The 144,179-nt window shown below is 29.8% G+C and overlaps 3 protein-coding genes across 7 annotated transcripts in view; 2 read left to right on the plus strand and 1 right to left on the minus strand.

The window, feature by feature from the left end:
* Window positions 1-6,299: 6,299 nt before the first annotated feature.
* Lkb1 (Lkb1/serine/threonine kinase 11) lies at window positions 6,300-47,017 on the minus strand. The gene is made up of 8 exons (XM_075362047.1): window positions 46,614-47,017; window positions 34,340-34,513; window positions 25,056-25,188; window positions 23,450-23,586; window positions 15,432-15,617; window positions 10,933-11,096; window positions 8,097-8,280; window positions 6,300-6,675 (listed from the first exon to the last, which is right to left on the minus strand). The coding sequence occupies exons 1-7, from the start codon at window positions 46,967-46,969 to the stop codon at window positions 8,108-8,110; spliced, it is 1,323 nt and encodes a 440-aa protein (XP_075218162.1). The 5' UTR covers window positions 46,970-47,017; the 3' UTR covers window positions 6,300-6,675; window positions 8,097-8,107.
* Window positions 47,018-52,584: 5,567 nt separating this feature from the next.
* Scgalpha (sarcoglycan alpha) lies at window positions 52,585-92,246 on the plus strand. 2 transcript variants are annotated; one of them, XM_075364303.1, is made up of 11 exons: window positions 52,585-52,730; window positions 57,508-57,637; window positions 59,455-59,594; window positions 60,381-60,459; window positions 60,709-60,910; window positions 61,833-62,004; window positions 70,684-70,910; window positions 72,535-72,597; window positions 81,219-81,347; window positions 83,944-84,009; window positions 90,462-92,246. In XM_075364303.1, exons 2-11 carry the CDS (start codon window positions 57,520-57,522, stop codon window positions 90,478-90,480), a joined length of 1,215 nt encoding a protein of 404 aa, XP_075220418.1. In that variant the 5' UTR covers window positions 52,585-52,730; window positions 57,508-57,519; the 3' UTR covers window positions 90,481-92,246. The 2 variants fall into 2 exon arrangements, with proteins under 2 accessions (XP_075220418.1, XP_075220419.1); XM_075364304.1 differs by lacking the exon at window positions 72,535-72,597.
* A 14,724-nt stretch (window positions 92,247-106,970) lies between these two features.
* Window positions 106,971-144,179, plus strand: part of LOC142323932 (uncharacterized) — a 483,338-nt gene continuing 446,129 nt past the window's right edge. For 2 of the 4 annotated variants that reach the window (XM_075364308.1, XM_075364309.1), the window contains exon 1: window positions 106,971-107,133. The gene's annotated coding sequence lies outside the window, so the exon portion shown is untranslated. The remainder of the gene's footprint in view (window positions 107,134-144,179) is intronic. The other 2 variants (XM_075364305.1, XM_075364310.1) reach the window with 2 other exon arrangements.

Genomic DNA, 144,179 nt, shown 5'->3' on the forward strand with positions numbered 1-144,179 from the left:
ACTACAGCAATGATTATGAATGATGCTTTTACAATGAAAAATAATAATAAATACATATATTATATTATTAGTTCTTACAAGTAAAATTGAGAACCTCTTCCTTCTTAAATTTCTGTAAAGAAAATAAATTTACTATCCCCAAAAATGTAATACCAGTCTATGTTATTTAAAAAAAAATGAAAACATTTTTCATAATAGAGAACATTTGTTTAAAGAAATGCACAAAGAACATGCCTACATTCATAAAAATTGTTGTTTAAATTTTCATATTTACATCGGTAAAACAATAATTAATAATATAGAATAAAGATTTAAAAACTGTAACATGCAAATGAAAATACTAGAAAAATTTTTTTAACTTTAATGAACACTAACCAACAAAAAAAAAATGTTAACATACTGTTTTGAAACTTACGATCATGCATTAAAACCATAGTTATAAAACAATTTTTGTTTAATTTTTTGAGCAGAGAGGGTTGTACATGGAGGATGATAACAATTAACTGTTAAAAGTGCTGAGTAAGTTGATGTAACCCAAATTGTAGAATGCTTCTTGCTTAATCTGACAAATATGAAGAGTTAAAACTATTAAAGACTTATAATTATTACAAAGCCATCAGTTTAAATCTGTTTTTTACCAAAATCACAAATACTTCAATAATACAGAATGTTTCAAAATTATGTTACAATTCAATCGGGATGAATATTTATCTATCTATTTATTAACATGTACGATATCATCCATTCCCTGTGAAATGTGTATACATGCTAGTGTTAATTGTTGGTTTCTATGTGTTGAACATGATGGTGAACAAGCTGAGATCAAAATGTAAATGATATGTACACGGGAACTTTCATTTAAATACACATTTCATGACCAGGAACATATCCGCCATTTGAGTGGTAGCACTATTCTGAAACACGCTGTATTACCAAATTAATTCACTGCAAGAATATATATTTCATGCAATTAAAGTACAAGATACATTCTACACATTGAAATTTTAGTAATACAAAATGCCATACCTGATCACATTTCAAACTGAGAACCTTCTAGATGAAGGCCAGAGATACTAAATGTTACAGATCACCAATTTGAATACAACTTTTTTATTTATAAGATTTTTAAGTTGTTATAATTCTCATTTTATAAAATTAATTAAGTAAATAATTTAACTCTTTGAAACCTGAACTTAAACATTTAAACCCTTATATATTAAATTTTAGTTTACAGTAACGTTATATCTTCTTGAAGACATGAATAAAAAGTAATAAAAAAGCCCTATGACCAAAGTAAGTTGTTCAAAACGTTTAATTCTTCTATTGTATTTACATTTTTTAAAACTCACCATGAGACAAAATATTATTATTTTCAACAAAAAAATATATATACACTTAAAAGAACAATAATGCAAACAAAGAAAAACAGATTGATTAATCTAAAAACTAATATTTAAAAATTGGTTGCTTCATCTTTTATTACTTAAAAAAATATCCATTAGAATGCATCACAAACTGAATGATAAAAGAGAATAAGTTACTTTTTTTTAAAGCTCAACAAAACAAACAATAAACCCAGTATATATTTTATTATCAAATGTAATAATCATCCATGTTACAATCCAGCTTCAGTGATATAAATAATGTTAAGTTAGAGATATTTACTGAGGTTCAGGTTTCAGTATGTTAAATTATTTTTTAAGGCAATAATCATAGCATTGCATGAAACATAACCATATATTAGATTATAAACATATAACCAAGAATTTTAAATTTATGTATATTTAATAATAATTGAACAGAGTTATTAATGAACAAAGGCTTAAAATTTGTTCAAAAATTAGCTCAGGAAAAAAAATTATTGTTGGTGTTTATTAATTAGATATACACCTACATTACTTCTCCACTCAATCACCATCAACAATATTTAGAAACTTACTACACCATGACACCAGTTTTGGCAGACTCTCATTAAACAACTCTGGTGGCTTATAAATAATCAGAAAATTCAAAACACATATTGTCATGCATAAGAAGATTACTCTTCACAGATAACACTTTTCATTCCACACGTTTTTTTTTTTTTGCCTATAAAGCTTCTTTGGAGTTTCATAATGAACTTATTGCGGTTCCAGGTATATACCACCATATTCTATCACTTGATAAAAATGAATCATGGTATATAAAATTGGCAAAATGACGACAGGTCCCATGTTTTATTAATTACTGCTTTAAAAACACTGAATAGAAAGGATGCATATGATTTTACAATGACATAAAATTTGTTAATGGTTACCATATATATATATATATATATATATATACTGCATTTCTATTTTTGCATCCCTTCTTATCTACAACAATCTGTTACTACTTATTCTCAACAACCAATAAAGGTTAACTCTGGAATAACCTTGATATTTCGATACCTTTAAATGTTTAATGATTTACTATTCACATTATGTAATTATAAAAAAAAAACTTTTATGCTTATAATAGTAATATAAGCTATATTACAAAATTCAGCAATTGTGTAGAAATGCAAGAATCAAATTAGATCTTTATAATGAAATATATAACTACATAACTTTGTTAAGTAAAAAAAATATTCATTAACATATATCATATTATTACAAAAAATATACATGTTAAATTCAATAATAACTTTGTGTGTTTTTTTATCATAAAAAAATGTAGTGACATAGTATTACAAGGTAATACAAAAGAGTAATGTTAAAATTTTTTTTTATTATTCATCTACAGAATATAGTCACATAACATGCTGTTAAGCCCAAATACAGAAATAATGGTAACATACTTATAAGTACTGTAGATTTTAAATACGATTATTACAATACATCTCCAGTATCATCAACACTTATCATAAGTATGAATACTTATAGATTACTTAATTAATTTCCAAATCAGGGAAATTTTAAAATTGCAACATAAAATAAATAATTAGGAAATAATGCAATTATAATGAAAAATGACCAAATATTTCCCCTAAATTATTCCAAAGACTTCTGGAATAATCTAAGAATAAAATGAAAGGATAACTGAATCTGATTAGTGAAATCTGTAAATATAAAACTATATATTTTTTTTTTTTTGTAATATAGCAAAACAAAGACTGTATTTATGTGATTACACAGATCCAGCCAAGCCAATATTATATATTATTTATAATTTTACAGTTGTTTCATACAGCAATTTAAAAATAACCAAAACATTTTCTTAAAATTAACAAGTAAAAAAAACCATGTATATACAATCTCAAGCAACAATTTTTAAAACTACCTGTCATCATTTACAACAGATACATATATTCCTTGAGCAAATACAGTTCTAAGTAATAACAACATAATTTAAAAAAAAAAGATATTGATTACATTTTGTATAATTTTTAAAATTATATTTTTATAATATACTTTATTACTTTTATTTTATATTTTTAAATCATACTTCTAGTGTTTCTTTAAAATCATATTATACTCCACAACTATGACATCAAAAGAAAAATGTAAAAAAATAATATCAACCTCCTCTAACAAACAATATAGTATTAAAAAAAAAACAAGTAAATAGTAATATTAAATAATATTTCTGAAGTAATTTTTTTTTTTTAATTACACAAAAATTTTATTTTTGTAAAACCTTTACAAAAAAAAAATGTTAGATTCTTCACCCTTTTGTTATATAAAAATATCTTCTCGATTAATCTTCCTACAAATATATAAAAAAATTCTTTCTTAATCTGATATCTGATAGTTAATAAAATTTTTAAGTATAATATCAAAATGTAAAAGTTCAATTTACAAAAATGGTTAAGCGATTACAAAAATGTAGTACGATAAAAAGAAGATTGAGATAAATGATAAAACATAATTTATGACTTTAATAATATAAACAAATTGTTTCAAATTTAAGATGTATTTTTTATACATTTATGTACAACTTAAAGTCTGAGTATCTTATTTGTAACATAAATAAAAAAAAAAAAAAAAAATCAATTAAAGTTATAACCTTAAAAATATTTTAATATAAGATTTAATTTTGTAATATCTGATCAGTGACAAAATCAGACCATGCATTTTTTTATACAACCACCTTATTTCAGTTAATTAAACCAGTATTTCAGTTATTGAATCAAAAATGGATTAACACAATTTCTTTGTAAAAGGAAACTAAATGTAAATTTTCCTAAACCAACTTAGCAATAACTGTTAATTAATGCCTACTGCTATAATCTGCTTCAGTTGTGTTAAATAGTTCCACTTTCCTAACAGCAATTACTACGTAGCCTTTAGTAGTTACTTATTGAAAAAGCATTTCCAATTACAGCACAGAAAAGTATGGTTTCATGGTGATATTAATTTAGTGACCACTATTAACAAACTTGGATAAAAAAATTCATGCTATAACAATTTCTAAAAATTACAAAAAAATAAATAAACAAACTTCCTGATAATTTCTTAGATAATTATTAATCAGTTACAACTGAAAAAGATTGAATAAATGACTATTAAATTTAACTATTTTTTGTATGCCTCTAAATCAATTTTACAGTACGTTTCTAATAGGATGACTATTTAACCATTTAAAACTACAAAACATAATTTTCTTACAATTTAGTCATTTCTGCCCTTACCCTTATTGTTTTCATTTAGTTCTCTACCCCTAGCCTTACTTGCTTAACTACCTCTATTCAGCTTCCTGTGCTAAAAATCAAACCCCAGTAAAAAGATTTAAAATGATTAAGGTTTGGCATGGGATAAAAACAAAAAAGATGATGACTGCATCAACAAAAGAGAGCTTTCAGTACTATAGTGGAAACATTAGAATCAAACAGCATACTTCCAACAGTTTATTTCTAATATACTGTAGTTATTAAAGTAAAGGTAGTTTTTTATTAAAGAATCCTTTTATAAATAAAAAAATAAAAAACCGCAGATGATATTAAAAATGAATGATCAAAAACATGAAAAGATTCTGGAACATATCCCCTCCCAAAAAAAAGGGGTGAAATAAGACAAAAGCAAGAAGAGAAAAACACTAAAAAAGAATGAAAAATGTGGGAAAACATTAAGAGAAAAAAGCTAAAACATTAAATGAAAGCTAAAAAAACGTTTAGCTAGAAAAAAAAAATTTCTATGCATTTATTTTAAAAAAATGACAAGGGAGGATTACTGATTTTTTTAAAAATATAACATTAATTAAAGTATAAATTATAAATGAGTAACTCATAATTTTAAAAATTTCATCACATCACTTTACCTACATCATAAAATTTTATCAATCCAAATGAGGAGTAATTTTAATTATTATATGAAATAATAAACATATGGTTCACTGCAACCATTATAATGAATTATTACAATCACTTGAGTAAACATTCAAATTCCCCCAATCAGATAAATAGAAACCTTTTTACCATTATACTAATCAATTGACTTCCTTGTCAATACGCGGTCTAATATGCGGCCAATATGCTGTCTGATTATTTTTTATTTTATATACGTTTTTTTTTTCACTTCTACATAAAAAAATAGGAAAAACATTATAGTAGAAATGTATCGTAAACATCTAATTTTTCAGATTTCCTTGTTTACAAAAGTAATAAAAATTTTAATACTGTTTAATATTTCTAATTTGTGAAAATTAAAAACAAGCATAGAAACAATACATTTTTAATCTCAAATACTTTTGGCAAATAGATTTACAAGCAAAATAAATACATGATTTTTTTCAGATACTACTTTCTCTAATATCCAAGTATAATACCAACTTAATATAGCTGGTATTACACCAGATGATTTCAAAAATGGGTTGACAAACAAATCAGGTACTAATATTACTTTTTTGTGCCACTATTAACTTTAATTTTAATCCACTTTACTGTAAACTGATAACTTTACTGATAATTAAAAGTAAACTAAAGAAGTTGAACATAATTAAATATAAAAAATATTTACAAGGAACTTTTTCTCTAAAAAAAATTGATCCTTTTTAACATCTTAACTTTAAAGCAATACAGTAAGTAGGTATATTTTTTATTTCAAAATTTTTATAATCATATAATTAACAATAAAATCAGTTTTAATAAACAAATTCTATTGTTAAATACATTAAAATTAAAATAAAACTCTTTTCATCAAATTTTGTAACATAAAAAGAGTACTTCATTTATTTCTGATATTACATAAAGAATTGTGTAAATATTTTCTTTAAAATAACTTTTCTATAAATTTAAGATCAAGGTACAATACTAATAACATATACACACCCAGTAATATCACTTAACACATTCATAACAATGATGTGAAAATTATTAAAAACAATTTACACCTGAACCCACCATGCTGACATAAATAACAGTCCTGAAAAACAGATGTTAAAATAATTGAGATGACAATAATGGTAGCAAAACTTAACAATTGTATATGTATAATACAGTTTATCAAACGCCACCAGCTTCAATCAGCAGCTTTAATATACTTGTATTTTAATTTTTTTGATCTGAGATGCTATAGAGAATCTAATAAGATGGGTGAATGATACAGCTGCTGAGAGTTGTGAAGACAATACATACCAAATTCCAACCAACACTAACAGCAGCAGTACAGATCTGGTAGTCTTGTGGTATTTCTACTTTAACCATTTTTCATTTGCTTCCTAGAAAATAAAACAATGTAATAACTCTTTTATAGAAACTTAATAATAATTTAATACAAAAAACATAAAAATAATTTTAGTATAATTTTACGTTTATTAAGGTTAGTATTGAAATAAAACAAAACTGAAAAAACATGAATAAACTTTACTTACTTATGCATAAAAATTTTATTTATTTACTACTTTTCTACAAAGCTGTCTTCAATATATTTTTCATAATGTTTTACTTGCTTTTTCATTCCCTTCAAGAAATTTTGCTGCTAGTGACGTAAATCACATAGTAATCACACTTTCCAATTTGTCATCATCAAACCTTTGTAATGCAAGCCACTGTTTAGAGTGAAGAAAAAGGAAATAATTGCTGGGAGCTAAGTCAGGGCTATAGCGAGGATGATAAAAGATTTTCCAACAAAATTTCTTTAATCGCCACACTATCTGATTTGCAGTGTATGGCCGTGCAGTGTCATTCAAATACAAAATCCAAATGGGAAGATTGATCCTGTGCTACACAGTTCAGACTTTACAACCTGTGATTTTTACTCATGTCTTTTGACATAGGTCAAAGGAGTGAAAGCAGACTTCTATGACTTCAGGACAAAAAAAAGTGGTTTTTAGAGTTAATAAATACTTTGGCACAACAGTGATAAAAATTTAAGGAAAAATAGATATCCTTATGTAATTAATTAGCAATTAATGATTACTAATATTTTAACAAAATGTAAGGCATTTTTCTTTACTTTCTACACACCTCATAAATACTTAACAGCTCTCTCTCTTTCCCTTCGCGCATGCGCATGTGTGTATGTAGGAAGGTGTAATCCATGGCAAAATTAGAAACTGAGTCCAATTTACAATATAATAATCTTAAAAGCATGAAAGAAGTCATAAAGAGTGATGTGTAGTTATAAATCATATTACATAGCACATAAATGTATAATCAGTTCACAGAATTGGATTGTACTGGTTATCCAGATCCACTGAACTGGTTCAGTAGATCTTATGGCCTCCATAAGAACTAAGTTCTAGAGAACCGTGCACAGTAAAACTACATAATACAGTGTAATATCAAGAGCAAGGCGTCTCTATTCTCTTGGAACTACCAGATCATCACTGAACTCATTCATTCACTGATAAAATAATTTTTAAGACAATAGCACACAAGGTTAAAAAGCCAAAAATCAAAAAAGATATGCCAACAGCAGTAAACCAGCAAATGTAAACTACATGCCATGCTTGGTAAACATAAAGCCAGCATATATTGGTTAGCACTCTAATTTCTAGATTAGCTCGTCTTGAGTTCAACTATGAGCGTGAATCATTTCCCTTATCCATCTTACATTAAAATATTTCCTCATTAAAATATATGTAAAAATATGTTAAAGATCATAATAAAAAATTGAAAATAATTTACATGACTATACCAGGAAATTAGTCACGAAGGCCGACATGAAGGCAATTTTTTATAACTGAGGCACGAGGTAGGGCGTCTCCATGATCGCTTATTTTCTGAACTGCTAGCATGCGATGACCCTTGTACTTGATTACCATTAGTGGTGCTAGCTGCTGCTGAAGCAGCTGCCATACGTTCTGCATTCTTCTGTTCTTCTGCATAAAGAATAACAAATTAAAATAACAAACGAATACAATGAATGTAATAACCTGAAAGAAGAAATGAAGTTATTATAAATAAATTAATAATAATTTAATCAAATAAATTCATTATTTTCCCATTTTTAAATTAGCGTCATACAAACATAAATATTAAATGTAATAAAAACTAATTTTGAAACTGATAAGATTACACCAGCTTTCCATTTTGTAAATTATTGGGTGGTCATACTACAAGTCTTGAGTAGAGCAGTTAGCTTTACATGTATACAGAGATACCACAAGGCAACCACTAGACCAACCCGATGGTTAAGTTGAGACATCTTTCTTCTTTCTTTCTTTCCTGTTTAGCCTCCGGAAACTACCATTTAGATAATACTTCAGAGGATGAATGAGGATGATATGTATGAGTGTAAATGAAGTGTAGTCTTGTACATTCTCAGTTCGACCATTCCTGAGATGTGTGGTTAATTGAAACCCAACCACCAAAGAACACCGCTATCCACGAACTAGTATTCAAATCCATGTAAAAATAACTGGCTTTACTAGAACTTGAATGCTGTAACTCTTGACTTCCAAATCAGCTGATTTGGGAAGACGCGTTAACCACTAGACCAACCCGGTGGGTAAGTTGAGACATCTATATCTCAAAAACTACACATTTTAGGAAAAAATGTTCCTATTAAAGTTTTTCCATTTCAAAGGGGGAATACATTCACAACTTACTGTCCTTAAAAAGGTCAAATAAAGGTCAACTTAATTTTTTTTTAGGAACCTATATTTTTATTGCAGAATCAAATTGTTTGTAAAAAAAAAATTAAAATTTCATTTGACTTTTTTTTTTTTTATTGATACTTTTTTAGTTATTAATCTTCAAAAATGCTGCAGTCCTATAAATTGGTATTTTTAGTTTCATTAGGACTAGCCCAGCTGATTTGTTACATTCAGCTGATTTTAAATTTTAAGTAAAAAAAAGAAACTAAATTTTAAATAAAAAACACTGTGCTAACAATAATGAAATTAATACTAATGAAGAAGAAGAAGAAAAAGAAGTTAAGCATGTAAACACCAGTGAACTTTTTAAAATAGCCTAAAAATAAAGTTCAAGTTGCAAATGACATTTGTCTAAGTGAATGTATTATCAGTGTCTTCAATTCATTTTTTTATTACTTTGTTACTCACCAACTATTAATAAATATTAAATTAATTAGTTTCTATTTATTGGAAATTATGGAACGATTAAAAATTAGAGAAAAAACTGAGGTAATTTTGTTTTAGCAGGGAATGTCAACGAAATGTTGATCAGACAGTAGCTTTGTATGCTCTATGATTCACTGGTAGAAATACTCCAAATCGTGCTTCCATGTACAGAATTATAAAACAGTTTAATGATGCTGGAAGTGTGGGGACCAAAAATAGGAATTCTCAAAATACTGTGTGACAGCAGAAAATAATGAAATAGCGATGGCTGCGGCAGTCATTGTAGATCCTCATGTTAGTTGAAGAATTTCACATGACTCTGGGATATCAAAAAACCAGTGTTCTGAGAATATTAAAACACCTGAAATTCCATCCGTACCATATATCACAGCACCAGGAATTGCAATGCAACAACTTTGAATTAAGAGTAGCACATTGTCGATGGGTGCTGGAAAAAGTATACATCAACATTTTTTTCCTTATGTTCTATTTTCCTATGAATCAGGTTTTACTAATCATGGAGCAGTAAATAGACATAATATGAATTATTGGACAGTGCAAAATCCATCGTGGCTAAGGGAAGTAGAACATCAATGTGCATGGACTGTCAATGTTTGGTGCGGAATCACAGGCTGTACAATAATCGGACTGCATTTTTTCGATGGAACTTTGAACGGAAATATACAGATTTTCAAGAAAATCAGTTGCCTTTACTGCTTGATGAACTACCCTTGGAGAAGAGAACAATGTGGTTTCATCATGATGGCTGTCCTGCTCATTATTCAATTATCACCAGAGTAATTTTGGACCACGAATACAATGATCGTTGGATTGGTCGAGCTGGTCCAGTTCATTGGCCTGCTCGTTCTCCCAACATTACTCCAGTGGACTTTTTTTTATGGGGTTACCTTAAAGAAAAGATTTACCTCGAAGTACCAACTACCTGAGATATAGATGTGTCTGAACTTAACTGGACCACTTTCTCTCTCTCTCACTCTCTCTCTCTCTCTCTCTCTGTCTGTGTCTGTGTGTGTGTGTGTGTGTGTACACAATATATTTTATTTTATAAAAAATATTTCATTATAGAAAATTCATTCAATCAACTTTACTTCGAAGAGTGGTTCCTGAATGCTTTACAATCATCTGCTACTGGTTTATTTATTTTGTTATTTTATAAATCAATTTCATTTACAGATAAGACAAACGCCTAGAGTGCAGCCAGATATACCCATCCATTACCCATCATCCTCCGGTGCAATGCATTTGTACCTTTGCAGTACAATTGTACATAGAAATACATAAAAATTTATTTATTAACATCATAACTGCAGGCTATCATCTGATTACAGTTGTTTTAAATTTTTTATAATGAGATGAATTCCAAATCTTTTTCTCTCTGAAGAGAGGAAAACTTCAACAACCTGCAATAATAAATGGTTATTTACTTACCATTAAGTTGTCTCTCTGTATAGTATTCTATTGAGTTACTGCTATCTTCACCATAATTGTCTAACATAAGATAAGGTAATACAGTCATCGAGTGTTGTTCATCACCTCGTAAAGGTGGTATTGGAACTTGATCTAATGTACGTGGAGGTTTTCTTACAAACCACCTAAAATAAACATTAATAAATATCAATTAAACATTTAATTGAAAAGATTTCACGAATACAACAAAATATAAATAAACAATACTTACAGTAAAAATGTTTTCATTAATTATAAAATATTAATTATCACCTGAAAATTTTTGTGAACTTCATTACACTTTTCTAATTATTACACTCTTATCTAAATATATTTGTTACATCCAGCCATGTTGTAATTACTTTATGTACTACAATCTTAACATACATTTTTTATTTTCTATACTTCCCTTACTTTGCACAATAAGCTTAACCTGGTGGATCTTAACCCTTTGAGAACCAGATCGTTTTTAGAGATGATTAAAAAAATGATATAGTGGCTTACAACAACAATTTGTAAGCTTGTGCTAAAAAAATTTATAAAATGTTTTATTAACAATATATTTTAGAAGTTATTTTTAAATTATAGGAAAACCAATGCACTATGAACTAGAAATGTTTTTGTGGTCATATCTTATTCAAAAATTTTTCTAAAAAACCCAAAAACAGAAATAAAAAACCAAAATTATTGAGTTTGAAGTTGCTTAACTCAAAATCAAGATACAATTTTACTATGGGAATCATGATTTTTAGAACTGTTATTCTGTTGTGTTAAACCTGAAAACGTCATGATTTTTGGCAAGAAATAGATAAATTTTAGTTAAATTAATTTAGAACTGTCAGTACACAAATCACTATAAGATTTAATAACATTCCTAAGTTCCCAATCAATCTCACTCAGTGTTCAAAATACACTGCTCATTTTGCATATTGTAGCAATTCATTAATAAATATTGCTAGAAAAGAGAAAACAACACACTAAGATAAAGTAAGTATAGTGTTACGATCCGAACATCACAAATAACTAAAAACAATGATAAATACACAATGTTCTCGGCTCATCTATGTACTATGCAACACACCAATTATACAGTATTGTAAAAAATAAAATAAAACATTCTGTTTCAATCGAAACTATGATTTCACGGCCAACTCAAAACAATAACAAAAGAACAATATTTATGTATTATGCAACAAACACAATTAAATGTTCTCTAAAAATAAAAACATTAGTTAAGTTCATAATAATTATTTTTGTTTATCATCCAAATATTAATTGTGATGTCACGTGTGACTTTAAACAATAACAAATATAATCTTTCATAAGCGAACTGCCATGTCTGCCATGACAACAAACATGTGAACAGTGTCAACCTCATTTTGACACTGATGTAGTTTCGTCAATTTGTATTTTTCACATAGCATGAGATTGACGAAAAATTGCCAGTTGGTCTTTTTAGCATAAAACTGAACCTGATGAAAAATCATCACATAGTTTTCAAAGGGTTAATAACTCATTGAGCTATTCATCTTGTGAAATGTTTTTGCAAATTTTGGTTTGTCTTTAACTTTTAGGAGCCCAAAAATCTACTTTTTTTAGAGATCATATTAATAACAATAAAATATCTTTATAAAAAATATCATCAGCATCAAAAATATCAACCATTTTAAATGTTAATTATTTCTGTATATTCTCTATAAAATAGAACCAGGAAAAATATTTTTTTCCATAGACTAAATATTTCCTTCATATTGTGAACAACTGCAGCAATTTGATACACTGATTAAAAATAATTAAAAGGAATCAATCTGAATGGTCAAAAAATTTGAAGTACACAGAGTATTTTGCACATCATTCATCCTGAATTTATAGTCTACGTTCTTTTTTTGTGAATACAAGTACATTTTTCTTTCTTTATTTATTATATACTTACTGCAATTATTTACCACAATTATTATATGATTAATTGTGCTGATAATATTCTGTAGGTAAACATTACATTCACATTTTTATGCTAGCAACTAAATGCATAAAATTAGTTAGTCGTTTTCTTAATTGTAAAGATAAATACTTCAAAACTGCAAGAATGTAACACCTTTGTTTTTCATACAAAATATATATTTTTTGATTATTAAAGTACTGTTTTACAATTACATTTTTTAAATCATCTTTAAAATTAAAAAAAAGGTAAGTTAGTTTTTTCATTTCTCTTTTTTCTTACTGCAGAGTAATAAAAATGTTTATCTATTTATCTATCTAAATAATCGATATACTGAAATTAAAAAAGTCAAAAATAGTGATAAAATTAAAAAAGGTAGAATTCTTCTTTTTTTTAAATAACAGTGCCAAATGCAAAAAAAATCACCCAAAACTTTAGATATACATCCATAAAAACATCCTGGTACTATAGAGGAATTAATAAATGGTGCTGCTCATTTCTTATTTTTTCAATATACTTTATTTATAATACCATTCTATGAGGACTATCCAGAAAGTAAACATTGTTTTATTACAAAATGTTCTAATATGAAAACAGTACAAGTTATAAACTTTTTCTTTTTTTTTTAATAAAACTAACCACCCTAGTCCACTTTTCTACATAATTGCTGCTGATATTGAGATATCAATCATAGAAATCCAAAAGCTTCAAAATATAACTGCTGGACAGCTTCTTTCATTCCATTATAACTTCGTAGACAGTAGGCTAAAAATTCTTATTTTTTGCCTGAGTTTGCCAGAAGTTGAAAAGATTCAATTTCTTTAGCAGATGAAAGTAGCAAGAATTAATTCTGGAGAGTATGAGGACTAAAAAACCAAAAACCTGCTCATTTAAATATTATACTATTTCATACACATTATACACTAACTTATACAGCCTATTCAGTCTTACTTCACCTAAACAGTACATATATTCTGATGGCATTTCATCGATTCATAAATGAGTAAAGCAGTAGTGAAGCAGCTAAAATCCCCAAAAAACTTTCAACCACCTAATTTTAGTTTAAGCTATTAAGGCTCTATCCAATTCATAATACTGAATTTCCTATCACATTATCAATTTTTTCTCTTCTTCTAACACTTCATCAGATTTTTTACGTTTTATTATATATTTTTATGTAAAAAGTTATTTTATTCAATCTGACAACAATTACTTACACAAAGCTAATTAAGAAAACAAGAAACATAAAAAAAAAAAAAAAAAATATTATTTTATTTTTATACAATTAAAAATAATTTTAAAAATTAACTCAAATTACAAAGAAAAATAACATATTAAAATACATGAAACAGATAAAGGCAATTTCTTAAACTATATTCAGATTTTCTCATTATTAATTGCTTTATGGTAAATATTAATTTACCATAAATATAATTCACCACATGCTTAATCAAACAGCAAAATATTCAATATTTTTGATAGCATATATCCTAAATTATTGTATAATATATACATCAGAAGATTCATGTATTTGTTTATATAAATATTTCCCTACAACTCAAAAACCTGTTCTGAAACATTTTTTATTATTGTATTAAACTTTTACAGAGTTTTTAGGAATAAAATTTCTAATAAAAAAATTTTAAAATGCAAAAGTTAAACACAGCAATATAAGGTACAACATTTTTTTTTTAATTTCAAATATGGGCTTCAAACCTTTCACCAGAAACATATTTTGCAGTCTACTCACAGATAATGTATAAAAGAAAAGATCTTAAGAGACAAAAATCAAGAAGAAGAATGTTTGAAATAACTTTCATATCAAACAATTTTTTTAAATTTTGAACGGATTTCTGGGAACATTGTATAATTTAGCCTGTGTATTAAAATTGTTAAAATTAATTTTTAATTATTCAATATTCTTGTAATTATTAATAACAGATACAAATAATAAAATACCATTTTCAACAGAAATAAATGTTTGTAATATAAACTATCCTACCCACAATACAGAGCCAATGAACTAACTATAACTAATGCTTTATAATTTATGTTTTTTTTTATGATTTATAATCAATAATACTGAATATGATTTATATTTTCAAAACAAGATACATAAATTGGTTTCATTATGACACTTACACAAACATTACGATATACACAAACAATGATATGTCAAGTTACAGTACTACTTAACAAATATAGTAAAAGTTGAGTAAAGGACCAAGATATCTTATAAGACATTACAAAAGAAGTGGGCTATTTTTATACCCAGCAGCAAATAAGAGTAAGAGTAAAAAAAGGTACATTTATAGTTCTAAAACAAATCAGATCAGTTTTCTTTATTCATAAATAATTACTTAGCTAGTACAGTATGTAACCTGTTTCTCTTAAAACAGGTTACCTGTTTTGAAACAGGTTACATTGGTTTGGACACAAGAGAAGAATGAATGACAGGAAAACTGAAAGAAAACGATAGACTGGTAAATTCATTTAAATATTAAATTATTTACTTAAAAAAAAAAAGAGTTCAAATACATACGGATGCTTTCTTATCAGCTGTAATGATAACCTATCTTCTGGTTCTTTTTGTAACATTCCAGTCAATAAGTCACGTAATGGTTCTTCTAAATCGGTCGGTATTGTAACAATTCCTCTACCTATACTTTCAAATAACCTATATATATTATCACCTTCAAATGGATACTGCCCAGTCGTTAGATTATACCTGCAACAGAACAAATGAGATATTTATAATTTAATACAATCCACAGGTAAAGATTATTATTAACACAGTTGTGTGTGGACTAATTAAGAGTGAAATTTGAGAGAAACAGGTTACATTGGTTTAACCCACCGGGTTGGTCTAGTGGTGAACACGTCTTCCCAAATCAGCTGATTTGGAAGCCGAGAGTTCCAGCGTTCAAGTCCTAGTAAAGCCAGTTATTTTTACATGGATTTGAATGCTAGATCGTGGATACCGGTGTTCTTTGGTGGTTGGGTTTCAATTAACCACACATCTCAGGATTGGTCGAACTGAGAATGTACAAGACCACACTTCATTTACACTCATACATATCATCCTCATTCATCCTCTGAAGTATTATCTAAAAACGGTAGTTACCGGAGGCTAAACAGGAAAAAGAAAGGTTACATTGGTTTGGACACATGAGAAGAACGACAGGAAGACTGCAGGAAAACGATTGATTGGTAAATAAGAAACGACCAAAAGGTAGACCTTACAAAAGACGTGGAAAAGAGATAAGATGGAATTGTTTATGAAGAAATGGTGGAAAAAAGAAACAAGTAGACATCACTGGATGATTCAACGCTGACCTAAAATAGTGGATAGAGAGTTTACAAAGAAGAAAAATGTTTAGAATAATACAAAAACTTATAACTTCTTTTCAACATATTTTAAACTGTACTTAAAAAATAATTCTTCGTAAAACACAGAAATTTACATCAGGTAAATAATTTTGAGAATGATAGAGCAGGTATTAATGCAAACATCTTTCTTACAAAATCCTCAAATTTGTTAAGAAATCAAATCTATCATTAAAAGTTTAAAAAACGTTCCATTTATAAGTCCTCTTAATTTATAAATGGAAAATGGTAATTTATATGTGAACCAAAAGAGGTACACTATAGAAGTGGGCATTTCTGTTGTTTCTGACAATCAAAAACGAACTGTTCATTGAAAAACAACTATTTGTACAAACTGCTGGGAAAAACAGGTTGAATGATTATTCTGTTAATTTTCATGACTCATTTTTCCATTACTTTGCTAAACTGCTTGTTTTTGTATTTAAAAACAAAAGTTTCATATTTTAACATTTTTCTCAATGCATTGGCTACAGGCTGCAAGATGTTTTGGCAGACACCAGTGAATTCCATACATCATTTTTTTAAATGATTTGACAGTTTTATGACCCTTTAATTCTGCACTTTAAAGTTACACAGTGTTTTCATCAATAAGATTTATTTGCTTTTTGAACTGTTTGATCTTAGCAGTTAGCAGAGTATATTTAATATTGGTAAAACAACAGTTTGCCGACCTTTTTTTTCTGTTCTTTGTACTCTACACCCCTGGACTGGATCTGCAGTCAAGCATGACTCAGTCCAGGGGTGTGTCCTTGCGACTAATGGGCCTCCTCCCCACCTGCCAGCAGTAGGTCCAGTACGACAGGTCGGCCTGCCGGTTCTGGATCTTCTAATTTCAATTTGTCTGCCTCTAACTTCAGAGGTGGGGGTAACCTGGCCCAGCTATGCCACTCCCGGAACTCCACCCCATCCGCCAGGACTCGGTCTTTTCTCCAATTTTTTTTATTGGGTTGGGAATCCCCATACCTCCTACCTGTACAAACACGGACGAATGGCAGCTCAGCAGGGGGCTGTCCTTCCCCCCACATCTTCTACCCAGGCTTCAGTCTGCCCCCATTCTCTGTAATACTTTTCTTTCCTCTTTAGGATGTCTGTAATCAGCTTCTCCATGTTTTGCCATTCCCTTAAACCCTTTAATATGTATTGGATAGCGGTTTCAGGTGTCACCCATTTGAGATTACAATTTAACTTGGCACCGAGGACATTCAAAGAAGGTATGGTAGGGGGTGTCCTGTAGCCTGCAATATAGCATTTCTGGAACATTCTTCAACCAAATTGGTAGAGATATTCCCCAAATTCGCCGTGACCAAGAGGAACTGTGTGACATGAAATTCAACCTCTCCATGTCCCCTCCCCAGACATGGCTCCAACCTCAGTATGAATCTGCGCATCCAAGTGCCATTCCTTGCTGTGTCCCATGCCTCCTATCATTCATGAGTTAATAGTGTTGTTGCATCTCCATTGGTCATTCCCTCATATCGCCTTTTTCTCTGCAAAGCTCTGAGATGAATCAGAGGGACCCCAGCAAGTACCCCCGCCGCCTCTGCAGACACTGTTCTGTATGCACAAGTTATTTTTAGTGCGGCTCTTTGCTGCATTGATGTCAAATATCTGACATGTTTCTTTATGTCAAAGGCAGCAAACTATGCTGGTATCGCATATAACAACACTGATGCTGCAGCAGACATGAACAGTCTTCTTTTTTCTACTCAAGGGCTCCATCTGGTCCACATTAATTGGCTCAAGATTCCAACCACACGCTCTACCTTGCCCAACACTTCTTCAATATATTTATTGAACAGCTCTGCTTGTTCAAACCATAAGTCAAAATACTTGACATGGGGCTACATGACCACTCAGACCTCATCTACAGTGATGTTGAACTGTCGGATTTTTCGCCGGCCGACTACCACTACGACCTGAGTCTTTTGAGGCGCCAACTTCAGTCCTTTATTCCCCAACCAAACACTCACTCATCGGATCGCTTTATTAGCTGTTCTCTCGACATCTTCTTCTGAGTGGCCTGATATTAGCAACGTTAAATCGTCCTCATGTGCAAGCAAGAATACATCCTGCAGGAATCCCATCTGCAGCACCCCATCAAAGGTGATTTTCCAAAGCAGGGGGCTTCAGATAGACCCCTGCAGCACTTCTCCCATCATCTGGAAACTTACACATCACCGTCTTCAGTTGATGTTACCAGTTCCCTGCCGCACAGAAATTCACTTATAGCAGCTCTCAAATAAGAACTAACTAAATAGGAACTGTTTCTTAATTCTTCCATAATACTCACCCACAGGATGCTGTTAAAAGCATTGCAGACAACCAGGATAACCATCAACAGAATCTTTCTGGTCCTCCTGGTGCCTGCTCAACATGCATTAGTCCATTCCACTACCCAGCGAAGGGTGTCGATGGTAGATCTTCCTCACATAAAACCGTATTGCGACTGGAACAAACTGCCAACTGCTTCCACTTCCACCCACAGCCTCTCCGCTAGGAGCTTCACATATAATTTACTTAATGTTAGTAGTAAACAAATTGGTCAAAAAGCCCAAGCTATGCCCACAGCCACTGGTTTGGTGTAAGCAGCAGTCTTCCAATTTTCCATGAGATGGGAAAACCTCCCATGCTCAGGGCCTTGTTTAAAGTTTTCAAAATTAGCCATGGTTCTGCAACTGCTAATCTCCTGAGTAGTGCACCTGACACTCTGACCGGGCACAGGATTTCTCTAGTACTAATCCTTAATGCTGCCCAGCTCATCTATTGTAAACCTTCTCACCTCCTGACTTATGATGTTTACATGTTCCATCTCAAGAACTCTTCCAGTCAGAGGACTGGAAGAGTTCTTGAACAGCACGAAATAATTGTCCACTGGATAATTGTGAGAAAGGGGCACACCAAATTCCTTCATTAACACCTGGTATGCCTTCCTCCATGGATCATCATTTAGGTCAATGTGCTTTATGAATCTAGTAATTTTTTAGCTACAGCTACATTTATCGATCTAAACTTATGCTTCGCATTTATCACTCCATCTAGTTGCTCAGCCTGGCTTCGCTGTGCTCTTTGGGGTGTAAAAGAAGATTCAGTTTTTTTAAAATTGATTTACTTATTGTAATCATGTAAAAATACATAATTTTAACTTTAGTTATAAAATTCTTTAAAATTTTACAAAATAATTGTAACCATTTACCACACAACCCATGAGGTACAGCCAAATGTGCGTTTTTTTTTTTTTTTTTATAGTCTTGAACCTCCTCTATGAATCATGAGACCTTGCCGTTGGTGAGGGGGCTTGAGTGCTCAGGGATACAGAGTAGCTGGACCGAAGGTGCAACCATATCGGAGAGGTATCTGTTGAGAGCCAGACTAAGGAATGATTCCTGAAAGAGGGCAGCAGCTCTTTCAGTAGTTGTTAGGGGCGTGAGTCAGGACGACTTAAACGGCCGTATCAACATCACTCAGTCCTCTGAGTACTGCGTAGCTGAAAGCAATGGAAAACTACAGCTGCTTTTTTTCCAAGAAAATGTGGCTCTGCATTTTCACATAGCAATAATGGAGGCGCCTTCCTTGGTAAAATATTCCGGAGGTAAAATAGTCCCCCGTTCGGGTCTCCGGGTGGGGACTACTAAGGAAGGGGTCACCAGAAAATTAAAAAATAACAAAATATAAGAATGCTAGTGATGAAGAAAGTAAAAGGAACTATCGGAAATTAAGAAATGCTATAAACAGGAAGTGCAAACTGGTGAAAGAAGAGTGGATTAAAGAAAAGTGTTCAGAAGTGGAAAGAGAAATGAACATTGGTAAAATAGACGGAGCATACAGGAAAGTTAAGGAAAATTTTGGGGTACATAAATTAAAATCTAATAATGTGTTAAACAAAGATGGTACACCAATATATAATACGAAAGGTAAAGTCGATAGATGGGTGGAATATATTGAAGAGTTATACGGAGGAAATGAATTAGAAAATGGTGTTATAGAGGAAGAAGAGGAAGTTGAGGAGGATGAAATGGGAGAAACAATACTGAGATCTGAATTTAAGAGAGCATTAAAAGATTTAAATGGCAGAAAGGCTCCTGGAATAGACGGAATACCTGTAGAATTACTGCGCAGTGCAGGTGAGGAAGCGATTGATAGATTATACAAACTGGTGTGTAATATTTATGAAAATGGGGAATTTCCATCAGACTTCAAAAAAAGTGTTATAGTTATGATACCAAAGAAAGCAGGGGCAGATAAATGTGAAGAATACAGAACAATTAGTTTAACTAGTCATGCATCAAAAATCTTAACTAGAATTTTATACAGAAGAATTGAGAGGAGAGTGGAAGAAGTGTTAGGAGAAGACCAATTTGGTTTCAGGAAAAGTATAGGGACAAGGGAAGCAATTTTAGGCCTCAGATTAATAGTAGAAGGAAGATTAAAGAAAAACAAACCAACATACTTGGCGTTTATAGACCTAGAAAAGGCTTTCGATAACGTAGACTGGAATAAAATGTTCAGCATTTTAAAAAAATTAGGGTTCAAATACAGAGATAGAAGAACAATTGCTAACATGTACAGGAACCAAACAGCAACAATAACAATTGAAGAACATAAGAAAGAAGCCCTAATAAGAAAGGGAGTCCGACAAGGATGTTCCCTATCTCCGTTACTTTTTAATCTTTACATGGAACTAGCAGTTAATGATGTTAAAGAACAATTTAGATTCGGAGTAACAGTACAAGGTGAAAAGATAAAGATGCTACGATTTGCTGATGATATAGTAATTCTAGCCGAGAGTAAAAAGGATTTAGAAGAAACAATGAACGGCATAGATGAAGTCCTACGCAAGAACTATCGCATGAAAATAAACAAGAACAAAACAAAAGTAATGAAATGTAGTAGAAATAACAAAGATGGACCGCTGAATGTGAAAATAGGAGGAGAAAAGATTATGGAGGTAGAAGAATTTTGTTATTTGGGAAGTAAAATTACTAAAGATGGACGAAGCAGGAGCGATATAAAATGCCGAATAGCACAAGCTAAACGAGCCTTCAGTAAGAAATATAATTTGTTTACATCAAAAATTAATTTAAATGTCAGGAAAAGATTTTTGAAAGTGTATGTTTGGAGTGTCGCTTTATATGGAAGTGAAACTTGGACAATCGGAGTATCTGAGAAGAAAAGATTAGAAGCTTTTGAAATGTGGTGCTATAGGAGAATGTTAAAAATCAGATGGGTGGATAAAGTGACAAATGAAGAGGTATTGCGGCAAATAGATGAAGAAAGAAGCATTTGGAAAAACATAGTTAAAAGAAGAGGCAGACTTATAGGCCACATACTAAGGCATCCTGGAATAGTCGCTTTAATATTGGAAGGACAGGTAGAAGGGAAAAATTGTGTAGGCAGGCCACGTTTGGAGTATGTAAAACAAATTGTTGGGGATGTAGGATGTAGAGGGTATACTGAAATGAAACGACTAGCACTAGATAGGGAATCTTGGAGAGCTGCATCAAACCAGTCAAATGACTGAAGACAAAAAAAAAAATAGTCTTGAAAATTTTTTGAAGACATGATTCAATTTTGCGTGCCTCACATTTTGGTATATTACCAAAGATGACTGTAATTAAAAGATTTTTAATATTTGTTTTTCTGGTACTTTAATTATTCATTTTGATTTCTTATCCCTATTTTATAATTTTACTGTAAAGCTTCGTGATAAGACAATATTTGTTGTTTTTCTGTCTTTAGTAAAAATATACAATCCTTTCGAACTTTCTACTCTAGAGCATCCAACATAGAGTTGTTCATGAGAAAAGCACAGTTCTTCTAAATCCAGACCCACAACTTCCACAGTTTGTCCTTGGGCTTTATTTATTGTCATTGCATATGATAATCGAACAGGAAAATGAGTTCTTTTAAATTTAAATTGAAGATTGAGGTAATTGGAAAAAATAGGTATTCTGGGTATAAATATGTTCCCCTTTAACACATCCTGTAAGGATAATTGCTTCTAATACGTTGGAAGATATACTTTCAATCATGACATGTTGAATTATATAGCTTTGTGGATGCAAGTTACGCAAAGCATAACAACCACATATTTTTTCAATAATAAATTATGGGATGGCATTCCAGGAGGTAAGAGGCTGCTTAACACTTCTGTTGGGTAGTTAACCACATTTTCATCACTCATCACAGTATCTACAGATGTTTTCACTGAAACACTTCCAGGAAGTAAATTAAACATTTTTTCGTTAATTACATATGTGGCTGCATCTGTAGACACTAAAATACAGCATTTGAACAGACAGTTTTCATCTAAAAATTTTAATTCAAAGTCCAAATAAACAGACTTTATTAATAAATCCTGATTTGATACAAAAGTTCCCAAACTGATGGGTACTGTAAAAGGACTTACATTAGAGGGTGACAAGGCTGATCCTATTTGAAGTAAAGTCTGAAAAATTCTTACACATTAGGATCGTTTGTAAGAAGACATCTCATGTATTTTCTAAAACAAACAAGATTTATCATTGTCCTGAATCTCATTTTTTTATGACGTTTCATTTAAAATTTATTTAAAAAAAAAATAGCTAATTTTTTATAAAATAAAAAAAAACTTGAAATTTAAAAATTTTTGTTATCATAGATATATATATTTTTTAATTTAAATCCACATAGATCACTATTATAGTACAATCACATTTTTTTGGTGGAAATATAATTTACCAGCCATAATGAAAGGAATAAATTTCTGACAAATAAAGCTTGTTTAATATTTTCAATTTTAAGTTTTAAACTTTTAATTTTCCTATATTTCAATAATCACAGTTCAATGACATAATCTATCGGTGATACAGATTAAGCAGGATATGCCTGTGGATTATACACTAAGTTAAGACCACAAGCTCAGCCAACTTGGCTATAGGTACTAAGAAATTATAGGTAAATGTTAACCAGTCATGTACCACTAGTGGTACACAAAACAATTTTAAAAAGAGTTTATCATCACTGTCATACAATATCATATATAATGCAAACCTAACTTAAAATAACAAAACTTTACTCAACTTATATTGCAATACTGATCCATCACATACAATAATGTATTATTTACAACACTCAGTCCAAGAATTTTTACAACCATTAACTTAAGTGAAATAAGATAACGTTAACAATACTTACAAGGTAACACCACTGCTCCATATATCTACTTTAAAACCAGCAAACTTTTCAAGGCCATTTGCTATTTCAGGAGGTTGAAAAGCAGGTGACCCTTGACTTGTATAGCAGGTATCATCTTCAGCATACCAACTCAGGGCCTATTATTAAAAAAACACGTGTATTTATTAAAAAATATATATATAAAATTTAAAAACAATACTCTTAAAAATTAAAATAAGAAACAAACATGAACCTACTGTTCATAAAAATTTATTTATTTTATACACTAATTTATTTTTTGGTTGATGAAATTACATAAAAGCTTATACATAGAATATGAAAATAAAATTTTGTAGCATATGAAAAAATGTGGCGAACTCTGTCACAGAGATCGACGGATAGATCATCTTACTGAATAATTTTAACAAAATGGAAAACACAATAGCAAATAGACTTTATAATAATTTCTATTACTCTGGGACGGGTTGGTAGCACCTCAACCTATCATTTAGTAGATACCAAGTTCAAATCCTAATCAAGTTCTGATTTTTTTCATAATCTAAAAAATACTTTTCTATTACCATGAAAAATATTGAATCTATATGATTAATTATTTACACAAAAAAAACTTTTTGTAAATTTTAAACCAAGTAATAATAATATACTAGGACTGTCTTTAATAAAATATGTAACATGTAATATGTATATGGATATTAAAGATAAAATGAAATATGGATCATAATTTCTTTGATTTTCTTTTACCAAACCTATAAGAACACAAAATGGGAACATCCAGTAAAAAAATATAAATATTATTTATCTTTGTCTTTATATATCTATCTTTATTACAATTATAAAAATTAATTATCATACATTTATATTATACAATTATCTCACATTTATATTATATAATTATCTTTATAAAATGCATATTAATAACAGAATCACCTAATTTCATAAATGACTAACAATACAAACCTGTTAGAATTTATGTTTCTAGGTGAAAGAACAAAAAAGCCATTAAGCAAATACTGTGGATAGTTCCTGGACTCTTTACATACTTATTTTTTTAGTACTTAAGGCAGCTATTTAAATAAATAGAAATACTTGTTCATGGAAAAATTCCTACCAGAAAATCACACAATTTTAAATTCACTCATACATTTATACATTTACAGATATACTTTCATTATTCGCAAATTAGGAATCACATAAAAAAAACAGTGTATTCAAATTTATTGTTTCCAATCTTCCACATTTCTTTACAGAATTTTTTAATACAAATCAATACTTTTCAATTGGATGTGGGAATTTGCATATAATGCAGGTGCTATGTAACACCTGAATATATATAACAGACATTTAGTAACGTTCATATGTTTGAGGGTTTTCATTTACTTATTATTAGAAACTGGTATACAATTTTATTAAAATTATAACTTCACAGCATGAGTTCAAGCATTAAATTTTGAAAGAGTACAATCAAAATAGAAAAGTTTTATTGTATATCAAAACTACACTTCTTTCAGTTTAAAATTTGCATTTCTTGATTGCTAAAGTAATATTAAAAACCTAAGTTTGAAACACCAATAAATAATCAAAATGCAAGTAATAAAAATAACATTACCTCAGCAACACCTAAATCAGATATTTTTAATGTACCATCTAATGACAATAATAAATTGCTTGGTTTTATATCTTTGTGTACAATTCCCTGACTATGAAGGTATTCTAACCCATCAACCAACTGGCAAAAATACCTGAAAAAATAATAATATAATTTATATTATACATAAATAATAACACCAGTTACTGTAACTACTCCATCTCAGTACAATCCAGCAGATATATACAAGAATTCAACATGTATGAGTAATACCTCAGTAGTTTAGGCTGAATCATTCTGTCATTCCCACAATTTAATTTAAAACAATTGCAATTTAATTTGCAAGTGCAAATTATTGCTTTATTTGTATAATAATGCACCATAAGCCAACATTTGTCTGGTGCTGTGACATGCCGATGATAAAAATTAAAAATTTTGTTGAATCTTTGATGTTTAATAATGATAACATCTTGTAATGCTTCACAAAATTAATCATTTCAATGAAAGGAGGTGTTTCAATCTACATTATCAAGTTACAGTATCATTTATACTTCATTTTTACAGCAGTTTTATTCAGTGTTATTTTTAATTTACCCTGTGTTTTTGTGCCAATCATGTTTTAACAATAAGTAATTATGTCGTGAAACATAAACCAGGAAAACCCTTAAGTAGCTTCAGAAAAAAAAACAATCAGCAACATATATATAACCTTAAAAGAAGACAACCCTGAAACTGCAGTCAAGAGACATTGCTTGGAAAGCAAGTAGTGCAACAGTCATTAGCAAAAGAACAATTTTTAATATAATGAACACAAAACTGACGGTAAACATGTTAGCTTTAAAAAGACTATATGAAAATTACTAAAAAGTTGGATAATTTTTAATAAAACCGTTATCAGAAAAAAAGTTCACTTCTTTTATTTCAATAATGAGCTGCTATCTTGAAAAAAATATTAAATGAGATGAATTTTTCTAGAAGTAAATTACATTGTGTTTTAAAATCAATGAATTTTCATTTCATGTCTAAAAAAAAAAATTCTTTACTGATTGAACATGAACATATTATTTTATGGCACAAAAGACACCTTTATGAAAGATTTGTCAACTGGGGTAAAAACCGTGCCTGGAAAAGGTAAACAATTAATAGTAATTGGAAGTGAAAATGGGTTTTTAAACGGTGGTTTATGGGTATTCTAGATCTTCCTAAGAGTATCATGGTGAAATTAACGGACAATTTATTATTGAAATTTTTGCTGAAGTATCTATCTTAGTACTGGATAATGTGCCGTACCATTGCCTGAAAACTAAAAAAGTTCCAAATGCTTCGACCCAAAAATCAGAAATTGTTGTATGATTAAAATTGACATGTTAAAAGTAGAACTTTTAAAAATAGTAAAATCAGTTAAAAAAAAATATATTCATTATCCAGTAGATGAAATCACAAAAGCTGAAAATTGTGTTGTGTTGCATCAAGCTCCGTACAATTGCAATCTTAACCTGATAGAATTCATATGGGCATAAGTCAAAGGCTACATTGGGAGTAATAATACAACAATAAAGTGATATAAAAAATGTATTGATACAAGGTGTTAATGGAAATATTATTGAATAATAATATTTATAATTATTGAATATAGGGCTGTGGAAATATTATTGAAGATACAGTGATAAATTTGGGAAACTATGACAATAGTTCAATAGACAGCAGCAGCTTATCGGGTATTAAAGAAATGCACTGTGGTAACAAATATTGCTTCTATTTTTACTTGATGAAATTTTAATATAGCATAACAAACTTTCTTAAAAAAATTTACTTTTAAGGTAAATATATCATTTTCTCACAATTTTCTACTTTTTTTTTATTACAAATTATTTTTACTTCATTTTTATGTTAAAATTTAAGAGAAGTGTTTTTTCTCTTGTGTTGATTGCAATAAATTAAATTAGAATCATATCAAACCATTAAGTTTTGGTTTGCTGCACACTTTCATGAAACAAATTATAACAAACATAGTTTCATTATTCATACAGAAATATTTCTCACAAAAGGGAAGTAAAATAAAAAATAACTAAATAATTGTGGGCCAATAATACAAACAAAATCTGTCAATATTGCAATTCTTATTTGAAACTTTCCTTTTTCCACTTCTCCATAAGCTCTTCCTCACCTCTAATTGTTTTACAATTTCCTTGACATTTTTATTATGTTTAAAAACTTCTTTTAAATTAAATAAATTTTAGAAATTTTAAAATTTACAAATATTATTGGGCAATAGAATGGATATTTTGATAGATGTATGTTATTAAATTCTTTCTCCCTACAACTTTTTTTTTTCCACAAAATGGCTTATTTTATGGCAAACAAAGTAGGGCATTTTCAGAATCTGAACAGAAATAGCAACTAAATTTATATTTTAGTAGTAAGATCACAGACTGTAAATTACTGTAATCATGGTTAAATTATTTCAATATTATGTACTATTTTTTCAAAACTAAAAATTCTAAGAATTAGCATTTTTTAAAATTTAAGAACGATAAATCTTTTGAAGATTGTAATTCATTTTTGATTAACAGTTTGTAGTTAGTTTTGGTTGTTTGATTTAGTTAGTTAGACCACTTTTATAGTTATATTTTCAGTGTGCCACTAATACAGTTTCACTAAACTCTTAATATTAATTTATTTAATAATAATCTACATACTGTACATTTAAAAGTTAGACTAATTGTAACTACCAATTTAAAGATTGATGCATTGAAATACTGTATTTTTAAATAGATAATAAAAATAAATTGATTAATTAAGAGTTCAGTATTGTAACAAAAATGTTTATCTTATTAGTTCATTTAACATAACCTAAATTTCATTTATAATTTTTCTTATTTTTACTTAATCTGTATTTGATTTTTATTTATTTAACGTATCTATTTCTTTAAGTAGATGTTTTCATTTCATGAACACCCCCTTATGTGGGTATATTTAGTTTATGATGAGTATCTGAAAAAGGAAAGTTTTTATGTACAGAGTGATTCAAAGAAACAGGAAATTTTGTAAGTTGTGTTGGTAGCCGTGGGCGATTGGTACCACTTGATAAGTGGCGCCAGCCTCTCTAACCTAACTTGCATTTAGTTGTCATGGATCCTTTAAGTGATGCGCAACATGCATTTGCTATCAAATCGTTTTACAAAAACAATGACAGTGTGGAGGGAGCGCGTAGAGAATTTTGCCGTCATTTTCATCTGGGACGGCACGACCGTGTTCCATCAGCAAATGCAATTAAAACATGGATATCTAATTTTGAGGAAACGGGTTCGGCAATGAAAAAGAAACCTCCAGACCGTGAGCGAACCGTCCGTACACCACAGAATGTTCAAGCTTTACAAGATGCTGTCACACGAAGTCCACATCGGTCAATCCGTCGTCTCTCAGCATCTTTACAATTGCACAGTTCAAGTGTTCGAAGAATGTTAGTGAAGGACTTGCAATACCATCCATACAAGTTGCAGATCGTCCAGGAACTGAAACCAAATGATGCAGTTGTGCGAGCACAATTCTGTAATGTAATGCTTCAGAAGATAAATGATAACGAAGAGTTTGTTCACGAAGTGTGAATGTCAGACGAAGCGCATTTCCACCTCAGTGGATTTGTTAACAAGCAAAATTTCAGATACTGGGCACAAGAAAATCCTACGCAGCTACACCAGCGTCCGTTGCACAGCCAGAAAGTGACCGTGTGGTGTGCTATGTCATCTTACGGTGTTATAGGCCCTTATTTGTTTGAGGATGACAACGGTCTTGCGATTACAGTGACGTCGGGTCGTTACGTAACCGTGCTTGAAACCTTTGTACGCCGATTGTTTGGACAACGTGTCATTTCACAAAATGGTGACATTAGATGGTCTCCCAGATCGCCTGATCTCTCAGCTTGCGATTGATTACTTTTTGTGGGATCACCTTAAAAGCAAAGTGTTCCACAGTAGACCTGCTACAACAGAAGAATTGAAGGCAAAGATTCGAGAAGCAATTGCGGAAATTCCAGTTGAGATGTTACGTCAAACCATGAACAATTTAACGAAGAGACTTCGTGAGTGTTTACGTGGAAGAGTAGGTCATCTTTAAAAAATAAACTAGAATGTATGTATCCTAAAATGGCAACATTTGTATAATTACATGAAATAAAATTAATTTTCTAAAAAAAATTTTTCATTAACGTTATTTAATTTTTTAAATTTCCCGTTTCTTTGAATCACCCTGTATATATTCTATTGTATCCGTTCACACATTTTCTTGGTTTCAATTTTTTTCTTTACTTCCTTAAGAATCTAGTCCATAAATAATTTTAAGTAAGAGCTGACAGTACACCACTTTATCTTACACCATTAACATTTTTGATATTTCTTTATTAGAAAATTCAGATATTATTTATAATATTACTTAATAGAAAAAAATATAACCAACTTAATATAACTTAATAGAAAAAAAGCATCACCACCAACAGAAATTTACAAATGAACAGCTAATATTATAGAATGTTTTTATTCATTTTATGAAATATAATCATTTTATTGGTTTTAATCTACCTTTTGCTTATATTATGTATTTCCTTACCAGAGATAAGTTTTCCCTTTTACTTCAACAAATATTTTTATTTTTGCAATCAATTTGTTTATTTACATATAATTTGATCAAATGATTTAGAATAAGTTGTCCTTAAAAGCAAGTTCAGACAAAGCGAAAATTTAACTATGAAACCTAAACAGAACTTATTCTATTTATTACAAAATGATCAGTTGCTTGACCATTGACCATTATTCTGTGGTTATGATAAAAAAATATGATTTTTGTTACATGAAGACTATCTGAAAGTGGCTTATGCTAATTTATATGTATAAAAAAAAACATATCTTTAGTTACATTTTTATAATTTAAAAACAAAAAATACAACCTCAACCCATTGATCTATTTAGTTTCCAATCAAAATAATACACTTGTAATATTTTCGCTGAACTGTATTATTTCACAAGCTTTTAAACTACATTACAGTATTCTTCCATCTGAAATTTGAGCCGTCCTTCCACACTATATTTGCTACTGTCATCATCAGAGAGCTGAATTAAAAGTCATTTCTTCATCTTCAAGAGGAGATCGTAACCATATACATTTCTGAAACTGTCATCGCAAATTTCAAGTGTGTCTGAGAACATGTGGGCAGACACTGTCAGGCTAGAAAATGATGCCAGAGATCATCATGCCTATATTTTGAATGATCTTTCTAAACATTTTTAATGTCTTATAACACAATTCTGAATTGATTATAATATCACATATCCTATAAAATCAAAAAATAACTTCCAAAAGCAGTTTCCATGGTTTTCATGGCAGAAAAATTTGCTTTTGATGGCAAGTGAAAACAGTCCCATTTCATCAACCGAGTTTTGTCTATATTATCATATGAAACCCAATCCTCATTGTTCACAACAATTTTATCAAAAAAAGAATCGCCTTTAATATTGTAACATTCAAGAAAGAGGTTAATGGTGAAAGAAAGAGAAATACTGTCTACTGTTATTTTACAGTGTAATGGAAGAAGTTTACAAGTCCACTGGAAACAAAAGTTATAATAATCTAATGTTACTGAAATCGCCACATGAAGAACTGATTGAGAGATCTCTGAGACCAGATCAGAATGTTCTAAAATCATAAATCATCAGTTATCTTAAACTATATTGTGAATTTTCATAACCAATCATCATTCACAACTGTTGGTCTGTCATTTCTTTCTTCATTACTGGCTCATCCATTTTTAAATATATTGCACCACAGTTCCACTCCATCCTCATTCATTACATTCTTCCTGCAATACTTGTAAAGGAGAGAATGAATTTCCAATCTTTTAATGCTTCTTGCTAACACATATCAATACATGAGCATGGCAGGATTCTTAACTGTGACATAAATTTTAAATGGTTTTTACTTTGTGATATAAGTAACAGTAACACCTCTTTATACTCTGTTACTAAATGCATACATAATCCCACTAACTGCTAATCCCACTAAGATGGTATTATCCCTGTTCCGTGAGCTGAATTTGATATATAAATTGCTTTCCAGACAGCCCTTGTACATTCTACCACAGTGCCACAAGCAAAATTGGCCTTAATCAGCTATAAATTGGCTCACTACACATTTTTAACCAGTACAGACCAGATTATATGCAACATAAAAAGCTTGAAATATGCATGAAAAGTGTCAAAATATGGAACTTTAAATAATAGAAAAATAGTAATTTTTAGTTTTTTTATTTCAAAATCAGCATACAATTAGTAAGTAGTTGAATAACATATTGATAAATTTGATAATTAACAATTATTTAACATTTTGTTACTTTTGTAACGTAAGCAATCAGGTACTGTTTCAAATGTTCAGCAGTAAGATTGTGTCTTCAATTATTCAAAAAAATTTTTAAGTGGAAGAGGATCACTCCACTTCCACAGAGGTAACTGGGCAGTATTTGAATTTGGGTGCTATGTTAGCACCTATTGTTTCTGGCAAAAGTTCACCCGTCCCATTAATAAAACTATCAATTTCACAAAAAGGTTCAAAGCCTGGGTTATTGTTCAAAATGTTTTCAATTTTTTCTTAAGATTACACGGAAATACCTCTGGCAATGTGGAGTTCATTTGGCAGATTTTATTCATTAACTGAATAGTCAATGCCAAACCTTGAGTTTCAAGCTTTTTAATATTTGAAGGTATGTGGGAAAAATGAGTGCTAATCACACCTATGTTTTTTTTCTATACTAGAATCGTTAAATGCTTCCTTGGACAAACTGCTATAGCCTCTGTACTATCAAAGTCACTTACTACACCTTTGATGGTCTCGAAATCTTCATTGTAAATCAGCACAGCTTCAATTCACATTTCCCATTGAGTTACCACTGGTTTGGGAAGTAAAGGCACATTTGGCAGTTTTCGTTATAGGCCTTATTGCAAGCAGGTGCCTTAAGAAACACTTTCTTTGTTGATAAAATCAGTTTATTTACATTCCCAAAAGTGGATTGTACTTCTTCAGCAAGTCTTTTTGAGTGAAGCACATCACATGAATCAAATTGGAATAAAATACTTTACAGAGCTTTGGCTGCCTTGATCATATATTCTAGCAGCATCTGATAGAAATATAAACATTCTTTCATCTGCAGAAGATTCAGGAATATTTTTTTAATACCCTCATTCACAAATCTGGCAATCCAATTTGTCTTTTCAAGGTGTTTGCAGGACACCAAATAGGAAAAAGAGGGCTCTAGTTTTAATGCACAGAAAATGAAATTCGCAATGTAATGGCCACAACTGTCGGTAGTTTCATCAGCTGAAGTCCAAATAATACTATCCTTGAGTTCATTGTGTATTTCTTCCAGAACATGCAGGTAAATTGTTATGTAATTTTTAGGCAATGTTGATTCATCTGGTATAATTTTATGATTCAAGCAATATTTTCTCAGAAAATCTTTGAAGGTAGGATTTGTAAGTTTATGAAGAGGAATATTATTTGTAAGCAATGCTTCACATAAATCCATGCTAAAGTGGTTTTTATGTTTACCTTTGGAAGTGAAATCACTGCTATTTGCTGCTGTTATAAGTTGTCGTGGGCCTTTCTTTTGCAGTTCTGCGATATGAAGACTTGTCTTGACATGCTGGTCTATTTGAAACTTTTTTGTGCACAAAATATTTTTCTCACAAACTGATATGTTCCAAGATAGTCAGCTATCCACACTGAGACACTTTTTTTTCAGGAGGCATGGTACACATTAAACTTTGCACAAACAAATAAAAAACTAAACTGATTTAATGAACGCGTCAACAATAAAATATGTAATTTAATTGCCTAGTGGGAGAAGTGTTGCAGTAGGCATGCACGATGCAGAACGGTATCGTCCGTCCTTGTTTCATGTGAGTTTGTTTTACTTGGCCTCATAATAATATTAACCTACCAAAACAATAGACACACGGCTGCTAAGTACCCTCTAAGAGCCATGCGGCAAATAGGTTTGGCTGACTACAACGTAAGATTTCATTTATTAACTAGGTACCCTACCAAAAAATATTGTAAATATAGCAAAAATATGCATCATCACTAGATTTTAAGGAAAATATGTAATAACCAGTGAGAATGGGCTTAATATGCAAATGCATATAATCTGGTCTTTATTAATCAGAAACTTATAGTTCATATATATCTTCTGTTCATACACATAATTTTTTTGTAAGCTATTGTATACTTCTGAAGAGAAAAGGGAGGTGCATACTTATAAAAAACCTTGGTCTAATAAACCTTCCAATGCATCTCAAGATTTATACAGCAGCTGATGGTTTCATTGCAGGAGACTAAAACAGTTTCAAACTAATAAATAAATGTAGGAGGAATCCATGTCACTTTACATAGGCATCTTCAAATTAAACAGTAAATAAATCATGTTTTAATTAAAAACATAACACAGTGAGTATGTAGAATTCCACCCTATTGCCAAGACTAGATTCCCAAATCCGGAAAACAATAACAGAGACCAAACAGTAATCAATACGAACTCATCATTCTTATTCTGAAGTTCAGAGAATTTTTTTTTTGTCTTCGGTCATTTGACTGGTTTGATGCTGCTCTCCAAGATTCCTATAATCGGTTTCTTCTTTTAACTATATTTTTCAAAATGCTTCTTTCTTCATCAATTTGCCGCAACACCTCTTCATTTGTCACTTTATCCACCCATCTGATTTTTAACATTCTCCTATAGCACCACATTTCAAAAGCTTCTAATCTTTTCTTCTCAGGTGCTCCATTGGTCCAAGTTTCACTTCCATATAAAGCTATGCTCCAAACATATACTTTCAAAAATCTTTTCCTGACGTTTAAATTAATTTTTGATGTAAACAAATTATGTTTCTGACTGAAGGCTTGTTTCATCTGTGCTATTCAGCATTTTATATCACTCCTGCTTCGTCCATCTTTAGTAATTTTACTTCCCATATAACAAAATTCTTCTACTTCCATAATTCAAAGAACAAGTTTTAAAATTTCAACTTTTTTTTATAACAGGCCTAAACATATAAAACACATTTATCAGACACAGGTCAAAATTAGTACAACTTCAACATCACTGTTTTACACTAAGGACTATATTTTCCCAGTGGTGGCTCTGAACATTAACTAATCTTTGAATTAGTACTTAAATTATCTTATAACTAATTACTACCTTTAAAAACATAAATAAACTTCAAGGCTTAAATAAAGTACTTAAAAATAACTGAAGTACGAACCCATGAGCTTGCCATGTAGGAAATTTTTTTAATGGTGCACTTTCAAGCATATCTTGTAAACCACCAACACAATATTCCATAACAATATACATTTTTTGTTTTTCTTCATCATACATAACATCAACTAATTGTATCACATTTTTATGTTTTAACTGTTTTAATAATTGAATCTCTCTGTTTAAACAAAGAAAAACATGATTAATGGTGTTAATTTTCTCATAATTAACGTTGTGTAAATAAATTAAGGAAATATAACAAATCATCATGCAACTTATTTTTAAAATTGCACAAAAATCGAATGATTTTTTTTTCTTAACAAACACATGAATGAATTTATATATATTAAAATTAAAATAATTTATACAATGTATGTCATCATTAAATGTGCAGCGTAAAATCTTTGAAATAACAAAGGATACATATAAAATTATAAATGTTATTCACATTATACTAAATATATAAAATATATTAAAAATTTCAAATATTCTCTAAACAGCAGGTGTTCAATAAATTTTAATACGCTGGAGATCAGGGCCAATCCAAATTAAAGGGTCCCTTTGAATCTGTTTTTTTTTTAAGAAAGTAACACAAATTGTCACTGCTTAAAATTGAACAAAATATGTAATTAGTGCTAATGACAAATCAAAATTATTCTAAGGAAAACTGATAATAAAATATTATACTTTATTAACAGAGTTAATCTCTGAAACAAATTACTAGTAGCAACTGCAAATAATCAGGTATACATAAATAACAATTAAAAACAAAAATCATTATTCATCAATATTTATTTATTTATTTACTGCAAAAAATTATAAATTTTTAAGAAATGAATACTGTTATTTTACTCATTCTTCTTTCTAATTTATAAGACAAAATACCGAATCTTCAGCTATAGTAAAGAGAACAGTGAAATTAAACAATTTTTAACAAAACTTTTCTACCATACTTTACCAGGAGGACCGTAATGCAATTGGGTGGTGATGTTTGGGTGTTTATTTTTAAATGCACAACAAATACACCAATTTTAATTAAACAGGTATTAAGTGATTCTTCTCAATTGAACAATATCACTATACATTTGGCGAGTTGATTCCCGAGGGCATTGCTTGAAAGAACCTTCCGACTGAATTTGAATTTTGGTTTAATTTTCCAATTAGTAATTTTACTGAATGACAAGTCCACTTTGTATTACATTATGAGTTTAAAAAAATTCTATCAACATTGGTTTCATCTTTAAGAATCTTTTTTCTTTTACTTTGGCAACTGCTGACATAATTTATACAGAGTATATTATGTACATTATTTCAAAAAACTTAAAATGGAAGCATTTTTCATTTTAAAGTAAAAAGTACAATCATTAACAAATCATAAAAATTAAAATTAATGTTAATAGGTAATTTAAAATAAAGTTTAACTGAATCACTGAAATTCTTCTTATAGTTTCTGACAAAACATCAAAAGAAACAATATGTATTATGAATGAAATTAATAAATAAATTTTCTGAATATTGACCACAATAAGAACCATTATTGTTAAGAAGCACATGATAATACTACACGTCTTGTTTCACTGGCAACAAGAGGCAATAAGAGTACACTGTTATCAAAATATTCGTATAAAAATCGCAGCAAATATTTTTGTCTAGACCATCCATACCATAATTATGCCAGCTGCCACGAAAATAATAATGCAAATAATCTGTAGACTGATCTTTCAGAGGAAAAACATAAAATCTTTGACTTTTCTCTGTAAAATTTTTTTCATTACTGTTGTAATTGAATAACTTTTGGATTACTTTCACTAGCATATAATGTTACTTAGAAAAATACTTTAATTGGATAATAAATAATTTTGAAATTATTTATACTTTACTAGTACTGTTACTTTGTTATGTATATAATAAACTTTTATACTAATCTTGTAAAAAGATCAAGAAAATAAATAATATGAAACACAAAAAGTAAATAAATAAATATATTATTTATATATATATAAAGTAAATGAATTAATAACACAATCGTTTGCAGGTACGAAGTTTTAAAAAAAAATCCTACTGAAAAACAAGAATTTGATAATTTAATAGGCCTATTACTTAAGTAAATAAATATTTTACTCAGGTCAGTATAAAATGTTATAGAATATAAAAATTACGTCAGCCATGGGTAAATGACTAGGCCACAGAGAACAAAAGAAGTTGCTTTAGCACTTGGTGACAGTAATCAAGGAAAAGTACAGAAAAATCTTAAACAAAGAAACCTCACAAAATACAAAGAAAAGAAAAAATTAAAATTATAAATAAGATAATATGTATTTTTAAATTAAAGACAACAAAATATATTTAAAAAAAAAAACCATTAAAATTCAAAATAGTCATAATTGATGAGAATAACAAATCGCAATCGCTTTATAAAAATAAATAAAATTAAAAACTGCATTAACACTAACATTAACTGCTACCGATGATGCAAACACAAATTACAAGTGTTAAATAAAGAACTAAAGAAAAATGTAGTTAATAAAGTACATAAATACTAAATAACAATAATGAATTTGCTACAGACAATTGTGACATAGTTAACAGAAGTGCTTTATATAAGTACATGTTTTATAAAATTTAGTGTTACTAAAAAACTTTGTCAATAATATATATAAATATATATATATTTATATATATTAATATAAAATAAGCAATTGTATACAATGATTTCTTTAAAATAATCTTTACTTCACTGTACAAAGTAAAGGAAGTATTGCGAGTGAAAAATTTTGGTTTTCAGATTTCAACAGAAATATCAATTTTGACCATCCCTGAATCCATTTTGACTAGTTTCAGTGTGACATCTGTACGTACGTATGTATCTCACATAACTCAAAAACGATTGGCCATAAAATGTTGAATTTTGGATTTAGGACTGTTGTAACATCTAGTTGTGCACCTCCCCTTTTGTTTGCAATTAACTGAACCAAGTGTCCAAAATAAACCAAAATCCCAACAAATTTGGATCTTAAGAATTTTTCTTAACTGCAGTAATAAGTAACCATTGAGAGCTTTTAAACGATATATCATAAGTGGTACTTATTTTTAATGGTTCCAGAGTTATAGCCATATCAAATTTTAATTAATGAAATATTTGGATCTTACAAGGGGAAGGCATTAGAATCAGACTTCTCTCCTTTTTTTTTTAATTTCAATATATTGATTTATCAATAATTATTAATCTCCGATGGTAAAATATTTTTACAATAAATAATAATTTAATAATAACAAAAAAAAAAAAAAAATATATATTTATATATATATATATGAAAAAATATCATAAGTTATTAATGAAATAAAACTTTATGTACTTTTCATTTTAAAAAATGTGTATATGTTATTTAATAGACGTACAAGGAAATCATGTGGTGTCCACATCAGATTTTTTTTTTTTATTCAGTTCCTAATGCTTACTTATTATTTTTCTCCTCATTTAGCATTATTATAAAAAATTCTGCTTCATCAAAATGTATGTAAGTATGCAAGGAAATTCAGATTAAAAACTTACTTAAAAAATTTTAAATGTAGGGACATAATATGTTTGATCAGTCAGATCCAATGGCTCTGATTGATCAGATCAGTGATTTAAATGATACAACCCTATATAATAACTTTTTAATATTTTATTAATTTCTATATCTGGAGAGCTTTTTCTGACATTTCTGAGGAATTTCTATTTAAAATAACATATTTTAATCAGGAATATACTTAGACAATAAATATTTAATAATGATGACAAACAAAATCATTTCAAAACAAAGTATCTAATTTGATCTTGTGAACAAAATCAATCCATGCATTCTAAAATTTCACATGCTCGGCAATACTAATAGAACTATTGTCAACTAACAAATAATGCTATTATGCAGTTAGGATTGGTACATCTATCTAAAATGCATATTGGATAAATAACAAACAAAAATAAAGTTAGAGTTGATTATTAATATATATCCAATACATACAAAGAACTGCAGAATTAAATTATAAACTATATAGTAATTTTCAAAAACATACATTAACCTGCACCTTACAAAGACATTTTTTTATTTCACAAATGATATGTTCCTACTTTCACTCATACCAGACGTACCCATATTAACTTGTCTTTTTCTTATAAGAATGAATAGCTTCATTAGAAGGAAAGACAGACTATCACTAAATTTTAATGACGGGAAAAGATTTTATAATCTTTTTTAGTTAGTAAGAGAACTAGAGAAACTTTTTGTGGGTAATCCACAGAGTACACAAAAACAAAATAGTAAAAGTAATAGGAGACACCAAAACCCCAAATTCCTAAATTTTCCTTGCTTTGGGGAAATTTTTAAAACAAAATTAAAAAGATATTGAAATAACCCCATCTTGAAACTAGTAAATTTTTTCTTGATGCTGATTAACCAAAGTAAAAAAACAAAACAAAATACTCTTGTCAAATTACTAATATGTTGTTCAACTCCTAACATCAAAATAGGAATAACAGCAATTTTTTTTTTTTTTTTATTTTGTTTCCAGACAGACGCATGTATATTTTAATGAAGATAAGATTGATGAAATGAAATATAAAAACAATCAAACCTGAGACAAGTCAATATGCAAACAGCCAAACCAACTGTTCGCCAAATACTAATAAACAACACCAATGAACAGCTTAAACTTTTTTAAACTATATACTGGTGAAAATAAGAAAAAAAAACAAAAATTACATACACTCTACTATTTGTGCATTTTAACTCTGCTGTAAACCTATAAACACACCAAAAGTTGCAAAAATACTCCAAAAAGGGATCATGGTACTTAAAAGTTTTGGCGGATCCTATATTAATTCTGTTTGAATACAACTATTCAATTAACATAATCAATTAATCAATTGACATATAATCAATTAACATAATTTTTTTTAAAAAAGTACCCAATTTTTACAAGTTAATACAAGTATTACACAGGTAATTTTTGAGATTACATAGTACAACCATTTTTCAATATAAAAAATTGAGGCTCAGAAACCTGGGTTTAAAAAAATATTTTCCTGTTTTTGAAGCACCGAAATAAGTCAAATGCTATCATTCTTGAAGGAAAATATTTCTAATATCTTTTTCCTTATTTGATAAGAAATAAAAAGAAAAAAGCAGAAAAAATTTTAATGCACCTTAAAGGTTTTGTAACTAAGTGAAAGTAACAAAAAAGAGAAAATTAAGTTTTCTCACAATAATTCAGGGACAAAACTATCAAAGAAAATTCTCATTAAAAAAACTTAAAATTTATTAAGTTATAAATTTGAGCTTTCCTATCTTTCAGACGCAATAAAAAATAAACTGCTACTAAGTGATTTTCAGAATAAAATCTAGAGAAAAGTCTTAAAACCCACTTACAAAAATAAACCTACAACCAGATGTGCATTTTTATTGTTACATTGTCAACAGGTACAGGAAAATTAGCAAAACAAGATGGTTTTAACTGAATTTAAACTAACAACCTATTTAAAAAGTATATATATATATATATATATAAAATATCACATATGTACAAGCAGGGGGTGAAGTTGATTGTCTGCTCGTGGTGCCCCCTGCGTAATCTAAACGATCAACAAGAGGTCCACCTTAAAATGCACTTACTAATTAGGATGGCTCCATACCTCGACCAAATCAGCTCTTCTCAGAGCTCTGACAATAGTCTCTGCATTATTTATTGGAATGCAGGGGGGGCGGCATAAATGACAGTAAATTTTTACAATTCAAACAAAACATCTCCTAAGCTGACGTGGATGTATATGTTATTGCTGAAACAGGGGTTGCCACAGAAACCCCGGAATATTACCAGACTAATGGTTATGCTGTGACTACACTTAAAAGATCCCACCAAATAGCATCAAAAATCTTCGTAGGAGTATGAAGCAGCCTGACTGCAAAATGCAGTATCATGCACGAGATGGAGGAAAATGACACACTGGAGCTAGTCATGGTTGACATATAGAAAAATCGACAACATTCCACAGTTTTTAGCTTGTACAATGCTCCAGGAAATTGTCCTTCCCATGAACCCCCGGAGAGCCAAACCCTATTAATCCCTGGATTTAACCAAACACCATTCTTGTTGGAGACTTCAACAGCCCTTCTCCAAGATGTCCTTCTCTCAAGAGTGTTGCCGTCTGCAGTGCCTTGAAGAGATGAGTAATAATAACCTTCTAGATGTTGTGGATACACACCACCTACCTTCCTCTCTTATTAGGACAACTATCATGACCTGATTTGGTTGTTATCCACCCAAACTAATCTGAAAAAAATATGACCCTCTTGCTTAACAATGCTGGTGGATGTGGTCACAGAGCACTTCTAGTCACGGTGGCCACAACAAAAGTGCCATACAATGAAAACCAAGCCCCACATTGGAACTTTAAAAAGGCAGACTGGAATAAAACATAAAAAGCTTACTGACTCTGTGCTTCAGGACTCTGTGATCGCGGCCTCCCTGAAATAGCCACTGCAGCTTTAAACTCAGCCATCCTCTGGTGTGCCAGTGAGTGTATCCCCCAGGGTGAAACAAAGAAATTTAAACCTTTTTGGACTTCAAAGCTTATGATCTCAAGAAAACACGAGACAAAGCCGCTATAAAACGGAAAGAACCAAGGCCAAAGACCTTATAACCCTTAGAAAAGACCAAGAGAAACTACAGAAAGACATAAAAAGTGCCATGCATTTCTGCTTTTAGGAGCCTCTTATCCACACTAGAATATCGAAAAGACAGAATAAAAGCACATTGATACATATCACGTCTAAATAATGATAATATTCAGAAAGTACAACCATTATAATGTGGCATGAAATCCCACAGTGATGCCAGAGATGTTGCTAATGTTTTATGAAAGCATTACACCAACATTAGCCATGTAAAAAGAGACAAATTTGTAGAAAAAAAACTTCTGAAGCATCCAAAGAGTTTATGTCACAATAGGAAAACTGTGGAACTTTTCGAAGCTGATTTTAACACCCAGGAATTGGATGATGCTTTGTCTCTAACCAAGCCAAACAAAGCAGTGGGATCTGACAGAATACTCCCAGAACTATTAGTCCACCTTGGGGGAAAAGCTAAGGAAACCATACTCAGTATTACAAACTTCACATGGCAGAGACATATTCCACAGCAATGGCAAAGGGCGGAAGTTATCCCCACATTAAAAAATGGTAAAGACCCCAGTCTAGCTGAAAGCTACAGGGCTAATCCCTATCAAGCTCTTGTTGTAAAGTGGTAGAGAAGTGGAAGTCAACCATCTAAACATATGGCATCATAGATAATGCTCAACTGTCTTCCGCAAACATCAAGCATTATGGACCATGTTGTTTACTTTACACAAGTGAAAGATAAATACCAGAGAAAGATGTCTACACTAGAGGTTTTAGTTGCCCTAAATGCACATATGTTACCATCATATGCGCATGGGTGACCCATGCACATTCACATGCTGGCCATGTACAATATCTCTGGATGCTTATTCAAATGGATCAAGTCTTTTCTTTGCGTGCGCCACATCCACAGTACTTCCAAATTCCACATTCAAAAGGAAGGCATCGCACACAATGGTGTTCTGAGTTGTACATTATTCAATATTATGATCAATGACATCTTAAGACACAATCAGAGAAGTACAAGGAGTCAAAGCTCTTCTGTATGCAGATGATCTCCTCATCTGGGCTACTAGTAGTAACATTAATGTACTGGAAGAATGCCTCAATAAGGCATTGCTGAATCTTGAAATCTGGGCAACACACAATGCTATGACTGTTAATACCACATAAACTACATTCCAACTGTTCACGCTTTCCACAAAAGCACCGGCAATAAGTCTGTCCTATAAGGGTCAAATATTGGAAGAAAGCAAAATTTGTAAATACTTGAGAGCTACCCTGGAGACGACTCACTTGGAAACCAAATGTCGAACAATGCGTGGGAAAGGCAATGAAAAGGATTTGTCTACTGAAAAGACTCACTGCTGCGAAATGGAGAGCTAATCAGGAAATGTTAATGACAACATATAAAACAAACGTTAGACCAGTCCTAGAATACGAAAGCAAAGTCACAATCACCACCAGCTCCACAACTGCATATAAGATGAACCTTGTCCAGAACACTGCTCTGAGACTAATAACCGGTGCTGCTAAATCCACCCCAGTGGCAGCTATGGAAGCTCAGACACGAATGGAGCCTCCATGTCCTCCATGAAAGAAGTGCACTGCACTTCTGGGAACGTTCAAGAAGAGAGTATAAGCAACAGTGGGACAGTTACCAGCAAGCAACAAGAATGGTCAAAACCCAAATTGTACCACTCACTGCATATAAGAGCCTGTATGAGAAGTACAGCCTGACACATGTAGATGAAGCGCCACTTAAAATCTATCAAGATTCTTTTGACTATCTGCCACAAGCCGAATATAACTTAAAATAGCATCAACTGCAAAAACACACCTCTTATGAAGCAGAATTAAAACAGGCTGTGCTTTAAACCATTCGTGAAGATTATCCAGAATTGGAATGGTTACACATTTATTTTTGATGGTTATCATCAATACCAGAAACAGGAGCTGCGTACTACTGCTACCACTTCCTGGGGCATCTTGCAGTCGGTGCTCCACAAAGCAATTATGACGGAGAGATTGCCACAATTCAAGCAGCCACCACTCAAACTTGAAATCCTTTCCACACGGAAGGCAGTTTTTGCTGTTGATTCGCAAGCAGCCGTCTGGAACTTGCTATGTAACACTATAACTGGCTGCATAAGAACTTTGGAGTGTAGGAAAACCTTAAACAAACTGGGATGTCAAGGCTGGCAGTTGAAATTCCACTGGGTTCCCAGCCATGTTAACATACACGGTAATGAAATGGCAGATAAATTGGCAAAGCTGGGAACCTCTCTGCCTCAGCCAACAAGCACTCCTTCTCTTGACTCAGCCAAAGCGCAAATAAACTCTGCAGTTAATAAATGGATTGGTGAAAGCCGCAAAGAATCAGCGGCAAGCAAGAAGTGGGAGAGCCTTATCACACATGGCTCTATAAGCTACAGTCTCCCTCGAGCAGTCAGTGTTGCTGCATTTAAATTAAAAAACAGAGATGACTATCTGGCCTCACACCTACATCGTATACGAGTTCTGACCTCTCCAGCCACAAAACTATGGATGGAGACCATCTGAGAACCTGCAGAACTTTAGACCACTCGCAGAAGGATGATGAAGGCCCTGTTAATATAGAAGCCGGCCTATACTGGTCAGCACGTCACAAGATGGTTGAACAGCCAAGAGTGGGCGTTGGCTAGTAAGTACATATGTACAAGCTCACATAAAAAATTAACAATTTTTTAATTCCTAGGATATTTTAAAAGATTTTTGTAACCTAAAACAGAACACTAGACAGCTACATCACTTGTACATAAAGGATGCATACCTGAAATCATTACATCTCTGGATTGCTAATGTACGATGAGCTACTAATTATAACCCAGAAAAATGGTAACCTACCTGCCCTCAAACTATCAACGTTCTGTAAAAGACAAGCATTAATCATCTTGACTACAACACATATATTTCAAAAAATAGGTGCACCACCATCACCTAATACTTCAATTTATATAAAACTTCAATACTAGCCATAGTGTGGCATTAAATTCTAAAAACATAATAGTGAATTTTCCATGCGCTAAACAATAGCACTAATACTTTTTTAAATACGCCGAGTCAAAAATGAACTTTATAGCTTTTTTTAATGCAAAAAACTTTCTGGATTTCAGTACAGGATTAAATTTATGCTCTATAACCTAGTATCATGAAGTAACATGTAATTTAGTTTTTAAGTTCAACATACAATATTTATTATTATTAAAATTATGTTAGAGGAAATTATTTTTATTTTTTATGAGGTAATATTTTAGTAAAATACAGTAAACAGTAAATATTGTAAACTTAAAACAGCTGAAATATGTTGTTCAATAATACAGAGTGATTCAAAGAAACGGGAAATTTAAAAAATTAAACGTTAATGAAAAATTTTTTTTAGAAAATGAATTTTATTTCATGTAATTATACAAATGTTGCCATTTTAGGATACATACATTTTAGTTTATTTTTTAAAGATGACATCTTGCAGGTGACCTCCTTTTCTTCGTAAACACTCACGAAGTCTCTTCATTAAATAGTTCATGGTTTGACATAGCATCTCAACTGGAATTTCCGCAATTGCTTCTCAGATCTTTGCCTTCAGTTCTTCCGTTGTAGCAGGTCTACAGTGGAACTTGCTTTTAAGGTGACCCCACAAAAAGTAATCGCAAGCTGAGAGATCAGGCGATCTGGGAGGCCATCTAATGTCACCATTTCGTGAAATGACACATTATCCAAACAATCGGCGTACAGCTGCCATCGATATTCGTGCAGTATGTGACATTGCTCCATCTTGTTGAAACCAAGCTGTGTTAAGAATTGGTGGAAATCTCTTTTGTTGTTCCACAACAAAGGTTTCAAGCATGGCTACGTAACGTGCCGACATCACTGTAATCGCAAGACTGTTGTCATCCTCAAAAAAATTAGGGCCTATAACACCGTAAGATGACATAGCACACCACACGGTCACTTTCTGGCTGTGCAATGGACGCTGGTGTAGCTGCGTAGGATTTTCTTGTGCCCAGTATCTGAAATTTTGCTTGTTAACAAATCCACTGAGGTGGAAATGCGCTTCGTCTGACATCCACAGTTCGTGAACAAACTCTTCGTTATCATTTATCATCTGAAGCATTACATTACAGAATTGTGCTCGCACAACTGCATCGTTCCGTTTCAGTTCTTGGACGATCTGCAACTTGTATGGATGGAATTGCAAGTCCTTCACTAACATTCTTCGAACACTTGAACTGTGCAATTGTAAAGATGCTGAGAGATGACGGATTGACCGATGTGGACTTCGTGTGACAGCATCTTGTAAAGCTTGAGCATTCTGTGGTGTACGGACGGTTCGCTCACGGTCTGGAGGTTTCTTTTTCATTGCCGAACCCGTTTCCTCAAAATTAGATATCCATGTTTTAATTGCATGTGCTGATGGAACACGGTCGTACCGTCCCAGATTAAAATGACGACGAAATTCTCTACGCGCTCCCTCCACACTGTCATTGTTTTTGTAAAAAGCTTTGATAGCAAATGCACATTGCGCACCACTCCAAGGATCCATGACGACTAAATGGCAGGTTAGGTTAGAGAGGCTGGTGCCACTTATCAAGTGGTACCAATCGCCCACGGCTACCAACACAACTTTCAAAATTTCCCGTTTCTTTGAATCACCCTGTACTTTCCAAATATGAACAAAAAAGAAATCTGAGCTGGATGCCATTACTGACTTTGACAAGAGTAAAAAAATTCCTATTAAAATCTACTATGCAAAGATTTTTTAATAGAGCATAAACTGACAAGATTTCAAGCAACTTTACGGTAAGATAATTAAAGATCAAAAAATGAATGAAAATGAATAACAAAAAAAGCCTGCTCACTATGCAATAAATTTATTTTGGAAGAATGTTAAAGAGATAAATAACATTAAAGTTTATCCAACTGACTTTTGAACTAATTGCACATCATATTTTAGCTTAGAACAAACTATAAGTTGTGTTTACAAGAAATTTTACGCAAGATAAAATAATATTAAGATTACACAGACAACAGTATTAAATGGAAAGAGAGTAATTTAAAAATTTTACATGAAAATTCAAAGATAACTAAATAACCCAACTACTTTGAAAAGTTGCCCTAACAATAGTTTAAATGTTATAATTTTGAATTACAATATGCAAAATACAACATAATTTAAAAAAAGCATGGAGTAGTTATGGAAATACTGCTTAATTACAGATGATTACAACTAACGATAGTTTTCATGTAAGAATAAAGTTTCTTCAATATAGAATGTAGTTAAGTAACCTAATTGTCAAATGTCAATAATTCATAACCTAAGAAAATCATAACAACAAACGCTTTTTAAAATAATATACACTCTTTTACAAAACCTACGCTTAAATAATTATAAACAAATAAAAAATGCGCCGATAAACAATTGGTTGCATAATAACAAAAGAGCAAAGTATTCCTTTAATAGTAACATAATCAAGGTAACCTCAAAATTACAGTACTTGCAACTAAAATTTGAAAATGTGCATAATGTATTACTTATATAGAATAACTTAATTTACACTGAAGCTTACGTAAACAAATTACCTCCTAGCATTCTCTTCACCGTTTGGTATCCTTCTGAGTTTTTTCTTCTTAAGAATTTTCACTGCCCTTCTACACAAAGTTTCTGAATCAAGCATTTCTTTTACTTTAGCGTAACTACCTTCACCTAATAGATCCCCCATCACATATTTGCCTATCATTTTACATCTTTTTTTCTTAGTTTGATAAATAATTTCATCGGAGTCAACCTTGTGAAAGAACCCTGTAATATCAATATCTTCATTTTCATCATCGTTTATCCACGTAACAGGTTTAAAATCACCAAAAATTTCGTTCTCGCTAATTTGAATACACAAATCATCAGATTCACACTCGTCTATTGCCATATTATCGTCCATAACTGTTAATTAATCATTTCTGAAATAAAGTAACCTCCAAAACAGAATTGTTACACCCACTTATCTTTCTGCCAGACTTCCAGCCATCATGATTTTATTGTCCCTGTAGGCACCTTTCAGAAATTACTTCACAGAATCATAATTAATATAATCATATTTTGAATATTGAAAAATTGATGACAAAAGATAAAAAAAAAATAATAATAATGAGTAATTTGATGGAGATCATATTAAGTAATTTGTAAAGAAGTTATGTCGTTTTCAATTGTGTTTTATAAGAATCGCGTATTACGAAAGCATACTAGTATTTAGAAATGATAGATTGATTCAATTTTCATAGTTTTGATATTTTTATTAAATATTTAGAAAAGTACTATATAGATATCGTGGACAATAAACAAAAAATTACCTACTATTAAATAAATTTATGATTCTTTAATTAAAAATTATTCTCGTGTATAAATAATCCCATCACATCTTTTGCGAAAGTTACTTAATTTAAGATCAGTAATTACATAGTTGGCATTACGAAATACACTATTAATTAATAACTGCATTAAAAACACTGGTTTTATAGCTTTCAGGTATATGCTCATCTCAATGCACGTTCACTTTGAATGGCAAGGATAGCAGTGTCGTGAAACACACACCGGGTTCGTCTAGCGGTGAGCGCGTCTTCCCAAATCAGCTGATTTGGAAGTCGAGAGTTTCAGCGTTGAAGTCCAAGTAAAGTCAGATATTTTTACACAGATTTGAATACTAGATCGTGGATACCGGTGTTCTTTGGTGGTTGTGTTTCAGTTAACCATACATCTCAGGAATGGTCGAACTGAGACTGTACAAGACTACACTTCATGTACACTCATACATATTAACCTCTGAAGTATTATACCGAAGGCTAAACAGGAAAAAGAAATAAGAAGGATAGCAGTGTCATTGGCAAATGTGGCGACGATGCAACCTTCTAGGGTTGGAAGTTCCGTAGTGAATATTGAATACAGCACGGGACCTAGTTCAGAACTCTGAGGGATATCCGACCTAATGTCGAAGAATCTCGATAACTCATCATTACATCTTGCCTGAGAGAAACGTCTCTCAAAATATTTTCGTAAGACAAAGTAGTAGGGTTGAGAAAATTTAAATTTATAGAGCAAGACGGGCAACCACCTTGTCAAAAGACCTGTTGGATATCTAAGAATGCCACCGAGCAGAATTTTCTTTTCTCCAGACATCCACTGATGACCTTGACGACTTTGTTGGATGGTGGAGTGGCCGTACCTGAACCCAAATTGGTGGAATTACCTCATCCTCATCACCCTCCAAAACTGGTCTAAGCCTGCGAAGTAACAGCTTTTCAAATAATTTATATATGATCGGTAAGTGGCTAATTGGTCTGTAAAAAGAAATCTCTTGTTCAGGCTTCCCTGGTTTTAAGATCATTACACCCTGAGAAGATACCTTTCATTTCACTGGGAAGTAAGACATTTCTGAAGGCATAAACACATAAAACTATCTTGGGGTGAACTTTACCGATGCAGATATCCCTCGGGGCATCTGCATCGGTGGCATTCTGCGGGACCTGAACTGAAAGCTGTGGTGCGCAATCAGTTTGAGGGCGAGAAGATGTCCTCCGTTAAAGCCACTACTGGCTAGGAACGGAGGGGGTGGTGTAGAGACAGGACACGCTACGAGGTGGGATCTTCTCCCCTCGGGGGGGAATCGAGATGGGAAGTAAGACATCCGCAGGACAGCCTTAAAGAGATCCTTAATATACGTGGTACATTTACGGGTAGCATAACAAACTTTTGTGCGTCACTATATCAAAACTAAGAGCTTTTTTCTGTCGCCTTCCCTGGTTGATTAACTTCAGTAACTCCCTTGTCAAGATCGGCTTAATCGGAAAGCTGAATGGCATTGGGCTATCTAAAAAGTTTTTAATATCCTCGTCACTAGAACCCTCTTCATCGTGTTGCAAAGTTTCGCCAAAGTGTGAAGCAAATAGATCGGGTTTCCTTTGTCATTCCTCATCCATTATCCAGTTCGTCTCTGTAGTGCAGGTAGCGTCGTAGCCCCTTCGTGGCCTTCCATAAGATGCATCCATCTCTATTCAGGTTAGAAAGATTTCCGATATAATCCTTGAATGGCAGAAACCCCGAAACTAAGTCCAGGCGTAGATTTTGAACACCGCTCCTTAACATCCTTCCTCTGTTGGTGTATTCTTTCCCTTCCTACCCCTGCAACCAACTTCAGCTAAGTATCGCTTGATAGAGGAAGTGTCCTTTTACTCAAACGTCCTTTCACCTACCGGCTGTAAGTCCGGCATAACAGCTCGGGTCGCCGGTTGTATCTTTTATTTTTCCTTGCTCACTGTAGAGGGGGTACACAATTTCTGGCTTCCCCCACCAGCTTCGGGCCTTTTTAAGTCTTTCCCATCACTCTCCATCAATCACCGGGGTCACCACAGCTTAGGGGATTCAGAATCTCCCTGTTTTATCGCCGGAAAGCACTAAAGAACAGCGACTCCATAAGGGGCTGTCTTTCACATTCTCGCCTCCTCATATTTGCATTAGATCACCCCCAGTAACGTATTTAGAAACTGTCTTAAATTTCTTCGCTCCAGAAAGCATGCATGAAATTAAATTCTCCATACTTATAGGGCTCGTTATGCTTTCACACCTCCTCCTATCAATCTCGGGCACGAAAATATAACATGTTCTGAAGTATCAAGATGTCCACAATAAGGACAGCTTTCATCGTCAGCTCTTCTTATCGCGAGAAGGTAGGTCTTGAAAGACACTATGTCGGGTCAGGAACTGGGTGAACCAGTAATTAAGTTCACCAAATACCCTCCCGACCAATTTCAAGTTGGTAGTACCGTAGAGAATTCTTAACCAGTATCGCAGTTTCCTCATGAGCTTTCCCATCTGGGTTATTTGTTATATAAGACTTGAAGCCTAAGGTAATTCGGGTCTGTAAAGTGCGTCTCTGACACTAGTATTACGTTCAGGGAATTGTTAATTGCCATAGTTTGTAGTTCTTCTCGCCTAGAAAGTGGGTCGTTAATGTTCCATGTAACGATCCGGAGAAACTTTATCATTAAAAAATATCTGAGTATCTGAATAAATAGGTTTATCAGACTTCCTATCTGTTGAACTAGGAAATCTATATTTGAAGAAAGTCTGTCTAACCTGTCTACATTATTCGTCTAGTTACCATACCACATGTTCGGCGGAGGGACTTAGGCTTTGCGCCGACGTTCCCAGGTGTTCCCACATCCCAATGTGGGGAAATCATTATTAACTTGAGACAGGTTGCGCTACGGCTAGCGGAATCGACTCTTGGAGTAAGTTGTGAGTTCTGATTCGTCTTTTGTCTTTATTTTCTGTCTAATATTACTTGGTACACTCTGCAACCTCGATAGTTTGCCGGATCCCTCGGATTGATATAAAGCGTAGGTTGCAGGAGTACTTCTGTCCTTCCTGGAATATTCGGCTGTTCGGTGGCCATCCCCACACTTCATGCAGCGGAAAGGCCTCATTCAATTATTTTTGGTGTACCCGTACTATTGGGACCTCATGCAATGCACAAGGTCTGTTTGTTTCCGTGGTGTTTTGAACGACACGCTGCAATTCGCAATGTATTTTAACTCAAATATACCTTTATTGTTCTTCTGCGACTTTAGGTTCACGAAAAATGTTAATGTTGGCTCTTTGGTTACTCTGTGGCTTGCGTTTGCTATGATCATTACCTAATCATTTCCACTGGGATCGAGTGGTGCATGTTCCTAATCACAACATGAAAGGTTCGTTGATCTTTTCTAGTAAAGGTATGGCCTATTAATCCATGTTCACAAACTATATTTCCAATCTTGTACGCTTCGATACCTTTAGAAATTATTTTAAAGTTTGTAGAAATAGTATTTTAAAGTTTTAGAAATTATTTTTAGCTTGGTTCATAATGCTATTTGATATGGATAATCCTCCAGTGGTCGGATTATGAACTGTAGTTTGTTTTCTCGACATAGGTATGGTTTTCCACTGATAAGAGGTTGGTTGGGATTCCATAACCACACTGTTGTTATCGCTTGAATTTCCAGATAAATTGTTCGCTTTGTCATATCTGATTAATTTTCTATGAGCTGCTCTCCTCGGGTCTCTATTCGACAACGTTAATGGGCCACGCTTTTGTCATGCTACCAGATAACCTCCACAATCAGACGTCCCAACGTCGATCACATCAGCTGGTAAGAATCCATCCTAACCTCAGCTTAGTGAATCGAAGCCTGAATATAATTAAAATACTTAAAATATAACTAATTTATAATCAGACGTCCCAACGTCGATCATATCAGCTGGTAAGAATCCATCCTAACCTCAGCTTAGTGAATCGAAGCCTGAATATAATTAAAATACTTAAAATATAACTAATTTATACCTTTCAAATAGTTGTTAGTTATCTCTTATAAAAACACGAAAATTACTCACAATAATACAGCACAAAGTAACAACACACAATTCTACTTTAAAATCACCTAAAATAAACTCGACTTATTCTATGAATAACAGATTATTCCTATTGCAAACAATTGCTTAATCAAATTCATCATTCATTGGATTCATCTTATACAAGGGTATTCTGCGTTAAATATAAATTATAAGTCTCTCACGAAACTCGTCACTGACTATTAATTTCATTTGGATATCTTAAACACTGATATTCAAAACGAGATATTTAAAAAAAAATTATATCAATTTTGATTCACAATTCCTAAGGGGATAGTTAAATGGGCAAACAGTGCCAAGTCCATAAAAGCTGGAAATTTGAAACCTAGCATGGATGCTCTCCTTAAATCAGTTTCTAAGAAAGTCTTTCCCTAACTCACCCTAAAGGAATAAAAAAAGGGGTTTCATAAAAATTACAGTAAATACTGAAAGACATCATCATAATGATATAAAAGTACAATATGTCATAGTTCAACATCAATGCCTCTTACAAAAGTATTTAAAAAAACTGAATATGTTGGTGACAATTAGAGTGTTAAATAATACGCATGCAATGGGAATAGTACATACACATAAGTCCTGGAACAGTTAAGTAACTGAAAATTTAGAATTTATAAGTGGTTACTGATATAAAAAATCAAATTTTGACATTTAGGGTAAATTTATCCCTTGCTACTACAATAAGTATCCGTTTGGGAGCAACTCATACATTTTTACACTCCATTGAGCAGGTACTTAAATTAAGAGACTTCATTCGGATGAATAATTGCTTATTTCTTGAGCTCATTTTTAACAAACATCTGAGCAACCTTATGAGCTCATACTATCTTTAACACCGATTAGTTATTTAAGTAAGTTTTTCGAACTAAAACATAGCTCTCCACCAAGTGCACCATATCGAAACATTTTACCAGATTAGAAAAGTAGAAGTCAATAAATATAGTTAATTATTTAGAAAATCTGTTAGCTTCAAGGTAGTTTTGATAAATTCTGATAATAGATCACTATTATTTATTGTCAGTGAAAGGGTTTTACGTACTTATTTTTGATTTTTTTTGGTAAGGTTTTCAGCACTGAATTAGCACACTGAATTAAGATTGGTTATCTCAGCTGACTAGTACTTTGAACTACTCGGGTTAGCTTGATTCTAGGATAAGGATTTTGAAGTGGAGAGGCGTTATTTTTAGTTTTTTTCGGTAATTGAGACTATCTCATATTTTTATTAGTACAGAATGTTTTAATCTTTTTTCGTTCGAAAGGTATGTAAAAAGGTTCCTGCAAATTGTAAGCTACTTATGGAATATTTACATTGTAATGAAGGTGGTATCATTCATATATGTTAGAGTTTAAAAGTTGATTTTTTATCCGTTTCACGGCATTACATATTATATTTTGGTTACTTAAGTATACCAAAGAACGTGTAGTATATGAACACTTTTAATACAAATTTCTTAGGTTCATTGCTGATAAATAGAATTTTTAAATACATTTACAAGCTGATGAAGTAGCATATCTCTAACGTACATAAATGACAGTTGACTAAGTATACAATAGCCTAGACCAAATATACTGAAGACAGAAGTATAAGTTGATGTCTGTACAATGTTCCTTTTTTAAATATTAGACTGATTCAAGGACTGTAGCTTAATGTTACGGATATATTTGATGGTTGATTTGCAATCCCAATTTATGTTAAGTAATAGTTATTAATATTCTTGATCATTTTTATATAACTGAGCTTAGATATCCGCATTTTATTTTTTAATCTGGTTAAACATGGAAGTCCTCAAATTTTACGTGACAGAATGCTAAATTATATTATCTCAGTTTTTCTAAACTTTCAAATTTTGATAGTCTGATGAATGAAGGGGTCATTTTAAGAAAATGCCTGCCAATCTTTAAAAATTTTATGTCATAGATTTAATGAAGACACATTTTACTTGCACCTTTATTTAACATGACAGAACAAAATTTTTTTTCATGCTGATTTAGCAAAAATCTGTACACAAGAAACATCCTTTTACTGTTCTGGAGCCCATTACAAATTATTGTCTCTCCAAATTGCGTTGTATAAATTTCCATCTTTGTTTTTGCATCTTCACATTAACTCACAGAAATATGAATCCATTAGGTCTCTAGATGCCATATTCCTTCCTATTCTTCATTTAGCAGATGCTCACAATGATTTTATGTATTGGATGTGCACCAGAGACTGAATCAACAAATCTTTCACTGTAATTAACTGTTAGGTGTTTAAACTGCATTTTTGGCAAGTCATGGATACAGTTATATAGGCCTTCCATAGGTTAGATATTATTGACATTAAAAATTGTTTCCGTAATAAAATGTTTCCCTTAGATAAAATTGTTTCCTTAATGCAAGAAAATATGGTTGCTGCAGTTCTGTTGGGTACTGTGTACAGAAAATTCAACGGTATATCCTGGAGCACCAGTCTTAACCAGGTTTTGTAACATACTGTTAGATCAAACTTCCTGGAAAAACTTTTCCAGTCAGTTATAATATGCACAGTCATTTTTAGTTCCTTAACACAAAAATTTATAGTTGCATATTCTTCTGCCTGTGAATAAATGAATAATATTTGGGTGTCTTACCATATTTTTGAGTTTTCCAACCATGTACCTTTTCGTAATCTTATACCCATTTGACAGGTTTTGCTCATTACAAGGAACGGTACTTATGTATTAACGCCACAGCAGCTACAAAGTAGTCAATCGGATTTCGGTGGAAAATGGGCCGATATAGAGTTTAACATAGATTCAAAACAGTGTCTTTATTAATTTTAATAAATATTTTTATTTATTTTATAAATATAATTTAACCAAACTTAACCTACGCTCGCTTCGCTCGCTAACCTTGACTAATTGACACCGTAATTTTTTGAGTGTTTATTTAATGAATTCAGTAATTATTGCAATTATTTATTATTTAAATAACAATTATATAATAATATATTCAATAAAATAACAATTGCAATAATTACTGAATTTATTAAATAAATACTCAAAAGATTACGGTGTTAATTAGTCAAGGTTAGCGAGCGTAGCTTAAGTTTGGTTAAATTATATTTATAAAATAAATAAATATAAATAACCATTTCTTAAAATTAATAAAGAGATTCAATAAAATAAATACTCAATTTTAAATAAAGCTGTAGCTGCGGTGGTGTTAATATGTAAGTACCCAAGGAACCTAAATAAAGGTTACAAGAATTACAAGGTTCTGTGTAATCCTGTCTGTGGTAGGATTACAAATTTATAAAAATTAACAAACTTTCAGGCTGTTAAATGTATCCAAACTTTCGGTTATTATATAGACTCTGCATCAAACTAATCATACAAACAAATTAAAATAGTATCATAATACCACTTTTGCTGCATTTATTGATATAATGCCCATTGTGTTGCAGAATTTTAACAAACTAATTTATTGAGTAATGATGATGAAAAAAAAAAACATAAAAATTATGCTGTCAAAATTTACCTAAGTGTTAAGAAAGTAATTTACAAACCAAATAAAAGCCAACATTTAAACTAATTTCTAAAATTTACTTCATTTTGTTGTGTAGATTTTCAGTTGTTTTATTCCTTAAAAGGATATTTTTATCCCTTCTGGCTTTCAGAGGAGGTATTTGCATTAAAATATTTTCCCCTTTGTTTCCTTGTACCTCTAGGTGATAATCAATTTAAATGTGTGTTTTACTGCATAATTTTTGATTTCCATGTGGAAGATTTTTTTTAGATATTGAATTTCCTCTAGGGAAATAAATATACTCCAGGAATTCCCATTAATAGAAATCTTATTCTCTTCTTAATCTTCTTTCACAATAATACCGAACGTGATAGTAAGTAGTGCACATAACAATAAAACAAAACATTGTACAAAGCATCATTTGGGGCCATTCATCATTATTTTTGTAGCTGCATTTTCTCACTACAAACAACCCAAGTCTTGTTCTGTTCTCTTGTTCCTGGTCAATAGCCGTTTCATAGAATCTACTTTACGTACTATGTCAGTGTGTTTAAAATAGTGTGCAGTGATTAATTTTTTAATATCTGAAAAAAGCCAGCAGTGAATTGCATAACTTTTTCCGCCATACCAGTCAAATTATGCAATTTATTGCCCATCACTAAAATTGATTCTAAGTAAAATCAAAATTTAAAAAAAAATTATTTTTTTTTTAATTTGGGAGTTTTCAAGGAGGGGTATTAAGTTATTTTAGTGAGTTTGTTGTTTAACAGAATACATTTTGAGCATTAAAAATTTGAAATAAAAAACTTTTGGCCAAATTTTTTTTCAAGAAATACTAGAGTAAAGGCTATCAAAAAATTTAAGATTTTTACATTTTAAATGTAGTGGTTAACTTGCGAAATGGATTTAAATTTAAAATAAATAGAAATTTTTTTTTAAAGTTTAAAGAATTAATTTTTGTTACAGATATTGGCATGGGATGACCAAAAAACTTTTATACTGGTTTGAAAGCCTGTTTAGTTTGAAAATTTATAGGTGCGAAAAACTTCCATTAACTCTTTTTATGAAGCAAGATACAGCTAAAAAAGAAAATTATATAGTTATTTTTTGGGAAGGGGTAAATATTAAATAAATAGTTTTTGGTAATTTGTGATCTTGATAAAAAAAACTTCTATTTTTGTAAGAATTTGTTGCTTAAGTGCACTTTCAGTAAAAATTTGGGATTTTAATTTGCCCAAAACACTTCTACCCCTTTTTCTAATTTAAAAAAAAAAATTAATACATTCTTTCCTTCCTGAAGGTAGAACCTTCAACCATCTTTGAAGAAAATCGGGTAATGGAATCCAGAGTTATAAGACCAATTAAAAGCCAACATACATACACACAAATGTCTGCCTAAGAAAAATAGATTTTTTTGAACTTGGGAGCACTGGAATAAAAACTCTTGTAGATTATTTATAATCTATTTAAATCTATTTTTTTGTTAAATAAAAAAAAAAATTCCTTAAGGCATAAACCTTAAAAAAGGACCAATTTTTTTACAGTTCTCTATTATTACCCATTATGGTCGTAGTTGCTACAGCAGTATATATTGCTATAGATGGGAAAGTAAAAATAAATTTAGTAAAATCATAATTCATGATGATAATTTATTGATCAAAGTCTTATGAATGGGTGGGATGTAACTGTGTAAAAAACTTCTTTTGATTTCTGGGATGCTAAATGTATGTTCACAATTGAATAACTGGAAACTGGGACAACTGTGAATTTACATTTGCACTGAGGTGTTAAAATACTTGAGAAGGTGTGTGTGTATGTGTGCACACATGCACACATGTGAGTGGTGTTGTGTTTTGTATGTGACATGTTTGAAAATCCACTGAATATAATCTTGCAACAAGATATTCCTCAGCCACACATATCACATGCTGCTGCTGAGAATCTTGTGCAGTTGTTATTAAATCTATACCACTCACCAGGCCTGGTGTCCTGTGTTTTTCTCTTCCTCCCAGTTGTAATGAGGGACTTTAAGGGCATTCATTTTATTACAAATGATAATGTGAGATCAAAGTTTAAAGAAAAATTGCTACAATTATTCATTTTGCATGATAAAGTGGTACACATTACATTGAAGTCTGTAGTTGTAAATGATGTCTATATTGCAAAGTAAAGGAAAGCTCTTGTAACCAATGAAATGTAAAAATCTTGTTTTTTTTTTAATTTTATTTAAATACTTCTGTTTTACAAATTATTAATGAATGTGCATTATTTTTCAGCTGCCCCTTCTAGTTTAGTTTTTCTTCGTGTATTTTTGTAATTAATCTGATGCAGAGTTTTATAAATATAAATATAAATATATATATAATTATTATTATTTCATGCCTTTTTTGAAAAAAAAAAAATTCCTCTACTGTAACTGATTTTAAATTTCTACCTTTAATATTTTAAAAGAATAAAGATGTTGAAGTAACCAGTAAATGAAGAAAACATTTTTGTTCTCAGTGAGATGAAACATGTTTGTGTAGTTTATGGTTTTTGTTTGTACAGAAGCTAAAAAGGATGTGGCATCTCATAATTTATTTGACTTTATTGGCTCTGTCCTCAGCTGAACAAGTTTATACTACAAAAGTATTCATAATGCCTGTTGAACCACGACTGTTTGATTGGACCAGAGATGGTAAGTCAGTTGATTTCTTCAGCACCTTTTTTTTTTCATTTTTACTGTTAATGAATGAATCTACTTCAGTGATCTTGAATAGTAGTTTTTATGCTTGTGAAAGATTACTCAATCTATTTATTTTGCATGTATAATTATGTTATGTAGAAGAAAGTTGGGATTTGACTAGTTCATGTATCAAATAATATTAAAACATATTTAGTAGCATCTGACTTGTCTGTTAGTTTTTACATAGGAATGTGGGTTTACCAGGTTTGATTGAGAGATTATGTTTGTGAATTAATACATTATGTTAATACAGATTTAAGTTCTCTAATTAAATTAGTCAATACTAGATATTTCAGTTTCACATAATATATCTTATAAAACCCCAGTTTCATAAATTTCTTTGTTTTTTTCTTTGTGTCACTTTGAATGTATGACTAAACTGGTAATATCATATATCGGACATCCAGGGTTATGTCGAATATTGTAATCTAGTATCTTTTTTCATGCAAAAAAGGGTAAGGTAAGAAATTGGAAAAATTATCTTGAATTAAATGTTGAAAATGAAACATGAAATATGTGTAATATGTCAATGAATTTTATTGCTCAGAAAGCACATCCTTCAAGGAAATTAAAAGCTTTTTAAATTAGTATAAAATAGAATCGATATAAACACATACAGTATAGGTAATTTTGGCACTTATTAAAAATAAACTTTTTAGAGGAAGTAGAAACTGATTTGTAAAATAATTTAAACATTTACCCAATTCTACTGAACAAAATATTCTACCAAATTTGTTTTTTTAAATGTCAAGTTTTGTTATGTTTTAATACTGAGAAAACTTTTTGGGTCTTTTCTGTTAAGCGCTCTGCACCCTGTTTTTTTTATTTTTATTTTGTGCAAATTTGTATAAAATTATGATTTAATATTGTTTTAATTATCATATTAAATGACAAAATAATGTCGTAGATAAAACATTTGTAAAACTGTTACCTGTGTATCCTGTATGGCTTATAGGTAAGATAGTGGTGATCTAATCCGTGCACAGATTAGATCACTAATCACGGATTAGATTAACAATGTGGACATTGATCTAATCCGTGATCTCATTTGTACACAATGTTAATAACCTGTTCTGTATACAAAAATTAATGTACCTGCATAATAATGTTCTGTTATTTAAAGTATTGTTTAGGTTAGTACTTATTTAAGTGTGTAGATTATGGTAAATGAATGAGTTAAGTGTGTAGCATAGTTTTTTAAAAGTACTTTATAGGCTATTTTTCTTTGAATAGCAAGTCAACTTTTGAATGACCTAATTACAAAATGGTAAGTGAAAGTTTTAATTTTGTTAATATTCTACTATTATATGATTTTCTTTGTGAAGTTAAGATGATTTTTCATTTGTTGCTGTGTAACAGTTGTAAAATCATTGTTGTTGGTGACATGATTATATGAGCTAAAAGTTGTCCTGCTTTACTTCACACTCAATGTCTTTGGAAAAGTGCAAATCTTGTGTTTGGATGGCTGTAGGTTCCAAACTCAGCAGATATGTGAAAAAACAACAATTCATAAATAATGCATAAAAAAAGGTGGGGATACATAAGACCCAAATTTAATCATTTCAAGAAAATAAAATGATGACTAGAAAATATATTGTTGCTTTATTTATATTTTTTTATCCATAGTTATACGCTTGAAGTCATCAGACCCTTGACTGTTGTAGTTTATTGTTTTGAAATATAGATACTCTTTATAAAATTTAATTTTATGTATACATTATCTATCTTTATTATAATTTTTTTTTTACTGAGAATGAAAATTGTTTTAGGTCCAAGAAATCAATTCTCATTCCATCCTTCATTGCTTGATGCACCAGACCTACCGTCATGGATGTATTACAGATATAGTGATCGACATGGTGCTGGCTTCCTATATGGAGTTCCTCCTTCTAAACAGAAGGATTTTCAGGTTATTTTATATTTATTTCATTTGTTATAAATATTTTATTTAATATCTCCTGTAAAACATAACCTTTTAATAAATAATTAAGGTAACTTTGGTATGTCACATTAAAACTAATTATAGGCATATCTCTTGTTATTTAGATGTGGTAATGATTGATTGTTTGGTAATTATATCATTTAAATTACCAAGATTAAAGAAGCGGCATGGTGTTAAAGTACAAAGGGGAATATACGTATTTCTTTCTGAGTTTTTCTCCAAGTTTTCACCTGGTTCTGCTTGATTGTTGATTCATACATGAACAGTCTTTCTGCAGCACTGCCTTCTCACCCCATCCAAAACAATACACCTTTCTATACCCCCTTTTTCAACCTCCTCAGATTAGTAATGTATTTAACCTAAAACATATATTGAGTCTTTTTGTTTATCCATCAAAATTAAATTTTATTCAATAATATGTTAAAACATTTTCATGTTGGTGTAAAACTAATTCGTCTGATTATGTTCATTTAACAAATGTACATACAACTTTTCCATCTGTTTGTAACTTAATATAATTTTGTTATTGTATTTTTTATCAAATTGTTTGATCTTGGTATTTATCCATGTATCTGGCATTAAAAATGTGGAATAAAATCAAGATTGTGAAAATAATACTTTACATAATTACAATGAATAAATCGTTTTTTTCTCAAGTAAAATTAATTTAATTTGGTTTATCATATTACCTTAAATAACTTCTGTTGCATTTTTAATTGTGGTAACTATTTTTTTTTTTTTTTTTAATTTTAGGTTGAAATAATTGGTTTAAATCGACAAAACTATGAAACTAAACGTCATGTTGTTAATATGAATGTTATTGAAAAATCTGGTACGTCTTTAAATTCATTAATTATCTTAATAGAAATAAATCTGATCTGTAAGTGCATTAATTTATTTTTAATTAATTGTAAAAAATCTAGTTAATAATGTTTATTATAAAAAAAAGTTCATAAAAGTAAGATGAACAAGGTTTGTCCAAAAATATTATATTTTATAGAATATTCTGTGTCCAATTAAAATTTTGTGAATCCATTCAGTTTTAGTATTGATTAATTAATTTTAATTTTTTTTTTTATAGATATTGCCCGAAATGAAGTTCATATGAAAATAGATAATCTAAATTTGGAGGATATGTTTGATATAAAAAGCTTGATTAAAATCATGGATGTGTTTCGTGTACAGTTATGGCCTGACAGTGCTGAAGATTTATACGTTACATTTTTAGCATCTGCTATTCAACTTGGTGCCAGGCTACCTTTAACTCCTAATGAGGGGGAAGGGTAAGATTCTTTTCGATTTCTAATTCTATTTATTTTTTTTTAAAACTTTGTTATTTATTCTTTAATTTTTATTGTCTTAAGTTTTTTACCTGGTGACCTGGTCTATATTGAATTTTATACTATAGTTTGAGTAATGAAAGAGAAAATTGTTTTTGAAGTTTAATATCTTAGAAATCAATTGAAAAAAAAAATTAAGGTTTATGTGGTATTAAAACTTATTCTTTTCTACATTAATGTTATGCATTTCAGTTTATTTTAAGAAAATCTGTTGGAATTATTGAAAATGTTACTTAAAATTTCTGCATTTTGCTGTTTTCAGTAACATTTCAACATTCCATAACTTTGTTACCAGATAATCTAAAATAATTACTATTATATTACTGGAAATTTCCCAGTGTTTAGTTTCAATAGGGTAGATTTTTCTGTTTTTTAAAAAGTTTACATTCTCAGCAATCTTGCCTCATATAAATGTAGAATACAATACAGAATATTTATTTATTTATATATATTTTGCTGTGTATCACTATTAAGTGACTGTTCTTTTCTAACAAATGATTAATATTCCCAGCAGTTTGATTGAAATTCTTACGTTAGAGATACATTTACTTTTATTTAACAGAACTATGTTTGTTGAATATAGATAGCTGTTTTATGTGTTTTCTTGCACTTTCAGTGTTTGATATGTGATTTCCTTGTAATCTGAGTTCAGATGGATATCAGTATACATGTTGTAAAAGGAGTTATGTTATGTTGATGAATTATCATCACAGGTTGAAGTTGAGAGAGCAGCTGTTGAGAGGAACAGAGTTAGATGGTGAGCAGTCAAGATGCAGTTTTGAAACTGGTGTTGTAATTAGGTGCATTTGTATTGTACGACCATGCTTGTAAGACTTTTATGTCAGTATAATTTTTTTGGTTTCAGGGTAGTTTTACGTTTAGGGAGCAGTGCCGATTTTTCTCATGTATTACTTGATTTGCAAGAAGAAGTACGTCCACTTAGGAAAATGTATTCCTGCCGTGGTTTTAAGCGCACAACTGTTGAGCGTATTTTACGTAAAGATGGCTTTACTTTGGATTGGTGTGCATTTCGATTGGTAATATATATTTATAATATTTCATCTCTTTTTGTCAAATAATACCATGTTTGTAGATTAATCTAAATGGTAGGCAGATTGTCATTGATAAGTATACTATTTAAACTAATGGATACACAACACACACATTTCCATTCAGATTACGAAATAAATAAATGTACCCAAATTAGGTTTATCTCAACTAATATATTCAGTCTTTATCTTAAAGACCATTCTAAATTTTTTTACCATTGCACTGTCATTTTTCTAAAAAAAATATTTTAATGTTTTTAACTTACAGTAAATGTGTTAAATTTGGAAAGGCCATGACCTTGCTGTCTGTGTGTGTGTGTGTGTGTGCACATGTGCATGTATGGAATGGAACGGAATGCAAGGATAGCAGGAGACTTTATTATCTCCCTACTAATCGCAGAACCTGGATGAATGTCCCTTGCTGCTGTGTCTTTTGTTTATTGGGTGGGTCATTATTTAGTAGTGGTTACAGTTATTTTGTTTTATTGATGGACAGAATTGTTATTTTCATTCTGATCCTATAGACACCTGTGAGTGAAAAATTGTTGTCCAAGGCTTATTGTAGCCCACTGGGCTGGTGTAGTGGTTAACTGATACTTGCAAATCAGCCTATTTCGAAATCGTGAGTTGTTAGGTTCAAATCCTAGTAAAGGCAGTTACTTTTATATGGATTTGAATCAAGATCATGGATACTGTTGTTCTTTAGCGGTTGGTTTTAATTAACCACACATCTCAGGAATGGTTGACCTGAGACTGTACAAGACTACACTTCATTTATATTCATACATATCATCCCCATTCATCCTCTGAAGTAATACCTTACATTGGTTCCAGATGCTAAACAAAAAAAAAGGGGCTGATCTTGGGAGACTAAGTGCATATGAGCTTCATTCTCCCAGCATGATTCCGCTTCATTCTGTTCCATAAAGTCCTTTCGGTGCTAGTGCCTTTCGGCATAACAGGAATATGTCTTTTGGGGGCCGTAGTGTTTGGAGGAAGCTCCCCTCACCGGAGGGAATTGCATGTGCTGGGTGGGACATAATTGTAAGTATTAAGAAAAGGATGGTGGGTGTTTGGTGAGGTGAAATTTCTTCCCTCGGGTTGTCTTTGCTGCTGCGTCTCGGCTGGGCCGGATTCCAATTTGTTTTGGTGGGCCGATTTTCATTTTTCTTTCTTCTTTTCTTCTGCAACTTGCCTTTCTGTAAATCGGTTGTAAATAATTTACATACCATAAAACTTGAATAGTCCTGTGGCTCGGAAAGGGCAACACAAGGGAAAGTGGAGGCCTCTTTTCTCTGTTATCGGGCGGCTGCTGGACTTTATCTACTCTACAATCTTTGCTGTCCTTGGAGAAATGGTGGGTGGGGGGGGGGGGTGGCGACCGGAACGTCACTAGGCAGGTGTCTTCCCCTACGGGGTTGGGATGTCCTTTGGCGATCTCCTATTTAAGCCCATCAGGGCTAGGAATGGGGGGCTGGAAGCATCACAAGGCTTGGGGTGTCTTCCCCAACAGAGTTGGGATGACCTTTGGCGATTTCTTCTTCTTTTTACTATAGGAAATAGGATGGTTGGGTGCCTTACAATTTTTGTATCAAAATTTCATGTTCGCAAGTGTTGGGTTGGTGGGGGCGGCGATTACATCATTTTATTTGTTTCAGAAGTAAGATGCTCAAACGAACATTTCTTTTCAGGAAAAATTTTAATTTTAAAATCATCCAGAGACAGTGTGTCCAGGCAGGATTTAAGGGGACCGTGAGTTGATCTGGATCACCTGTAACAAACCTGAAACGGATAGAAACAAGAAAGCATGTCCTTACATTACAGGGGAAATTTATATATTGTATAATACAACATGATGACAAACCTGGTATGCAAACCTCCATTGTGAAAGAACGCAGGGTCATGTTTCAAGCTACATATGTACTGGGATTTCATAAAAATTTAGTTTATAAATTTATTGGGGATTTATGTGTTATATGATAACAAATGATGATAACCTCTTATGCATACCTCAAGAGTGAAAGAACGTTGTGTCATGTTTCTTCCTTTTTAATGATGGAAAATCGCACTTTTGGTGAACAAGTCGAACTGCAGCAGCATTTCAACGACAAAAGTGTGCCCACACTTGACAAGCAAAGTATCACAAGATCAAAAAAACCCATATATGGGTTCATATGTGTTGTCATCATGTACAAATGATGAATCACACGCAAAATGATGAATCTCACAAATGATGAGAATGACAATCCCGCACGCAAAAATAAAAATGCGCACAAACATCTCTTGTAATGATCCTTTTAATGGCTGCAATGTATTTTGGGGGTTCCCTCTTAGATCACCCAATGTAGAGGCTCCTGGCCTGGTTTATCATTATTCACCCCTCGTCCTACCTTTTCACGGTGTCTCATCTAATGGTGTAAGACCTTTTCCTAACACTCTGCAGTGTAGGGTCCTCTCGGCAGATATCCCTGAGATGGCAGTGCTTGAACACAGCCGCACTCCCGAATAGTCTACATGCCAGTGCAACACTCACCTCCAACATGGTTTTTATGCCGTCATACCGAAGTGTGGTGTTTCTGAGAAACCATGGTGCTCCAAAAATGGGTGACCTGGTGACCTTTGCCCTCTGGGTTACATTTTTCACATACTCCCCTAAGGTAAGCTGTTTATCCAGGACCAGTCCCATATGCTTAACTTTTGTCCCAAAGGGGATTTTCCCCCTGAGATTTCCAATTGTCTGGCTGGAGCGCATAGCTTGTATGTGAAAAATGGCAAAAGAACTGCCCCCTGGGGAACTCTGGCAGTTATCACCTTTGTAGGTGATACGGATCCCCTCATGCATACTATGAACTATCTCCCCAGTAGGTAAGACCTTAGTAGCTTGACATGACAGTCAGGGACCATCGTGTGAGCAAGGTTTTATAGTAGGCTAAACTTTATGGATGGCTTTAGCCTCATCCAGGTAAACAGTCGTGGTCACTGCTTTCCTGTTCAGAACTCTGACACGGCTGTTCACCAAACTAGTTGAAGGGTCATCGAGTGGCCCTCTCTGAACCCAGACTGCTCAGGCTGAACCTCCGGCCCCAAGCATTGCCGAAGTTGTTTGAGGAAATGTTTTGAACAATTTCAACAATACAAGTAGTAAAGAGATCGGCCTGTAATTCTGGGAAAAAAGTAGACTTTTCCTGGGTTTGGGCAAACATACCACCTTCTCCATTTTCCAGCAATCTGGAAAATACCCTATGTACAAAATTGACTTAATAGGATGGCTATGGTTGCTATAACAGTGGGAGGAATATTTCAGTGTGCTCAGGCCTTGATCTCATCTATCCCTAGGGTTTTATCGGGGCTTGTGGCCTTGATAGTCATGGTCACTTCTGCTTCAGTTATGCAGTCTATTTCGTGGGGTCATCCTCTACCTGGGCGAAGTAGTTCGAGAGGAAAGACTCCACTTTGATTGCATGGTTGTTGTTCAGGCCGGGAGGGTTTGGGGTGAACTGGTCCTCCAGTGTGTTCGCAAAAACCTTCGCCTGGTTCAACTCTTAGTAGGCCAAGAAACTTTGTGAAACAACTCGGAGATGTGAGGTGGGAGATCATTATGAAGTGGCCATGAGGAATTCTCCGATGCCTCTTTTCAGAAAGCTATGGCTATTGCATTTACATATGAATTGTATACGCCAATCATACAACTTTTAATTTTGTTCTAGATCAAACTTAACACCCTTAAAACAAATTACACGACCAAGACTTCAACTTTGTGGTTGTTTACTACTTAGTCGTTTATTTTTAAAGGTATTTACTGCCTTAAACATGCATTTTGATGAGATATACGTATACAGAGATTCTACACACTTTAATTTGCACGTTTAGTTTCAGTTTTAGATTTTTTCATAATGCTAAATCAATTAAAATAGAACGAATCATTGGTTTCCTTACTATAAAGGGATTAAATCATACTCAACTTTTTTATTCAACACTCGCAACACTTGCATTTTAGTAACGAAATAAATAATCTTAAAAACAAACTATTTCTAATCATAGCAAACGTATATCACTTGATCCATTTCTGGATAATTTAGGCTTACTTCGTGTAGGAGGCAGATTACAATACTCTGTATTACATTACCATGTTAAACATTTTTACATCTAAATGCAAATATTACAAAACTGATTATTAGTGCTGAGCATTTGCATCTTTTGCGGGTGTTCAATTAACACATCATTCTTACATCAGAAATATTGGATTATAAATAGTAAGAGGATTATTTCTTCTAACATTTGTAAATGCATGATATGCTATTGATATAATGCAGACAGGCAGGTATAACAGCTTGTCAGATACCATCTTCCCGACCATTATTCCATTCCCGTTATTCCTTCCTGACAATTCCCTACATGTGAAGTAGACTACGGCGGTCCAATTATGATTCGTCGTGGTGGGCAGAAGTCTAAGACCATAAGTAAACCTTATATAGCACTTTTCATACGTCTCACTACTAAAGATATTCATTTACAATTAGTTTCTGATCTGACTTCACAGTTTTTTATTGCAGCATTTAAGAGATTCATATCACGTAGGGGTATTCCCAATCAAGTCTTTTCTGATAACAATTCCAACTTCTGTTGAGCCATAAATATACTTTATAATTGTATCAGTTTTTTAAATTCAGAATAACTAAAATCAGACATTCAAGTATTCACAACTATACAAGGTATAACTTGGTCATTTATTCCTTCCTCTTCACCCCATTTTGGTGGTTTATGGAAAAGCACAATCAAAAGCATTAAATTTCATTTGTGTCATGTAACTGGACAAACAATCCTTAATTTTGAGGAATTATATACAGTTTTAACACAGATTGAAGCCTGCCTCAATTCCCATCCTAGCTTTGCTATTTCAACAAATCATAGAGATCCAGAACCTCTATCTCCAGGACACTGTCACATAGGATTTGTACTCACTTCCTTGCCTGAACCCAATTACCAAAAAATTGAAATAATTGCTAAGGCCTTTTGCAATTACTCCAAAGATTTATACAATCTATCTGGAGATGATGGTCTAAGAACTATTTACAGCAACACAATAAATGTCGTTTTCCATCCCGTAATCTTTGTGTTAGAGATTTAGTACTAGTTACCAATGAAAATTCTTCACCCATGCACTGGAAACATGGAATTGTCACCCAAGTTTATCTGGACTTTGACAAAGTTGTTGGAAGGGTTGTTGATTTATATGTAGTTAATGGTCCATTAAGAAGACCTGTGCATAAATTATGCCTATTACCAATCTCAAATGATTGATTTAATTAATATTTTTATGTAAAATTTTTTATTGATTTAATTATTTTCATACTATTTTTGTAATTTCATTTGATTTACGAGAGGTTATCTCTAAAGTAAAGACTGTTTCATTGTAAAAAAAATCTATTCTGAAAACTTTATAAATGTTTTTTATTTCTCCCTAACTACATACCTTATACTACTTCTATATAATCACCACATGAATTAAGAAATTTATTGTAGCGATACACCAGCTTCAAAGTAGCCTTGTTGTATTCTTCTGCCGCCAGTCCATTTAGTCTCTGATTAACAGCATTTTTAAGTTCATCGTTACTCGTGAATTGCTTACCACTCAAAAATTCTTTCAATTTCCCAAACTGATGGTAATCAGAAGGAGCTAAGTCCGGATTATATGGTGGGTGATCGTAAATTTCCCATCCAAATGTTCCCAGTAAATCACGTGTCAGACCTGCAACATGTGGATGTGCATTATTGTGCAACAGGACGACACCAGCAGTCAGCCGTCCATGTTGCTGATTTTGAATGGTGCGCTGTAACTTACATAGAGTTTTGTGGTAGGCTTCTGCATTTATAGTCATTCCACGTGGCATGAAATCAATCAGCAGTATGCCAAACCGATCACAAAAAACTGTGGCTCTCAGTTTGTATTCAAATGACTGTGGTTTGTCCTTTGTTGGTCTGGTTGGTGATTGAGGATGATGGCATTCACTTGACTGCCGTTTTCTCTGTGGCATGTAATACAAAACCATGTTTCATTACTGGTAACAATTGAATTAAGGAACTCATCACCTTTTCTCTGTAGTGCATCAAAAATTCCAAAGCAGATCCCATTCTGATTTTTTTGTGATGTTCTGTTAAGACGTGCAGCACCCAATGTGCACAAACCTTCCTGAAACCTAAATGGTCATGATCAATGCGACCAATAACAGCTCTTGAAACATCAGGAAAAATAAGGGCCAGTTCGGAAATCATTGAGCGACGATCTTTTCTGATTTCATTATCAACACATTTCAACAAGTCCTTGGTGATTATCAAGGGCCTCCCTGAACGTTCTTCATCATGTGTTTTAATTCTATTATTTCACACCTTTCACACCTATTTCAGACGTTTCTTTCATTCATTACATTAATACCATGCGCAGCAACCAACTGCCTATGAATTTCATCTGGCTTAACATTTTAATGGTCAAAAAACATATGACTCCACGTATTTCACAGTCAGTGGCAACATCGATTTTCCTACTCATTTTATAACTTAATAACTCACACGTAATCAAAGATTCTACAATGCAACAACTTACAGACAACAATGCAGTATGTACATTACTAGCGTGGCCATGAACGACACAGGTTTGCCAACTGTAGGGAGAGAAATTTCCCAGTGGTCTTTACTTTAGAGATATCTCTTGCATATTCTTATGTGACTGTTTAAATGCTCATAAATATTGTATTAATATTTATAACCTAATTTACATATTTAATTGTGCATTGATTTAATTATGATTTCATATCTATATTATATATTGATTTATATATATTAGGTGCAATAAGACACCAATAATAATTTATTAATCTTGAGGATTAGGGTTCCCTTGATTTATTTATTATTTAAGATTGATGTGAATGTAATTTTAAACTATTATGAGTTAAAATATTCAATTTTATTATTATTTATTTCAGCCGTATGCTGATTATTATTATTCAAAATATTATTATGAGCTTTTTTGATTAATTTATTGTATATTTATATGATTACTATTAATATTATATCACAAATGAATGTAAATACCATTTCAACTAAACATAAATATTAAAAATTTAATTATATTATTGATCATTTATTCACTATTAAACTTGTTTGTTATTCTGTTGAAATGTAACATTATGGATTGTATCATGTAGGTGACTTATTGTAATAGCAAAAATCATATGATTCATGTTGTTATTTGTAATAGTTTCATTTACAATATTAACTAAAAAAAAAGGTCATGATTTTTGGTGGGCAGTTAGACTCCAGTTTTGTTTCCTGCTTTTTTATTTGTAAAAATAAAAATTTTCACTTTTTTCTTTAATTTTCACTCTTTCTTTTTACTCTTTATAAATTCTCACTTTTTTGTTACTCTTATAAAATGAATTTGTCTAATGCTTTATTGTTAGTCAGTCTTGTTCCATCCTTCAAAGACTCTACATGTGTTTATTATGAATGTATAATTAATTAATATAATAATGTTATATATATGAATTACAAATTCAAAGATTATAATGAAAATAATTTATATTACAAAATGAAATAAAGAAATTTATTTGAATGAACCAATGAATAATAAAATATTTAGAATAATTAAACCTAACCGAGGTATTGAATTAAGGCGGCATATTATTTGACACCATAATGTGTTTCTTTCTTGATAGGATGCATTTATTTGTTATTTCATTCTATGTTCTAATCTTTATTATAACTGTGACAGATGGAAATCACTTAATACAAGAGGCACAAATAAGTTGCTTTCTTTAAAAGAAATAGTTTCTATTTTTAGCCAGCCTGGTAAAGGTACATTTATTGGGTGGATGATCACATTTTGGTGAACTTGGCATACTGATCTGCAGTTGTATGTTTGACTTAGTGAAGAAAGCCATGGGAAGCCACTCCTCATGTTTCCTTGTAAGCTTGGAGTGGGATGCTTATTATTATGGAAAATTGCTATGTCTAGTTTGGGACGGACTTGTGTCTTGGGTTAGATCATCTGTAACTTATTTTGTTTATGAAAGCACATTATAATATTACACTCTACTAAAAATGTTCTATTAACATGGGAGATGAAGTAATTTTAATTACAGGTCACGTTTTCAAGTTTGATCTGCTAAATGGAACAACATTCTAAAGATAATACTTCCTTCAATAAGGCTTTCCAGATTTCTAATCAATTTCATTGTTTGTTGGTTATATTGTTCATATAGCAGTTGTTGAATATACATTAGGAATTTGGATCTATATTTTCTTGTATCACTAATAAACAATCCTCTGTTATTCTCTTAACCTTTATATACTTTATGACTGTTGGCTAACAATCATATCTTCATTAATGAGTTTACTAGGGATCTTCTTTTTGTCTAATAAAAGTGCATGGACATTGTCCCACTGTAGGTTAGATTGGTCTTATTGCTGACAGAGTTCTTCCAGTTTTTAAGTTATAAACTTAAACATTTTTTTGTCAATAGTAAACCTAAGAGTTTGGTATGATTGACTTCTCTCACATTCTTAAAACAGATTTTCTTAGTTTGAATGCGTTGTTCCAGAGTAAATAGGTAAAATTTCCATAATATTTTTTGTTGTTAAAATTAAAAAAAAAATTTTTTTGTTTTTCAGATATCGCACAATAAAACACAAATTAATCATCATATGGGTTCAGATCATGAACATTCATTACTTGAAGATGAGTGGAAAAATAACAAATGGATTCGACCAGCAAAACATGAAATACCATGTCGTAATTATTTATCAGAGTTTGCGTTAACTCTGATATTTCCTTTAGTAATTATGATTAAACTTGTTTTATTACTCTCGGTCATACTTTGTTTTCATCATGAAGGCATGTTAGTATCAGCTGTTATTGTTGTTTTATTAGATAATAAGATTCATTTTTGTTTTCATTCTTATTTCTTAATTTTATTAATTTATAGTTTTTGTCTGTATAAAATCTTTATAAAATGGAAAAAAATATATCATATCATCTGTAAAAAGCAACTGCTGGCCTATTGGTTATTTTATTTGTAGAAAAATCATATCCGTGTTATAAAATCCATAATCCACAAAGTTTTTTAAAATTTGTGTAAAATTTATGTATGTTCTGTAAATCTTTAAAATTTCTTATATTTTACTCAATAACTAAAGTTATAAAAAGTAACTAAAGTGTAAAGATGTCAAATAGTAGTTATATGTGTACATGTAAATGAAGATAAATCAGAAAACTTTACTGAGGATGGGCTTATGCCCGAAAGCACTCTAATGTAAAGGATATATATATATAAACATTTTTTAGCCAATCCACCAAATACAGAATTAAAGAAACATTCTTACCTTTTTTTACTTTATTTCCTTTACATTAGAGTGCTTTTGGGCATAAGCCCATCCTCAGTAAAGTTTTCTGATTTATTTTCATTTACATGTACACATATAACTACTATTCAACACCTTTACACTTTGGTTACTTTATATATATATATATATATATATATATATATATATATATATATAAAACATTAAAATGGACTTTACATTTAATTGGTCTCGTTTTGTGTGTGTTTCTAGTAAATAATGGGTGGAACTTACTCTTGATTGTAAAGATGTTTGAAATTTTTTATTGAGCCATAACCACCATTCATTTGGTAGGTAGAATACATAGTTTTGTAATAAACATTTTTTTTTCATTCATTTATTAAAAATGATCCCTAACTTTTAAAAAAAAATTAATCCCTTATGTTTTAAGCTTATGTGAAATATATGGTAATTTTTTATGTTAAAATAAATTATGTCTTATCAGTTTTGAACATAGAATCTTCCATATGAATAAATTAATAAGCAAAGTATAAAGTGGATTGAAGAATTTATAATTAATATGATTTGATTTTCACAAAATTATTTTAAAAATAACAAATGTTGTTTTGGGACACAGGAACTTCACACAGTGTATTCTGTTTGTAACACCTGAGGAAGCTATTGTGATTTTTTAAAAAACCAAATTCACATTTGTTTATTTTCTTTTGTTACGGATTTTCATTAAGAAACAGCTTCATCCATCAATTATTTAAAGAATTTATTTTTAATTAGTCACGCTCGTCAAAGCAATCTTTTTTGTGATATATTACTATATGAATGCCAATTCATTACTTCATAAATGATTAAAATTTTTGGTGCTAGGAAGTAATAATAGTGTAAAATGTAAATATGTTTTATACCGACATTTTTCAGAAAAATTCATTTTTCTTGCAAGTGTTTATGTATTTATAATTTGAGAATTGCAAAAGTTAATGTCAGTTCACGTATTTAGTCCATAATGATCAATCTTCTGTGCAGTATCATATTGTATTCTATTAAAATTATTTCAGATTTCATTGTTCTTAAGATTTGTGTATTTTTTTTACTTTCCCATTTTATTTCTTTTATTACTTTCTTTTATTTATTTTGAACCTTTCACTAATTAAAATTTATTTCATGCAGGATAGATGAACCTTCTAATGAATTCTTTGATTCAATATTTAATATCTGTGAAGAATTTTGGAGGTATGATTATAATGTATTAAAGTTTATTGCAAAGAAGCTTTTTTTTGCTTGGTTTTATTGTGTGGTTTTTTAATGTTTTTTCTACTTATCTGATGTATATAAATTAATTTTTTTCTTTTATAAGGCATAAGTTATAAATCATAACTAATTTTTAGTTTATAATAATAATTTATCTAAATTTTTTATGAGATCATTCTGTAGTTATTTTGGTACTGTACATTTTAAGATAGTTTTTGGAGATGTAAAGGTTTATAATTATATTTAATGTAATAATTGATAGGTGTTAATATCCAAAGTCAAAGCCATTTGTATTTGTTTATATCTCCGGTGTTGAAATTTTACTTTAGTTTCTTCTTATTACTTCCTTGTACAAAGTAAAGGAAGTATTGTAATCATGAACAATTTTGGTTTTCAGATTTCAACAGAAATATTCATTTTGATCATCCCTGAATCTATTTTGACTAGTTTCGGCATGACGACAGTACATACGTATGTATGTACCTCGCATAACTCAAAAACAATTAACCATAGAATGTTGAAATTTTATATTTAGGACTGTTGTAACATTTAGTTGTGCACCTCCTCTTTTGATTGCAAACGACTAAACCAAAAATGTGTGTGGAGTCAGACCTCTGAATAAAACAGGGTTTCAATTTTGAAACATTTGGAATTAGAATTTTTTCTTTACTGCGGTAATAAGCCCTCATTGAGAGCTTTTCAACGATACATCACAAGTGTACTTATTTTCAGGGTTCCATAGTTATATAACCAAATAACATTTTAATTAATGAAATATTTGGATCTTTCAAGGGGAAGGCACATTGGTTCGAATCCGACTTCATATATATATTTAAAAAAAGTTTTTTTTTTTTTAAATTAAATATTTTTTTTTTATTAATAATTATTAACCTCTGATGTAGAAAAAAATTAACAAAAAATAATAATTCAATAATAATAATACAAAAAAATATGAAAAAAAATCAGAAGTTATTAGTGAAATAAAATTTTATGTACTTTTCATTTTTGATTTAATTAAAAAATGATTGCAATCAGAGGTTAATAATTATTAACAAGTCAATTTAAATTAAAAACAAAGTTAAAAAAAGATATATGTATATGAAGTCAGATTCGAACTGATGTGTTCATGGTTATGGATCTGACACATTCTCACTTACACCACATATCTGCTTGAGCGACGTGAAACAAAATTAGTATATAAACTAATATAAAATGCTAAGGAAAATTACATAAATACAGTAGAATGTTATGTTGTTTTACCAAAGTTTGTTTTATTTTGTAAACCTTGATAGATTGACTTTTTTGTTTGAATATTAAGTGCAGTAGAATTAATAAATAATATTGCGAACATTAAAACTTGGGGAAATAAAGCGCATACATAAGTGATTGCAATTGCATCTTCAAGAGATATTTTTGTTTATGAAGAAATAAAAAGTGATGACATGAATAAAAAGAAAGACTTTAAGGGAATTACAACATAGATGTGATGATTCAGGGCTATTGAATAAAAATCATTTCTTTATTACAAAAAATACTTCAACAATGACAATGATTCAGTGTCTGTAAGGCCTGTATTCATACTATATACAATGGTGGACCAAACATTGTTTTTTATTCTGCAGTTTTATCTAAAAGTTTGATGTCATTCTTTTGAAACCAAAGGATAGATGAGATGTGAGACCTACTGAAAATTCACACTGTAATAACAAGTGTTATAAATTCAGAATAATTATCCAAAGACAAAAACCCTACTACACCACACTTATTTTAAACACAGTAAAAATATGTTAAAAATGTAAACTGAAAATTTAGTAACCTTTTCCAGTTTTGTTTTTGTTTTCATTGAATGTAATGGAAAAAAAAAATATATATAATGATGATGATGATGAAATATATGTGTGAATAGGTAACACTTACTTGGTTCAACATTTCTCTTGTATAAATACATAATTTTTTTTATTTATGTATTTGTTTCAGTCTATTTTATAATAAATATCGCTATAAAATTTAGTAACCTTCTCCTTGTTTTCATTTTGTTGATGGTTACATCATAATAATTTAAAAAACATAGTATTAGATAGATATAAGACTTACATTTATTTAAATATAATAAAGGAACTTTTACTCTATATTAATATTTCAGGTAAGAATATTGAATAAATAGTTGAGTTGTATAAATATTTGAATTAATAAAAACTAATATTCTAGCGATTGTGTAACTGTCCATTTTATTAAAGAATTGGAGGTTCGTATCTCATTTTCAAATGAAATAAGTTTAAATGAAGTGCAGCAAAAAATGTGTATATGTAATTTAATAGGCATACAAGGAAGTCATGGTATCCACATAAATTTTTTTTATAACTTTTGTGGTTCAACAATAATATTTATTTTAGTTATGAATAACTTTAAGATGTTAGATTTATTAATTTTTATGAATTCTTTCTTCTCTGTATGTGCTTAGTAAGATTCAAAACATTTTTCTAGTTTTCATCAACACTGATTCCTTGAAATTTCCTTAGTTTGTCCCTCTCCCCTTAAAAAAAAAGTTTCCTCTTCATTCTTGTCATGGCACACTAAAAAGTGGAGATGTAGTCTCTCTTCAAAAATATCTTTATTTGCTTCAGTTATTTTATTTTTCAGTGTTTTAATAATTTTGTCGGCTTTGAGCTGCATATGAGAGTAAGGCTTTTTGAACTATACCTATATAAATTTGAATCTTGAGAACTGTTTTATCTGTTTATTATTCTGAAATTTCATTATCTATTTGCTATAACAGTTTGTTATGACATATACTATGACAATGAATCAGTAATATTAAAACTAATTATTTTTACGTTTTCTTTAACAAGAGTAAAATTTTCTGGTGTTTAGAAACTGAAATAGCACACATCAAGTGAATTGGTGATAGAGTAATCTACCAATTCAGATGGGTGTATTTTTTAAAACTTCAACCCCCTCAGGAGGACCCTTCAATGTTTCAGTCTAAACTTTCTGAAAGATATCCTCTCTAATTTTTAATGGAGTACCCAAATCAGATCTCAAAGTAAGGAGGGTAAATAGTCTGAATTCACCCGAACTGAATTTGTAGATTGCTTGGCATAAATTAACAAAGATGATTTATATTTTTAATGTAGTTGTAATTTTTGGTTTTCAACTTTTAATACATTCTTACTTTTTCTTCTTATTCTGAGTTTTCTGTTAGACAATAGATATTTATTAAATTTTATCTGATCACTATTCTACATTCATTACTGCTGCTCTTCTTCTTTACCCCTCTTACTACTGTTGTCTTTAACAATTTTAATTCATCACCATTCTTTGGGTCGTATCTTTTTATTGCTGTTCAGCATTGTAAATGCTGCTGAAAATAGAAATTTCATTTAGAGTTTACATTATTAAACTTCATGAAATAACTCTATCTTTCTGCTGTTATTTATGTTGTTTTCAACCATTAGTCTTTTCTTGTTTAGGTAAGGTAGATTTCATTTTATTTTAATTAATTGTTTCTTGAACCATTTGTTTAGATGATTGCAATTATATTTAATTTGTAGGCACTTATAATGAAGTAAAGACAAATTTGATTCATATGTAATTATGGTGTTGAAAGTGTGTAAAACAATTTTAATATTTAATTTTTTATCTTCTTAATTTAATTTTTTTTATCTTCTTAATGTGTGCTATATTTTACTTTACTATCTTTTCTTTGTTTGGAGATAAATCATGTGTTTATTAATTATTATTTTTTTTGTTGAAAATTCATATTTGAAGACGTGGTTTTGTTTGGTAGACTAATCATGAAGATAATGAATTGTTTTGTTTTTGTAGTGAAAATTATATTAAAATAAAAACATGTTTGTGCTCTAATTTCAAGACATTTTTCTTGAATTTCATCAGAAAATTTTATGAAATTGATCTTTGTTGCTTTTATGATTTTTATATGATGTTTGATAGTATATATTATTCAAACAATATATACGAGGTTTGTTCAGAGAATAACCGACCTTTATTTTTTTTAATCTTTATTATTAATTTTACAGATTATTGGTCCTTGTCCTGTTCAAAGTATTCTTCTCCCCTATTCACACGCTTTTCCCAGTGGTGTTTCCATTTCACAAAGCAGTTCTGGATAGCTTCATTTGAAATGGCCTTTAAGGTCTATGACGAATTTGCTTTAATGCCATTAACAGTCTCAAAACAGTGTCCTTTCATCACTGATTTTAATTTCAGAAATAAGAAAAAATCACAAGGAGCCAGGTCTGGCGCGTAGGGAGACTGTGGGAGGACAGCCATCTGATTTTTGGCACAAAATTGACAAAGCTGAGTGTGCAGGTGCATTGTCGTGGTGAAGGAACCATGAGCTGTCTTGCCTTAACTCTGGTCTCTTTTTGCAGATTTTAATATGTAACCATTGTAAAACACCTTGATAGTACACACGGTTCACTGTTTCACCTTGAGGCAAGAATTCAAAATGCACATTTTCATTAAAATCGAAAAAAACAGAGAGCATCACTTTGACATTGGATCGAGACTTGACATGCTTTCTTGGGGTGTGGAGATCCTTTGCCACCATTGTGATGGTTGAACTTTTGTCTCATTGTCGCAGCCATAAACCCAGCTTTTATCTCCCATTATAATCATTTGCATGAATGTTTCATCGTCATTGGCTTGTTCAAGAGGTTGCCGACAAACATCCTTTCGATGTTCTTTCTGCTGTTCAGTCATCAAATAAGAAACAAACTTTCCTGCAACTTGATGCAGGAAAGTTTTGATGCATGTCCAATTTTTCAGTCAAAGTATCATGGCATGATCCAATTAAGATGCGAACCTCTTCTGCAAGTTCTGTGGCAGTCAATTGGCAATTAGCACATACCATATCGTTGATTTTCTGACATGGGTGTCATCAGTTGAAATCGAAGGCCTTCTGGTCTAGGGTCATCTTCAGCTGACTGATGACCATTTTTAATTCATGTGAAAACGGTCGTAACATTGCATACAACCCAAAGAATCATCTCCATAAGCTTGTTTCAAAAGTTGACATGTTCCTGTGAAAGTTTTTCCCAGTTTCATGTAAAATTTTACATTGTTGCTTCTAAAAATCACTTATTACAAAAATCTCTACTAATACTTAAACACGTTACACTCAAATAACAATAATATGAAAACTAAATGAGATATCAATAATCCAAGAATATGTGGTTATAGAGAAGGTTATGTAGTAAGCAATGCTGGCAACTGCACGTCACTAAATACCTCTATTGACATGTTTTCAATAATGTTTGGTTATTTTCTGAACAGACCTCATATACTGTTTATTTTCATTTACACTAGAACTGTAACTATTATTGTATCATTATAACTCGTATTCAAGATTTGTAATTATACTGTTTGACACTTGTGTTGGCTAACTGAAGAAAAATTTATCTTAACGGTTATTGTGAAGTATTTCTGCTTCATTGTCAAGGTTTCATTTTAGTTGACAACGAAATTTACAGCCTTTGAGATGACCTCCATATAATACTAGTGATTATTCATTTATTATAACTTTTAAATGGCTGTATAGATTTCATTGGATTGTTTTAGAAGGAAGTAAAATAAAAGTTCATAATCAAGTCTAGTTGAGACTTAAGCATTGCTGATTTAAAAAATAAATCAGATTGTTGGATTTTGTCTTATAAATATTGGGAATGAATTCTTAAAGACAACTAAGATTAATTTTCCCCTTAATTTATTAACAAAACAAAATGAGAACTGAAACAAAATAGGTAAAAGATATTTATTAAAAGGCTGACTATCTTTTGTAAATAAAGGTATAACCTAGATACTATTTACATTATATAAATGTACTTATTTTACAAGGTTATTTGGATTCAGTTCCTATTTTCTCATTGTGATTAGCAGCAGATGATGACAATAAAATAGAACGTGAAGTTGATGGAATACTGCTTGAAGCCTTTTTTTTAAATAGTGTTCACATATTCACTTGTTTATAATAACTTCTAGGTGGAAAAAAAAACACTAAAAAAGTCTAGAAAATAAAATATGAAAATTCATTACTTTTGTACTGGTTATTATAGCTAGCAGATTTTACGAACTTATTTAATACCTTTACAGCCTCATTCCAACTGTTATTAGTTGTGGTATCCTCTTTCTCATTATTCTTCAGTTCTTTTACTGCTTGTGACAACACAATTTGATTAATAACCTTACTTTATGATTGGGTCATCTTTTTCTACTATAGTCTGATCAAAAATATCACCTCTTAGAGTGTAGAATGGATTGTTATCTGTTTGTTATTGTTGTTTCTAAAACTGTTCTTAATTATAAAAAAGAAAAGTATTAAGTTTCAATGGAAATTAGAATTTATACTAGTACATTTATTTATTACTTTCTTAATTATGTAGTTATACTTTATACTATATGAGATACTGATCTAGCCAAATTTGGCCTGTCAGGGTTTCATGATTCACTTAACAAAAAACACAATTTTAGCATTGAAAAATTTGGAAGGATATGTATGAGTGTTAGTCTTAGTTTTTGCTTTACATCCAAACTGGATGGATTGATATGGATGAAATTTGACATCTGATTTCTGCATATGAGCCTCTGGTGCCATTTAATTTTGGTTATAGTTAGTCAAGGGAAGATATGGTTACCATAGGTCTTGTATTCTAAAATTTTACTCTGTGAGTAGCATAATATTTTTATTTTATTCTTTAATTGTATACTTACATATGTTAAATGTTCCACTTCATTTTTCTCTTAAGTGTTAGTCATTCAAGAGTAATGCCCTTAGTATAGATGCATCTTTTATTTATAGTACTTAAGATCTTAGTATTTGGCTATTACTTATCAGTTGTGTTAGTGATTGATAATGAAAAAAAGTGTGGAATTTGAGTCCAGGATCATTTTTAATGAAGAAGTTTACTTGTGTAAATTGTTTTTGAATATTTTATTACAGGCATATTTTAAGTAACCTTAATTGTTTTTAGTATTTAAATATGAGGCACAGTTCACAAAATAAAGGCCGATTGTAACAAAATGAGTACAGTTAAAAAAATGAAAAATTTATTAATCGTTTTCAAGTACTTACATTTACTTTATTTTTGTGCATAATCACCATTTTTTCCAAAGATTTTTGATATTTTGAAACAAGCTTCTTCAAATCCAAAGCACAAAATTCCGCTGCTTATGGTTGTAGCCACTTTTGCACCAAGATTTTCAACTCTTCACTTTCCTTGAATCATTGAGACAGAAGCCAGTTTTTGAGGTGTAAGAAGAGATGATAGTCACCGAGTGTGAGGTCAGGACTCTTATTGGGATGATATAAAATCCCCATCTGAATTTTTGAAGTGTTTTTTTGTGCATACATTCATGTGTGGACATGGCTGCATGCACTTATCGTGAAGAAGAACAATTCCTGATCACAGCATTTCCCATTGTTGGTTTTGAGTTGCACAATGCATTTTAGAAAGTGTTTCACAATAAACTTTTGTGTGATGGATGTTCCAGATTCCATGAAATCGATGAAAAACACACACTTTTGGTTACAAAATAAAGTTGCCATGATTTTCTTCAAGCCATGAGAATGGGCTTGTTTTTTTGGTTTAGGTGAGCTGGAATGATGTCATTGCATGAATTGTTGTTTTGTCTCAGCATTATGAAATCCACATTTCATCAGCAGTGACAATATGGGAAAAAAATTTGTCTCCCTTGTTAAAGGAGTTAAGAAAAGCACATGCATATGTCATTCTGTAACCTTTGGGAGCACTTGCAATATATTTGGTACCCAATGTTTACATAGTTTACTATCGTAAACTGTGTACACATTGGGTACCTAAAGTGGTGTCAGTCACGATTCTCAACAATGTTGTCTTTGAAACTTCTTGAAATTCTAGAGAAAGATTGCTAATCATAAAGTGAACATTTTCTCTCAGTTTTGCAGTCACACGTTCAGTGAGTTCATCAATCCTGACGCCAAGCTTGCCGCTTCTTTGTTTGTTGTGAACATTTGAACAGACTTCCTTAAACTCATACTACTGCCTACTTTTCCTTTACGCATTGCGGTAGGACCATTGACATAATTGATCGTGAATTTCAACAGCATTATGTCCTCTTGCGTTATCTAATCATTGATTGACATTCTCAACTGGCAGGATTTGTTATTAGCACACTCATTTTAACACACTGTCTCGCAAAGGCAGAGAACAATTAACTGATGGCAGTATGGTGGTTACATTACAGACCACTTAAAGCTAGTGTGCATGCATGGACCAATCATTGTTTCCAGTCACTATAACTCATTGGCCTTTACTTTTGAACTATGCCTCATATTTAAAATTTTTAAAAAACAGTTTGAAAGAATTTTTTTTTTTAAATTAAGCAACTAACAATGTAAGTGCTGATTTTAGATGTGTGTTTCGTGTTTATTACTCATATTTTCTGTTTGTCTGGGTTGATTTCTGCTCATGTTTATTTTCTGTAACTTGTGTTGATTATGTTTTCTATTTTGATGGTTAGCAGTAAGGTGATAAAAGTATTTTGCTGGACGTACAAATCTTTCATTAAATTAAATGTATGTATAATTAGTATTATTTTTTAAACAGAAGTAAAAGGAATGAAGATACACCAGATGTGTTAATGGTACAATATGAAGCTGTACATAGAGCTACTCACACCCTTCGCTCTTTATCAAACCAACGTAATTCTGATGGAACACCTAAGGAAAGCCCACGGTATGTTTCCTATAATATTTTATTTAAATTTACATTCTTTTTAATCATTACATGTAATTTAAATGTATGTAATTCCAAGTAGTGGTAATTCAAAATCTAAGGCTGTGCTATAAATTTGAGTAAGTATATAGTGATATGGAATCCTATTTGGTAATTTTTTAAGAACCATTTATATTATTTTCATTGATAATACCATAATACAATTCAATTGGTTTAAATCCTTACTTGAATTGTTTATAATACATGTACTAAAAAATGACAAAAATGTTATTTGGCTGGAAAAAATTCCATATTAATCATTTTATATATTCTACCCTCTTAAAAAACAATTGGCGATTCTGTAGTTTAAATTGTATTACAGTTCATTGTTAACTATTGAACTTATTCTGATGAAAAAAAGTTTTTATTTTATAATAGTAAAATCAAAAATTATCAATTTGTGATCCAAATTGATAATAATAGTCCATTACATTGTATATGCCCAAACTAACTAAAAAATTCTGATGTGGATCTGTGTTGAACTTATGAATGTAATCATATATGAGTAAATGATCGGATGCTTTTTTTTCAGTTAAATAATTAATTATTTTTTTAAATAAGTTTTAGTTGAGAATCAAAACTAAAGATGGTTTGAGTAAAAGTCGGACATTTCTCAATTGGTACAGTATTTCATGATTGTACAGAGCATGGTACTCATTTTGATTTTTAAAAATATTTGTTCTACACCTAAATTTTGTGCCAAACAACATATTGCAGTTGATTTTTTTTTCATAGAGATATTTTGAGATGTTTTGCTCAATATAATCATATTAAAAGTTTAATTTTATATCCAATGAAATATATATTTTTAATGTTATTGAGATGTAAGTAATATATACAGTAGTATGAAAAAACTTAAAAGATTGATACCATACAATCTACAGTTATATTATTTTGCAAATAACTTATTAATATTATTTTGAATAATTTATAAAATAGAATTGATGTTGTGTTTAAATTATTAAAAAGCCATGGGGTAATCATATACTGTATAGTATGCATCTCTGGATTTTTTGTACAAATGCATATGTTATTTTTGTACACTTCAACTGGTTTATGCACTGCTCACATGTTTGGCTCAAAGTAAGTTGTACTGGTATATCATACATACCCTTTGAAATACACATTTTATACATTTTCAGTATTTCAAATAATATATACTTCATATTTAAAAATATCATTCAGGTACTGGGCAGTAAAATTTACATATATGAAACATAATTTTAAATAAAGTAACAAAATATTAAAAGAATATGTTTTAATGTAATAGATATAGAATTTAATATCAACTGAAGACGTGGGATACCATATAAACTAATTATTGGAAATTAATATAGTAAGTTTAACTTATCTAATTACTTTGTTTTAGTGGATTATATTTCATATAATATTAAATTTTATTAACACAATAGTGTCAATATATTGATGAGTTATTTAAATATAAATATGTGTGTGTGTGTATGTGTTTGTGTGCACACTTGCACTTGCAAAATTATTTACTTGTTTCAGGATATTTTATAGTGATGTTTGTTGTGTAATTTTATTGGTGACTGTAACCTGGTTGTTAAAAAACGTGGTAATGGTTAAGTGGATGTCATACATCTCCTAACCTATATTAATAATAGATTTTACCATAGAAGTCATTGACTCAAAACTTTGGTTTATAACAAAAATTTTTGAAGTGTTTAAGTTATTAGAAATTGAGAAATGATGATGTTAGTTTTATGGCTGTAAAAATCAATTAGATGTGATAAAAAGAATGCCATATTATTCTGTATAGTTTCCAAACACATGTTTGTATATTTTATTGATATTAATAATGATAATCAGTTTGAAAGAATGGATAATTTAGAACTTAATATCATATTTAATTTGTTACTTACTTGTTTAAGCAAACTTCCACCGTAAACAGTAAGTATATTACCTTTTTCCTTTATTTTTTCAGGAAAAACATATTTTTAGTGTTAATTTATTTCTTTTCTTTAACTAGATGTTAAACATGGTTTTTTTTCTTTTTTGTTGTATCAAATTATTAAAGAAATCCGTAATATTATTAAAAGAAATTATTATTTTTAAATTTTAATCTTGATATAGCTTTATCTGCATTGCTATAATGTGTAAGAATACATAAGGCATGAGAAATTCTATCATGATACTAGATTACACCACAGAAAAAATAAATACTTGACAGACTTCTGTTCTCGGAAAGAACAAATTGCAGACTCTCTAACACTCTGATAATTTGTAGAGTTCAAATTATTGAATGAAGATTATATGTCTTAGAGACAACTGTTGCCAACTGATTAAAATTTAAAACTGATGGAAATACATTACAATTTTAATTCATTATTTCCTAAAATTATTTTTTTAGCTGCTTGAGGAAGAGGCAAAAGAGATTTTCTTTTCTGGCATATCAGAATTATTGTGGTTTTTTATTGTGACGCTGTGATTGTAATAATTTAAAAACCAACTTTCATATTTCTCCAGCTAATTATTTTAATATTTAAAAATTAAAAGTTTTAGAAATTACTAATCTAGTATTTCTTGTCCATTTTAGACTATCTTCAGAAAGAACAACTGGTGTTCGACCAAGTCCTCCTCCTTATATGGGCCCTAAGTTAGGGTGAGTATCATTTATTTTTGGTATCAATATGTTTTGTTACTAATTCTGAGGTATCTTGTTACTCTGCTGATATAAGAGGTCAGTAAAAACTTTCATTGAATCAATGATCCTATAAATGAAAAGTCAGGCATTCTCAAATTTCAGTGAATAAAATCTTAGACTACGTATCATTAAATCTATATATATGGGCAATTATTACATTTTGTATCTACACTTATATAATATTGTTGGTGTTTAAGTACATAATGTATCTTAAAATTTGCTTTTATTGTGATTATAAAAATTTCATTTTTATGTAATTTATTTTAATTAATATTTAAGAGAAACTTTCTGAAAATAAGTAATAGATCTTTGAAGTAGAAGTCAATCTAGCAAAGGGTGATTTTGCAATTGATACAATATGGGAAGCCATTTTTGGAATTTATCAATACAATTAGTTAAAAGTCTTGCACAGATTGTATGAGTTTCATATTGCATAAATGACTTATTATTAGTTAAAAATTTGTTTTATAATTTCTAAAAACAAATTTCCTCTTATCTTTGGAAATATTTATCAACAGAGTTAGTAAATATTGAGTAATAATAACATTCACTGATAAATTATTGTGTATTAAATAAAATAAAATCATGAAGAAATACAAATGCTTTTTCTTATAAAATTGGTTATACAAATTGTCTTTTTAGTACAAATCCATGCAGCTGTTAAACACACACTAAAACCACACCTAAAAGTTGCTTGATTGTTTGAAATGCTGAAGCGTATCCCACTTGATATCTTTATTATTTTGTTTCTGAAATTAGAGATGATCATTTTATTTTAAATACATATTTTTTTAACACAATGAATAACTTTTATATGCATTTAGACAGTTAGAAAAGGTTATTTCTAACTTCTTTTTTGACATTATAATTTTAAACTTTGTATGATGGAAGAATGCTTTGCATCGAATGAATACTATGGACTTATAATGGATGTTTCATGATGGGTGATACTGAACTGAATGAGTTACAGGAGGAATAAGCTGATATGACAACCTTACTGGCAAGTCATTATCAAGGTATCAAGCTAGGCTTACTAAGGAATCCCTGATGTACGAAATGGTTTCTTATTACCTTTTATGAATCAAATTTATTGATAAATAAATGAGATCATAGATCATTAGATCTGGAGATCATTAGATCTGCAAGTGATATTTTCACTGTGTTCATTACTGGGACTGGCTATGTTTTTTACTTATAGAAAAAAACAGCTCTTACTTGTCTCTTGTGCCTGCTATGCCTTAGATACATTGTAGCTATAAGAAAACTAAAATAGAGTGTAAAACAGCAATTTAATGTACCTCCCTCTGAAGCAGTGCATTATGTACATTGCTTCTATGGTTACGGAATGTGAATGGATGTATTATATTGTACAATTAAGTAATGCTTATTTTAGGTGTTTAAAGGAGAGCTGTGACAATTATTTATTTAGAGGAAATCATTTAGTGCTTTTGGTGAGTTAACTAAATAAAAATTTATGGGGTTGCATTGAAAGAATTAAAAGTTTGAGCTCCAATATACATAACACTTCATACCTCTCTCACTGTAATATTCCCCCCACTTCTTCCATTTAGGTCCAGTCTTATCAAGCATATTTTAGATTAAAATACAATGCTGTTGTATTCACATGCTGAAAATAAAAAAGAATTCTGGTAAAAAATATATGGAAATTCTCGAAATAAAAAAAATATTTTAGGATGGCACTTTTCCGGAAGCATGTTTATATCTAAATGATACAGATTCTGGAATTTCTGGTTGAATGAAGAGGCAGTCATTTTCACGGAATGAACAGTAAGAGGTTTTGCTTTAACGTGATTTATATATGTTTATGTATTTATACAAACAAATAATAATTGGGAATATAGTCTTCTAATCACAATTTTAATTTATCTTTAAAGTGAAAATGAAAAGATAAATAAAATTTACCTTAAGTATCACACACAATAAACTAATCATTTAACTACAATAGTGCATATATTGTGTGTATGTATATATATATATATATATGTAGTTGTTTTCAGACTGTGTTAACAGGTGAATGTGAAGAATAATCAGTTATGTTATAACCAGGCATAGCGCCTTTTTTTATAGATTCTACTAATTTCATTCATAATTACATACAGCGGTTGCTTTTATGTTTTTTAACATCTTCCATTTTGACTATTAATTGATTGCAACTTGTTCACCTACCTATGTTTTTTTTTTTGTCTTCAGTCATTTGACTGGTTTGATGCAGCTCTCCAAGATTCCCTATCTAGTAGTGCTAGTCGTTTCATTTCAGTATACTCTCTACATCCTACATCCCTAACAATTTGTTTTACATATTCCAAACGTGGCCTGCCTACACAATTTTTTCCTTCTACCTGTCCTTCCAATATTAAAGCGACTATTCCAGGATGCCTTAGTATGTGGCCTATAAGTCTGTCTTAACTATATTTTTCCAAATGCTTCTTTCTTCATCTATTTACCGCAATACCTCTTCATTTGTCACTTTATCCACCCATCTGATTTTTAACATTCTCCTATAGCACCACATTTCAAAAGCTTCTAATCATTTCTTCTCAGATACTCCAATTGCCCAAGTTTCACTTCCATATAAAGCGACACTCCAAACATATACTTTCAAAAATCTTTTCCTGACATTTAAATTAATTTTTGATGTAAACAAATTATATTTCTTACTGAAGGCTCATTTCGCTTGTGCTATTCATTATTTTATATCGCTCCTGCTTCGTCCATCTTTAATAATTCTACTTCCCAAATAACAAAATTCTTCTACTTCCATAATCTTTTCTCCAACTATTTTCACATTTAGTGGTCCATCTTTGTTATTTCTACTACATTTCATTACTTTTGTTTTGTTCTTGTTTATTTTCATGCGATAGTTCTTGCGTAGGACTTCATCTATGCCGTTTCATTGTTTCTTCTAAATCCTTTTTCCTCTTGGCTAGAATTACTATATCATCAGCAAATCGTAGCATCTTTATCTTTTCACCTTGTACTGTTACTTCGAATCTAAATTGTTCTTTAACATCATTAACTGCTAGTTCCATGTAAAGATTAAAAAGTAACGGAGATAGGGAACATCCTTGTCAGACTCCCTTTCTTATTACGGCTTCTTTCTTATGCTCTTCAATTATTACTGTTGCTGTTTGGTTCCTGTACATGTTAGCAATTGTTCTTCTATCTCTGTATTTGAACCCTAATTTTTTTTAAATGTTGAACATTTTATTCCAGTCTACGTTATCGAATGCCTTTTCTAGGTCTATAAACGCCAAGTATGTTGGTTTGTTTTTCTTTAATCTTCCTTCTACTATTAATCTGAGGCCTAAAATTGCTTCCCTTGTCCCTATACTTTTCCTGAAACCAAATTAGTCTTCTCCTAACACTTCTTCCACTCTCCTCTCAATTCTTCTGTATAGAATTCTAGTTAAGATTTTTGATGCAAGACTAGTTAAACTAATTGTTCTATATTCTTCACATTTATCTGCCCCTGCTTTCTTTGGTATCATGACTATAACACTTTTTTTGAAGTCTGACGGAAATTCCCCTTTTTCATAAATATTACACACCAGTTTGTATAATCTATCAATCGCTTCCTCACCTGCACTGCGCACTAATTCTACAGGTATTCCGTCTATTCCAGGAGCCTTTCTGCCATTTAAATCTTTTAATGTTCTCTTAAATTCAGATCTCAATATTGTTTCTCCCATTTCATCCTCCTGAACTTCCTCTATAACACCATTTTCTAATTCATTTCCTCCGTATAACTCTTCAATATATTCCACCCATCTATCGACTTTACCTTTCGTATTATATATTGGTGTACCATCTTTGTTTAACACATTATTAGATTTTAATTTATGTACCCCAAAATTTTCCTTAACTTTCCTGTATGCTCCGTTTATTTTACCAATGTTCATTTCTCTTTCCACTTCTGAACACTTTTCTTTAATCCACTCTTCTTTCGCCTGTTTGCACTTCCTGTTTATAGCATTTCTTAATTGCCGATAGTTCCTTCTACTTTCTTCATCACTAGCCTTCTTATATTTTCTACGTTCATCCATCAGCTGCAGTATATCGTCTGAAACCCAAGGTTTTCTACCGGTTCTCTTTATTCCGCCTAAGTTTGCTTCTGCTGATTTAAGAATTTCCTTTTTAACATTCTCCCATTCTTCTTCTACATTTTCTACCTTATCTTTTTTACTCAGACCTCTTGCGATGTCCTTCTCAAAAATCTTTACCTCCTCTTCCTCAAGTTTCTCTAAATTCCACCGATTCATCTGACACCTTTTCTTCAAGTTTTTAAACCCCAATCTACATTTCATTATTACCAAATTATGGTCGCTATCAATGTCTGCTCCAGGGTAAGTTTTTGCAGTCAACGAGTTGATTTCTAAATCTTTGCTTAACCATGATATAATCTATCTGATACCTTGCAGTGTCGCCTGGCTTTTTCCAAGTGTATATTCTTCTATTATGATTTTTAAATTGGGTGTTGGCAATTACTAAATTAAACTTCGTGCAAAACTCTATAAGTCTGTTCCCTCTTTCATTCCTTTTGCCCAGCCCGTATTCACCCACTATATTTCCTTCCTTGCCTTTTCCAACGCTTGCATTCCAATCTCCAACTATTATTAAATTTTCATCTCCTTTTACGTGTTTAATTGCTTCATCAATCTCTTCGTATACACACTCTACCTCATCATCATCATGGGCGCTTGTAGGCATATAGACGTTAACAATCGTTGTCGGTTTAGGTTTTGATTTTATCCTTATTACAATGATTCTATCGCTATGCGTTTTGAAATACTCTACTCTATCTTGTTGTTCTTCCCTATCTTCTTGTTCATTATGAAACCTACTCCTGCCTGCCCATTATTTGAGGCTGAGTTAATTATTCTAAAATCGCCTGACCAAAAGTCGCCTTCGTCTTCCCACTGAACCTCACTAATTCCTACTACATCCACATTTACCCTATCCATTTCCCTTTTTAAATTTTCTAGCCTACCAACCTTTTTTAAACTTCTAACATTCCACGCTCCGACTCATAGAATATTATTTTTTAATTTTCTGGTGACCCCTTCCTTAGTAGTCCCCACCCGGAGATCCGAATGGGGGACTAGTTTACCTCCGGAATATTTTACCAAGGAAGGCATCATTGCTATATGAAAATGCAAGGAGCCACATTTCTTGGAAAAAAGCAGCTGTAGTTTTGCATTGCTTTCAGCTGCGCAGTACTCAGAGGACTGAGTGATGTTGATATGGCCGTTTAAGTGATTCTGACTCACGCCCCTAACAACTACTGAAAGAGCTGCTGCCTTCTTTCAGGAATCATTCCTTAGTCTGGCTCTCAACAGATACCTCTCCGATATGGTTGCACCTTCGATCCAGCTACTCTGTATCCCTGAGCACTCAAGCCCCCTCACCAACGGCAAGGTCTCATGATTCATAGAGGAGGCACCTATCTATATTTAACCATTCTACTAATTTATCCATAATGTAATTATCATTTAGCTCTTTTATTAAAAAGCAAAGTTTTGATGTCCTTATCTATCTTTGACTTTTGGATGAATTGTTTACTTGTTCTGACAAAACTAAATTTTTTTCCGCTAGAGGGGGGGGAAAGCTCTTCCAGCTGCTACCTGCCCACAACAGATGGCAGAGTCAAAAACACCTCCTCCTGGTGCAACATGCCTTGATACCTGTCTGTTATTACTCAGGGGTATGCTGTACTACCTGTGTGGGCTTCAATCACTGGTTCAGAAAGTCCTAGGCACTCAACAGTAGTGGCAACCCTTGGAGGCCCTCAGCTACCTCCTCGCCCAGGCTGTCTCATCCCCAACCAATCCAGTAGCAATCATTGTTGATAACTCTTTCTGTTATTTTTGCTTGAAGATTGGCCTGGCTTATGATGGAAATTGCCTTCCAATTAATTTCATTGCCGAGCAGTTTATTCAGTAGGTTTGCGGGACAAATCCTTTCAGTGATTACATTACAATCGGTTTACCTGGAGCTCTTATTATAACAGATCTATCTTATTTGTTGTAACAGATTCTTATTTTGGAATTAGAAAAATGTTTTAAAATACTTTTGTTATATAATGTTGTGCTTTTTGATAAGAGAAACATGGGTAATAAGAAAACCAGAGAATAAAAAATGAAATTTTAATATGTAGTGTTACAGGAGGGATTTAAAAAAATTAAAATTTATATTTTAATGAATACAAAGTGAAGAGGTTTTAAGATGAGTTGGAGAAGAGATAGGAAGTTGGCAACACTATTTTTATTATTATGGTAGAGGGTAAAATTGACCTGGTTGAACACCAGGAATAAGTTATAGTATTGTAAAAATCTAGTAATTACTCCTTACTTGATTATTTATAATTTGGTTTTTGTTTTTCCCCCATACAGATCTCGCGTGGATTTCTGACAGTATTTGGAAGAAGAGCCAAAGACATGGTATTGTTAATAAAAATACCACATTTTGGCTCGTTCATTTCTAAATTGAATTCTGCACAGTATGAAGAAGAAGCTGCATAAACATATTTGGTATCATTTCTAGTAATATGAAGTTAAAAATATAACACATTTTATAGGTTATTTTTGGTTATATAGGCCTACCTTACATTTTTATATTTCTGCTAGAGTTTAGTTTGAGAAATCAAAATTTTTGATGTGTAATATTTAAGTTGTGGCTTGAACAAATGATAATTGTTTTAGCCCATTGTAAGGTATTTTTTAATGCATGTAATTTTTGTTGATCACAAGTACCTCATTGTCCAGTATTTGTGTTTCCATTGGCCATTATCATGACGTATATCTTATAAGCTTTTTCCTCTTCTACCTATGTCTGTCCAATCATTGATAAAACTGTTCTTAGCAGTCAGTCTAAAGTCATGGTAAATTTTAACTTTTTTTTACCATCTATCTGAAACCTATACCTTACAGAAAGGGATTTGAGGGAGAATAAAACACCACTGTAAATGCTTGTACAAGACATTTGTGTTAAGTTTTGGTTGGTTGTATCATGACTGTAACATTTACATAACATACTATTTGAAAAAAATTTAATGTAGCAGTCCTACATAATAGTTAAAATTTACCACTGTTGCACATTTAAACAGGTTTCAGGTTTAAACACATAAGATTCCAAACACTTTACACAGAAATGTTAATCCTTAAACTGTCTAGTCTAGTCACATGATGAAAAAATATTTTTAGACCTATTGAACTGGTTTGCAAATGGAAGTCAACGTAAGTAAATCAATGTTCTTTCATTAAATTTGATGTACAACTATACAATTTGTTTCTTCGGTCAGTTGCAACTTGACTGTGAAAAAGCTAGAGTTTCATATTTATTTATAATAATATTTCAGTAATCATTTCATTATCAAGCCAGTTCTCCCTACTACATAAATGCAAATTGTCCCAAGCTTACAGTTAGGCCTTGAAAGCCTTCCTTGATATGTTATCAAGCATTTATAACAAAAATATTCTTGTATATCCAGTAACAACTGTTCAAAAATTTTTTGGTCTGAAACATTTGTTCTGTTCCTGATGAGGATAATCCATAGCAGAAATGAATACAAGAGATATCTATAAATGAAATTACAAAAAATGTTTATTATATTTAGATAAGATAAACAAAAAAATTATTAGTGTATTAAAGACTTAAGGAAACAATACTAATTTTATAACTAGAAACATCCATTCTTAAAATTGCTAAATAATGTGAATACTGCTTGAACTATTTGATACAATTGAGCAATATTTCAAGAAAAATTAATTCATATCTAATCAGTAATAACAAGAAACTATCCATCATCCTTTTAAATGTACCTGAGAGGTGGAAAATGTTCCATTTCTTTTGTTCCCTCAGTAATGGTTAGAAATTTCCCTCTGGTCCTAGGTACCTGTGTTTTGGTTTAAGGTTAATGTTGCATATTTTTTTATTCATTTGTCTATTAGAATTTTTATTAGTAGTTAAAATAATTTAGTATAATTTAATAGAATTATTGGAATTTATTTATTTAATATAGTATAACTTCTGTGATTAATTGTACAAAAGAAATTACTAATTTTTTTTTTACATTGAGAATTTTAATAATTTAAATTATTTGTGAAATTGTTTATTGTATGTTGTTTTATAAACATAACTTAAAAGAAAAATCAAAAAATTAAAGCTAAATAACCATAGTGAACAATTTTATTGAGTGTTCCCAAAAGTGTTAAAAATTCATCTGATCTTTGTAATTAATGTTTGTGTAGGATTATTTTTTTTATATGAAATGAAATTGTATGAAAAAATGGAGAAACTTATCACTAGAGATATAAAAAATGTAAGATTACTTTCCAGTATGATGCATTTTATCCACTTACTACAATTTTACTCTTGATAATTAATTAATGAATATCAGATTAGAAATAGTTTTTGTTGGCATTGTAATTAGTCTTTATGAAATATGCCGAAAATTAGTTTGAATTATCTGTTATACACAAGGGTTAAATTATTTTATTTGTAAGAGATATAATTGTTGTTAGCTGTATTTATTTTTATTATAAATCGTATACTTCATAATTATCAGTATTATAAAATACTTATATATATTTGATTATTTATGTATAAAAAACCCATTGACGTAAATTATTAGGGTTATCTAGTCAAATAACTAGTCATTTAGGAACTTTTTAATTATTTATTAACTTATTAAATAGGTAAAAATTTATAATTCTAGTCAAACCTGGTTTTATATTAGTATTTATTGTTCTTATATCTTTACATTTCAAACTATCAAAAATCCAATATTGAATTTGACCTGTCTCATATAATTTATATCTGTACTTCTATGTTTTGTAAAGCAAACTGATATACTGCATTTCCTTTATGAAAAATGAAATAAAGTAAAAAAAAATTAAATGATCACTATATTTTAATAAATTAAAACATTAATTATTTACTGTTAATTTGCGATGTTCATACCAAACATTGTAACCTTTTTGTAAATAAAGTATTAACAAATGATCAAACTTGAACTGAAGGTAATGAAGTACAAATATTAAAGAAGATTGTAATATATTTCATATAATTTGAAAATGGTGATGAGAATGGAAAAGAATATTTAGAAAATGATAACTGTGAAAAATGGAAAAATTCACAAAATAAATTTTCTTTGGTGAGAAATTGGAAAATGCTAGTGAGAGTTATGAATGAGATAGATTTTATCCACATTTGGCCTTCAAGTTTATGCTTACGTTGGATTAGGAGGTTTGTTAAATCGGTTTCAGCATCACCCTGAATTATTTTGATGAAGTAACTTTTGTTAAAATCATCCAGGAGTGATATTTTTAAAAAATATAGCAAAAAATAAAGATTAATTCAGATAATTTTCCTTTAGTCAAGAAAGTAAACTTTTTTTGTAGCATATTTAAAAGCATGTTTTTAGTCCTTCTAAAACTTCTTTTAGTAATACTCTTGTTGCGCAGTATTTCTAAAAATTTTGTAAATTATTTTTAGAAATTACATCATTTTAAACAAAGATGGAAAGTTTTTATACTTAATATTAAGGATACATATATATTTTTCTGTTTAATTTGTTTTTTAATTTTGATGATATATTAAGTGTTATTTGTTAGTTTATTTTTAGAAGTCTTAAAAAAGATTGAAAATTTGAACTTACTATCCCTGATAGTTTGAATTGTTGATGTTTCTACTGTAATAAACAAATTTAAAAAATTAATATAATTAAAATTTTTTTTTAAATGTGCCATATGCTTTTTATAATTCTTGAAAAAAAAACCAGTTAGTTTACTAATCATTTGAATTAAATTTTAAATTTATATATTAATAAAATTCACCCCTTGTTTCATGTAGTTTATGTGGTCCATTTAGTAGTAGCAAGTTCATCCTATACTGTTACGCATGTACTAAATACTATATTTTTATGTAAATAGAATTGTAGAGTAATTAATACTTAAAAAATAAAAATTCTTTTTTATTAATGTAGTTGATAATCAACCATATTACTACTAATATATACATTACTATATTTAGATTACTATTAATGTACATACTGATGTGGTGTACATTACTACTAATGTAGTTAAATATTAATAACTTATGAGAAAAACATAAATATGTATTGTAAAATGGTTGTATTAATAATGTAGTAATCATATTTGTAAGTGTAGCTTCAATAATTTGCATATGATTTTAAATTTTTGGTGCTTACTGAGAATCATTAAATCTTTATTTAAAAATAATAACGTAGATCACATGAAAATAATTTTAATTTTAATTTTATTTTGAAATAATGAGTTTTGTAGAAGTTATACAGTTGTAAGTATTTAAAAATTACTCACTAATCTATATGGCTATTAACTACTTTATTAACTAATATATATAAATCCAGCTGCTCCCATTTTGGTACTAATGTTGTTTTTATAATGTTATTATATACGTTGGTGTTTTTCTAATACTATCAAATTATGTGCCATATTTTTAATCACTACTTAATATTATAAATATTTGTAAAATCAATTTAATGTGTATTTGTTATGAAAGAAACCTTGCCTTTGAAAGCAATCTTATAAGTATTGAATGAAAAAAAAATTTTTACATCCTACTAAATCTTTTACTTACGTTCCTGAGTATTTTATTGTTTTAAGGATCGTGCAATATCAGCTTTTTATAACTGTATTAGTAAGTTGTATTAAAAAATTAGTGTCAGCTTTCTATGTTCCAAAAGATGCAGTCGCTTCCATATGAATTGACTGCATTTTTTGTAACTGCATAGTAAAACAGATATATGAGGTGTGGTAAAAAAATAACAAGAATTTTAATTTTTATGAAAAAGAATTTAATTATTTTTCTTTACTGATATTCCCTGCATCAAAGTAGCCCCTCAGAGATGAGACATTTGCCAGGTTTTCTTCCAATCCTCACAACATTTGTGGAATGATTTTTTTTTGATATAGTCTTAAACAATTTTGCTTCAATAGCAATTCTTTCTTTATTTCATCTTTTGGAAATCATTGTTCTCTTAATCAATGGAAAGAGTAAAAAGTCACAGGGTTCTGTATCTGTAGAATACAGAGATTGGCATCAGCATGATGTTATTTTTGGCTAAATAATCATGAAGTAATAGTAATATGTGAGCTGGAGTGTTTCATAATGCAAATCCAAGAATTATTTGTTCATATTTCTGGCTGTTTTCTTGGGATTGTCTTATGGCATAAAATTGCCTGTTTGTTGGTTTAACAACCTTGTGGTAAGAATTCATAATGAATGACATCATTGTAATAAAAAAAATAAATAAATAAAAAAAAATTAGGAAAAGCTTTACATTCTATCAAACTTGGCATGGTTTTTTAAGTATTGATTGTTTAGGATCTCAATATCATTACCATATACCCATGTTTCATTATTTGTTATGTCAGATTTGAGTCATCAGAAATGTCAGCCAAGAATTAACTTGCAATGTAGCTTTTATTAAAAACTCATTGTTTTGGAACAAATTTTATTGCTCCTTATTTCATATAAATTGTCATCCAAATTATTTTATATGAGGCATAAGAGATTCCTAATCTTAGCTGAATTGATTATTGACCACAGTGTCCTTATTTTGTTGATATTTTTATTGGTTGTTGATGTTTTAGGACATCCAATCCATTTGTCTTCTTCATGGCCTTATTAAAATTAATGTACCATTCATAAACATTTGTGGTGACATAACAACCCTTGTCAATAGTCTTTGCTTTCATCTTCACTTCACTGCATGTATTCCTTTTTTAACACAAAATTTCATGCAGATCCTTGTAACATAATTTTCAGATAAAATAAATCACCACTCGTTATAAAATAAATCACCACTCGTTATAAAATACGTCCCAATTACTATGCTGCCAAATTAGAATTTTGTAATATGGTTGAAAGTATTTATATACATTATAGACAGTGCTGCTATTGCATGGAGAGACAAACTCAGTTGAAAAGACATAGCACGCAGAATTAAAAATAATTCTCATTATTTTTAAATCACACATTGTATTGAACAAGAAATTCTTTATATGATACCTGTACTGTATCCATGCTTACATGAATCAATTACTCTTCTAATAATCAGCAGAGGTTGCTGCCTGCTTTAAAGAAAGAAAATTCTTCCTTCCTTCATAAAAGTTTTACTGCCTTATTTTTAATGGAAACCAAGTACCATAATAGATTTGTTAAAGTCTATCATTCACTGGTAAAGTAGTTTTCTACCTTTATTGAGAACTAAGATAGCAGATATTTTAAAATGGCCACCATATTTAATTGATCATTAAATAGAATTCCTTAAATATTTAAACAATTAAAAATCTTACATTTTTAAATATTTCTTCTGTAGATATTTCTAATATCTATTGAAATTATAGAAATTTAAAATAAATTACCTGGAAAACAAGGTTCCCTATTTGTAATTTGCCATAATTAGTGTATATCTTCTTCAAATAAATTGAAACTAGAATAATAAAAAAAAGAAGAAAACACAGACTTAATATGGTACAGATTCAGTATTCTCCATAAAGTGATTTATGAACGGTTAGTTGAATGGTTAGATATAATTTGTCAAAGTCTATTTTTCTTTCATAAGACATATATACAGTTAAGTAGTTATTTGTATTTCATCTTAATTATATTGATATAATTCTAACTATAGGTGGTTCCCAAAATTAAGTATATATACTCTATATAATGCATGATAGTTTTCCAGTTATTAAACTGAATGTATTTAGCGTGTTACAATGTATCTCACAATTACACTGTATGTAAAGTGTATTGAAGTGTTTCTCACAATTACACTGAATGTATTCAGGCAGTTGTGAAGTGATAGAAATATAATGTAAAAAGAGGTTTATTTTTTGTATTGGTTTTTTTAATTTAATGATTTAGTTGCCAAGTTAATTTAAAGTATTAACTGACCATGTAATGGTTTCAGTGTAAAATAGCTTTACTTTTATTAAAAGAAATTACTTAGAAAATTTATCAGTTGAGTGTTAAATACTTGTCATAAAAACTTACCAGTTTATTGACATAAAAAAGTTAATCAGCTGACTGGTAAGTAATTTATTTGTGGAACTGTAAATATAAATTTGTGCAGAACAAAAAAAATTATGCATTAAATAAAACTCACTTAAGGTAAATGAATATATAAAATAAACACAGCTACTTTAATGTGACTTTGGACAAGTTTATAAAAATAGATATAATCAGCTGTGCACAGCTATCAGAATTACTTATCATATTAACAAGAATATTATGTTAACATAAAATTTAAAAACTTTAAAAGAAACTTTCGTTAGATTTAATATAAAAATCAGAGCCATGGTTAGTGGCAAATAAATAGATAGCGGAGATGTTAAAAGAATGGCTAGGGATTAGCCTCCTGTAGGAATTAATAAACATACCTCTAAGAAGAAACCGTTTTGTTTATTAAAATTTATATATTTTTTTTGAAGACTTCTATAATTTTATAGTTGTTTGTTAATGTAAAATTGTCAATAAATAATTTTTTTTGCAATTTCTTTCTTATTTTAATAACACTCTCTTTCAATAATACTGTATTTACTCATGTGCAATGCTCATTTTTGTTCTTAAAAATAGATATGAAATTTATGGGTGCACATGATATGCGGAGATTTCCAACCTGAGGGGCCAACTTCTGTACTTAACATTGTACTATATATTGTGGGAGTATTGTACTATACATTGGAGTAACAAACAAATTGTAGTATTTATTCTAATTACTTTTGATTTCACATCAATAACTTAATGTTGAGTTACTTCTGTTATGCAGGCTATATTGTAATTGCCTGTTTAAATAAATTTTTGCCATAAGCATTTTTTCTTATCTCCTCATTTCTGATCATTATAACATTCATTGTTATTCATAATCCTGCATTTTTATATATAACAAGTCGTCTCATCTAAATACATAACAATATTCATTTTGTTTTAGTCAAGTGAAGGTAGATTGTGTGTTCAGTGTATACATATACTAAGTTTTTCTAGTTTGTACTTTAAGCGAGCTTGTAAAAAAAACTTTTCCATTTATTTACGGTTGGTGGAAAATTAAAAGTTATTCACTTAGCTGAGGAAATCAGTAATTGTGCAGCAGGCCATAAATATGATATTCTGAGATTGTGTATAAGAGACAAGAAAGAAAAAGAAACTCATGGATAGAAATAGCGCTACATGGCAGAATTTGGAAGTTTCTTCAAGTAGAAGAGTAGTTGTTTTTTTATATTCAACACATATGTGAGCATATGTGTGTAACAGAAATGGCACAGTTAAAAGCTGCGCAAATTGTGAGGAAACTTCAAATAACGAATTTTAAAGCAAGTCAACGGTATGGACTATCAGTGTATATACTGTAGTGTTTAATGACAATTTAATTTTAAAGTACATATTTTAGTATTTAATTGTACAAAAAATAATAAAAATAAATTGAAAATTTTACATGCCAACTTTTTTCCCAAAAACTACATTATTTTTCGGCTGCACGTCTTACACGATGGTGCATTGTGTGCGAGTAAATACGTTATTTATTTTTATATTTATATTGTTTTATCTTGTTAATTTTTATTATAGATTTATAATTATGCATTGGAATTTATTTATATTGTTGTCATTTTCTGCTTTGGAATATTTTTCACAATATTAATTATTTTAAAATTGTAATTTATTATAGTTATAAAAAAAAAATTTTGTCAAATTGTCACGTTCTTTTTCTCCTACACTTTCACATCCCTTACCTTATTCTTTATGTTTTTAAGTTTTTTACTTGTTTATTCTTTCTTATTTGACAAAGAAATTTTTTATTGATAAAATGAAAAGTTTTTATTATACCACCTTGTGAAAAACTGAAAAATTTATTACAATCATTGAATAGCAATCTGTTGTCAGTGTGGGTTTTAACAACTGTATTTTGTTCAGTTTACCTAAAATATCAGAAGTTATTAATGAAATAAAATTTTATGTCCTTTTTACATAAAAAAAAATATGTATATGTAATTTAATAAGTGTACAACAAGTCATGTGGCGTCCACATCAGATTTTTTTTTGTGTATTGATTTATATCAATTTTAGCTGGATTAAGTTTATTTCCAATTTAGCAGAATAAATTTACAACAAATTTATTTAAAGTGTTTTTACTCCAGTTATTTGAACTTTATTTCAGTTTTCTTAGAAAATACAGATATACTCCCGAGACAATTTACAGCCATTATATTTGTTTCCCAATCTTGGAAAATTTTGTATCTGGAGTAGAGATCAGAATAAAATGTACCCAGATCCATTTTATATAATGCTTTTGCTTCAAATGCCCAGGAATACACTCCATGAGAAGGATTAAAACTTTATGAATAATTTTGTACATACCAGAAGATTAATAATTGTCCTGTTAAAAAATTAATTTGATTTCTTATTCATAACTACAATTGCTTATTTGTTGTTTATTTTATTTTATTTTTTTTATAAATTATTGATTAGTAAATAAATTAATTGTTAAATACAATGTACATTGCAAAAAGTTTTTTCTCATAACTATGAAGAAGATTTAAATGGAGTCATTAGTGATAAGAATGTTGTAATTATTATCATTACAACTTATAAGAAGACTATAATAATCAGCCTCTTTAATGCTCCATATTTAAGCTATAAGATATTTAAAAATTTCTTTCCAATCTCAACTAAAAATTAAAGTTTTGATGTCCTGCTTTAAAAAAGACATTAAAGATAATTGTTAACTTGCTAGTTATAGCAAGTATAACTACCAGGCACATCATTTATTGTCAATTTTCTTCTTTGAAAAAATGTGTGTAATCAAACCCATTGGATTTGAGTTAAAAGTTAGGTAAGTTAGAAGACATTTTATTAATAACTTGATTAATAATCTCTCTTAGAATCAGGTTACATCAATATAGGCATGTACCTAATTACTAATTATTGTTTATTAATTTCTTATAAAGTTTAATATGAATACATAATATGTAAAATAGGACAGGACCGTAGTCTGAGACAAAAATATATTAAGATTGTATGATAACAACATAAATAAAAATTATTCCTTGCAAATAACTGAGAAAAAATGCACTCATCAAAGTGTTAGTTTATATGTATAATTGGTGTGATGTAATATTGTAGCCATGTTGATACACCTGTGTTGTGTGTTAATTTCCCTAAGTAACTATTTTTCTTTGAAAAGGAGCATAGCTTTAATAGTGTGAAATGTTTATATATTTTTTCATTTCAGTATTCTATTATTTTGACTTAAGTTATAAAAGCTACACATAAAGTGATGCATTGATGATGTTACATTCTTTCCAACAACATAAGTTTGAAAAAAATGTTTCACAGATATAATTATATAGAAGTTTTCTCAACACAATTTTAAAGTATTTTTCTTAACTATGTTCAAAGCTATCTTTAATCTAACAATAAATCAGTCAAGTTTTGCCATTAGGAAATTTTTATAATTTTCTGTCTTCATCAGATATTATATGGAATGTCTTGAATTTACTATACAGAATTTACATATAATTTATGTCAGAATTTACTATACAGAATATCTTGACAGATGTTGGCAATAGTTAAAGAGATGATTCAGGACATCTAAATAAACAAAAATGTTCATGTGAACACATGTCCTATATGCTTCATTTTCCCTCTGTTTGCCATTTTTTGTTTTTTCAGTAATAATTTATATCTTAAGAACAGACTGAAACATATTAATGAAATTTGTTATATATGTAGCCAACAACATCTATAAAATAAGTGAAAATTCCAAAATGGCAGACTTTTTAAAGTTTTCAAGTTCAGCCATATATCAGCAGTTTATCAACCAATATGAAGATATGAGGTACCATTTTGTTCACAATAAAAAATTTAACATTTTTATTTAATAAAATATACAATAAAACTAATATTTACAGCAGTTTTAATGATTAAAAGATTTAAGTGATCACCATTTTGTAATTTTCAAACTTACTTATTTTTTAGAAAATGTTGTTCATTAAAACATTTGAATTTATATATTGGATACCGCTGTTCTTTGGTGGTTGGGTTTCAATTAACCACACATCTCATGAATGGTCAACTGAGACTGTAAAAGACTACACTTCATTTACATTCGTATATGTCATCCTAATTTATCCTTTGAAGTAATACCTTAAGGTGGTTCTAGAGACTAAACAGAAAAAGAAAGGAGATTATCATTACCTAACCAAACATAACCTACGATTGCCTTGCTTGCTAACCTTGTTTAATTAACATTAAATAAACACATTGTATATGTTATTTTCCAATATTGGAGGCGAAAATAGTGTGGTTTTATGGAACTATGAATGTTTATGACAAGCACTGCACATGATGGATATTGCCAGTGATTTGAATATTAATAAGTAAATGTAAAATAAATATTGTGTCCAGTTCTCATCTTAGACGAAGTGTTAGTTAGATCTTAGCTTTTTCCTGATGTTTCTATATATGGGTAAATGCAGTTGGGTTTGTGTTGGAATTTATTTATTCTCTAAGTAACTGCGAATACTAGATCTAATTACAGTTACTATCAATGAGAGATACTTTTTTTTAGAGGGTGAAAGATGCCAAAACTGACTGGAGTTTGAACTCAAAACCATGTAGGTGAAACCAAATGATCTGCTTTCATGTAGCTTGTATTAAAGTGCAACCAAATCATCCACCCTTTGATTCAGTGTTCTCTAACCCGCATCTTAATATCAGGAGTAGCTGAGTTCTACTGCTTTGCTAGGCATCATAGCTCAGCGCCTATTTTTAACTCTAAATTACAATTACTTCCAGGTTTTACTGTTTCTCCATGTTATTACCACCCTCCCTGACGGCCTTCTCTTGTAAATTACTGTTTTCGTCTTTTTTGATATCATAAAAAGAACACAAATCTAGTTTTATTATGAGAAAAGTTTTATAATATTATAAGTAGTATGAATCCTGATGCTATATTTTATACGGACGGTTAATTCTGTTGGTTGCGCTTTTGTGATTGGCAATAGAACATACATGTTTGGCCTTCCCAGCATCTTCAGTATTTTCAGTGCAGAACTGTATGCTATTAATAAGGCCTTATAATTTGCCCAACATTTCGACACATACTTGTCTGTTCATATTGCATGAGTGCCTTACAGGCAATTAGTGACGTGTACTCCAGACACCATGTTGTCTGTGAGATTCATTGTGTTATTTCTTGAAAGATTCAATATAACAACTATGAGCTTCTGCCAGATGCCCCACCTTATTAGAATTTCAGGCAATGAACATGCTGATAGTGTGGCAAAAGAGGCTTCTTCCACTAATCATGTTTCTAATGATCTTGTCTGTTTTCTGAAGAGAGTGGTCCGTGATGAGTAGCAAAGTGAATGGAAGAGGAATGCTGCCATCAACAATAAACTTTATCCTGTTAAGAATACAGTGTCAATGTGGAGCTCCTTGTGCAGTTATAACTGTCGAGAGGAGATTATTTGCTGTTTGTGAGTAGGGTACACGAGCCTCACTCATGGATATCTTGTGACTCAGACTGATGCACCCGTTTGTGTTCATTGAAATATTTCTGTTTTAGCATATGCCATAGGCATTTTCCATTTATGCTGTGTTTTTATATTACTGGGTTTTAGTTTTTAATTTAATTTTTAACATTTATTTACTACATGAGTAGTGTCTGGCTGCTGATGACGACACTTAATTGTGTGCCCAGGAAAAAAAAATTTAGATGAAAGGATTATTATTATTGAAATAGTAAAAAAAGTGTTGATTTTATCTCTAGGAAAACATAGTATTAAGTAAATTATGAATGAATGCTGTAAATTCCTTAATTCAGACCATCACCAAATAATACACACCGATAGGTAGCACTAACATTACTTTAAAATAAGAAAAATATCTTAACCTGGATTAACTGTTTTGTTTGACTTACCAAAACCATAAAAAACTTTTTTCATTTAGATTAACTGGAAATCACACTAGTGAAAACAAATTGATGTTTTTTACCCAAGACAATGTGTCTTAAGTAAATTCAAAAGAACTGTTTATATAATTTTTCACAAGGTTAGCTGAATTTGAAGTCATGTAGAGCATTTCCACAAGTTTTTCTACTTGAAAAAACTAGCAATACATATATCTGTTTAATTTAAGTAAATGTATTACCAGACAAACTGTACCGTGTGTAGGAATTCATTGTGTATTTATCTCTAATAGCCAGAATATATTTAACATACAGCTTTTTAAGTACACACAACAAAGTTTGGCAAAGTAGTATATTAATGTAATAAATAATAATAAACAAATGCATTCATTTACACAGTATGAAAATGATAGCCATTTTTCAGAATAACAACTGTCTCATACCAGGCTGATTAAGAATAACAAGGATCTCGTGCCAGCTTACTGTTGAAAGTAAGAGGGAAGTAATTACAAATTACCTGCTTTATTAAGCCAAACATATATGATTGCATATCATCATATCAAGGCTACTGAAATGCAGGTAATATTTAACCCAACACTGATAACTTCATTCTGTTCAACTCAGGGGTGGTCTGTTTAGTAAACATCATTATTCTCATAGAAAGCAAGTCAGATTGGTACCCTTATTTTACCCGAGATGCTTTGCATGTGTAAGTCAATAAAATGCTCATGAATCATTAAAAACAATTTTTGAATTACAACATTTAAATCTACATCTATACTATTATATAAATAGGGGAAGGATTTTTGTTTGTTCGGGATAAACAAAACTACTTAATCACAACCTAATTTTTACCCACGTTTCTTGGCATAACTGGAAAGGCGTTTAGATATATTTCATCTCGAAAAATCTCTAAAAATTAATATACATATATAATATATACATACATATACAGTGTCCCACGAAGAGGTATACACTTTTGATTTAGTATCGCTCGCCAATTCGCCCACCATTTGTATTAAAACTTTGCAGACCTTTTAAGGAAGGTTCTAAAAATGTTCTGTGAAAATTTCAACGTTCAGTGATTTATAGAAACAAAATGGCGGCTTTCAAATACAAATCAGTTTCAAATAAACCACATTTTTTATTTATTACAAAGTAGCTGGTAAAATTGACTAAAAACAGATGATGTGTTGTTAAACAGCTGTTAAAACTGAATAAAACAAGTTAATAATTAATAATTAGTTATAAACATGACTAATTATCTAATTGTCTTTAATTATTCTAGTTCTAATTATCATCTGGTTTTACCAGCTATTTTGTAACAAATAAAAAATGCGGTTTATCTGAAATTAATTTTTTTTAAAAAGTCGCCATTTTGTTTCTATAAATCGTAGAAGGTTGAAATTTTCACAGAACATTTTTAGAACCTCCCTTACAGGTTTGTAAAGTTTCAAGAAACGGTCTGGGAATGGGCGAGTGATACTGAATCAAAAGCGTTTACCGTTTCGTGGGGCACACGATATATATATATATAGTGTGGAAGTATACTGGTTGAAGCACAAATTTTAATGAACTGTGAGTATCACTGTGTGAGCTGGGTTTGAACTGAATGATTCAAATTAATTGGATGTTGAATAATATTACAAAAATAATAGAATTAATTTTACGTTAAATAAAATAATATTAATTAAATTTAAAAAAATTCTGTTAAACAATAATGGGCTTCCAGTGGTGACTGGGTGTGAGGTGAGAGTGGTGAGGTATGCGAGCACCTAGTGGGAGGCTAGATCAATCATCACTATCAACTAACAAAAAACGGGGTTCCTCTGGGGCGCTGTTTTGGAAGGTGCAATGGGGTGCTCTTATAATATCTCTGCAAATAATCGTCCGATTTTCAAAATTCAAACGGAGTATTTGTTAGTAGGTTGAAAGCTAACTTTTGCATGCATTAGGTACACTCTCTATCTAACAGATCGTGGTTATTCGGAAATGTATATATATATATATATATATAATATGTTTGTTTGTTATCGCATCACGCGAGAATCAACCGACCGATTACTTTCAAATTTGCAGGATACATTCGTGTTATCCCAGGAAAGGTTTTACACCATTGACTGAGGCCCTAGCTCTCTTGAAGGTTAAGATATTAAAAATATTCATTATTTCTTCGCCCCCAAGGAGGGTGAAGTAATGAATTAAAAATAAAAATTAAGGAAAAAATAGATTAATCCTTTTACTTCATTATTATATTTCTGCCACCACGGCAAACAATAAGTTATACATTTTTAATCGTTAAAGGTGTGTGTACTTTAGTTACTGTTATTCTGTTTTTTCTAATTTAGTTTCTTTTTCAGGTTTCTATAATCCTGAATACTATAGCTATTATTTTCACAACCATGAGGATAACGTACAGTGCGGAGTTTTAGAGGGTGGCGCCCTCTGGGTAGATGGGAATGGCGACCAAAGCAAGCTCTGCGGTGTTCTGGGTGCTGGTCCCCCTGGAAAATCGGGTTCGGTGAGCGAAGCAAGTTCTGCGGCCATGGGGTAGGCCTCGAGGAACCTCTGAATTGACTCCGGGATTCGCCTGGGCGATCTTAGCCCGAAGGACCAGGTTCTGGCTAGACGGGCCGCCTAGTTATTAAATAACTCCTAATTGTAGGTAGATATAAAGGAATTAAAAAATAAATAAAATTTACTTTTACAAATAATAAAAAATCCTAACATCATTTGGAAAATAAAAATAAAACTGAAAGAATAATACATACAATTAGCTCAAGTTAAAGCTAAAAAATAATTACTTGCTGTGATCAGTCCACATTGGAAGAAAAACGTTAGCTTATATTATGTCACTAATTTTCGTATAGACTGGCCGGTCAACTTTTTTTTATACTGACTATGATTGCTTATTAGTCGAAATGCTCATCTAGTTACATAAATCTCGAGATTTATTTTATACGTCGATTGTTGATAATATATATTACGTCGATGTTTATAATATACGTCGATTGATAAGTTAATATATATATATTTGTCGAACCGATGAACAAATACAATAAATTTCATTATTTAATAATAATACTTACTACGAAATTCGTAGATTACTGTACAGTTAAGTTGGCCACGTATGCATTTTGTCTTTGTTAATCAGCTTGGATCAAACACTGCAGTTTATTCAGGTAAGCTCATTTTGATTCGTTAACGTATGGATTTATTTACGTATGTCTAGGAGTTTGAATTTAGATCATAGCGGTCAGGGTTGAGAGTTGAACCTGTAAATTACCAAATCAGAGAACTTGTTTAATTTTCTCTGTCATACTATTTTATATTATTTTACGGTTATTTATTTTATAAATTAAAAAAAAATAATAAAAATCCTATTAAAAAAAAATAATAATGGTGTTTCAGATGATGCTATACAATTCATCCTAGTTGATTATCGGTTCTAAAGTTAATGTGCATTTAAAATACATTATTATTATTATAAGTGTGCGTGTGTATGTCGATTAGTTTCAGTTCGTTAAAGAATGATATATTTATTCGTGCGGAAAGCTGCTACATTCGGATCAGTTATCCATTTTTATTGCATAGCATAAAAGATAACTGGAAAGAAGAAATCCGAGCAAAAATTTGAAGAATAGAGAAAGAAATATATTGAAGAAATAAAAAAAAATAATAAAAAGAATAGAAGAAAAAAAGATATTGAATTGCATGGTATCAATGCATTGAGCATCAGATATAGCGAACAGAGAACACAGGCAATAAGCAGCAACAACACAGCGGGGACAAAGAGCATAGAGTATGTATTATGTAGTCAGTTGTCTTACCTTTTGTGGAGAGGCATAACAGTGTGGGTTGTCCTCCGGCTGTTGCAGTTGTATGTGTGTGCTTGTGTTTGTGTGTCGGTGGGCAGACAGCTCGAGCTCTCAGACGATTGACTCCAACAAACAACCGAGCTGTGTGGTGAGGCATAGGTAGATCTCGGCTTAGTCAGTTGAAGTCCAGTCCGCGAGTGGGTTCTCCAGCGAGCGGTCGTTTGTCATCCGGGAGCCTTTTCTCGTGCTGGATTTTACTTAGCCCTGCATTATAGTCACCTGGATATATTACGTCCGGTAAGTAAATAAATAAAAATTTTTATTTTCTTTGTTTAATCGTTTAATTATACGTATGTTTTAGGTTAATTTCTTACTCTAAAATTAAAATTCTTTTATTATTTTTTTAATTTTATTTGTTGGGCAATGACCTAACTTCCCACTCTTGACAAAAACGTGTTTCTACTAAATTACACGGCGTGAATTTTTCTCATCTGAATAGTTTATTGCTACATCATTACGTTAGTTTAATTTTGTATTTAAACGAAAAGTTAACGTATTACATTTTTATATTTAACATTATATAAAACAGATAATTCAATAATATTTATCATAATGATGTTTTAATTATCGTATAACGTTTATCTTAATATTTATTGAATATCTGTTTTATCATGTGATACCAACAATAATATCATTAGAGTCGTGACGTACCTTACAAATAATATTGCGATAAAATAACTTGCTGACAACGTGCGTTAACAGTTTATTGCAAGCCATGTAGAAACTACCAAATCAATAAAAACAAGATAGATTTTTATGTAAAAATGAGTATTATTTTACGTATTCTTTATTAATTAAAGCCGAAAATTGATTTACTGGAGTTAATTCATTATATGAAATTCTGTTTTATTAATTATACTAAAAAGAATTTCGGGTAAATAAAGTATCGACTACACGTAGTTTATTATTTTTGTCGTATTTACGATAACTTTAAGTTTAAAGTTCGGTTTACTTAGAAGCTTTGTAGTAGATTATCGTATGCTGTAAAATACAATTTATTTCCATATCGATGAAATTATACAATCTTTTTTGGAGTTTTAAATATTAGTTACAAATTTTTAATTTTTTTTTATCATTCCTGAGTTAAAAATATATAAAACAAGACATTTCTTAAATTTTAATGTCTTATTTCGTATTACGGAATTAAAATAGTATAACTTATATTTTTAGGGGATTATACCGAAGGTTCTTAGGTTCAAATCCTAGTAAAGGTTAGTTGGTTTTATAAGGATATGAATACTAGACGGTGGATACCGGTATACTTTGGTGGTTGGGTTTCAATTAACCACACGACTCAAGAATAGTCGGCATGAGCCTGTACAAGACTACACCTCATTTACATGTCATACATATCATTTTCATATCTCATTGTGAAGGGGGGGGGGGGTTGCTTATTGTTCATTAGTTTAGAAAAACTAATCCTATTGTCGATTTATTCTTAATAGATATATGATCCTTTTTATTGAAAATTAAAATATAAAAGATTAAAAATAACATATCTATTAAAAAAAAATTAACCTTTAAAACAAAATAAAAATAACGATTTTTCTTTTATGCGGACAATATCCTTAAAATTAGTATCATAATAAATAACATCTGATATAAAAGTCAGTTTTGTATAACAGCTGTGCTATGTAGAAGTTAAAGCGTTTAACGCTGGACTTCAGTCTATGAAATTTTGTTTCATATGTCTCGATAAAAACTGAAAAAAATACAGAAAAGTACAAGGATCACTTGCTTTTTATTTTTTTTGCATTTTTTAATAATATACTTTAAATCAGAAGTGATTATTTAAAAAATAAGAGTACATCCCTGTTTTGATAAGCTTAATTTAAAAATCTACATCGTAATTAAAATTAATCATTATTTAAAGGAACGAAATTGTAATTGAAATAAAAATATTTTCGATAAATGGAAAACCGAGGATTCAAAATCTCCAAAGTTTGGCGATAATTTGAAAATGATTTTGGTAAATTTGAGTTAGATTTTAAAAAATAGTCCAATAATAGGGATTTAGTTTTCATTAAGTTTATCTTTATTATTTTTTCAGCAACGAAATGAAAATGCGTTCATTAACAATAAAAAAAAAGGTTAATAAGGCAAACGATTATTTTTTACCATTATTATAAAACTTTCAAACTTATCAAAAAAGATATAAACTACTAGTATGAACTAAGTATTCTACATCATTAAGAAAAACTTTTCTATTTTTAAGTTAACTAACTGATTTATCTTATGTTACATGTAGAATGATGTTCTAGAATACTAATTTTAATTTTAAAAAATTGACTATTGTTAAATCAATATTAAAAAATATTCGGTGTGAATGAACGATTTGATGAATTTTTTGTTGGGCTTGATATATAGGGTAAATTGAAAATCAAATGCAAGTTTTCTGCGATTTCTACTGCTTAATCTTCAACTTAAATATTTAATTATTTTAAATTCTATAGCTTTATATGTACATAAATCCTTAGGTAGAGTTATTATTTTCATATTAAGTGGTTGAACGATTATTTATTTGTATATTGAGTATTACTATAAATAAAAATTAATTATTCCTTAATTACTATCCATTTACTATTGATTATTAAATGAATTATTCTTAATCTTTTTTGTTGTTTAAGCGCTTTCGTAGGGATTTTTTCTATATATTATATATTTAAATAAAAAATATTGTAATAAAAACGTATCTGAAAAATTAAAATATAGAGAGGTATGTTTTACCATGAATTTGAGATTTTAAATATGTTTTTATTATAGTATTTAATATTTGAATATATTCAGATGAAGCAGAATATACATTTAACGATTTAATTGTGAATAGAAATAAGTGTTGTATTCGCATTTTGTTTGGAGTATTTGATTAATACGCGTTCATTTAAAATTGCTAAATTTGCTGGTAAACTGTGCGCTGCTGTTTTTCCATGACGTCACTGTCAATTTGCATGCGCAACGCCAGCTGACTTCTTACTGTATGTTCACGGACCTGTTCTTGCAGGTAAGGTAGTATAAATTACGGCGCGACGCCGTGTCAGGAGATTGTGGTTGTTAGTCAAGTGCGTTTGGTTTGTGCAGTGTAATATACATAAAACTGTTATGTATAAGCATTTCTTGAGTTAAATTCTCTGCTATTAATCTACTGTAATAATTTTAAGAAGGAATTAAATTTAAAAATATTTTGATTGAAGTAGGTAAGGCTTAAAAAAAATTTTTTATGCGTAGACGTTTAATTCACCAATCTTCATTTATTTTATGAATTTAAACATTTATTTTATTGTTTCGTTTGCATATTTGTTGAGAAGGATTCCTCTCTTTCGTTCTTTTCCACGAAATTTTCACGCTAATAAGTGACTTACGGCAAAGTCCTTTAGCAAAAACAGCAGCATTAAGAACTTTTAGTATAGAGAAAATAATAATTTCATGAATTGTTTATGAGATTTTCATTTCTTTATCTATAATTTACCATTTTGTATGATTTTAATTGATTGGAATGCTTTGTTACCGTTGTACTTTTATAATTTTTATTTAATTAGCGACATTGTCTTACAATGAAACAAAATACAAAAGTAATCAACAATAATTTTGGTAGGCTGAGCTCACAAAAATAATAATAAATAATAAAATAACCACATAATTTTGAGGAAATTTGAATTTAAACGTATTAATCCCGAAAATATAATGTGGTTTTTTATTTTTGGTTACACATTTAGACCGCCGCTTTTTCAAGAATGGATAAATGTTGTTTATCCATTAGCTTCTTTTATAATTTTTTTTGAAGTGCCATCACCTGCTACGATCACTGGCCTCTAATGTCAACAATATACAATGAAACTTCATTTAATATTATCTAACATCGTTGATTTAAGGAAATTTATTTGTTAACGTGTCAACGGCCTCAAAATTTTATGCTTTATATTCTTAAATTTCCAGAATAACTTTTCCTAAGGGTTCTAGGCGTTGTAGAACCATCAGTTTGTAAAGAATCCAGTTTATCATTTCACCAAGAATTCAATCTGTTCTTTTCTACATAAAAGTGAAATCTTTTTTTTCCTTCAGGAGGCGTTTAAAAAACTATATTAATAAAATTAGTTTACTGGCAGTATTTACCTTAGGCGTAGTAACATAAGTAGTTTAAATTTTTAATTTTCTATGAAATATTTTGTAAGTAGGGATTAAAAAAATAGAATCGATTTATTGTTTCTTGAATTTCAGTTGGTTTGTTACATATCAATTTGAATTATTCCCAGAGTTTAACTCAAACCACCAGAAGTACCTTTATAATTTTAAAATGAAACAAAACTCTTGTTTTATTGATAATTGTAACTACTCGTATAAAAATAGTTTCTTACAAAAAGATCTTTCAGTATTCTATAAAGAGCTCATGAACTGTATTCGTCAAATTTAAGAAAACACAGCTCATAGATGCATAATAATTTTACCTAAGGAGTCTGATTAGTACGACTACTGGTAACAGTGTAGCGGAGGGGATAGTGTACCGTCATAAGTAGCAAGAAGCCAATCGTTGGTTCACTAAACCATCCTCGCCCTGCTCGTCAACTGAATTTTTAAACTTGTGACGACTGTCTAATATTCGTATTATTTTTAAAGATATAGATTTTTGTTTTCAATGGATCGTTATATTTTTCAACAGTTTTGTGATTCTTAATCCAGTTGATAAATATCTCTTAATACGTAAAAATAAACACTTTAATGTTCTTACGAAAACTTGCTAATTATTCTAGAGAAAACGTTTAATTGTTATAAAATAATGGTAATATGTATTTATTTCAACAGAATTTATTTTTGGATTCGGTTTTACCTTCATTTTTTACGGAATACGCTTTTTTCATTCGTCTATTATTTTTCTATTTTTTATTATCCAGTATGTTTAACATTATTTATTATTATTGTTTTGTTCCTGTACAGAAATATTATCCACTTTCACTTGGCAAAGTGGCCGATAACAATAAAATTAATTTAAAAAAATGGCTGGCCAAGTACTGTGTGCATTACTCTTCCGGCTACTAATAATAGAAATTAAAAGAGTTAGAGCCAAAAAAAAAAAGAAGAAAAAAAAGAGAATTATATTCTTTAGAGGTGGGGAATAAATTTTAAGAAAAACGTTTTCTAAAAATACTCAAATACAGGTTAAGTTTAACAAATTTTCTTAAGTAAAGTTTTTTCTAAATCTAACACCCTGTTCAATAAAGGCTAACTAAGAAAAATAAAATTTTCAAAAACTTTTCTGCATTTTAGGTCTAAGGTCTATAATTAACAAAAAAAATTAGACATTTCTTGATAGCTCTATATATGAAATATAAACTTTTAGAAAAATATTTAAAACAAAGGGGAATAAAACGAAAGAACAAAAAAAAATATTTCAGTTTTATGAGGTGGTGATTGACTTTAAAAAAAATTGAATTATTTATAAATGCATTGTAGATGAGAAGTTTTCTTTAATAAAGTTTTCTCTAATATACCTTTGAAGAAAGTCTAAATCTGTTTTTTCGTTATATCCCTCCACTCCATTAACAAATTAATATGATCAATACCCCATTTATAGAAATATTTGAGTCAAATTTGAAGAAAATCGGGGTTTGATCAATCTTGAAATATAAGACCAAAAGCTGTGGGACACATATACGATCATACATATATGTTTTTTTTTTCGGTTTAAATGAACAACTAATTAAGACCCTAAAACGTAAAGATTTGTAAATAATCCGATACCACATTTTTTATATCATCATACTTTCCCCTTTAATATTCTAGCTACATTCGCGGGAATGTAAAAAGCACGAATCGCATATGCGAGCAGACCACTCAGCGATGAAGCTTTAAAAGTTAGGAAATTCTCTTGAATTTATAAATTAATTTTTTAGTAGTATATATTCCAAGAGGTCCTTCTTAGTCATATGGGAATGAAAGATATACTGTCAGAGATGTCGAATGTGTTAGTTGTTTTTGTATTGAAACAAATTTCCTGTGTATTTACTCCTATGTCAGTACTGTAATCTTAATGGTTATTTGCAGGACTAACTAGGGGCATCTAAAAATGGCATAGTCATAATCAAGAATATAAGATATTCTATTTCAGTTTTACTTTTCAGGAAAATGAGGTGGAAGTGGTTTTCCATTGTTTTCTTCACTTACCCGAATATACTACTGCAAATCAATAAGCCAAGCTCAATGAAGTATTGGTGATATTCAGCCCTACAAGTGATACTTTCAGTATCTTTATAATAACAGCAATAAACACCAGTACTTTCAGAGAAAGTAAACCTGATCAGTGACTGTAATAAATAATGTAAAGTAAAAAGTTTTTTTTATGGTAAACAATGCAGTGTGCACACTATCTTCCCTCCAGTAAAGGGGAGATTTTCTTTGAATTATTTATAAATTTTAATATTACGTATGTGATGCTAAAAATTTGTTACATACGTAAGACTCTCTAAAAACAAAAAAACTGTAAAATATGAATTTTATCAGTATATTTAAACTTGAGATAGGAAAGTAATGTATTCTCTTTTTTTTGAGATGGCGTTATTATTATACAATTCATCCGTTTCGTACGTTTTAAAACTTTTGAAAGGGTTCATCTTACGTATTATTAAATAAATCTAAAGTAATGTATATTACACTTGTACAGTACTGAATTACGAAATTTTTGGTTCTGGTACTATGTTACTTGCCAGTGACGTAACTCGGGTAAAAGGCGTTTCCGACGAATATTTTCAATTGCAATGAAATACGTTGGTACTAAATATGATATATTCCGAATTTAATCAAATCAGAAGCGAGTTCGTAATTATATATAATTACCAGCAAGAATGTAGAAGTATGTATGTAAATATATTACGCATACTTCTTATATATGTAAGGCAGTAGAGTAAAATTTTGCATATAAAAAATTAGTTAAATTTTATTTTTTCTTCTTGAAGTTTTTTTCTCTTTTATTATATAATCTCTTTGTAGTATACTGTATTATCCATACAGCGTGAGAGCATTATCACACCCTTTATTAAATGTACAGAAAATCGAATATTGTAGGAGTGCATATCAATCGCTTACTAAAAAGAGTGGGGGATATCATATCGTACTATTTGGATAATAATACAATATAGTTCTGGACTGTATTCTAACACAATGAGATCATACCGTATTTATTTAACTTAACGTATTTATTTTTAGTTCATACGCAGTTTGTAGAAAATTATATATTGTCTAGTCTTTATCTGACTACCAGGGAAAACTTAAGTGAATTAATTATTATTACCGGTATATTTTTTGTGCACATAATTTATTGTTATTAATTATAAGAATTATTACATATTATTATTACTATTATTTTTTTTATTTTATTTTACATAAAATTTAATAACTTTTATCGATTCTTTATAATGATATGACCTCATTCTTTAAACGGCTGCCGTATTTTATCCGCTTGTAAATAGTATTATATAAAAAGACTGTTACTTGACACAAAGGTTAAGACCTTTATATTATAAAAGAAAAAAAAATATATGTATAAGCACAGACTTATAGTACAATCGGTGGTATGCAGGTATAGTTTCTTATGCATGTGCTGATATTTATATTTTATAAGCAAACTTTGTATGCGATTAACTAGAATTTTACCTACAATTTTGTTTAATATCATATCGGGTTAAATTAACAGATCATATCATATTCTTTATATTTTATAAATTGTTATATTTTTATAGATTTTATAAATCTCTATATCCCGTATTGAAGTTAGATTATTATTTCAAAATTAAGGTCAAAATTCGCCTAAAAGTCTGTTAAACCTATCCGTATAGAAAATTGATGTTTTTACTTTTCTGGCATCATGGCTCTAATGGTTTTTTTTCATTTCTCGACGTTTCATGACTCAGGGAGCCTAAAAAACAGAAAAAAGTGGAGAGGAATGTTTGTATGTATGTATGTATCAGTATTGGCGTGTTTAAAGCTTATTACTTTTTGAATGGATGAACCGATTTTGATGAAATTTGGCTTTTGTAAACTCATGTATAAGGGGCAATTTCTTAGTAAAAGTTTGGGGTCAACTTTTACCCAAGGAAAGGAGTAGATAGTTTCTTTGGGGTTAATTTTCTCAAAATTTTGCAAACAAATCAAAATCAGAAGTGACTCACTTTATATTATGCTCAGTACATCTACCCATTTAAAAACAAATTGTCCACCAAATACTCCCCCTTCCACAAAATCTAAAAAACCTTTTTATTTATTGCATATTTTTAACCGAATTTCTTTTATGTCTTCCTTGGCAGTGTAACATTAGTGTAAACGATCCAAAAAAATACTTTATGGCAATATTGGGGTAGGGGAGCCGATCAAAGTTTAAAAATATTAATTTTTGGAATTTTTAAAAACTTTTTTCTGTTTATTTAAACTTTTAAGAATACTGCATTCAAATTTCATTATAATTTACCCCCCTCCAACCCATAACATAAATTTTAGGTAAACTTTTATTGGTTGTACCTTTTTTAGTGGAAATTTTTAGTTTCTTCCATTTTTAGATTTAGGACAAACAAAAAAAAATTCTTAGGAGGTCATTTTAGAAGTGAAGGAGCAGAAAAAACTTAAAAAATATCGATTTTTTAAAAAACGTTTTTCATGTATCATTATTTTTCCACTAAGAAAGAAATAAATAACCAATTTCAGGAAGTATAGCAACTTTGTAATGTCAGCTTTTTCTTTATGATGTTATAATATTTTTAATTAGAATATTTAATATAGTTTTTACAATTTGTTTTAAGAGATTTCAGCCAATTGCAATAAGTATGATTTAATACTTTCTTTCAAACTCTCTGATAAACCTATTCTAAGACATTCCGTTAAAATAATTGCAAGAAACAAAACTTACTGATAAAATGTTTAGTTATATAAATCTGGTAAAAAGTGTTAATGATAATTTCTAACATATGTAGGATTTGAGGTTGGGTCTTAAAACAACCAGTATTACTGTTTTTAAGCTGTATGATATTAATAATGAACTCTGGAACGGTTGAGGAAAAATTCAAATTAATCATTAGGCATAATAATCTTGTAAAAATTTCGAGTTTTGATTTATCTAAATTCATAAAAAATTATCGGTGTTTCTTTTCTTATTGTGTTTCCCGATTTACTTCTTAACTAGCCGCCGGTCAGGGTTCGCTTCGCTCGCCCTTTCCACATAGCCAGAAAGTGGATTTTACAAATTTTCATTAAAGAAAAAAGTTAACCAATTTACGTCATTATTCACTATTTCGTTTTTCTTTTTTTATCTTTTTGATATTTTTTAATTTGGTTCGTTTTTTTAATTTTTTATGTAACTGTGTGATACTTCTTGGTGTTTTCTTTTTATATTATGGTTTTAATCAATGTTCTTTTAACTCATCAGTGCTTTTAATTGTTTATATACTTGAATTTACTGTATAAGATATGCATTTATAATTCTTGAGAAGTTTCAATTGAAACCCCTCTTTGTATGTCATTTGTTTATTGTAGTCAGATTTACTTATAGTTCCGGTTAATTGGGACCGATTGTAAATAAAAATAATTTTAACTGAAAAAAATTTTACTCCATTATATTTCGAAAATTAAAAAGATTATTATTTTTCTTTAATGAATACTCTTAATATATTAACCATCATCAAGAATATCGTAATAATTCTAATTGGAGATAATGACCAAGCCTCTAAGATATAAATCTGCAAAGTTTTATTAAAATCTGTTCAGTAGTTATTTTAAATAAATTTTGTATCCTGTTTTGTGCGAGATCACGTTATGATGGTTATATATGTTACCGTATGAATAATAAATAAAGGAACTATCCCGAAATTGTTCTGGGTGGCTTAAGGAAAACCATGGTAACAGCTTGATCAGAACAGAATCAAAAAATACATAATTAATTATTTAAAAAAATCAGATAGCGTTATAGTCCATATTAATAATTTAAAATATAGTAAACAATGAAATAACATTATAGTACGAGTAGACACTAAAAGTTACAAATTATATAAAATAAATCACAATTCAGAAGGCATTAGTGAAAATTATTTGAACACGTGTATATGTAGTTATCAGAGGTACTGAAATTTCAGGAGTTTAAAAAATTATTTTTAATTAGTATTACTTAAAATTTAATCGAAAGCATATTATTTATTATTCCTGTAAAAAAATCTCTTTAATTTTATTTTAAATAAATTTGTGGGAAGATTAAATGGCTAATTTATTAAATGGCTTTTTTATAAGCCGAGGTAATGTGCTGAGTTACATGAAAACATTTCTATTGTTTGATATGATAGAGGTGGATATTGTTATTTGTAAGAAAATGTGACTTTTCTTTTTAGCAAAGATGGAATATTCTGAAATATAAACAGATGGGAAAATGATCATATCCGGTTTAATAAATAATCTACGTTTTCCACGTCCATAGTCGCCAAACAATAATTTGACAGTCTATTCTTGTAACTTGAAAACTCGTTCTGTTTTTATTGAAGGAGCCCCAAAAGGATGATGTTATACTTCAAATAGAATATACGTGACCGGCCTTCGTGGCGCGAGTGGTAGCGTCTCGGCCTTTTATCCGGTGGTCCCGCGTTCGAATCCCGGCATGCTATCTTCACACACTGTAAGATTGTCATTTCATCCCATATCTTCTGAAGCAATACTTAATAATGGTCCCGAAGGCTAAAAAAAAAAAAAATTATGAATGACGACAAGCTTAGGATTTATTAAAAAGTTTTAAAGCAAATTGTAACCAAAAACCTTACGAAGGTAGGTGTAGAAATGTCGGGGCAAAGGTTTCCATAACTTTCCCAGCTTTGCCCTTAATAGATTTTTATCTCAAATACCCCGTACGGTTTTTAAATATTAATAACTAATTTTATGCAACATTTAGAGTACAGTTGGGGAAAAAATCAAAATCTTCAGTATTAAAAGATTGGGCCTGATTTTATGTTCATCAAATGACATTTTGCCAAAAAAAAATTATGGAGTATTAAGAAAAATGTGGACACCACATGACTTCTTTGTACGCCTATTAAATTACATATACACATTTTTTAAAATGAAGTACATAAAATTTTATTTCATTAATAACTTCTGATATTTCTTATACGTTTTTTTATATTATTTTTGAATTATTATTTATCATAAAAGTTTTTTTTTTTACAATCAGAGGTTAATAATTATTAATAAATAAATATATTTAGATTAAAAGTAAAAAAAAAAAGAAATTAGATGAAGTCTGATTCGAACCGATGTGCCTTCCTCTTGTAAGACCCAAATATTTCATTAATTAAAATTTTATTTGGCTGTAACTGTGGAACTGATGAAAATAAGTACCACTTATCGTATAGCTGAAAAGCTGTCAGTGAGGCTTATTACTACAGTTAGTAGAGTCCAAAATCCAATTTTTTTGGATTTTGGGCTTTTTTGGACACTTTTGGTCAAGTCAATAGGAATCAAAAGGGGAAGTGCACAACTAGATAATACAAAAGTCCTAAATCCAAAATTTCAATGTCCTAGGGCAAATCGTTTTTGAGTTATGCGAGATACGTACATACGTCACGCCGAAATTAGTCAAAATGGATTCAAAGATGGTCAAAATGGATATTTCTGTTGAAATCTGAAAATCAAAATTGTTCGCGATCACAATACTTCCTTTACTTCGTAAAAGAAAGTAAAAGTTGAGAAAAAATCAAAATATTATGGGTCCCGCTTAATCCCCTTGACCAAATTACGTTTTCATCATCAAAATTATACTGTATTTGGAGTATAATTGCCTAAAAAAAATATTTAATAAAGAAATTTGGTTCCCACTTGATCCCTTGCTTGCCAGCTACCTCAAACAACTAACCTTAAAAATACCTTAAAAAAATTCCTTAGGCGTGGCATTTTTCACACTCTAAAAAATCCATTTATTATCTAGTAACTGTAAGAGAGCGTAAACCTGTTATTACTATGTAAATAAAAAAATCAATAACACTTTTAATTACAGCCACAACTTAAAAAACAAAGTATTAGTAATTATAAGAAATTTAAAGTTGTTAGTTGTCTACTAGAAGATTACTTCTTTTTTTTTTTTAAAGTTCCTATGTTGTCAACATAATACTAGATGCAATTGGATCAGTTGGATTTTCAATCATGAAAATTCAAGTTTAAAATAATTTATATGTTAAATACGGGTCCTATTCAGCCCTCTTGTATTTCGGGGTTTAAAATTTATTTATTGGATTCATTATTTACTTAAATGGGTTGGACCAATTTGGTGAAATGTTATTTAATAAATCTAAAAAAACTTAGTTTACTAAAAAAAATGTTGGTAGCATGATATCCATTTTTATGGGGTCAAAAATTATGTTAAAGCTGGAGTGTGTATATGTATATATATATATATATATATATAGCGAAATATTTGTGGCAAATTTCCAATTTTTGATCAACGGGTTTTCGAGATACGAGGAAAAAAATGTTTAGTTAAGATAATGTTGACTAGCTCCCACCCCTAAATCCAATTAACTTAAAAATTTGGAATTTTAAATAATTTAAGAAGTACTTTCATATTAGTAAAACTCAATTTTCTTCAAAAATTACAAAAAAACTAAATATGACAAAAACTATCCTTCTTTTTTTTTTAAACCCAAATTTTTTGTCCAAACCGTAATGCTCTCAATGCCCCTTAAACAGAAATATTTTGAACCATTTTCGAAGAATCTCTGTTGAACCAGTCCGTAGATATTAATCAAAATACAGTCTAGTACATGTACTACGTACGCATATTCCGTAAATTTTAATAACTGTTTTGTGTTTTTTGGATTGGATTTTGAAACGTGGACATTTTCAAAAATTTCGAAACCCAAAATTCTGGCCCATCGTTATAATTTCCCTTTGTAGCTATGCTGCTGCAACAACAGTAGAGTTATTGTTGGGAAAGTAAAAATATATATCGCACGTAAGATTCAATTAAGAGGAAAAAACAGTTTCGGAAAAATGATATTAAAACATGTTTATTTTAAATAAATAGGTTAAACAATTTTAATGTGAGTTTATGTCACAGCTTTTAAAAATATAAAGATATCTATTTTAACCAGAACAGAACTAATTCTGCTTGCTATTTATATCTGTAGAATAACATTGTCATTGCTGTATTACTTTTGATACTTTATCAATGTGTCACAATTAATGCGGATTGCCAGGTTTATCAGAGGGAAAAAGGAGTGAAAACCATTTCAGTATAACGGGAAGTTTGTTCTCACCATTGCTTTCTTCACAGAGTCGATAATTGTCTAAGGAAACAACAGTTTTTAAAATCGATCTTGAGATTAATAATAGAAGTCAAATTTATTTTAAAATTATGTATTTTGCTAGCAGAAGGAAAGTATTTTTGTTAATCATTCAAAAACTGGGGTATAGGTTTCGTTTTGCATTTCTAAACTTTCCATGACCCAGGATCCTAAAAACAAAAAAAAAGGTGGAGTTAATTTTCGTACGTACGTAGGTGTATGTACATGCACTGGCGTGTTTGAAGCTTAATAACTTTTGACTGGTTAAACCAATTTTGATGAAATTTTGTACTTGTGCATGCACGCATGCTTATTTTACCATTTTTTTTTTAATTTGCTCCAAATTTCCCTCTTCCCCAAAAATTAAAAAAAGGTATTTTTTTATTTATTGCACGTCTTTAGCCGATTTTTTAAAAATGTCTTCCAAGACATAGTAGTAGTGCAAGCGACCCAAAAAATACTTTGGGGCAATATTGATGGTGGTGGAGCCGATAAAAGTTTAAAAATATAAATTTTTTGATTGTTTCAAAACTTTTTTTGGTTTTAACTTGTAATATTATTAAACTTTAAATAGTTTAGTTTAAAAAGTTTGAATACGATTAAAAGTTAAATAATAAACTTTTAGTAATACTACTACAATAAAATTTCACCATAATTTACCGTCACACCCAAAAAATAAATCTTAGGTAACGTTTTATTAGGTGTACATTTTTCAGTGATTTTTTTTTTTTTTTTTTAGTTTCTTCCAGTTAACTTAGTAGGCGCAGAAAAATCAAAAAAATTCTTGTTAGGTGATTTTGGAAGTCGGGGAGCGAAAAAGTAAAAAAAAAACGCCATTTTTTTAATTTTTAAAAATGTTGGCTTATTGATACATATAATGATAATTTTACAATGAAATTTACCCAACTCAAAAAATAAATTTTAGGTAACTTTTTTCACGTATAATTATTTTTCACAATACAAGAATAAATAACCAATGCCAGGGAAGTATTACAACTTGTCAGATTTTTATTCTCTTGTAACTGCTCAGTAGTAAGTAAAATATATTTTTCATATTATTTCATATTTTTCATACTAATAAATAAGGAAATAAATATTTTTAAAATATCGTTTAAAAACTTTGACCCAAAGTAAAGGAAGATTTTGATTGAGATACCAAAAATGGAAGTTTATTTAAAAATAAGTTAATGTAAAAAATTAAGCTAAAAATTTGTCAAGTTAAGAAAAAATTAAGTTCATTTAAAAGTATATTCAGATAATCTGCAACGTTTTTTTTTTTTACTAGTTTACAGAAAGTTTTGTGAATGTCTGTTCTAAGTACTATGTATATATATGTACGTAAGCATTTTTTCATGGTTTGTAATGAAAACAAAAATAAACACTGTATGATTCCTTCGACCGATATTTCTAAAAATGGTTGCCGATAATGTGAAGTGCTTTACATTTTTTTTATAAATTATTGCAATTTAAAAATTAAATTTTGATTTATAAAATGGGTAAAAATGTAGTATTCTCCCTGCATAAAAGAAAATATATACAATTTTTTTAATATGAAGAGATCGTATTTTAAAATTCTGTTAATGTTTTAAGTATGTCGAAAAGGATAGATTTAAATTCTTGTCAGGCTGATTTCTTTTTTTGTATACTTACGAGAATAAATTCCTGAAATTAATTATGGAAATATTTTTTTAATAAATTTTTTTAAACATAGAGACGTACTCATTTACATAAATATATATGCAGTAGCCTGTCTAAAAATACAGTAGTTGATTTTTAATTTTATACCTACACGCACACACGCGCACAAACACACATTTTTTATTACATATAAAATTCATTGACATAAGACTTCTCACTGTGTTAACGTTCCGCAATACAAAAGTCATCTAGTGGAACTGTGACGAATTTAAAAATAAGGAAGAGCGTTGAATTGGTAACGTGTATCGTGCATAATGCGGTTTGTTACAGGTGAAAACAGTAAAAAAAAGAAAAAAAATGTGAAAAATAAGATGAAGTCTTAGCTACAACAATTAATATTGTAGACAAGAGTAATGTCATTTCTACCATTCACCGATATGCTTTTCTTAATTCCGTTTTTCTTCCTTTTTTTTAATACACTTTCACGAATTTTGGTTAACATTCCTATTTATGTTTGAATTATTATTATGTTTATTCAAATGTTGTTGTCGTTTACATCAAAATAAGATATAATTTTAAATAGATTTAAATAAATTATCTATTTGATGTGTATTTAAATATTTTGATATCTATGTTAGTAAACAATATTTAATTTCAAACTATATTGTGATAAACATTTTAGAAAGTTAAGAAATGAAGAAAGTTATCAAAATCTATTGAAATTGACTAAAGAAGTTGTTAAATAGCTACGAGAAATATTTAAGAATCGTTTTAAAAAAAATAGTTGTGCATTTCGTTAGTTAACAATCATCATTAATAGATAAAGAAAAAATGGACAAAAAAGTTTTTGGAATGAAATCCAAGAACGAAACTTTAACTACTATTGTAAAAGAAGTAATAATAAAATGTAATCATAGTATTAACAAATCCTTTTTTATTATTTTTGTTCATTATGGTCGCCGGTAAGTTCATTCTTTGTAACAAACATATGTTATAAAAATCTTGAAATTTATCGATTACACAGAATTTATTACTTTTTTTATAGGATTCAGCTTTTGATTTCAAATTTTATTGTTAAAAAAAGACATGTTTTGTTTTTATTTAACACTCTTAAACATTTTATTACACTTTATACAGGCATATAAAAGTTTTAAACGACTTTCTTCGTGTTTGTATAGGACAAACTGGTAGAATTAATAAATAGCATGCTACTATCAGAATACGAATTTATTTGTTTTATTAAAATTAATCTTTATCAATTGTTTAAGAAGAGAAATCCGATTCTTTATGATATATATACATTTCTATAATACTAATATATACATTAAAAAATTAACCAATTATAACATTTATATAAAACCAATGTTCCCGAACGAATATTCTTATTATTATTACTCTTCTCTCAATTATTAATTAATTTCTAACAGTTATTATCTTTAACTTGTACTTTCGCTAAATTAATATAATTTATTTATCTCATGTTTTGGTGGTTTTATGGCATATTTTTTTTTCAGTTATTTAAAAAGTTAGTTTTCCGCTATTTTGGGATTTTACACCTGATTTACAAAATTGATATTTATTTATGTATTTTAGTTAACTTACGTTAGTGCGTTTGAACCAGCTTGAAGCTTACACCGTTATTACGTAATGACTATAACAAAATTTTAATTTTGGTGACCATTTTGAGATGAACTTGACGGCCGATCGCGACTATATATATATTTTTGTAATCTTCTAACGATGCTCAATCCGAACCGGAAATCAAAATCAAAATCCGAGACAGAAAGTGTTCATACACATACATACATATTGAATTCAATAAAGGAGTGAACGTATAAATATAATAAAACATTTCACTATGCTGGTCATATTACCAAAAATAAACCCATAATTACCGATCTCCGTAGGGGAGTATTAGCATCTCACCTTCTCAGGAGATTCCGGATTCTAGTCCCGGTTAGGCATGGCATTTTTTATGCTCTGCAATGTTTATCATTTATCAGTAACTATTATTGGGTCAGTTGTTTAAATAGATAAATAATTAATCCATTTTTAAATGAAGAAGATATTAGAGAAATCGATAAAAAAATACGAATTCATTACATTTGAAAATATTACAAATAATATTTAATAATAATAATAATATAATTTTATATACGAGCAAGTAAAATTTAATATATCATCTCTTTATTCAAGAAATATATTTTAAGGTTACCAAATAATAGATGCCATTATCTGCCAGTAGATTGAACCTAGTAGCAGCAGAATAATTCATTCTGTATTAGTGACTGATATATCTTGTAGTTTTTATATTTTTAATTATTTAAAAAAAAAAACATTCTGAAACTTCTCTATGAAATTACGACAAAAAAGGAAAAAAATAAGAAAAATTAATTTTAAAAAAAGTAGTGATAGAAAGTGCTAATCTGAACACGTAAAAACGGAGACACCAATTACAACACATCTCGTAATATATTTGCAAAAAAACTGTATACCTTAATTAACTGTACAACATGAATTAATATACTTTTGTATTCAACTCCCAAACAAACCTCTACATTTTAATTATACACACACACACACACACACACACACACACACACACACATATATATATATGTATTTATATATCCTCCACTAATATCCTTATAATCTTCCTATACTTGTATATCAACAGAGATCGGCCATTTTTATGCAATAAATAAGTTTTAAACTTTGTTAACTTTGTTAAATTGGCGACTTTTTGAAGAAAAGTACGGTATTACTTTCAGTAGATGAGGGAAATGGGGGGAGGGATGAAAATGAATTTTCTTTAAATTTTGAGGTATTAGGACACGAATATATCATTCACTTAAATTGTGGTTTTCTTATATATTTATATATTCATTTATAGACATACGTATAAAGTTTTGTGACTCGGAAATCTCCAAAAATACTTGATAAATTTCATTGAAATTTTAGATTTGTTGAACTAGTGTACCTATAGTTGTGCATGTGCAAATTTTATGAAAATTGGTTGAGTCGTTTTTGAGTTACGCTCAATTTAATTTCTAAAAAAAAATTGAGCGCAGAAGAAGCGTGGTTCATTATGATACTGCAAGTTTCTTTATCTGCAGTATTTATTATTAGCAATATTGTTCGGCTTATTCAGGAAGTGTTACTACTCTGCGATGATTAATGGGTATGTCATTTTTATTTAAGGGTTATGTTGACTGTGCAGTGGTGTATTTTTTAAATGCGTTTATGCAGTGAGTCACAGCGTCAAGTAAGTTGAAACTTGATGGTTATATTTGTTAATCGAACGTATCTAGTGCGTTGTACTCTGAAAATTAGTGGGTTTCTGACTGGGAAATGGTGAGGGCGTTGGAGTTATTAACTCATTACTGATTCTCTTGTTACAGTTTATTACATTTTTTTATTTTTTTAAATTTATATTTGTATGTAATTTTATTCTAATTTGCTTCTTATTTTTGTTGCTTACTTAAGCAACAAAAATTTTATTGCTTACTTAAAAAGCCTTTCAGATAAAAGGCAGAGATGCTACCACCTTACTACGAAGATCGGCAAACCAAATATAAGTCTTGTTTCATGCCATCTATATTACTGTATCTTATTTAGTACCAATGAAGAAAAATTACAATTAATGCATTTAATAAAATACTCTTTATGTGCCATATATTATCTTAAAAATAAAAATTGTCATCATTATTATTATTAAGATAATTGTATTCAGTTACTTTTCTTTAGGAAACAAAGATTAGATCTACATCGATGGGGTGTGTCAAATTTATTTGTAATTTCTTACTGTAGTCACTTGTATGGATATAAAAAAATAGGCATTTAAATAATTTTTATCGTTATAATGATCCTTTTTTATTATTTAAATAAATAACGTCAATAATAATAATAAATAATAATTTTGTGTCGGGAATGTAACATATTTAAAAATATGATTATAAATTTTATGAATAATAAATTTTATTTTGTATTTGAAGTAGATTTTATGTATATATATATATATATATATATGCACACACAATTTATTACATTCTATACAGATCTTGACATTGAAAAATTGGAATGTAATAATATTTTATTATATTGACAGTTATGTTACAAAAATGGAATCTATTATTTATACGATATGTTTTTCTTTAGTATCTTCAGGCAATCTGTTATAACCTATTGAAAAAAAATATACAAACTTTAAGTGTTAAAAAATAAAAAAAAAAACAGTTTTTTTTTTATAAATAAATAATTATTATGATACTTCGTAAAATGTGACTTTTTAGATTTCTTTGTAACGGAAAAAAAAGATTATACACGTTTATAGGAATGTTTAAATATGTAATAAAAATAATAAACATAAGTACATTTTGACTCTTAACCAAGATCCATTTTTATTTTATAAATATTTCAGATTTCTTTCAAAATGTTAAGAATAACAGAAAAATAAGTGTTTACTGATAAATGTTTGGAATTCAAAATAAGAACTCTTGCACTTAATTTAAATGTTTGTTTCTATCTACGCATGTGCAACGGTGAGGTATTAAATAATAAAATATATGGTTAGTAGATAAAAATTTCAAGTAATTGTGAAACTGCAGTCTACCTGCATTATATTTTGTTAATAAAATAACTGATTTTCAATTATTTGGCACATTTAAGAAGTAGTGTAAGTTTTCGTTTTTTACGCCTTAAAAAAAAATCCAAAAAATCTGATTATTTCAACTGTAAAATTAGCCTAATTTAATAATAATAACAATTATTGTTATTATTACTCTTTGTAATATATATAGTACTGGTATTTATATAAAATAAATATATAGAGTGAAAATAAATTATTCAGCCGACTTTAGGGGCTAATAGAAAATGAACAAAGGAATATAGCGCGCGTTGATTTTGTCAAACATGAGTGTAGATAATAAGGGTAGGTTCATTAGTAAAGGTTGAATGGACACGCCGGCGTGATGTAACGACAGGGAGGATCGTCAGTTGAGTATTGGCTACCGTGCAGAAGAAAGCAATATGCGTACTATGGTTTCATGAAAACTGATCTGTTACTACTGTTCGTAGACGTTTTCATTTAAAGTACGGCCTTCTAATAAAGACCCTATTAAACGTTGTTATCAGCAGTTTAAGGATTCAGGAAGTGTAGTACAGAAAAAAGGTACCGACACACCTTCCGCCTCCGAAGAAGTAGTGGATGTTGTAAGAGAAATTTTTCAAAGAAGTCCTGGTAAATCGATTCGTCGTACGGTTTAGAAGTGGAAATACCGCAACGACAATTTTGAAAGTTCTGCACAAGCGCTTTTATGAATACAAAATTCAGTCGGTTCATACAATTAAAGTTGACGATAAACCACGCCGTTATAATTTTGCATTGGATATTCTTGATAAAGTGGACGAAGATAATGTGTTTTTAGAAAAAGTAATCTTCTCTGACTAAGCTACCTATGTTTCTAGTCACGTTCACTGTCATAATTGCCAGATTTAGGGTAGCAAGAACCCTCATGCCGTTCGATAAACACAACATGACAACCTGAAAATTAACGTTTGGTGTGCGTTGACTGCTTATGAAGTGATAGGACCAATATTGTTCACAGTGTCAACGATTACTAGGGCTAATTATCTAGACGTGTTACTGGAGTATAATAGACTGAACATCGGCAATCCAACGTTTACTTCCAACATGATGGCGCACCACCACACTGGGGTTTACATGTAAGGGACTGCCTAGGTGAAATATTTCTTAAACGTTGGATTAGTCGTGATGGACCAATTTCCTGGCCATCTCAATTTCTTTTTTTTGCTTACACCCTGTTTTTGATAGGGTGTACGCAACGACGTTTGGAATAACTCCAGATATTCTTCATAATGTAAGGTCTGAAAATGAATATCGTCTAGACATTTCAAAAGGTACTCGTGAGGAACTTGGTAGAAATTAATAAGAGTTATAAATAAAACTGTTTCAAATTTCCTGTTCAACATGTAAATACATTGCTTTGTTTTTTTATTAACACCTAAAATATGCTGAATAATCTAAATGAACAGTCTGTGTACTCCTATTATTTTATTGTTGAAATTAAATTTTTTGAGAAACTTCAGTTTTACCTTCTTTTTTCCTGTTTTAGCCTCCAGAACTTGTACAGTCTCAGATCAACCATTCCTGAGATGTGTGGTTAATTGAAACCAAACCACTAAAGAACACCGGTATCCACGATCTAGTATTCAAACCCGAATTAAAGTAACTACCATTACTAGGATTGAACTTTAGGACTCTCTATACTTCGATTTGCAATGACGAGTTAACCACTAGACCAGCCCGGTGGGCTTCAGTTTTATCTTCGCGATAAGCTGTTATTAAAAGATTTGATTGCTTTCTTTTCTTCCTCTCCCTTTTTGAGGCGAACAAGAAAAATTTTCTCAGCGATATCTTACTGTCTAAGATGACCAATCATGCCGGGTTTCATGTTTTTAACTCCTCCGATCTCGCTACCCTATTTCAGTAATCCTCTTTTAATTTAAGAGAGATTTAAGCAAAACGGTTTTTCATAATTTTCTAAAAAATCCCATTAATGAATTTAATTTCCCAGCTACTGGGAAATATTTAAGTTACGATACCCGTTTCGTATGTGTGTTTGTAATAATGTTCGCTTAAAACTTAAAAATCGTTGGGCCGATTAAAAAATGCTTTTATCAATTGATTTAACATCGAGGGATGTTTCATATAAATTACTATCATAATTTATTCAGTATATGAACAATAAGGTTAAACAACAGCGTGTCATGTTTTATACAGCGTCTTTTTTCTTGTATTATGTTTTGATTCGATCACTAAACATATTTTTTAACACAAGGAATTTTTATCTGAAAAGAAAAAAGTTAGAAATATTTATAAAAAGGAAAAAATTGTTGTTTATTTAAAAACTGGTTAAACTGATTTCAATATTTAGCTACTTAAACATTTTCGTACCGTTCTTTTCATAGGTAAAGAAACGTGAACATGGTTTTTTAGCGTTACAATAGATTAATATTAAGGTTTCATCTGAATGCTAAGGTTTTAGTTGCATTTTATTACATTTCATATAAATCTAAATAAAGCAAAACAATTTCTTCTTCAGTGGTGTTATTTATTTCAATATTTATTTTCCATTACCTCAGTTTACGTCTATTTTACTATTTATACGAAATTAAGTTACATATGAAATACTTAACCTGTTTTAACGAAACTTGGGAGAATATTTTAAATTGAAGAAATAATAGATATGGTTAATATTTTAATCATATAATTGCTTGCTATCTAATTAAAACAAACTGTTAACATTGTGAACAGTCCCAGATTAATGAAAAATAAACTTTTCAAATTTTTCTCCTAAAAACGCAATTTACAAAATAAAAAACCTATTAAAACATAGAAGGTGTTTTTTCTCCTCTTTTGGTAAAATTATTTTTTCAGAATACAATTTATCGAAAAAGTCAACTGATAAAAATTAAACTATATGAATTGTATGTAATCTAAACAAATATACACCATTTTGTTCGGAATTAAATTCTCTTCAATTTTTGTTTAAACGTTTTATATGGTTTTTACTCAAATAAAACGTTATTTTACGTCAAACATTAAAAGCAGGGCTATTTACCCAAATTTGTTTACTTTCACCCCAGATTTCTCAAAAACTAGTGCATATATGGTTCTGGAACTTATTTTATTCAACTTTTTTAGAAAAAAACCCATAAGAAATCACTAATTTTCTCCCTTAATTATGTTCTAAAAAGTTCTGTACGACCTCATTTCAACGGTGTAGCTGAAATTTGAACGAAATCTTTCATTAGGCGTAACTCGCAAAGGTCATAGTGTATATGAATTTTGTTATTATTTTCACGAGTAGAAAGTCCCGGGAAAACTTGGTGGTACAATTTGTATATTTTTTAATTTCAATCAGGGATTCCTTTTCTCATGCTGCGAGTATAGGTTTGTCTACCTTCACGATCTGGATAAATTTTAGAAAAAAAGTTTCAGTTGATAAAAAATTAAATAAAATAAAATTTGGAACAATTTTTTTTTGAATTTTGATTGAGGAGTTCCTTCGTCATCATTAACTTTTAAAAGCGAAGCCTGGTCGGATAGCTACATTTCATTATATATCACTGCTATCTTCAGGCCGCTGTATAAGGCGAATTCCCTAGACATGTTCTTTAAGAGTGCTGCTCTGCGAATCACTCTTAGTCTTTTCCTTACTATTTTTCCTTTTAATATACTTGTTATAAATTGATTATCCCGTAATATATGCTTGATCAATTTCATCTGTCTTTGTCCAGTCAGAATTAAAAGCGATCTGTTTTCATTCACCTCTTTTACAACTTATTCATTTTGTTTTCTATCCAGCTTTTCCTGGATAGTTTTCTCTAGATTTATTATATTTCCATCATCTTAATCCTCTTCCTTTCCCTTTTCTGAGAGCTAATATCTTACGTCCTTACATCAATACAACTCCGGAATAATGTTTTGTCAAATAATTATTTCCTGATCTGTAAGCTTATGTTAAGTTCATTAAAGATTCTTTTCCGGAAAATAAATAAATTTTGGAACCCATAGAAGTAACAGCGGGTAGCTCAACTTGTTTATATATATATTTATATATGTGCGTGTGTGTGTGTTCGGGGGGGGGGAGGGTGCGCACGCGCGCGTATGTAAATGTATTTTTGGGTTATTTTTATTCTCAAGCTGTTATGAAATGAATTGTTATTTATTTTACACGTGTTCCTTGTTATTTATTTTTTATTTACTTTCTGGAAGTAGGTTTAAATGTATTTCATATATTTTAGCCATTTAGACGTGTTTATAATATAAAAAATACAACCATGAATTATAGTCAGAATAAATAACGTTTCAACGTTTTGGTTAGTATCCATGATATTGTTATACAATATATAAATATATATATAAACTGTTATTTAAGCTATGAGAGACACACAATATATCTAAAGTGCATCAAACCAGTCAAGTTATTATTATAAAAGTAAATAAATAAAATTACAATATTTACAAATATAGAATTCTTGACACGTTTTATTGTAAAAGCAAACTGAAATTATTATGTATCAAACGTTCGACTACGTACGAGTATGTGTAACATGTGTTTATATACATAATGGTTATTCTATAACATAAATTGTTTGAAGAATATAAGTGAAAGGTATTGTTTGATAGATTATACTCTCTCTCACGCGTGTTCCGCCCTCTAATAATATGTACATAAAAAAAGTATATAAAAGGTACACTGCATTTATTTTCTGCCAACGTTTTATGTATTTATTAATATTCAAATATTATAAATCTGAATAAGACCACGTGTAAATCATAAAAAAATAGGATATGTATAAATAAAACTGTTTTTATTTCACGTATCCTATTTTTTTATATTTTAATAAAAAAAAACTTTCATGAAAGGGAAATTTGTTACTTTACACGCACGTTTTACTTTTAGTGTACTCTACATTATATTACTGTATGTGTTAAGTTAACAAATAAGATTCATTTATTTTCCTGGTGAGGACATTCACTTGTAAATCCATATTTCAAATCAGACTGGCCAAGGGCAATTGTTCTTGCTGTATTATGTTTGTAGGCTGAAATTGGCAAAAGCGCGTTATGATTAACCTTGCTTCTGACGAAATATGACGCAATAAGATTTATTATAAGAATATAATCTATATATTATAATTCATATTATTATTTTTTTATACATGTATATAAAAATGTCTTTTATTCATCGATTGATATTCATTTTTACTGTATTCTTAAGTAAGATAAAATTTATAAGGAAATTAAATGTTTTATGAATAAAAAACTTTGTATAAATGTATATTTGGCAATCTGCCCTAAATTCTTTTTAAAGAAAGACGTTTTGTTTCTTTTTTTAATAGATGATTCATAGAAAAATATTTTATTTATTCAATGTTTTCTGTAATTTTTTATTATAAATTTTAAAAGTTTCTTGCTCTTAACACACGTAAAATCAGGTAAAGGATGACGAATTTGGTATTTTTGTTATTCATATTTTTTCTGCTTGTTTTTATACATAAAATAACAGGTAAATCAGTAATTCTTCGAAAGTTAATCGTTTCTCTACTTCCTTATTTAATAAGCTGTTTCAAAATTGAAATTGTTATATCACAGAATGGTTGGGATTATTATAAATTTCATACAGTATAAAAGCATCCACTACTAGTATAAGCCAAGAAAACTCCCTTGAGAGAGAAAGAGAACCTGAAATTTAAATTACCTATACATATATAAAAGAAAATGTCGTGGGTCATTCATAATCAACGCCTAGCAAAAACTACTGAAGATAGATTGATGAAAATTTGTATACACGTTCTTCTTACAGTGCTAGTGCACACTAAGAAAGGATTTTTTGAAATTCTGAATCTAAAGGGTTAAAATTGAGTAACAATGAGATTTACTATTTTTTTAATTTCTCAGTAACAATCAGTAACATATCACCTTGAATTTTGGTGTGTGTAATTTTAATGTAAATATCTAAAAACAAATCTCTAGATTTCTTTAAATCTTACTATTAAATGTTACTATTTTTTTTTTTTAATTTCTCTCTTACAAATGAAGATATCAACTTTATTTTTGTTGTGTTTAATCTTCATGTAAATATTTAAAAGACAGTTTTTAGATTCTCTGAAATTCGACCTTGAAAGGGGCGTAGAAAGGTAAAAATATGTCAAACAATGTTTACAAATTTTCCAGTATAAAAAATGAGATATTCACTCGATTTGGGCTTGCAAATACTCTTAGATAATTACCAAAAATTCGTTTTAAGATTTTTTTAATTTTACTGTTTTAAGGGTCAAAAAACATAAATAGTTTTTAACATTTTTCCCGTTTTATACTACCGCTGTTAAATCAGTCTTTATGAGATTTGTTACCAAATCTCATAATGTTTGAAATAGCAGTAGCTGAATAATTGATATGGTAATTTATGTTTGTAATTCTGATTATTTATTTCACGAATGATGTCGCGACGGGAAATCTAAAAACCAATTAGTGAGTCTTGTTCTAACCAAACTGTTGCTCTGAAGAAATTACAATACACTGATAGTTTTTCTGAATTGAACTGGCTTTAATCTTTATTTATCATTATTATGACTGGCTGCGCCGGTCTAGTCATACAATACCTTGCACAGATTTTGCATTGTAATTGTACGTTTCTGCAATAGAATCATTAATGGCCTGAGTTTTATTTTTATAATAAAATAATTTCATCTTTTTATAAAACAATGTACTAAGACGATTACAAAACTTCTTTGGTAAAAGAATTTTTTAATGTTCTTAACATATTATATTAAATATAACATTAGAAATTTATACTTATAAGAAGAATAAAAATACACAAACACATAAATAATTTTTTGTTATTTTTAAAATTTTACTTTAAAAAAAACATTTGTTTTGGTGTGTTGTAATATAAGATTAATGCCTTAATATAAAATATTTTATCACTTTAGATGGCTATTGCTAGCTTTTAAATAGTTTTGTATATGAAGTATAAATTTTTGGAAAATATTTAAACCGAAAGGAAATCTAAATTTTAACAGGTTGAGTTGATCTTTTGAAAATTGGTTTTTGATTATTATCAAAAAACAATTTTCAAAAATGCATTGTAGATTATAGATCTATTTTAATAAAATATTCTCTAAAATGTCTCTGAAGAAAATCTAAATTGGGTTTCCTTCGTGATATCCCCCACCCCCTTAACGAATTTTGAAAAACAAATTATATTATAATGCCCCATATATAAAAATATTTGAACCGGATTTGAAGAAAATCGGTTCGGTCAATCCTGAGAAATAAGGCCAAAAGCCAGCAAGACATACGTATGCACGTACTTGTACATACATATGTTTGTTTGGTCTAGATGAACTTGTTGAACTCTAAAATTAAAATTTCACATCGCCTACTAAGTTACTATTTCCTGAAAAAATGCCTGTAAGAAAAGAAAGAAAAACTTCGTTTATTTTTTGTTCGTTTTTCATAATAATTCTAGGTAGATGTGTACAATTAGTAGACTGAATTTTTTTTTTAATAATTATTTTATTTAGCGCGTTTTTGTTTTATTTATAACTTTACCATTCAACCTACTAATCATCTAGATACGATACTGTGACAGGTTTTTTGTTTTTTAGAAAGATTCTACTACTTAAATAGAAATTTGAATGTTAATGAATGATAACGTACATGCGTGTAACGACTGTATATGCTAATCCCGATGCATTCCTGCTGAGCACATTTTTCACTTATATCTTGAAAACGATTTATTTTTCGAAAAAATCACAAGAGGCAAAATATATTACCTTTTTATTATTATTGAAATACCATCATTAACATTTGAAAATAGCGTAATCTTTTAATTTTGTCCTGCAGTGTAGCGCCCCCTTTTTGGTTAAGACAATTTAAGACAGCCTATGTTACGTCCAGACCGAATAAATGCTACTACCCACAAAATTAGTTGTAATTGGTTGGATCTTTGAACCTACAGACGGGAACAAACAAAGATATAACAGTTAAACATATTACCACTCCTATGTACGAGTACGTTTTCGGGTAGAAAATTTGAGGCTTTACTTGGCACAAAACGTTAATAAATAATAATAGCATCATAGTTCATTTATCTTGAAAAGTTTGAAATTGAGGTTAAAAATTTATTTAAAAGATTGAATTATAGATAGTCGTAAATGAACAGCATTCTATTAATCTGTAAAAGATAACAAACAAAATTAACAAATTTGTCTTTGTGCTAAATATAATAAATATATACAATTCTGTCTTCATAAAAATGTTTAAAGAAAAGTCATTACAAATATGAAGTCTAAAAAACAATATATTTAATTACCGTAATAAAGGCATCCTAATTAAAAATATTATATTTTAATTAATTCTTTTTTAATAATCAATTATAATTATTATTGTTAAATTTATCTAAATTCTTTTTATTTAAATTGTTCAATTTATTCTTTAATCCATGAGGTAATTTAGCAATTTTAATTTGATAAATTAATGTAATAATGAAATTATTTTATACTTAATAAATTAAAAAAATATTCTTTTTTGTTCAATTAATTGTTATTTTATTCCTACTAAATAATAATTTTAAGTGGATTGGTGAGCTGTAAATCGCTCTTTGCATGCAATATAATTTTTTTTTAATTGAAGTGTTCAACGTAACTAATAATCAATGTTTAAGTAATGGTTTTTTTTATATATGTATATAATTTTAGTATAAATATAATATAGGTTATTTAAGTTTGTGATAAGATCAATCGGTTTTTTTATAAGATGTAAAGAAATTTCTATTCTTATTATTATAACAACTTTTTTTCTTAAAAGTGTACTTGGATCATATTGATCCGAGCGCATATGTTTCTCCACGCGTCATTAAAGTTTAAGTAAAATTTTTCATTTTTTTAAAAATTTAAATCTTAAATTTATTTACGATTTTAAGTTTTTCTTTGTAGTAAAATTTAAATTTATGTAAGGTAGAACTAACTGTAATGTGAACGACTTCAGTAGATCAAAATATAATAATTTATCTTTACCGCTACTGATTATTGAAATATTGTATCTTAGATCTTATTAAACAAAGTATAGCTAGTAAAAACATAGTACATAAGTCTTAGATTTTAATGATTAGAGTAAATTTATGATTGTGTTCTAATTTTAAATTAATTTCTTTTTTATTATTATAATTTTTATTTTATCTTATTTTCTTAACTACTTTACATAAAGTTAACTAACTTATTTATGTACTTGTTATTTATTTAGTTAGTAAGTAAGAATATTGACGTGTCACCATATTTATAGCAAAACAGTTAGTTAACAAAAGTTGTTTTACATTAAACCATTGGTAAAAAAAAAAATCAAAAAATCAACCGCTATACAATTCTTGCTGCTTATTTAAGTAAGTCTTCCCACACGGCAACATTCCTTAAACTAAATACAAGTTATATAGGTACTTGCCAGATTATAATCAACGATGTCTTTTTATAAATGTTAAAGTAGAAGCGAATATTTATTTATTTATATGTGATTGCAGTAATTTAATAAAATTTTATTTAATGATGTAATAAAGTTTTACATCATTAAATTAAAATTTTACAACGTAAACTATTTTTACTATAATATTGTTTTAAACTATAATTATTATTAATGTTTTATTGTCTTATTATTATTGTCAGTTATAATTATATCAAATAATTATAATCTCGTTAAAACGGTTTAAATCATAATGTTCCTTTGTTTATAAGAATTATACAGGAATAGGCGTTTCAATCAATTTATAAAAATTAGATCAATTAATGTATGAATAAAAACATAATTGTAATAGTTTTTTCCTTGATGAATTAATTCACCACAAAAGCTTTGAAAAGGTTTTACATTGGGTGGAATATGAGAATGGAATTTTGTAACGTATGAAAAATACCATACCTGACCGGGATTCGAGCCCGGGAAGCTGTGACGCTACCATTCCTCCACGGAGATCGGCATGTAATAAAAATATGACTGTTATAATTACAACATTAATATATAATAAATTGATAAACTTTATAATTTTGTTTATCCGTTAACATTTACAATCGGTACCTCATAGGGGACCATAAGTAAATTTGATTAATGATAATCACCTGAAGGGAGATCCCGACGAAAACCCTCATTAAAGCATACAAAATTTCAACACTTCATATAAAAGAAAAGCACTTGTATACATGGTCCAAGTTATCTGTTTGGCCAAACTTTGTTTTCTGTTTGGTCTAAGTTTGGCTGTTCAGTATTTAAGATAGTACTAGAAATAAATCATAGGAAGAAAAAATAAAAACAATGTTATCAATACCAATTTACGAAAACAACACAATAAATAAAACAAATATTCGTCGGTATATAGATGTAATTTGTAGACTATCAAAGTGACATTCACTACATGGCAACAGTCATCCTGTGTTCCCACTCCTAGATTCCTTCTTCAGGTCACCACTCTGGTTATATCTCCTAGGTCTAGCACATGGAAACGTTTTAGCCATCTGATGTTCAGTAGATTTACTGCTAGATACTTTACGCGTTTGTCTAACTTCTATTTGTAACGCGAGCTAATGTTTTGAATCTCTTTGTAAACAGTAAGTAAATCTAGATAGTCATGAATTTCTCTTCCCCTAACAAACCACGGCGCCTCTGTTATGGTCCTCACCAATTTATTTTGGAACTTTGAATTACCTCAGTATTTCTGTTACTCTTCGTACCCCAAAGCTGGATTCCATATCCAGATAGGTTTAAAGATAACTCTGTAGAAGTTTGTTAGATAACGATAACTGTGAGTTTCTACCCCGATAACCACTTAAGTTCCCTATACGTGATGTTTTATTGTTTAATTTTATTTAAATTAAATTGTTATTACATCAAATTTAATTAATTTCTTAGCGAAATAATTTATTATTAATATATTAATGCGACGAAAATTTGCCTTATAAAGTTAAGGAAAACTTTATATACCACATACTAATCAAATTTCCATTAATACAAATATGTGAACAAATAAAACTTCCGGTGTCACGTGGTAAACAACCCTAATTACTGTACTAAAGTACCGTATGATATACAGTAGCATATTCTGGAATAATCTATTCATATATCTTCGAATAGGTAATGAAAATGCTTTTACAGTCTGTTCCGAATGATGTATCCAAATGATTGAAGAATTTCTGTTTTCTCAAACAACGGAGAAATCTGTAATAAACACAGACGAATGATTTCAACGGATGGGATGACCAATCACACGGCTAGATAATGCATTAAAAGCGATTGTTTAAAGACCAAGTTATTTTCAGATGTACCCGCGAGATTATCGTATTTTACAGTCCGAGTTTCTCTCGTGGGATTTTTTTTTTTGAGAATTAATTAAGTATTCAGTGATCCATTTTCCATCAAACATTGAAGAATTCAAAGAAAATATTTATCATGAAATTACCCCAATTCTTATGGATATCTTACGTCATGTAATGAAAAACATAAAAACTTGACTTCAAGAATATGTAAATCAAAATTGATGGCCAGCTTCAGGATAGTTCAGAATTTTGAATTTTTAAAAAACAATTAAATGTTAATAAATAAACTGAAAATTTGTAGTAAAAATTATATTTTTTAAAATACAAATAAGTATGAAAATTTAAAAAATATATTCAATTTATTGCCTTACCTATAATTTTAAAGCATTTTAATAATAAATTTATGCGTTATACATATCGAAATATGTTTTGTTTAATTTAAACAGTAAATATTTAAATTGTTCTGAGAAATATCGCGTATAGTTCATCTTTTTCTTAGTTGTTTCCTCAATAACATACTGAACTTATAGAGATACAGCCTTAGTCATACTGAAAATGATTCATCCCCACTAGCACACAATAGGCGAGAATGCACACGTTTTTAATGTTACAGCCGTTTATACATTAAGTTTTGCGGAACTACCTTTAATCCCGGAACGTGAGTGTAACGCACGCATTGCGAATGATCTTACTCATTCGCTACTGTTTGATGAACCAATTAGAAAATGTTTCATGACGTCACTCTATTTACCTCAGGATAGAATTAAGAAGTAAATAAGGTTCAGCCTATTTTCATGGTCAGTCGATTAACTGAAAATCACAATATTTTTTTTCTGACGATGTAATGTATTTTGCCATTTGAGTTTAAAGGTTAATAACTGCTTCATAATAACCGTAAATACCAAGGGTGATCTTACTTTACTCCCAAGTTTCTTTTCTAGTAATTTACACAATTAAATTTCATATGACATTTCAATTTCATATGACATTTTTTCAAATTAATAAATTAAAAAAAATTACCATTTTTTGATTCCCCACTCACGCACGTTTTTGGAGCAATGATTTTTCACGTATCTGTCATTTATTTCAATAACTTATTTTGGTTAGAAATAATTATCGATTAGGGAAAAAAAAAAAGACTAGAATTTTTTTAGGTTGTTATGAAGCGATTTATTAAATTACAAACTAATCGGAAGAAATAAAAGCTATCGATCGACTTATATAGTCTCTTATTTAGTTCAAATTTAAACAAAAAGTAAATAAATAAAAGTTAAGTTTGACTATGTTATTCAATAATGTTGTAATAATTAAAAAGATATGTTTAATTAATTAATTCAAAACAAGCCATTAAAAATCTACATAATATATATACAAAATTGTAAATAAATAATTCATATGTATTAATTATGATAATTAGTACAATAAAAATATATTGTGATTGGTTTTTATTTTTATGTTAGTTATAAATGTTTTAAAGAAATAAAGTTAAGAACATGTAATAAAAATTAAAGAGCATTAAAAAAAACACATCGACTTTCAAGGTAAATTGATTCCCAATATCTCAGGTAATTGTAGAGTTCACTATTCGTGTATATTCATTTTTTTTATTGCATATTAAAATAGATTTATGTTCAGTTTAAAATAATATTATACTTATTTTATTGACTTGCTTTTTAACCAACAGTATCGATACTGCATAACCAATGAATATATCGATACAATCGATAAGTAAATGTATATCGAAAAAAGTATATGCACAGTTATTAAGTAAATATTTTTTCTTTCTTTCAATGTAAAATTTCATATAACTTTTGAAATGTATGTATTGAGAGAAGAGAAAAGGATTTAAATTATAATCGATATACTGAATGAAATTATCCTGTTTGTGGACATATTAGGCTTTTAGAAGGCAGTTGTTTTAATTTTAAGCTATAAAGGGAAAGTATATAAATTGATCAAACATTTTTATATCGGGTTTTTTTACGAATTTTGATGTTTCACGACAACATAAATCAAAAAACTAAAAAAAAACAATTATTTAAATTTCCGGAAGAAGTACTACCCCTGAATTTTGATTAATATATTTGGACTGGCTAAACATAAATTCTTCGAAAATGGCTCAAAAAAAGGTTCTATATATTGATGGCATTAAATTTTGGAAAAAATTAAAAAAGGAGTAAAGTTATTTTTCGCCGTTTTGAATTTTATACTTTTTGTATGGTAGTCGCAAAATTGGATTAATTTATAATTTCCAAAATGTTTCCTTCCAAAACCTGTATTTAATGGGGGAAAATTTTTAATAAAAATTAAACAAATTCTGAAACAAATATTTATTATGGAATTCTCTACAGTTGGTTAATTAACAAAGAACTGTTACGGGTTATAATCTAAATGGTTAACAATATATAAGGAAATGAGATGAATGAAAATCCCTGAATGTCTTACGTCAAAGATCAGTTGAATTCTGTTTTGAGCATCATATCAATTCTTAGTAGCAATGGTATTACGTTTCACCTTGGGTGGAGCACTCTTTCCTTCAACGTCTTTGCAAGGATATGATAGAAGATATTCTTAAAAAAAATGTGTAGAAATAAAGTTTTCAAAAATATATTACGTATGTTTTAAAATGAAATATTTCGTAAAAATATAAAGAAAATACAGAAAAAAGTAATCTGTCTCTCATCAAGGAAACACACTTAAAAGAACTTTCAAATACAATTTAAACAGAATTAGTAATAATCTCATAAATTTTAAATTTACTTTTAAAGAACGAATTTAAATTTACAGTTTTCATAAAATCGAATATGTAGGATAAAATTTCCAAAAAAAATTTCTTATGGACGTAAAATAGTGGATATATTAATTTTAGTTTCCGAAACAATTAAGATTATAGAAGTATCGATACGAGTCATAAATCACTCACGAGAACGACTCATCTATTCTTAATAATAAAAATCATCTAAGGCCAGGCTCACTAAGGAAATATGGAGTGAAATGATTATGTTAAGCTCATTTGAAATATCGATGATATTCAGCTTTATAAAACACACTTTCCTTATGTTCATCTAAGGGACTAATTTATAATTAACATCATTACCTTCAGGAAAAGCAAACGTGATTGCTTAATTTTGTACGTCAGATACATTATAAGCGTCAAAGCAGTGGCAAATAAAGGAGGATATTATATTCATAATACTATTTTATAGTAAAACAGTGAATTAAATACAACGATTACAATTAACGGGTGATTAAAAAAGGATTTCACAACATTAAAAGCATATTAACATTTATTTATATAACTTATATATTCAGTTAATGTTTCATTTCCCAGAAAAACACATCAAGTTTTGACTCGTGTAGTTCATTAGTACCGGATTTGCCATCAGCGCTGTCATCCGTGTTGTTAAAAAATGGATACATTTATTGGTGCGGAACGTGCTCGCTGCGTGTTTTGGTTTCACGATTTGCAAATCATCAACTACAGTTCAACGTAATTTTCGTAGCGAGCACGGTTGGGAGCCTCCGAGTAAGCATATAATTTCTTGGCACCAAAACTTCATTCAGACTGGTGGTTCTGTTAAACGTACAAAATCAATAGAACAACTCAAAGAAAGCTTTGCGCGTAGTCCGAAGAAATCAACTCGACGTGTGTCACGTGAGACTGATATTCCAAAAACGATTATTTGGCGCGTATTATGTAAACGATTGCATTTTAAGCCATACAAACTTACCACGGTTCAGCACATTATAGATGACGTCAAAGTTGCTCGGCTGCAATTTTGTGTGGAAGTGATGGATAGAATTGCAGTCACCGTTACATTTTTAGACAATATAATTTTTGATGAGTGTTGGTGAGTAATGAGTCAGCATTTCACATTAGTGGGAAAGTGAACACCCATAACTACCGAATATGAGGTAGCGAAAACTCTCATGAAATGTTGTAGCACATTCGTGATAGCCCTTAGTCATTATTTTTTGTCTCCTATGCAAACAGACTGTATGGCCCGTTCTTCTGCCAGGAGGCAACCGTAAATGGTATCGTTTATCAGTATATCCTTCAAAATTTTTTAATTTGTTAGACGATGATGCCCAAGATGGACACCATTACTCATCAGAAAGACGGAACACCTCCTCACTATCACCTAGAAGTCCGAGATTTTCTTGATACTCGATTCCCAGGTCGGTGAATCGGTCGTGATGGTTCAATTATATATATGGCCACCCTATGGAATTGGTTTTTACCCCGGTAGATTTTTTCTTGTGGGGTTTCATTAAATATCAGGTTTATGCACCATCCTTGCCTGCTGATATTTTTGAGCTAATTTGAATTAACGTCGCAGCTGTAGAGGTTACGCCCGGACTTTCTGGCTACAGTCTGGAACGAAATAGATTTCAGGGGAAATGTATGTTATATTACAAATAGAAACCATATCGTAACCAAGTGAATGTTGGGTGACAAACTTGATGTGTTTTGCTATGAAATGACACCTCAACCGAATCTGTAAGTTTTGTCAATAAATTTTTATATTGTTTTAAGGTTGTGAAGTCCTTTTTTAATCATTAAATATATATATATATATATATATCAAATTTAAATACGATATAGGAAAATAATAATAATAAGCACATCAAAAATAAATATTAATATTTCTAAAAATAGTAGAAATAATTTTTGAAAAATAATAAACATCAAATGCAAAATATTAAGAGATATTGTCATATTCTGACCTATTATAATTAAATATAAATTGTTCAGTACGGAAAAGAAAGTTGTATTTAATGAGCTAAAAAAGAGGTAAAAAAAAACATCTGTGCAACATTTAAAAAATCTTGTTATTTTTTATTATATTTGAGAATTGAAATGTATTTAAAAAAAACTTATAGGAATTTTGATAAATTAAGTATTAAAAGATTCCTGTTTTTCCTGCAGCCAATTTAAACTTTTAAAAATTCGTTAAATTATATTATATAAAGTTAACGGTTTAGTTGAGTTTCAGAACATAGCTTTATTTGAAACTTAAATATTTTTTTTAAATTTCCAAAAATTGTTGTTTCAATCTTAGTAAAAATAGAATTTTTTATAATTGAACTTATTAAAATATTTACGTAATCTTATAATTTCAATTAACAGTGGGATGGAGAATAGATTTTGATATAAAAGACAATTTCTAGTATAGCTGGATTACCGTACTTCGTTGTCTTATATGAAAATTCCATTGCTTCACACTGTTTAGCAGGCGGTCTTTATTATTTATTGTATAGTTATGTGAAACGATTGTACTCTTTGAAAATTTACAATTATAACTTTAAAAAAATCATAGTATAAGTTATTTAAAGCTGCTTTTTTAAAAAACAACAGCGAATAAAATTTTTAAAACTAAATATTAAACAGCAGTACCTTTTAACGGAATTATTATTTAATGATTTTATATATCGTATTTTTATTTAATTAAATTAATCTGATGCTAAAATAAAAAAAAGTAAAATTCTTTTAATAAGTAGGCCATAAAAAGTAAACAATAAATAAAATTGGATACAAGTTTAAAAACATGAAATACTACTTTGTTTTTTGTTTTATTTTATTAACTACATAGAAGGGTGTTCGATTGTAAAGTATTGCGTTACTATAAAAGTAACGGTTATATAAGATAACGGTGATGAAGATAGGCTGTGCTGGCAATACATTGATTCTAATAATAACAGATACAATTATAGTAGAATTCTCTCCTTTTACTTTACGCATCATTTATGCTACATTATCTGACGTCACTAATAAAACCTCTTAGATGAGATGAAATGGAAGGAGGAAAGAAAGAGTTTATAACATTTCCTACGGTAGAAAGACAAGTATTGAAATACAATACAGAAAACAAATTTACTCTAATTTTATTTTTTAAATTAATACTGTTGACATATCGGTGTCAGTATTTTATGTAGATCCAGGATGTATGTCTGTATGCATGCAAATTTCCGTGCACTTTCTTATTTCACGAATCAAAAAGTTGGTAGCAAGAAAAAATGCAAAGATAAAGTAATTTTTATTTTTTTGGTAGTCGGGTTTTACTTTATTCTGTAATCTTCCATACATATAATAAAATGATAACTAGGGTCGTCCCAGTGCGCGCATCATGCAAAAACTGCTGGACAAATTTTGATAACGTTTTGCAGATTTATACCTTAAAGGCTTGGTCATTATCTCCAATTAGAATTATCACGATATTCTTAATTGGATTTAAGATATTAAAGAAATTCATTAAAGGAACACAAAAAAATCCTTTTACTTCATTATATTTCTGTTACGATGGTAACAGAAAAGGATCTCAAAGTTCAGATGTACATTTTTTTTTTAAATATTTACTTGCTTTATTTTAACTCGTAATTTTTTTTCAATATTTTTTCATGTTTGTCCTCAAATCTTGCATCCTTAATTTGACATACTTCCTGACATTGCCGATTAATGAAATT

Source organism: Lycorma delicatula, chromosome 4 (genome assembly GCF_047948215.1).
Source record: "Lycorma delicatula isolate Av1 chromosome 4, ASM4794821v1, whole genome shotgun sequence".
Lineage (NCBI taxonomy): Eukaryota > Metazoa > Arthropoda > Insecta > Hemiptera > Fulgoridae > Lycorma > Lycorma delicatula.

Excerpts from the sequence above, each read along its gene's own strand:
- Scgalpha (XM_075364303.1), top strand. The coding sequence starts at position 57,520 with ATGTGGCATCTCATAATTTATTTGACTTTATTGGCTCTGTCCTCAGCT. Across the intron at positions 60,460-60,708 it reads GAATGTTATTGAAAAATCTG|ATATTGCCCGAAATGAAGTT; the intron begins GTACGTCTTTAA and ends TTTTTTTTATAG. Across the intron at positions 60,911-61,832 it reads ACTCCTAATGAGGGGGAAGG|GGTAGTTTTACGTTTAGGGA; the intron begins GTAAGATTCTTT and ends TTTTGGTTTCAG.
- Lkb1 (XM_075362047.1), bottom strand. The coding sequence starts at position 46,969 with ATGGACGATAATATGGCAATAGACGAGTGTGAATCTGATGATTTGTGT. Across the intron at positions 23,587-25,055 it reads CTGATTTAGGTGTTGCTGAG|GCCCTGAGTTGGTATGCTGA; the intron begins GTAATGTTATTT and ends TTTTAATAATAG. Across the intron at positions 15,618-23,449 it reads TGGAGCAGTGGTGTTACCTT|GTATAATCTAACGACTGGGC; the intron begins GTAAGTATTGTT and ends GTTCTGTTGCAG.